At 38.4% G+C, this 144,179-nt stretch overlaps 2 protein-coding genes across 2 annotated transcripts; one reads left to right on the forward strand and one right to left on the reverse strand.

The window, feature by feature from the left end:
• The first annotated feature begins 18,181 nt into the window (after window positions 1–18,181).
• On the forward strand, window positions 18,182–38,306 carry NSG1 (neuronal vesicle trafficking associated 1). The gene is given in 5 exon segments (XM_003205927.5): window positions 18,182–18,269; window positions 18,272–18,327; window positions 21,803–21,919; window positions 31,681–31,791; window positions 36,931–38,306. Coding segments are annotated over 5 exon segments (555 nt in total). The 5' UTR covers window positions 18,182–18,199; the 3' UTR covers window positions 37,132–38,306.
• A 207-nt stretch (window positions 38,307–38,513) lies between these two features.
• STX18 (syntaxin 18) lies at window positions 38,514–92,758 on the reverse strand. Its single transcript, XM_085223484.1, has 11 exons — window positions 92,511–92,758; window positions 67,057–67,124; window positions 57,827–57,942; window positions 56,385–56,462; window positions 56,207–56,273; window positions 52,655–52,770; window positions 48,258–48,346; window positions 42,753–42,811; window positions 42,329–42,398; window positions 41,661–41,741; window positions 38,514–40,001 (listed from the first exon to the last, which is right to left on the reverse strand). Exons 1-11 carry the CDS (start codon window positions 92,670–92,672, stop codon window positions 39,906–39,908), a joined length of 1,002 nt encoding a protein of 333 aa, XP_085079610.1. The 5' UTR covers window positions 92,673–92,758; the 3' UTR covers window positions 38,514–39,905.
• Between the last annotated feature and the right edge of the window lie 51,421 nt (window positions 92,759–144,179).

Raw genomic sequence — 144,179 nt, forward strand, 5'->3', positions numbered from 1 at the left:
TAGATACTGCAGTTTCTGAAAAGAAAATATCCTTGTACTAACCTATTTTCTGAAGTTCATTCATAGGCTGGAAAGTCTGTTTGAAGTACATACCTGTCCTTTCCTATAAGGAGTCTCAGTGTTCACCACTAACAAGACAGCTGTAAGTACTGTATCTCTAGCATTATGTGGGAGCACTGCAAGACTTTGGAGTTACGCTTGCATGAAAAATGGTCCAACGTTTATTGGGACTACAAAATCACACAAATCCCAAACAGATGGTTAAAAATTTTGCTTGTGAGAGGAAGTGGTTTGTAAGCTGAAAAGTAGATTTCAGTGTTTTTGCATCAGTTAAAAAGATCTGATGTTGCCACTAATTTAATAACATCACAGTTGCTCTGCTGGGGGGAAAAAAAAAAAAAGTTTTTGTAAAACCAGTAGCTGGAACTTTCTACTAGTTAATATGTAATGTCTCATTTTTCTGCTGTTAGGAAAGATGTTGTTAATGGTCTGCAGGTAAAACATAAAGATTCAAATATGTTATAATGGAATAGTTCTTGGTAGAGCAAAAATTAGTTTTTCTAGAACAGGATGGGAGCTACAGATAATTTACAGTCTACTGCTTTTGTTCTCTGGAAATTTGAGCCTGGCAAATGCATTATTTTTCAAAATTTTAAAGATCTTGCTACTTTTTATTCAGGAGTACAAAACGAGCTGTTCAATTTCCTGTTAACTTTGTGCATTATAATTTATGCCTTCACTTCCTTTCCTTGTGCTACCTTTTTTTTGTATGTGCTTTCAACCTGAATCGAAGTAAGACAGGTGATACTGTTGGCCAGAGATAGCACCCTTAAAAAGGGACAGAACATTATTACGTGCACTAGGAAACTAAAATACATGCATCTTTCCAGCCAGTGAAGTCAAAACAAAGAGGAATTCTCAATGCTAAATTTAAAAAATAGCAGGTTAACAGAATACAGTCTTACTTAGGATTAAGGGAATGTATGTATCTGAACCTTTCATTTTTCTCTTGTTCTTTTTGTTTGTATTATTTCCTGTTTGAATGCTGTGGATCGTTGTGGAAATTTTTAGCATGCTGCTCAAAAATCCGTGTATTATGATGACCAAATGTACTCACGCATGCTCTCACTCTTTTCCATGTGTCAGTGCCAGAGGCAAAATGTGGATATCTGCCAATCACTAGACCTGTAGTTCTCCCCTTGTCAGAAATTGTTTTTAGATTTACATATCCCAAGAGAAATTAGAAATTTGATCCTGTTGCCAGTGGGTTCTGTTGCTTGGCAAAGACTAATCTTGAATGTGCAAACCTTGTAACCTTTCAGTAACCTCTAGTTCTGGAACTCTTGTTTTGCTTTCTCTGTTGTATTTTGATGGAGTTGATAGAGGAGATTTAAAACAGAGACTGTGTCACAACCTTTGTGCTCTTCTAGCAGTGTACTATTATGTGTCTCACACTTTGCTTTTGGAGAAATGTTATTGCTGAAGACTGAACACCTTGAAGTGAAAATGACATCTACTGTGCTGCTGTAAATGTATAGATTAGACTGCTAGCCATTAAGTACTTATGGCTGAAAGGACAGTCATGCATGGAGGATAATCTCTCTTGCTTGGCAGCATTTCTTTCTGTGAGTGCATCACGCCAAAAACATGAATATTCTTAAACTTGCTACCAGATTGTGAATACTGTTTACAATTTGGGGTGTTTGATAAAACACCATTTTGCAATGTGGCATACCTACGTGAGAAGAAAGCAGGAGAAAACAGCCTGTGTTGACTCTGCACAGCTGGGACTGGAAAAAGCAAGAGTTGCAGTGACAGACAGGAGATAATGCAGGAACAATTCTTACTATTTAGCTAGTTGGCTTGAAGGAAAGGCTATGCAAGAGAGATTTCAAAAGATGATTAGTTGATGGAGTCAGATGGAAGAGAATGAGTTTCTACATGTGGAGTAAGAAGCTTTGGATTAAGACTACCTGTCCCTGCAGCTGCTTTGCAGTGAGATCATCACTGCCTGTCTTGTAAGAGGTGTATTTTGTATAGTAGTACATCATGCCAATTTAGTATCATCTAGGGCTCCTTTCAGTGAAACTTCTCTAGAAGGTGACCTTGAAAGAACAGCTACTACTGTATCCTAACAATTTTCTTGCCAACCTGTAGGTCACCAGTGAAGAAGATGTTTGAGAATAGCAAATGTGATCTGATAGGCTTGATGCTGCCATAAAACCCACACAGCTGGAAAACAGCAGCTACCCTGTGACTTTGAGGAACAGGTGGAAACCGTGCCACAGTTAGTGAGCATTCTCCCACCAACAGATGCTCAGCCATGACTATTGCTCATAAATATCTATAGCCTGCATGCTGAGGGGTATGAATAAGCATCACTCAATTGGCTGGTTGCAAGCAGGGCTGAAGTGCCATTATTAGCAATGTAGAAGACATGCTACTTAAATAATAATAATAATATTTTTGGAAAGAGGATATCAACCAAATTGGTGTAGTACAATTGAACAACCACTAATTATTTATTAGAGTAGCTATCCTGCAGTTTAGAGCTGCCATTCGAGTCATCTTGTGAATGAGAATCTTGGTGAGTTTTTGTTGTTATGGTGGTTTTTGTAGTTTGTGTTTGTTCAGTGCAGAGCTCTCTCTGTCATTTGACACCTGCACTGAATTTAAAAAGAAATGGTGGTAGTGTTTAGACTGTAAAGGTGCTATTGTGTTCTTCAGACAATTTAATTGCACTCAAATCTCTTTAAAGCTTGTTTTTTTGTTTGGTTTTTTTTTTATATGTGATATATTTTTAGTATGTACTTAGGAAAATGTTGCATCGTATAATCAGGTGCAGGTTTAAATAACTCCTCCTCCTCAAAAAAAAAAAAAAAAAGAAAAAAGAAAAAAGAAGAAGCGAAAACCATCCTCTTCTGCTTATATTGAAACTTATCATTTAGTATTGCTAGAACTTTGTATAAGGAAGGAGAACTTCACTAGGAAGGACCTCACATTTGTTTACGACCTGTTGCCATTGACCATGGGTAGTGTTACTGGTCTGAAACTTTACGTACATTCTCTCACACGCTTTTAAATCTGGCCTTCCTGGGTCTTTTTTTCAAAATGTAAGGCTGTTAGTTTCCTGAATTCAGAAGGAGCTTTAGAATTGAGTGCTTACGCTTTGTTTCTATAGGTTCTTCAGCAAGTCCAAATGGGCTTAAACTCCTGTTGATAATTTTATAGGTAAGCAATTGCTACACATGAAGTCTTCCCAAAACAGCTAAGTGGCATATGCAAGAGCAAGCCAAATTTAAGACAAAATAAGTGTGAAGCAAGTGGAACTGGCCTCATAGACCATTTACTTCTGGAATCCACATTTTTCTTTGCTCTCATTGTGTTACCCACTGTGGGTAGCTTCATTCGTATGTGGACAGCTGCATTCAATTCCTGCTGCTCGCTTCATGCCCACTTACCCACCCCTCATAATCCAGAGCAGAGGTTAATATATTCAAGCTCAGACAGGAAAAATGTAGAAGTGTATAGGTAAACAGAGTCCCACATAGTTGCAAAAATCTTAAAGAACTTCTCCAATGTCTGTGTTCTGGAGTATGTGCTAGAATTTTGGATACTTAGCTTTGTTACTAAATGACTGTCTTGGCAAAAAAATTGCTAGAGAGGTGAAACACAACAAGGGTGAATGGTCCTGCTTGTGCAGGAGGCTTGATACGATGTGAGCAAAAGTGAGTTTTACAGGCAGTTTTGAAGGGGGGAAACATGGTAGCATGGAAAATGTGCTAGTGAGAACTGAAAGGTCTTGGATGCAGCTATTTTGTAACTTGGTATGCTAATGGCTTCAAAGTGACCCGTGTTCCACTGCACTGCGAATAGATGGCTTTGTATTGGTACGCACGGGCTTGTGCTTTCTGGTCCACAGCCTTATTCATTAATCCTTACTGACATCTGTTATTGAATTTGCCTTCTCTGAATAGTTGGTTTCTATCTCTATTATTAAATATCCATCCTTGCAAATAGACAAAAGTTGGCTTTAAAACACAGCCTAGTGAAAATGCAAGCTATTGACATCTCAGACATCCTTTTCTGTAAAGACAGTGCCTCTACAGTTTAAATATAGATTTAATTTTTTTTTTTTTTTGGTAGTTGATATTCACATGTGTGTCCAGATCTAACAACAGTTTTGTTCTCTTGGTGAGGGAATTTTTCCTGGAAGGTTACAAAAGCCCATTAATACAAGCACACAATGCAGTGCTGAGGAGCGTGCATGCATGAACTACAAGTCTGCCAGCTTTTTGTTAGGCTCTGCAGGGGGCAGTATAGTGAAATAAAGCCTTTCAGGCCCCTTTAATGTAGTTCTGACCTTCCACGCTATAATAAACAGATGACTGGAACCAGAAAGATAGGTCATTGTGATCGCAGTTAATATTTGTAAGGACCAAAGCAGCTCTCAGCCTTTGAGGTAGAAGGGAATCATCTTAAGTGTGAAAATGTATCATCACAAGAATGGAGAGGATCAAAGGAAGGCCAGCTGGTGCTCGGACATCTTTTCATAACGTTTATTACAATGCTAGAATACACTAACTTCAATGGGAAGTCCATTCAGTTCATGTATTTTAAATAGATAATCTGTATGCTGGTGAAACAAAGAAAGCTTAAAAAAAAAAAAAAAAAAAAACCTTCTCAAAAGGGGGTGGTCGACAAATTTGCCTATGATTTAATCATACTGGTTTTCTAAAATCAGCTTAGCTGATGCCATTTAGTAATGGCATACTTACTTTAGAAGTGGCTGAAAAATTGTAAATGTAGGTATAGAATTTTAGCTGATTTTACTGTGTTTAACTTCCACTTCAGAATAAAGGTTATTTGAAAGTTCAGTTGCCACGCACAAAAGTGATATGCAGTAATTCAGGGAAAAACTATGCAGAACAATGACTAGGATTATATCAGCCAGGAGATGTGTACATGTTGAGTCCTGAAAAGGCCAAGATTGAACTGGCTACTTTTGGAAAAACACAAAAGTTCAGGCCTCCAGAGAACATCACACTAATGTAAGCATAATTAGCAATTTCAAAGTGGAAAATCAATGAAGATTGCAGTTTCGAGTTAGTCTTTTACATTAAATTGTTCATTGTCTGGGGCTGTACTGCCAGGTCTGTGCTAAATAGATAGAGAAAAGCAGCGGGTTTGCAGGTGAGCACTTCTGCCACAATATTTTTCAGTAGTGGAACATTGGTGGTCACCAGAACATTAAATTTCAAACTCAAGTGTTAAATGATTGTGTCATTACTTTGAGATTTGGATTTCAGTCACTTTCTGAATTTGTTCCATTGATCCAGAATGAGGAAAGGATCCCTTCTTTCTGAGTGGGGATGTGCTTCAAACCAACTTTAAGGTTTTGTCTGAAGATTGACACTTGTGTAAGAGTTGCATTATTTATGAAGCTAAAGCCTTTGACGAGAGTTTCAGCAGTCAGTCTCTTAATGTTGCAAAACAGAAAATGGACAAAAGAATATTGCCTTTTCCTACCCACAAGAAAGACAATTGTAGACAGTCACCACATCAGCTGAGTAATGACTGAAGTGTGAAAGAGGTCTGAGGGGTGCTACAGTTCTGACAGTTTCAGGAGATGCAACAACTTAGTTTCAATTCAAAAGTCATTAAAATCATTCCTAAATTCTAAAGCTCGGGGGGAAAAAAAAGCATTTCATTTCTCTTTCTCCAAGTAATTTGCATGTCAAATCTCTCTCTCTCCTCTCCCTCTCTTGCACACCCTCTCGCTCCTGTCAGTGATGTCTCTCTCAGCAGCTGTCTCATAATGAATCACTCCTGTCATCTGAAGCATATTTTTAACACTTGCGAACGTGCTCTAAAAGCAAATGCTGTTAAGCAAACAATTTGCACTGCTTCTCCATACGCTCTCTTCTCATCCCCAAAGCTTTCTTAATCATGATTTTCGAATCCGGGTCACAGGAGAATTACGTACTGGCAAATACAGCCTTTTGTATTTGTGAAAGTATCATAATGTTACATCAAGTTCTCATGTAACGCAGATCTGTCTGACTTGCAGAAGAAATGGAGTTGCCTGAAGCTTGAGACCTTTCCTTCATTAAGATTCATGAATGTTGCCTTTGGTTTCACTCATTGTAGTCTGTATCCTCTCAAGATCAAACTTGAGTTTGAGTTTAGGAATTAAGTATGCAAAAGTAAAATCACTGTCAAACCTTAATTTGGCTGCTGTCGCAGGAGAGTAGATTAGATTATGCCGAGTTTGTTTCAGAGTAGTTATTTTACAGCCTGAAATGGAGAACATAATCACAGAACCTTCTGATAAATTGTCTTGCAATGATGATGTTCAGAGTTAATATGAAACAGGACGTTGACCAAAAGCTTTTGCTCTTAAAAGCTTTTGCTTTTCTTGTGTTCTCGTGTCTTCTTTGGGGAAGGATTCTCACTGGACCCTTAGGGCACCAAGGATCTTCACCTGGTGCCTGATGGGCCTTTAGATTCATCCAGTTAGAGCCAAATAGGAACAAAAATGTAATTTTTTCTTCTTCTGATGGCTAGTAAGTGACTAGCCTGATAATTCTAATATTTGTCAGGATACAAGGTTTGAAACTGGGTGCAAATTACTAATTACATCAGCACATGAAGAAAATGGGAATCCTGATAACTCTTAACTGTAAAGAACTTTATCTTTCCAGTTAAAATGTAGCTTTTAAATACCTGAGGCCAAGTTTGCTTTGATTACTCTAAAACTAGAGGCAGTAACCCTGAAGAAATCTTTTGACTGAAGTCCTAGTGTAAGACTTCCACTTTGTCTTCTCATCTGGAACATGCTTTTCTTTCTTATTGCTTTATGTAACGCTTTTTTTTTTTTTAAGTTCTTAGAAGAAGTCTATTAAGACAGAATATTAAATAATCTCAAAGTCTAGAACTGTATTGTGTAATGTATTTCTGATGTGGTCTGCAATATGGATGAGCATCTTGGGTAATCCAACTATCCTACATCCATTGTCTTTAGTAGTAGTCCAGTTGTAGTGGAATCGTCAAAGTTATCACTTCTGAAGCTTTGTTTCAAACAAGCTCTGTCAACCAGTATTGATATTGGCACAATTCCTCAACAGCTTAATTAAAAGATTTTTGCTATTTGCTCTTCCCCAAAATTCTGCCCTCTGATAAGGTGACTAGGTAAAACTACTAATAAAAAGAGTACTATAAAAACAAAACAAAACCTGAAATGCCTAGAAATCAGAATATAAAAAGGATTTGTTTGAAAATATTTGCATCCATTATTTGTAAGTCACATTTACGACACTTTCAGGTATACTCATTTGGTTTTTCAGTGTGTGGTTTGTACGAAGTATTAGAGTGCTCTCTCTCTCTCCGTTCTTTCTCTATGGTTTTAGGTTAAGTAATTTATTCTATCAGTCTCCTGGGCCAATTTCCTAAGGCATCACTTGTGAAGTCTGATACAGATTAAAACAAAGGTGTAAATCGGTTTGACCACCAGGTGGCAGTGAGAGCCCGAGTTAATAAAGGTGAGCGAGCCTTGTGCTCCAGTGTGGCTAGAGCAGCTCTTGCATGGTGAGCTAGTCAGCTTAGGATTTATTACCTTCTCGTTATATATCACAGGTGCTCAGGCCGTGACTTTATCAGTTGTGATAAAACTCCTTTCTTTATTAGGAAGTAATAATTTGGTTGGCTGATTTGCTGTCTTTAACAAACTAAGGAAATCATTTCTCAGCTAATCGTTTCTCAGCCTTTTGAACATAGCTGGAGATAGCATTCATAGCATTCTAACTCCAGCCAGAATATGTCAGCACTTCACTCCTGTGGCTATGGTGATGTGTGATATATATAAACTTAGCTTTGCAGCATGCTTTATCACCGTATATTCAGTGTGCATGAGGACAAGGATCACAGGAACCATCCAAAGTGTAAACAGTGAATTGTTTGTGTTCAGAATTATTAAAGTGTTTGGAAAATGCAAGATTGAAGTTTCTTGGCTGCAATATCCCCAGAATGGGAGGGATATGTATCAAAAATAACAAACTTTTCGGGCAAGTTGTGTCTGAAAATTTTTCTTATAAGAGTTAGCAAATATTACCTTGAGTAATTAAACAAAATTCTAATACTGAAGTGAAAACTAAAGATCTGGATCCTTAAATGCAATTTTCAAGGATCTTACTATGGAGTTGCAGTATTTGGCTTTGTGATTTTTGGCTTTGCAGGTTAGTATTAGGTGCAGATGAAACATTACAATGGGTTTTAAACCTATTTACAGCTCTGGCAGCCATAAAGGCATCTATAAAGTGTTATGAGTCAAATAGTGTACAACTTTGCTTTACCATTTGTGGTAAGGGCTGTTATGTCTATAATGGGCATTACTTTGTAGTTACTCCTTGTGTCACTGCCGAAGAACAGCAGATTGCCCAAGCTGCAACAGGATGTGCACTTCCCTCTTGCTTCAACCATGCTTTTAGTGCTGTAGCATTTTTAACTCTATTCAGTAGTATTCTTCCCACTGAGTCTTAAGTAACTGTAAAAGTGTTTATTTAGATGTAATTACTTGAAAAAATATTGCTTTCTCTCTTTCCTGAGTGCACAGCATCTGATAAGCACAAGTACTACATGTAATTTTTTTCCCAAGTAAGAGGGAGAAAGAATAAGCTTTATCAGGATGAAATGTTCTTAGTAGAACTGCCATCGCCTTATTGTGTTCTGTGTGCTTTATGATACTTATTTGGGGGAAAAAAAATGGTATCCAAAGTGATGTAGTTGTAGTCTGAGCAAAAATCACATCTCAAACATCTCAAAGCTTTCTCTGTCATCCCATGAAGCAGTATGCAGATCCTTTAGAAAAATGTATCAAGTAAGAAAGTAATCAAAAGCCTCTACAAATTAAGATCATAACTCTTCCCCAAAAGAAACGTGTTCCAGGTATACTGAAGCTTGTTATGGTCTAATTTGAGGAAAAAAATGTATACATGGATTAAAAGTTATACCTGTGCAGTGGAGAAGGAGTAACCAGTCCCTACCACTGCCACTTCTAGAGTGTTTTTATGATCTCCAAAGCTGTACAGTAGGTTGGCAGAATAGGCAGGTTAGCTCTTCAATGGCTGATATCCTTCATTAGTAGAAACGATACATACTTCCTTGGTTACAAAAGTTCTTCGTGCAGCACTTGCTTTTGACTTTCTAGTGGTTGACATCCTTATGCAATAGCTGGACATAGTAGAAAAGAGAAACAGACTTCTGGAAAACTACAAAAGATGTCCATCTACTCCTCCCTTCATCCAGTGAGCTTTATGCTCTTCTGATTATCCACAAATTCTTTTGTTAGTAAGAGCCAATTGGCTTGAGTTCAGCTGAGCAGGATGCGTGTAGGCAATTCAGAAAGTATTCAAGTACACAATTTTTGTAGAGATTATAACCTGGAGATTGTCACTGAGCTACTACAGATGGTTAGCTTGGCCATCAAAAAAATTGTCCTTTCTGTCTCTCAAGACACAGGAGTGCTTTGTTTTTCTTTTGGAATTCGGTCTTATCTATAATGGGAAATGGGGCAGGAAATTGTTAGTTCATCTTTGCCCAGTGCTTTGTAAATGTAAAGTATTTTTGGAAGCTGCTCAGCACCATTGCTCATACTCTCCTCAGGCAAAGGAATCTTAACATTTGTTCTCCACAGCCTGCCCATAGCCTAGCATTCAAGGAGTTCTTGCTCCTCCTCTCACAAGGCAACTGGATGTCTTTTCTGCCAGTTCTGATTGAAGGTACTGGTTCAAGAACTCAATTTATAGAGAGCTCTGAATTGCTTGGCAGAATTGCTGTACTTTAATGCACAGTGGGAACTCTGCGTTTATAGAATTGTTCCTTGTTTGTCTTGTTCATTTCTGATTTTTCACTGTTTTCAGTTTGACTTATTCTTTTCCCTTTTTAATATGCACCACTTCTAGAGATTTGATTGATAAAAAATAACTAAGATTAGAATTTTTAGCATCTAGAATGCTCAGTGCCTTACATTGCAGTTATCTAGGATAACATGAAATAATTCGAGGATAGCAATAACATTGCGGCATATTTTGCAGACTACAAGTAGGTTTTGTTTGGTTTTTATTAAGTTCTTAGATATCTTGCTGTGCAACATCAGTGATCTTGTACTGGTCAGCACCCATGCTGTCTGGAAGGAGCTGGTCTTGGTTTTCCATTTTTTAAGCTGGTAGAGCAGGAATTGTTCATGTGGCAAGCAGATCCTGAAGGGTTAATGTTACTTCCCAGAAATTTCTACTGATATTGCTTGCTGTGTATTTGTTGTAATTTTTCAAAGTATCTTTTCTGACGTGGATTGTCACTGTAAAGGAATGCAAAATGCGTTACTAGGATCAGAAAAACTCTCCTGTTTTAAGGCAGTGACAAAGCTCTAATCTTACAAATGAGTGTGATATGCAATGCTTCCATGCTATGAATGAGGTTTTACTTTTATAGTTCTTAATACCTGGCCAGACTTGCACATATTTATATTCTGTTCACCCAGAATATAAAACTGGGTTATTTTGTTAGTAGAAATATGTTTTAAGCTAAGGCAGTTTCACTTCGTTCTTTGAATTGTTCTACTTCATTTCATTCTCTCCATTCTGAAAAATGCTAATATAGTAGTAAGCACTGTACCTTTCTGTTTTGTAACGTCTGTCCATAGTTCTCTTGTTCAGTACTGTATTCAAAGCTTTATGGTGACAAAGTTTATGTACAGTGGAGAGCTGCTGCAGTCTAGGCATCTAATTCTAATAATTCATTGCATCCAAAAGGGAACAATTCATCCTTTCAGTAAAAGTAGCTGGCTCATTCATTACTTGTTTAGCTGGCCCCCTCTTATTTTTCTTCATAATTTTAATTGTTTTACTCATTTTTGATGTGAGGAGATATTTTCTATCTCTTCAATCTGTAGTCCTTTAAATATCTTTCTGCATAAGAAACATATTTAGGAGCTGCAAAACAAGATATGTGAAAACTGCCATACACAATTATCAAAATTGTTATGAATTTAGGCTCCTCTGTTATTTGGCTCTTTTTGAAAACTTTGCCCATTATCCTGCATCCCTTTCCATTCATTTTGGAATTTCTTCTCATCATTTATATAAATATTGAACAACTTTCCTGAAGTACCGATGTAAGTCAACAAAAGCAAGCTTTAATTCCCCATGCCTCAGATTCTGGGTGTTCGGATTGAGAGTTGATCCTGACAAGCTGGCTTCCTTCCCTATGCTTTCTGAAGCCTTTCAGTTTCCCCTCTAAAGACTGAAATACCTCAGAATCATTTGCTGCTTTTGGAAATTCCAGCTGATGGAGATAGAAGTGAAAGTGAAATCCTCTTGGAATTCTATCACAACTACAAATTGCATGAAAGAGCATAAACACAGCGACACAGACATATGAGTTTTCATCTACATTCCAAAATGCCTAATTGCTTTTTTTTTTTTTTCTCCTGGACAAGTTCTATTTACAAAGTGAAATACAGCAGTATCAATGCCATATGCAAAAGCTTAAATGGCAGCTTTTGAAAAGTTGCCCCGTTAACCTGATGAGTTTCTAATTACAGTAAGATGTAAAAGCTTTTTTTCCTGCTCTATGTAGAATTTTGTCCTAACATTTTTTTTTTAAAGATACCCTGCTGTTAAAATAATTTAACAGCAGTGCTTGAGTATAATTTGTCCTATATTTCTTTTGCTTTCTCTGAGGAGTTACATAACTTTTTCATTTCTAATGACTTTTCCTAAATATAAACTGTGATGTTATATTACGCACCTCCTTTGGCTCCAAACCAATTAATCTGAAGTGGTTCAAGGCCAAAGAGAAGTCTAGGATCACATCCTGGCATTCCTGGTGAAAGGTTTGTTTATGCACTTTTTGTTTTAAATAAATGGTTCAGTGGTTAAGTCAATCTTCTGTTGAAATTGATCTTATCTTTTAAATTCATGTAATACTCTAAATTAATAGAGGATCGTTTGGGTATCTGCTTGCCCTGTGTGACTTAGATGCTGTGTAAAAACCATTTGTATTATAGCCAAAGCATTATTTTGCTTTCTGAAATCAGATAACTTTAGCCATTTATACTGTTTAAATCATATGCAGGATTAACCCAGGAGGATATCAGTCTCTCCTTACTCCTCCAGTAGAGCTTTCTTGCCTATGAGTACTTCCCATCATGGCTCTCTCCAAATTCCTTCACCAGAGCTCTTCCTTCTCATCATCAGACTGTCACCTTTCTGCCCCAGCTCAGCACGGTGCTGGGGCTGGTAGCTGGCAATAGCCAGAGGCTTGGAGAACTATTCATCTCACAGCACTCATCTCTCCTGCTGTATTTTTGGCACTTTGCTAGGAGATGGATCTTTAGGCCTACAGTCAGAGTGAGGAGGTACAGTACATGATCTGCTTTGCAGTACTGTTTCTCCTTCCTGCTGCCTATGCAGGCTCAAAGTGCTAATTCTTGGAGCATGGTTCCTGCCTTTTATTACTTTGTATTTTATGTGGATGTATCGCTGATGTTTGCTTCACAGTACGAGAAATGCTAGTCTTGAGAATGGTGTTAGAACTTCCTTGTCTCAGTGTTGCTATGCTGTGCGGACTATTTTCCTTCTGAGAAATCTCATTTGGATGTTTACATATGAATTTAGGATGACTTACACTGGGAGGCCAGGCTTGAAGAATTGTTCTAAAATTCTAATTTTTTTAAATTTTCATAATTCTGAACATTTCTCAGCTTTTCCAGTCTTTTGTTCATGCACATATTCGTTGTACGTTCTCACACCCATTTCAGCGTGAATTGAACAATTCTAGAGTGGTTCACACATAGGCCTATCACATATACAAATCAGAGAATAAAATGCTAACGAAGAGGGACATATTTCATTGTGTAAGAAGTTAAGTTTTAGCTTCATTACTGTCCAAGTGTAGATTTACTGGGTGGGGGAGGGACTGAAAGAGCCATAAGAATTCCCCGTTGCTAAAAGTTTCATATAATTTTTTGTTAAATTTTTGTTAAAGACTTTGTTAAAATGGACGAGTTGTTTGTCAGCTTGTAAATAGCAAAGGCATAATAACATTCTCATATACAAGTAACCTCAGATGCTGAAGGAATGAACCACTTGATGCTTCAAGGAAATAAACTGGTAGGACACCTGACAAACAACAATAGGTAGCACTTCTTTCTTTCAGCAGAGTTTGTCCCTTTTCATGAATGCTTATGTTGCACAAGCAATTGCTGCATCGAACTGCATCAGCACTGTTCCTAATCCTGATTTGGAAACATTAACTGATAACTTGACAAAGCGTGACACGTGGTATGTTGAAGTGTTTTCAGCTGCGCTAACACAATAAATTGTAATGGCTCCAAAAGAGCCATTTCAGTTGATTGTGTCAATAAACTACAGCCCAGAGGAAAAAAATAATAATAATAATAAAAAAAAAAGATGTGGCCAACCTGAATAAAGTACTGTCAAATCACAAAGGATTGGTTAACAGTCAGAATTTTTTTCTCCCTTCTTAGGAAAAAAATATTTTGCAGACAAAGCCTGTAATTTCTAGAGCTTTTGCCTCTGACAAATCTGAAGTCTGGTTCTATGGCACTTATCAATTTACATTCCTCCATTTCTATATGTATAAAACTCAATGGTTCATAGCTCTGCTGCAAAAGGAAGACTTGGCATGTGTTTTCAATGTGGGTCAGTACACAGGCTGTCCCATGCACTTCATCTTTCTCCTGCTTTTCTGAGACATATGCCTATTGCTTATAAAGAAGATCTCTGCATCATTTCCTGGACCAGGTGCCTGCAGACACAAGGTTACCATTACTTCCTGTTTCTTTGTTTTTGTTTTTTTTTTTCCATTTGGAAAAACTACATCTGCTTGATGGTAATGCAAAAAAACCTGCTTTCTTAGGAGGGCTGATGATACACATTGAATTCTTACTTCACTGAGCCCATTAAGGTCTCAGAGTAAGTAAATCAGGTACAGCTGGACTTAATGAGACCAGCCGCTAAGTCATCAGTTCTGTGTGTTGGCTGCTTTTTCCATTGCCCATATACTAGTCAAAACCCATTTGGTGCTGTGCGTACCCTCAGAGATCACTAACATAGATAAAGGTTGCAGTCCATGAGCCTTACGTGCCTCAGCAAGGGTGTGCTTTGTTTGTTAAGCACTAGGAACTTCCTTACTCTTAGTAAGTAGAGATAGGAGGACAGTCCTTTCCCAGAATTTACAGCTCACTGAATAACCACAGCAAAGTGTACCTACAGTAGGAACCCTGGAGGAAAGAGTTGTGCTAGTTTTGAAGATACATTACTTTCCAAATATTTTTTTACAACGATATTTAGTTTTCTGCATCCTTAAGGCAGCAACTTCTGTCTAGGAAACGTGGTAGTTTTCCTAGAAGAAAAAAAAAATATGAGAATTTACTAAAACATCGGTTGGTTATTTAGTACCAGAAATGGAATCTTCTTGACTGCTTATTTCACGTATCTAGCAAGTGGAGACACTAATCAAGATATTTGTGTGGCACGTGTGACCTCTGCCTTATTCTCATGTAGAAGGTGGATTGCACTTAAAAGGAAAGGCAGTAAGCTGTTTGGAGGAGTATCAAGTGGCAATAATGCAGTATGGAGCTGTGTAATAACAAAAACGCTATGTAAGGATTTCTCTGTAAAGTTAGGGAACTGGTTAAGTCATGGCTAGCTAGCCTAAAAGGCAGGTTGTCATTGAAGAAATGCACAGTGCCAAAGAGAGCAACAACTTGCACCACTGACACTGTCCAAAATTCTTTTCTCTACAAGAGATACTAAATAAGTGTCTTGTGAGTATGCTCAAATTACTGATGAGGCATTTTCATGAGTTAAAGGAGGAATTTACCTCCATTCATCTTAACCTGACTGTGATACTTTCTTGGCCACACGCTTAATACCCAACAGCCCATTGCTTTTGATGATCTTCAGCCAACAGAAATGCCCAACAATAAAATCACAACAGCTGAAGATGAAAGGACCCAGTCAGCCATTTGCTGTGTTATTTTTACTCCCTACAGTATGTTGTCAAATGTACTTCTGATCATCATTTGAACTTTCGATGTCATTGGGATTCTGAATGGCTTCACACGGAAATGAATGGATTATGCTCATCCATCCGTTGGTTATTCATCTGATCGCTTCAAGAACATTCATTTGTAAGACAAGGGTACTGCCAAAATTGAGTGAATTGCTTCTTGTTTTTGAGAAACCCCTTCATTTCTACTTAGAGGTGTAATGTCCTACATAAAATGAGTAACATTTTTTTCTACTTAACATATCCTAGTATGATTTATGAATTGTTCCTCAAGTAAGACAAGCTTGTTTTATACTTTATTTACTCAGAACAGAACACTGATGGTAGAAATAAATGAGACAGACAAGAAGATCCATAGTCAGACAAGAAGATCCATAGTCAGAGACACGACTTGCTTTATTCCCCAGCTAGCAACAGAATCTGGGCCTTTTGCATCACAGACTACTGGCCTCAGGGTAAAAAACAGAAAAATAATTAAAAGATGGAATGCATTTTTGATGTAATAACTGGAACAAACATAAGAAATCAGTATATATTGAGAGCTAACAGCTAAATACTGGCCGTATCTGCAAGTGTGCTCTGAACAATAAAGACTACAAAAATACAGCACTGAGGGGGACATAATTTCTGCTACTCTTAACGTGTTTGGGTAAATGCACTGTTTCAGATGTCCTCTTCTCAATGTCATATGATCAACAACAAAACAGTACTGCTTGCTCAGTAAGCAAAGAGGCAAAACAATCAATTTCTACCTTCAAAACGTTTTGTGTGGGTTTGGTAATATTCAGTTATATATTTGAAGAATGGTATTCCACTGAGAACATTTTGTTAGTTATTTTTCTCATCTTCCCATGGGTTTATTTCTCTGCTGCAGAGGCATTTCTTCAGCTAGCAGGTTAACCAATTAGGTGTGCTTCCAAGACCTGTGCGGATGACACTAGAATTATCCGTGATGTTTACGACAAAAAAAAAAATAAATCCAATGATGAAAAATGCATTTGTTTTGTGCCCTCTGAGAAAGAAAGGAGAAAAAAAAAAATCAATTATTTGCCAAATAGGAAAAAAAATAATTAAAAAAAGGAAAAGATATTATGGGAACCAGAATATCTTTAAGAGAGGAAAAAAAATAATTCAGATGTTGAAATCAAGATTTATTTCGGTAGCAATAGGATGTTGAACACCTTTTTTTTTCATTAACTCTACACCATATTCACCAAAACTGAGCTCATGTTTAATTTGTACGCTTAATACCCGCTGAATAGTCTGCAAGACAGCCAAAAAAGGATGGAGATGCTTAAGGTGATTTTCAGGCAAAATACAATTCTTACATTAAAAACATAATACGTTTTTTGGAGAGCAAACAAATAACACAACAGTTTTGTTTCACAGAATATCCTACATTCCCATTGAAGACATGAAATTCTGTCTTCAAGGCAGAAGGACTCATGCCTGAAGTATCTCTGGCATTCCCCATCTCTGTGGACACCACATGAAGAAAAAATTGCACTGACGGGCCTAGAGACCTTGTGTTTCCAGAGGCATGGAGCTGCTGCTGCCAATTATGGATCCACCTTTTTTAAAAAGTCAGTTTCTCTGCTGTTTACAAGCTCCCCCAAAGTACTGTAAGGGACAACGTGGTGTCCCTGGAGCTTCTTCTGCACAGTGAACAAGGCCAGCTCCCTCAGCCTTTCTTCACAGGAGAAGGGCTCCAGCCTTCCAATCATCCTCACATTGTTCTCTAGACCCACATTAACAGCTCCACATCCTTGTGCTGGGTGCCCCAGGCCTGGATGCTGCAGATTGGCCGCCATAAGGGCCAGCAACAGGGTCAACCACCTGCCGGCACAGCCCTCTGGATGCAGCCCAGCACACTGCTGGCCTTCTGTGCAGTAAGCACGCGCTGCCGGCTCTCTCCAGGCAGCAAAACAAAGAACAAATCCTTGCACAGCCCGGCTCTGGGCCCCGCACCTGTTGCGCTGCCCGCAGCCCTTCTCCCTCTGTGTGCTGAAGGGATGCACCTGGAGCTGCAAAACGAGCGTGCTGGTTGTCCTGGGTTATGGGAGGCAGGAACACAGAACGGAATCGCTTTTTATTTATTTATTTATCTTTAACAGCTCATAAGATGTCCTCATCGCCGGGGCTGAAAAGCTCTGCAATATGCCTTTACCCTGAGGCCAGCGTCCATTCGTCCGTTAGAATTTTTCCCCCTCCTTCGGAGAGACGAAAACCCGTATCACCCTCCCGAAAAGCACATTTGTCCTTCCCCTGCGAGCTTCGCCGGCCAACAAGAAATAAAAGGCGACTGCCTAAGGACAAAGCCGCCGACGGGTGACAAACAGCTGGCACCCCGCTGCGCGCAGCTTCCCCTCCCCAGGGCCGCCCCGCAGCCGCAGCCGCACCCGCACCCGCACCCAAGGGCCGCCGCACCGCGCGGCTCCGCCAGGGGAGGGGCGCGGAGGGCGGTGCAGTGCCGTCCTACCGCCGCCCGCTCCACCTGCTGCCGCTGCACCAGTAGCCGGCTAGAGGGAGAGTACGCCCGCCCCATTCCCGCGGGGCCCCTTTGTGCTGCTCCAGAGCTGCCCTGAGCCACGCGGCGGCTGCGTCACGGCGCTGAGTCTCTCTGCCCGCCGAGGGACAGCCGCCGCCTCGCCGCCCGCTCCGCCATTGCTGCGCGGGCCGCGGCGGAACGACGCCTCGCCGCCCCCCGAGGAAGGGCCGGGAGCCGCGGCGGTGAGTGGCGGGGCGCTGCCTCGCCGCCCCCAGGGAGGGCCGGGGGGAGCGCTGCCGTGTGCCGGGCCGCCATGGTGGGGGGCACCGGGCGGGGCCGGGGCTGAGGGCGATGCCGCACCGCGGTCGCCGGGATCATGATAACGCGCCGCGGTGGCTGTGTGCTGTTTATTTATTTATTTATTTATTTTAAGCGATGGTCGTAATTCTCACGTACTGAGACGTGATCAAGTCGCGGAGACCAGCCTCTGTGTGTGTGTGTGTGTGTCGCCTGTGGAAGGGGCTGGTGCAGCCCGGCTCGCTGACAAACCGCTCCGCTGTGCGTTTTTCTCTGTATGTATGTGTGTCTGCTTGCAGAAAACCACTCATTCCTGGAAGAATGGTGAAACTGGGGAATAATTTCAGCGAGAAGAGCACAAAGCAGCCCCTTCTGGAGGATGGCTTCGACACCATCCCCTGATCACACCCCTGGACGTCAATCAGCTCCAGTTCCCGCCTCCCGACAAGGTACAGTGCCTTCAGCTTCCACCCTGGAGAATCACACCCAAATCCTGGGCAAACAACAAAGAATGGGTTATGTGTGACAAGTGGCTCGGAGCACCGAGCAGTACGCTGTGTTCTGAGCAGTGTCAGCCCCTCTGGGGAACAGCGGAGCTACCGGCTACCCAGCAGTGGTGATTTGCATTGAAACGTAGTGGGGAATGTGAGCGTTTGTGAGGTGTTTGTGTTTTTGTATGAAATGCAGGAGCAGACAAATATGAGGTGTTCTGTGCTGTATTGTTTCATCCCTTCTCGCTGTCTGACTCGTTAGTATGTGGAAGGTGCTGTGCACTCTGTGATGGGAAGGGAATTTTCTCTGAAAAGCCCTCCTGGTGGGCTGTGAACATGGCTTTGTCTCTCAGTAGCATGTACATAGGCAGACTGGCCATGGAGAACTTCCATGTTCCCTTTGTGCTTTGGTAGAACTTCCACCAGCCCCGCACAGCCTGAAGCACTGGGATGAGAGTAGATCACTGAGCTTCCTATGAGAATCATACAATGGCTTGGGTTGGGAGGGACCTCAGAGGTCATCTGGTTCCAATCCCTCCACTGTGGATAGGGTTGTCCATGGCTAGATCAAGTACTAGATCAGGTTAGCAACTTATTTGGCCCCGGATCTCTAAATGGAGGGTGATGTAGGTACTCTGTGGCTGGAAAGGACTGCTTGAGGTGCTGCTCACAGGTTGGAAGGGAAGCATGTATCCACATTCCTCATCTCATGGCTTGAGTGCCAGGGATTCAGGAATATGACAGCAGTCCATAAATATATTCATTTCACTCAGATGTTTCAGTAAGAGTTGTTATGGGTGGGGCATACAGTGGTAGGATACTTTTTCAGGTATTTCAGTAAGAGACTTGCTGGACTGTTTTTCACATGCATCTGGCAAAAAAAAAAAAAAAAAAAGCGTTGTGTTTTTTGTCAGCTTGTTTTTTAAATCCAAGATTTAACTGGAAAATGACTGGTAATATGTTCCTTCTGATTTTTGTTTTTGGCATTGTGTCCTCCAAGAGCTCAGTTCTCCTTTTAGATAAAGTGATGGGTATGTGCTCCTCATAGTTAAGAATAAAAAAAAAAAATCACATAATCCTACCTCAGGGTAAAGCATTTCAGCTTTTAAAGCCTGCCTCAGAAGAGTATTGCTCGTAGGCTACACAAACACGTTTATGACCTCCATTTTAATTCCTATCAGCATCGTTGTGCTGTGTGTGGTGACCAGTTGGCAGGCATAAATACAATAAGCCATAACAGCTGTTACAGAGCCTTAGGGCCCATTTTCTGTCCTTCGTTACATGGGTGTAAATCTTCTAACCGAGGACAAAATTGCACCCTAAGGCTTTCAAACAAGTTAAGTCTGACTGTGTCTGATATGCTTGCCAACTGGTGACTGCATAGAACTGATTACCAAAAGCAGCATCCAGAGGAATCTGTTGTGTTACTGTGCCGTTAAGCAGAAAGCTGCGTTGGGACCAGGTGGGATAATACGTTTACCTTGAGTGGAGCTGTGGCAAACATGGGAGACTCCATGCCTCCCATCTGCACCTGCTGAGAGCAGGCAGAGCTCCTCCTGCCTCCACAAGATTTGCCTTCAACATCAGCAAACATACACTTCAGCTTGAAACTTAAAGAAACATTCAGTTGGCTCCTCTGCACTTTCCATTGTCTATTGGTATGATAGCTTTCATTTCATTTTGCAAACAACGAGGAAAAGTAGAAGCATGCATTTATTGGTCTCCCTGGCTTCCTTCTGTGACATGGTTAGTCGTGTCAGTGTGTCCTTCCTGGCTGCTACAGACACAAAGGCAGTAGTAGAGTAGTTGATGTGAAAAACAGCAGAAGGGTTGTCAAGATTGACAAATGGGTCAAATTCTGAAGTATGAAGACTCCCATGTATAACGGAGTACGTCCTTCATATACCTATGCTTATTATTCACTTACAAGGCTCTGGTATGGCAGTGAAGCATAACTTCTTGGGTAGTAGTGGCTGTAGTGCCAAGAATTTGATGGTTTTGACAGCTTCTAAATTAAACGGATGAACTGATTTAAATTCATATTTAGGTATGTTAAACAAAAGAAGACATTACATAACCAAGCAGATAGAACTCTGTGTTCAGTGTCAGCTGAAAGTGACTTGAGTTGCCTGAGAATTATGCAACATAAAGGGGAAGAAGTATAATCTTAAAAAGATGTTCCAGACCGTTTGCTTCCATGAAGCTGCGGGGTAATTGAAAAGTAACATAGTTATAATTATCTTATTAATTATAGCTCAAAATAGATTTAGAAACTCTTTTCCCTGTGTTCTATGTCTGTGTGCTTTTATAAAAGTATCTAATAGGCTTTGTGCTACAGTCACGCAAAGGAGAACCCAAAGGTTTAATTTCAGTAACTGGCTACCTGTAAGTCTATCTTAATTTATCACAACTCATTACAGTCTTAATTTATGAATAGTTGCCACTGATAACATGGGCTGCTCCAAAGACAGCATCTGGTTCTAAAAATCTGAAAGTGTGAAGTCTCAATATTTGTTCTTTGGAACGGTAGAGAAAATTGGCCAAACCATAACAGAGCTGCCAGTACATTAAATTGCCTGTTTTGTTTGAGATGCTTTGAAAAATAGATCCTGAAAAATTGTAGAAGAAAAGAAATGAGGCAAGTAGGTTAGGTGTATGAAAATTCTGTACGATGAGAATGCCTAGGAGAGTATTTGAGGTACAACTGACACAAGTATTTTTGGAATACAGGTAAGATGCTCAATGATAATTTGGGGAAGTAGCTCATAGCAAGGAATAAACTGAAATTAAAGAGCCTTGGGCATTTTGAGAAATCTTGTTATCACGTAAGGATTTGTGTGTTCCTTGCTGCTAGTAACTTAAGTTATCTGAGATGTTAAATTTTACAGTACCAAAAGCTTTTGTCTGGCACATACCAGATTGCAGCTAGCTAGGTCAGTCATTCCACTTTCTGAAGTTCAGAATCGTGCTGTTGGAGAACATGGCTGTGGAACATACTTCTGAAACAAATGGAGATGGCTGTTTCCCGCTTTGAACAGTCTGGAAGTTTTGTGATCTGGATTTGAACTAACTAAGTGCTTGCAGCACAATAATGGAACAGCTGAAAAAACTGAACATTCCTGGAAGTGTTGCATAGCAAGTCTTCCTTTAGATCCATCACAATTTTTTTGAGAAAATTTTGTTGATTACTATGAAGAAGGAGACAGAAATAACTAACAACTTGAAGCCTCCATAGGAGAATTGCACAAAATGGGGGAGGAAAAAAAAAAACCAAACAGTGTTGTGCTAAATGTGCTTGTCACCAAATAAGAGAGTAAAATAAGATTCCCGTGGCTTGTTTCATGCTATTCCAAACCTGGCAGGTGCACCTGAAGATGTGCTCATAAGGTACTGACAGCTTTTTGATATATGTATTTTTTTACTTGTTCTAAAGGTTGTGGTCAAAACGAAAACAGAATATGAACCTGATCGCAAGAAAGGAAAATTCCGTACTCCAAAAATAGCTGAATTCACAATCAGCATCACTGAAGGGGTTTCAGAAAGATTTAAGGTAAGCAATTCAAGCTAAATATGTTAGTGACTCAGTTCTGCTCCAAGAAATGCTTAAAATCAATTGCTGATTGTAGTCAAGAGTGCTTGTAACAGAGTGGCTGTTTGGAACATAACTGGAAAAGAGAAAAAGGAATTCAGTGATAAAATAGTTACATATATAATAATATATATATCCAATGGATATTTAACATTTGGGAGCAGAAGGAAGCCCTGCAGTATTACTGGTTCTAACCCTTCCTGGCAGTCAGGCCTGTGGTCAGTGCTATCAGTGTGTGTGTTTGACAGTGAGGCTGACTGGGATCTGTTTGGGGCATGCATAGGTATGGCTTACAGCATGGACAAAGCTCCTGTTGAAGGGTAAGAACCACAAGAGTGTATGTTTCCTTGTTGGCTTACTACTTTTCTCTGTAGCCAAACCATTCTCCTAAAAGCACTATCATTGTCCATTAAGTATTTCTTATAGTAAGATATATGACTTGGCAACTTAAGGATGCGTACAGAGCTCTTTGCTATCGATGTTGTGGTCCAGCTGTATCATGCAGGTTGATGATGACAATCACTGGGAGATGGCAGAGCAGTGGGAATCTGACTCACATTTATTCATTTGTGTCCGCACCCTTCTTATTCCTTTTGGTAGTTCTAGAGGAAAGCTGAGAGCTTAACTGATGCCAAACTGATACAAACTGATTGTATTGCCAATCCCACTTCTCACTGGAGGTCAGCTTTTCTTGTGCTGTACAAGTAAAATGAAGCGGGAAAGTTAGCGCTTCAGCTCACGTTTTCCTGTCAATTTTCTTAATGAAAGAAGACTAGTTTTCCAGTGCTGTTAATTTAGCATATTACCCAAGGACACCAAAGCATTTTCAAACAGCAGGCGACCGCACTATTCAGTGCAGGTAGAGATACGCTTGGAAAGCCTTCAGTTTAGTCTGAAGAAAAATAGAAGGTTTTAGTAAAGATGTCAGTTCTCCTGATATTCCTTTCCATTCACAGAATGCCTTGGGTTGGAAGGGACCTTAAAGATGGTATAGTTCCAACCCATTCTGCTGCCCCCCACCAGGTCAGGCTGCCCAAGGTTCCATCCAACTTGGCCTTGAACATCTCCCACAGGTTCTCTGGGCAGCCTGTGCCAGGGCCTCACCACCAGTCACTGAGAGCAATCCCTATCCCGTTAGGGGATGATACATGCTGTATGGTTGGGTAAGGTGCAGATGGGCAGCTCAGAACAAATAGGATGTGTGTGGCTATCTTCTGAACGCGTCCTGATCAGACTAATGTGATCTGGAAATGCATACCGCTTTGTAGTAGAGGAGAGAGGGGAATGTGTTGGATTTGAGTGTCCTGCTAGCACTTCAGTTCCAAGCAATTGAGCAGAACCACTGTCTGCAGAATTTTTCATTTCTCTGCTAGCTGCAGGGACTGTGAGGGTTTTCATCTGTCGAGCATTAAATTGTAGATAAGGGAGGATTTTGAATATCTTAGCTGTATCTAAACATTGTACGTGTTTCTCTGTAGATCTGGGTTCTTTCTGTCTTTGTTGGGAGTGCTGAACAAGTAAGACCTCACTGAACAGCAAATAAATATCTTGTCATGCTGTTGGGTAGTCTTTTCTAATTTGTGTATTTGAAGAGTCAGAAGCCTGAGCATTTTTATGTTGCGTTTTTATATACCTTTGGATGGCATACTTAAAGGAAAATGTCTTTTAGATACTACTTCATGATGATCACTCTGGGATTAATCTCATACTACAGGGTTGCTAGGCTTTGCTGCTAGGTAACTACTGCATCAGAGAGAGGTTTCAGTAAGATTTTGTATCTCTTGGGAATTGCAGGATGATTCATGCTGGCTGTAAGTCTGCTTTTAAAGGAGGGTGTGGGGGCTGATCGATTAGAAAAATTGAGGCTCAGGTAGTTGAAAACAATATTTTCACGCAGAATATTCGGGACCTAAAAATGTCCCTTAATCTCTATGTAGCATTTTTAGAATTGAATTGTGCTGCCTGCATCACTTTAAAGAGGACTGACTGGTTCTTCTCCAGGGACGATTGTCATATTCACCATTCCCAGTAGTAAATATTTCATGAATAATTGATGCCATTTTATAAGTATGTAGATGGAAAGTACTGATTGTGTGAGGTTTTTGTTTTTTTTCCTCCTGGGTCCTTATTAATTGTGAACCGTTGTGTTAACTGCTGCTGTTGATTCTGAGAGAGCAAAAGGATATTTGTTTGAAAATTAAATATTTGCTATAATTATGAAATGCATTATTTAACTGGTAAGATATTGACTTTGGCTCGTGCTCGTGGAAGAAAGCTTCAGATGCTGTTTTAATGACTTTAATACTGTGCACTGCTGATGCATTTGCCACAAGACACGGCTCAAATCTGCTAAAATAAAGGCAGTCAGTTGTCTTTGCTAATATTTCACATGTGTATTCCAAGATGTAGTCCTTAAGTAAGGACAGAGCAGATTGTGTTTTTGGGATTCAGCAGTGCAGATCATCTAAAGCTGAGCTTCTTGAGAAATTACACATTGTAACAAATGAAGCCACTCCAGCATGTACATATGTCATGTAGATCGTTTGTTGTTTTAGCAGCTGGGTGAATATGCAATTATAAAATGTATTTTCTGCATTCAATCCACATTACCACAGTTATTACAACAGAGCTGAGAATGTTTACAAAGAAAACTGCAAGTATAATTTTCCTGTACGAAGCCACATTCTGAATTCAAATCAGAATCTGCCATAAGAATGGGAAGGCTTCCTGATTCTGAGATTGCTGTAATTCAGTTTTATGGCAGTAACCACACCAAGGGAGATGGCATTCTTACTGGAGATTTTATTTTTCATTGAGAAATAAGTCTCTCGTCTGTTCTTTTGAACAGCGTAGAGTAATTGGGGGAGCCAGTCCTTTGCTTTGAACAAGGCAGGTTTTCCTCTCCTGTAAATTGTCTGCTGTACAGAACAGAACAACATGGCTGGAAATGTCATTTCAAAGGAGCCTTATGAATCAGCATACAGGAGGAAGCTGTTAGAGGCACAAACGGATGGCGTCAGTCAGCCAAGGCTGAACCTTTGCCTCCATTGCATTCTTCCAAACTCCAGTTGAGTCCTGCAGTGAGATGTGTGTTCTTGTTGGGAGCTGACAACTGATTGCTGCACACAAGCACATCCATTTCAAAAACTGTCCATTGTATTGAAGAAGGAGAGATTTTTTTCTGTCTTTGCGGAAACCTAAATAAAGAACACTCAAAGTATCTTGAAAGCATTTGTTTCCCAATAAATTTAAAGCCCTTAGGTTAACCCAAGCTGTGGTATGCATTAAGCCATTTGATTCGTACAAAGGTAAATCAGTTCTTCAGGCTTCATTATTGACATCTGTATGTATATGTAGCTGCAGAGCCAAAGTCTGGAGCTTACTTCTGAGGTAAGACCACACCAGGAAAGCCACGTACTGTCGAGTAGCAAGCGTGAGGTTATGGAAGAGAAATCAAGATATTCAAAATCAGTGTTCTCAGTTTTATCTGGTTATTTTAATTTAAAAAAAAAAAAGAAAAAAAGTACATAACATAACATGAATTTAAATATTCCATGACTGATCTTTCTCAAAGGGCCATCTTTTAAAACAGATTTCTGCCTCAAGCCTTTTTGACTTGTTTTTCTTAGTAATTATTCTTAATGTAAAAACAATTGGACACACAGAGAATACTTCTTTGTCAGTCTGTGTGATCACTTTATGTCCTGAGTGACTCTTTGTATCCACTTAAAAATCTGCTAAATGCATGAGATGTTGGCTGATTCCTGTACAGGAGCACTTCCTTAAGCAGTGCTGTGTCTGTCACTCAGTGCTGGAAGGATGACAGGTGCTTACTGCCTGGCGTAGTGCTTTTTTCTTCTCTAGAGCTACTCACAGGATTGAAGAGTTGCTCACTGCTATAACAGCTTGGCAGACTTTGAATTTTTCCTTTTATTGCTTCAGAGCAATAAAAAAATATCAAGACAAAAAAATATATATTCTTCTTTCAGTGTAACTACCATTTTTTTTTTTTTTTTAACAATGAGAATAAAGGCAATGTATTGTGACTGTCTTTATTCCATTTTTTAATTCCTGATAATTCTATGATAGGACACAGACAATACTGCTAAATTATTGGCTAGCAGAATTTTATTTTTACAGTCAGAGCTGTCAGACTTAAGAGAAGTGGGTAATACCCAACAGCAGCTCCCCTGCTGAGCCAGGTGCCCTATGCTGTTGAATCCCACTAGAAATCCTTGTCTTGGAGCAGAACCAAGTGTCTGAGATACTGCTGGCAAAAGACCCTTTGGGTCTCTCTAGATGTTAACACTTGCTGCATGTAAGGAAAGGCTGTGCAACTTTTCCAGCCCCTCTCTTGGCCCTGGTAATCCATTCCAGGTCTGTATGGTAAGGTAGCAAGGCTCTAACTTCAGGGGCACAAGTCTCCCTAGTTCTCAGCCTAATACGTGGTGTCTGTGTGATGGAGGATGATGGGATGTCGCCACGAGCAGTCGTGTTAAGCCACAGTGTTGCTTAGACTCTGGAGGCTGCTGCTTTGTTATTTGGTTTTCTTTAACAGCATCTCCCTCAGGTTTCATTAATCAGTTCCCTTCACAATGGCTCTGTTGTCTTGCACCATCGCTGCTAAGAAGCACTGGGTTGGAATTAAGTGATCTTTCCCTTCCAACCCAAGTCACTCTTTGTTTCTATATATGTAGTTTCTTTTCAGTTACTTCCCTCCATGAATCTATTTGTCTTTCTTGCTGCTTCTCTCAGTCATCTCCAGGCAAGCATCCATGCCAGTTCTCTTCCTCTGCCTCCTTGAGCTGTCTTTTGATTTCTTCATTTTCTGTTGCATTCTGTCATCCTTTTTGAGACAGATACCAGTCATGCAGCTAAATATGACCTGTTCTGTTAGAAATATCCCTTTGAAAGCAGGCACCTGGCTGCCTTTTGTGTCACCAGCCATATTGTGTATTTAAGGTATAGTCCTGTAGTAGGAATGGGAAGTTGTACCAAATTGTTCTGTGCAATCTGGACTGCTCTGTAAATGAATGTGAGTCAAATGTTGCATGCAGATAAGTGAGTGTCCTTTTTTTCCTCAAACTTCACGATTCCTATTCCTTACATGCATGGTTTCAGATATCTTTCATGTAAACTTCTAGGGATGGGCGCAGGTAATAGCAAGGAAAGTCATTTTGGGAAAGCAAAAACGTTTTGGGAAATGGAGAGCTGCCTTCAACATTCTCTTGCATGCAGGTAGAGTGCGTCATATGCTGGAGAGGCAGGATTTTAGTGGAGAGAGGTGAAATGGAGGTCACAGCCATTTGCAGGGAAGTAAGCATGATGTTTTATGAATTTTAGTCTGTAGGATGTAGTCAGACATAATCTATTGTAATTACAGTCTGCCTACCTAAAATTCTCTTGTAGTTTAAATTGGATAGCAGTAATCTTAATTTCCTGCCCTAAATGGTTACACAGAGTTGTTGTATTTCATCCCAGAGGGCTCTGTATTTCACTGGTGAGCAAAGCATGAATTGGTTCTAAATCACTTGAGATGAAAGGTGCATGTCCTCACTCACTGTGTTTGGTGCTAGCACCAAGTGTGTGCCTAGAGACAAGCCAGCAATGAAAGCTTATTCCTAGGAGGCTGCAAGTGGAATAGGCAATGCATAGATGTAGAACAGAGATGAGGTGTGACTGAGTGCTACAGACTGAGCAGTGAAAATGACTGCACGTGTTGTACATTCTACTTTAGTTCCCCTTCTCGTAATAATGGCAGTGCTCCTAGCTGGGTTTGTGTGCTTTCTGAAAGCATGGTGGAAAAGAAGACAGTGCAAACAAGCACAGTGAGAGTGGATTAATGACAAAGATTCAGGCAAGAAGAGGAGATGTGCAGAAGTGTGTGCAGGTTATGGCCTGTTGGCATCAAGAGGGGACAGTGGGGTACAGGCTGAACGGAAGGAGAGAGGTAAGAGGAGCAAAACAGACAGAACTGTACATGTCTTGAAGCTCCTTATTCAGAAAGGGCCTGGAGTCAGAAAGGATCTGAGGCAAACCAGCACAGTTGGTGCAGTTGATGCATTCTGGTTTGATTAAAAAGGGAGCACAGTAAAGGCTGGTGGAACGAGGGAGGAGATTGTAACTGCCAAGCGGAGAAGGAAACACAGCTTAAAGTGTAGCAGCTGTAGCAGTGTAGTAGCTGTAGCAGAGGAGGACAGACTGACTGGGAAGATCTAGCAGACCCTTATGATAAGGCCTTACCGGTAGCTGTGTGCATGTTGGTGTGGTTGTCAGATCTGCTGAACTTCATTTGGTGGGCTAAATGCTTACGGTCAGAAGATAGGGAGTTTTGCTGTGTTGTTTTTTTTGTTGTTGTTGTTGTAGGTACACTTAGTTCATTCATTAGTCATCTCTCATTTCGATTACTGTAATGGCTTCTGGCTAGACGTTGTCCTTCTTCTGCTCTTCACTTATAATCTATTCAAAAATCTGCTACGTACATAATATCTTGTCATCTGTTGTGCTCACTTGGTTTTGCTGCCAGATCTCCTCAAAATTAACCTTAAAGGGCACTCTTGAGATGAAAACAAGGCTACTCTTCGCATCACTCGTTGAAAGAAACACTTGTTTCTACTTCCTTCTAGTTATTTTAAAAGCCTGTCACCCATATAGTGTGACAGAGACCTTGGTGTTCTGCAGGATGTATGTGGCAGTGAAGGATCACAGTAATTTGGAGGTCTTCTGCTCCCGCTTTATGGGTTCTGCACTCCGCCAGCTGGCTGCCACAGGCAGAAGAGATGCAACTGTAAGAAAGAGGGAGTGGTTCTGTGTGGATGGTAACCTCTCCTCCCTGGAACAGAAGGTGAGGGTGGGTTGCTGCCAGTGCCCCTGCAGGAGGAAGGATATAACTGTGCATTAGGTTGTGGTGAGTGCACAGATTTGCTGTGGAAGAAATCAGTGTGTGTCAGCTTTGGTCAGGCTTATGGTCTAAAGAGCGGCTTGTTGGCTGCTCTCTTTCTGTGCTTTCACTTGTGAAAGGGAACGGGGAGGTGAGGTGGGAGGTGGGCTCTGCTGGGTGACTGGCAAGGAAAAGCAGCAGTCTGGCTGGGCTGTGGATCATCTTTGTGGGCAATGAGAGTGAAGGGAAACAGCTAGTAGAAGGAAGAGAGGGATTTTACAGGAGAGAAGTGAATTGGATAAACAGGTGCTAGGGATCATCTTGGAATCCAGTGATGGATTTCTATCCATGTCATAGGCACGTGCAGCTGTCCTTTACTGAAGTACACATTACTTGTATCCCGATGGGTGGTTAGGAAGGAGTCAAGAGCTTACTTGATTAGGGATTTGCAAATGGAGTCTGATTGCAAATTATTGGGGATAATGAGAGTAAAAATTTACATGCTAATACCAAAATTAATAACATTAGGAAACTGTTTACTCCTGTCTGTGGCTGTGATGGCTGTGAGGTGAACCAGTCTGTACCACAGCAATTCTTCTTTTGGTGTCTGTGTTTCGTGTCACAGAGCTGTTCTACAGAGAACAGGCTTTCTTGAAGGCTGTGTGGAATGCATCTTGGAGGGCTTGGAGGCCTTGGCAATAATCCCACTGGAATTTTGTTTTCTCTTTACCCTTTCTTCTCTGTGTCATTTTCTAAGGGAAAGAGCAGTGATCATCAGAGTGAGTGGGACAGTGCCACACATCCTTAGTGCCAGTGGGTTGTAGGCTGGGAGGTGAGTGATCCCAAGCCTGCAGCTTGGGCTGGGCAACGTGGGTGTTCATTGTGGGATGGCTGTGGGTGCACAGGAAGGGGCTGCAAACAGCTGTAGAAGGAAAAAGGGAGAGGCATGATAAAACACATGGGAAGGGCCAAAGTAGGGCATGGCTTGGCAGGGCTGCCAGGTGTGAGGGGAGAGGGATTGTTACTGAACTGTGCCACAGAAGATGACCAGAAAGGAAGATGTGCTTCTTTTGGATTCACGCGTAGTACCCTGAGCCATGGCTGGAAATGTAAAGTTGGCAAGGCAGAGCTATCTGTCCATAAGTAACAAACTTATGGCTAATTGGATTTGAAAACTGATGTCAGTTTGTGGTTTTCAGAGGGTGATTAAGAATATGATTTTTTCTTTTAATTCAGCGTCTGTTCTGAGAAACTGAAGATGTTGTTATTAATCAGAGAGGTCATTTGCTCTGCGTCTCATTTAGATTGGCATTGTTACGTTAATATTTACATTTATTCTGCTAATTTGCTTTTTGATCTGTGGTTCTCCCTGCCCTCCCCTCTGGCCCTCCTTTTATTACATTTTTTTTTTCTTTACTTTCTATCAAAAATCCTTAGCTTCAGCAGCATGCTACTTCCCAGCCTTGTTTCAGCCAGGAAATGTTGCTCTCCCTGTTGTCTGTCCATGGTGAAGTTACCTTTCTTAGGATGACAAATCCATAAAATTTCATCTGAGTCCTTCAGCACCCTAGGCTTATCAGAAAGGGAAGGTGTGGTTGTTTTGTATTTTTATTTTTTCGCCAAGAGACAAAGCTGTAATTTTTAGTGGTTTTTGGAAGTACCAGGTTATTACTTCTGGTTTTTAAAATTTAGATAACACTGTACATTGTTTTGATTCATTAATCACATAAGTTTGTTTCTATTTATTTATATGCTGTGACACATGTTGGCTTCTCACCCACTCTCTTATTCTGCTCTTCCTGTGATTTCCAGAAGCTACTCATTTCTGTGTCAGTAGAGGTTTTAGAGTAATAAAGACAGACATCTGGGACATTCCCCCAGGTAACCAGTGCTCTTTGCTCAGCTCACACACCCCTCAGGTTGCGTCTCCCATCTCACCTAAAAGGCTGCCTGGTCTCCAGCTGCTCACAGCTTAATCCTGGGTAATGTTAGCTTGGCAGTGATGCAGTGATGCTGATTTCAGATTCAATTTCAGGTATCCCGTTTTTTACTGCAGCTGAAATTCAGGACAAGAGAGGTACTTAAGGACATGGTGAAGTCAATGCCACACACACAGCGCAATCTGCAATGCATCGATCTGTAGAACAGTTGTACCTGAACTTGTCAAGGCAGCCCCGTGCTGAACATGGTGTATTCCTTACGGGTCTGGAAGTGACTCCTGTGCAGTCATTGTGTGGTGAAGCAGTACTGGTTCAAACAAGATGTCTGAAGGAGTATTGATTGGTTTACATGTGGACTACTGGTATCCATACATTCACAGCAGGTGCAACAAACTCTTATCTAACAATAGTGGGCAGACATTGCTTTCTCCTTGCCTTGCTAAAGCCATCTTTGTATTATTTGGATGCCACCTGTGTTAACATTTTGGCATCTGACTCCATTCTTCGGCAGGTATGAGGAAAACCAACGTGCTTATCAGCTGACATAAACTAGATTTACATTTCCATTATCCAAATACTAAAAAAAATCAGCACACCTAAAACATCCCAGTGAGTCTTTCTGCCCTCCTGTGTGCACTGAAAAGAAAAGCATCTGAAAAAGCCTGGTAGCACAGAGGCACTGGGCCACTGTATGTGCATCACCTGCCTTCATCTGCGAGAAGCGGGAGGTGGAAGCACTCATACTCCTTTCCTCTTCTCCCTCCATGATTAAGTAGCTGTTTTTAGCCTTTGCTTGATTTTTCCTGTAAAATGCATTCGTAGCTGGCTTTTGCTGCCTACAGTAACAGCAGTGTGTTAAGCAGTGCATTACTAACATGAGCATGTTGTGTTTCTCTTTGCAGGTAACTGTGCTGGTCCTTTTCGCCCTTGCATTCTTAACTTGTGTTGTATTTCTGGTAGTCTACAAGGTTTACAAGTATGATCATACCTGTCCAGAAGGATTTGTTTTCAAGGTAAATTGTGCACACATTGTAGAAAAATAGGGGAGAGTATGTAATATTGTAATATAATCTGTGCTGTTTTGTGCATAGCCTTTGTGAAGTCATGCTGCATTGCTTGGAAAGTCATAGCTGTTTCCAAAGGTTAGAGTGCTTTTAGCTGTGTTTCTTTCTGCTTAATTTGTAATGGAGGTTGTGACTACCACACAGATTTCACACACTTGTTATTTTTTCTTTTGTAAACATTGCAAAAACATCAACACTGGTGCCCTTCAGACTTCCTTCATCTGCAGCTGTTTGAGCAAAGCATTCATTGGGTCATACAATTAGATGTTGCATGTTTCTCCAAATTCTTGTGTCATAGGAAAGGAGAACGATAAATCTAAAGACCTGGAGGAAAAGACTCTGGAATATATATCAAAGAAAGACTGAAGTGATGGTCTCATTAAGAGTAGCAGTTACCTTATTTTTATAGAAAGAACTCCTTGTTCTAGAACAGAGACCTCTGAGCCCTGCTGCCACAGGCCAGAAGGGATGCCAAAAAAGGGAAAATACATTTATTGGAAAAAATACTTCTGCTAAGTGAAAGAGAGGCTGGGGCTCACTTAATTCTTACGAGGTGGTAGTGCTGGCTTCTCAGCTGTGACATGAGCTAGAAGTCCAAAAGGTAGTGTTGATTTCTGTCTGTTGAGAGATGTAACAGGGTTGAACTCAGGTGTCATGAGTTAAGAAAAGCAGCAGTGATTATGGCATTCTTCCCTCTAATTAAGATTACTTAGTCACCTACATGAATAAGGCAGGAATGATTTTCAAAATGATGTAAGAAAGAATGGCTGCTTCAGTGCTCCTGACAGTCCTGTTCAGTTTTGATTCAGTTTTCCCTTGGCTCAAAGATGAGATATGGTGCTTAGAACATTCGACAGTAACTTGGGACACAGGTCTTGGTTCTGCTGTATTTTTTGAGTTGTCTCAGACAAGTTCTGAAACGTGTCTCTGCTCCTGTCTCAAGGGATGACAGCCTTTTGTTCTACGCGTTCTCTTTGAGCTATTTGGAATATGGACTGTATGTTCCTACAGAGCCTACCTTGATGTGATCCTGATTTGACAGGCACGGTCAGTTATGTGCTCCCATCATCATTCCAGTGACAGTCTGTGCTTCTGTGTCCTTTCTCCCCATGTCTTCCCTTCCTTTGAATTGCAGCATTCTGGCTTCTTCTGCCTTTTCCTTCTAGCGTCACAAACATTTAAGAGAAGAGTTTTGTGAGCTGTGTTCAGTTGCATGGTGTGTGAAGAACCGTCTGATCAGGTTTCTCAGGATCCTGTCTGAAACCCAAATCAGGGAGAACCCCTCACTGCCGGTGCTTTACAGTGCAGCATGTAACAGGGCTGCTTTACTATTGTTCTCCCAGTGTTGGGTTTTGTGAAGGCTGTTTCCTGGATGCTTGACACCATAATGCCAGGAGGCACAGCATCTTTGGACATGGAATTCTTAAGAGTTTTTTATAGCATAAACATGTTACTAAATGACACCAGGCCTAGAACAGCAGTGCTTACATGAATTTGTATTTGTTGCCTGCATGTCTTTTTTGAGAGAGTCTGTAACATCAGCTGGCATGGCTTGGCACAGATGTCCTAGGAGATGAAGCAGAAGCCTATGGCCAGCTGTGATCACCTTGTGACCAGTCTCTCTGTGGACAGGCTTTGTGCTTCAGGTGCACTGAGTGATACGCTCTGGCCTGGCATCACCAGGCTTTTGATGCTGATGTGACTTGCTTGGTAAGGGTAGATGTTTCCTGCCTCAGAAAGCCTGGTACCATGGGAGTCTCTGAATACAGGCTGAGCTGCTGCAGCCGTGAGTCAAATTTGTGATTCTCTGCTTTGATGCTGTCATAAACACAACAGTTCCAAAGGTTTCAGTGTCTTCAACCTTTTTGCTGTCCTACACAAGCACAGCTTGTAAGTGTAATTAAAAAGGTGCTTGTTTTCCTCTGTATAACATACTGCCTGAGCCGCAAATCTGTGCTTGCTGAAGCTGATGCAGACATAGCACTGTTGTGGTGTGGATTCCTCAGCAGCACTCTTTCTGGCTCAGGGTGAGACTCACCAGAGCTGCCCTCAAGGACCTGAGGACATTCAGATCCTGGAGGAACTTCTTCAGAGCTTCAGGGTCCCTGCTGCATCTGTTCCTCTTCCCTATCATTGCAGAGACGCTTGCCTTCTGTCAGACCCATGGACAGTACAAGAGAGTCACTTCCGTGCATTAGAGATAACACCATCATCTATTAAGTCTGGAATACTGACCCAGCAAACAGAACATACTGTTGTGACACACTGATGCCAGTGGGCGACAAAAGGAGTCATCCTAATACAGCCAAACACAGACTGGCAACCAGAACTTTCTCTGGCATCAGAACCCTTAACTCACAACTAACTTTTGAAATAGAAGGGCCAGGAAAGAAACAGGAGACTGACAACTCACTCTGGATATTTCAGTTTCTCCTCTCAGCCTTTGTTATTAATTCTCACACTTGAAACCAGTGTGGGGGAAAGGGGAGAGGGAGAATGTTCTGTTTAAGCTGAAGGTCAGAGCAGAGAATCGGCACCAGTTCTTGCAGCTCAGTAACTCCTGAGTGTTGCATTGCTTGTCTTGATGAGATGCTAAGCAAAGGAGTTGTCCTTGGGCAGCAAAGAAGGAGCAGAATAAAAGGGGAGGCTTTGTCTTTTCTAGAAGCATGAAATCCTGGGAGCAGAAAATTCAGTCAAGATGGGAACTCTTGGGAACTCTGCTGTGTATTTCTTTAGGTTCTTCTGTCAGCTGTTGTGGGGTTTTGACTACAAAAAAATAACATTACTGAGTCATTTTGCCTGTTAAAAAGCAAATTGCTCCTTTTAAGCAACAAAAGACTGTGACTTTTTTTTCTTTTTAGACTGGCAGTCATCTTGGCTTGTCTTCAGCACTAATAATTATATTCCATTTGCTTGAATTTTCTTGGCAGATTTAATTAGATCAATGGATTGTGTTCCTTCTCCCATTTTAAATATTTAGAGTTGTGACTACATCTTCTGACTAGGAGAAATAATCACTACAAAGAGGTCTGTGTTTAAGTACTTCTTAGTCATTTTATCACATCAGAAACCGTGTCAGTTATCCCAGATAAAGCATGGATAATGCTAACAGAAGATGGCATGGTGATGTAGGTGAATGTGCACAGCACGTAGCTCTATGCCAGAGTTGTCCTTTCGAAAGTTGTTTTTGCAATGTAGGTCCCAGACTTGCAGCTGACACACGTGGAACGATCGATGATGATTGTAGGGAAGCCTCTGTGCCTCACGAAGTGCAGAACAGCCAATATCTTTGCTTCTCCAGGTTAAATCCTGCCCGCTTCATATTTCTGCTTCCAAAAAAAACTTGAAGGCAAGTTTTGCCCTGGCTGCTATGTTAGAGAAAAAGATAAGGTGAACCTGGTTGGAATGCTAACTTCCAATGCTGGTGCGAGTCTGACATGCATAGAATGGCTTGTGTTGGAAGGGACCTCAAGGATCATGAAGCTCCACACCCCCCTGCTGCAGGCAGGGCTGTCAACCTCCATGTCAGATACTAGACCAGGTTGCCCAGGGCTCCATCCAGCCTGACCCTGAGCACCTTCAGGGACAGGGCAGCCCATCTCAGGTTCTATCACACAAGCAGCCTAGAACTGATGAGTTGTTAACTCCTGGGAGGACTGTTCATCTTCAGCCTTCCTTCCAGTTTGCCATAAGATTGTATTGTACTCATCAGGTAAGTGGGTTTGTAAGACTACCCACAGGCTGATAGCTTTGGCAATGTTCTTTCATACTATTTGGGATACAAAATTTATTTTACGTAGGACTTTCTGCTGCATCTTTTGCTCAGCCATTTTGTGCTAGATGACTTGAAACAGTTGTTACTGGTGTGCATTCATAGTAAATGTGTGTAAATGAGATAGATAATGTTTGGTCATAAAAGCTGTGACAATTCTGTGTTTTTGCTCAGAAAATTTCCAGTATAAAGGCTTTCTTGCCAAGTTTAATGAGAACAGCAGTACTGCTGTCCTACAGTATTACAAATTTAAGTCTTTGGTGTTGGACATAGAAGATCATTTCTTCTGAAATGAGTCAGCAAAGAAACAATTGCAGTCATTCCTTCTCCTAGAGCTGGCGTGAGCTGCAGGTGCTCAGTATGGATCTTAGTGTGCTGCAGCACCCTGAGGATCTCAGGCAAGAGTGCTCAGCCTGGCAGATGTGGCAGAAGAGCTGTGAGGAGTCCCATACCCTTTTGGAGCTAAACTCGGGGTCAGGACAGGATCTGTCCAAATCATTATTTCCTTCGGTGTGATTTGCTGCTTCATAGGCTTTTACTGCATCATCACAGGAAGGGTTGCTCAGTGCCACCCACTGTACAGAGTTGGTTTTCAAGATGACATCAAAGTCCCTACTTAGTATTTAACTGTCTAAATCAGGTAGTTCATTTTCCAAAGCTCTGAGCATGGAGGAGTTTCTGTGTAGTGCTCTTAAACTTCTGGGAAATTAAATAATGTAGCACCACAGCTAAAGATAGATTTTAAAAGCCTGCTACTGACTTCATCTTTCTGAAGAACTGTGTTTGTGTGGGTGTGTATACACATCAGCTGGACACAATGTTTTCCTTTTGTGTCTTATTTATTAGGCTGTAAAACTGGCCATACCTTGGCACCGATGTATTTGTATTAATTTCTATCCCACAGACTGCAAACACTATGGATTGCATGAAGCTAATCTAATGCTAGAATGCAGAATCTGTAATTGCAAATTGACCACTTGGAACTAAGTGGGAAGGAGAAAGAAAGAAAGAAAAGAGCAAAATGTATCTGCAACAAGAGACTACTTACACAGAGTATAAGTATGGGGCGTACAAGTTTCTTGTCCTTCAATTATTCTGGACTACAGACACAGATTGGCCTTTCTGGCAAATGCTGTGTGAGGTCTAAGGATTACAGGGAAGAACAGTTTGAACACATTAGGACAACACTGTAGTAATCGCTGTATGTTGCATCCTGAGTCACAGACTGAATGTTTGCTTAGACTCAAAGGAAAAGAGAAAACATGTATCATGTGTGGGACTGCATTTGTAATCTAAGTGATGGATTTTCTTTTCAGAATAATCAATGCATTCCAGCTGGGTTGGAAAACTACTACTCTGAACAAGACTCCAATGCTCGAGGGAAATTTTACACAGTCATAAACCACTACAATCTGGCCAAGCAAACCATCACGCGCTCAGTGTCCCCGTGGATGACAGTACTGTCAGAAGAGAAACTGTCTGAGCAGGAGACTGAAGCCGCTGAGAAATCAGCTTAGTGTGATAAGCTAATTATTAACACTATGTCATTTGAAGGTAACTAAGGGACTTTAAGAAACTTTTCATTAAATATAATTATGGATAATTTAGAGGTTACTCATGTTTATGGTGCAATTGCTTCTGTTTGCTGATACTGCTTTGCAAAAACAAAAAAACATGCTGCAGAACATTCATGGGCATAAAACAAGATGCGTATCAGCATTGCTTTAGAGCTTTGACACCGTTTTCAATGTTTAAAAAAAAACAACAACAGATATGTTCTTGCAGTTTATTGGATACTGACAGATTTCTTCTCTGGATTTTCAGGGCTTAGACCTTAAAATGTGTTCTGTTGTCTGAACTGATATTTTATTTATTAATTTTTTATTGTTAGTCATTTTGCAAACCGAAACACCACAGCCATAACTAGAGTGATCTCTTGTTTAGCTGAGAGCTGTGTTTAGTATTTAGTTTTGGCTCAAGCAAAAATGATAATCAGCACTGATGTCAAGGGCATAATGTAATGACTTGTATGGAGAAAGGAAAAAAAAAAAGTGTCAGGTAGCATTTTTCTTACGTTTTCTTTACTGTTATTTATTTGTAAGTGATAATGAAGTTCCCTGCAAGAAGGCATGCTCAATGTTTTATTATTGCTGTCAACAGGATTTAACTGCATTTCCACTGTGGCTTTAGCATCTTGGTAAGGATGTGCACTGAAACACAAACTAGATAGACACTATGGAAAAACACAGACAATTCTAGTGATGGATGTTGAGGGTAGCATAAGAATATACAGTTAAGGATGTTTGAAAGAGAAATGACATCTTTTGATCGTACTTAAAAGGCAGAAAGCCTATTCACAGTAGATGTAGCCCGCTATGTAATTTGTTGGATACAGCAGAGGGAGTGATGTATCTGAATTTTCTCTTTTATTACATTGACATTTACCCTTTTTATAAATTAGAGCTTTCAGTTTATGTATGGTTTGCGGTTTGATACTTTTTAACCACAGAGCATCAAAACAGTAGCATCTTAGTAACACAAGTGGCTGTTGGAAAGCTCCATGTGAAACTGAGTGAAGAGTAGAACTGTTTATGTATGGCTTGGGATGGACAAAGATGTAGAAGAACATAGTATTGTGGATGCACGTTCAAGTTCCATTGTAATTACAAACTTAACTATTCTTTGTGTGAAACCATGTTTTCATTTTTATTATAAATCTTAAATGCATTACAAAAGAAGGCATCATTAATTTAACAGACAAGGGTGTGAAGTATCTGGGTAAGCAGATGCCCTTTCTTTTTCATTTTATTTAAATGCCACAACTTCTAGTGGACATGTCAAAAATTCCCTTGGTTTTAGAGACTATACAAAAACGAAGGAAAAACATCAGGATGCGGAGTGGAACACTGTCAGCTCTGCTTTTATTTTTCTCCAGTAGAATCACATTATCAACAGCCTTTCTTTTAGCAGTACAGTAAAAAGAGCCATTATTACTTAATTTGATATGAAGTATGCATTACACAGTAATATTCATAAAAGGATTTTTAAGTCATTGTAGGTGGAATGCTTAAAAGCATTAAGTTATGTGCCAAATGTTACTTTGCATTTAAAAACTACAGACTTATGTTCAGATTTTCAAAATTACCCCATTTGCATTTTCTAGTTGGCTTATACTTTATTGAATGTAACTTGTGACATTTTCACTCCGTAAAGAATGATTTGCTCGTTGCATATCAAACTTACAGGCATATGTATGTCAGAAGGGAGTTAACAAAACAGTTCTTGATCACCACAGTTACAGAAGCCATTCAGATGTTACAAGAGGGAAAGTTCTCTTCCCCGGGACTGTCCTACATAGAAATGATCCCCAGTACATCCTCCTCCTTTTAAATTTAGCACACTAAGGCCAGCTTTAACGCGTAAGTACTGATGAGAAACCTTACTTCTCTCATGACAACAAACATCACAAAACATGGAGCTGTACAATCTAAGAGACAGCGATTGCTCTGCATTCAAGAGCCAAAGGAGTTTTTCCTCTGATATAACAGGATGAAGTTTACTGATTCTTAACTAAAGAAAGTCCCCAAACTAACTGTAGATAACAAATTGCTCCCAAGTTCAGTACTTCGAAGGGTTTGACTTTAATACTGTCTATCCTTTGGCATTGTTCCAGCACCTCAGACCATCTGTTTCTGCAGTCTGGTTGGCTGCATTGCTTTCTCTCTTTGCACCCCAAAGTAAAGCTCTGTAGCTGACTTTTAAAATTATTATTAAATCAACATGACAAAATAGTTTCCAAGGATTAGAAGTAGAGGTCATAATACATCTGCAAAATGATCACTGTGTACTGAAGTAGTATGATTAAATAAAAGCCTGAGACAGTGTAGATGCTTTTGCACACAGCAACAGTTCTCTCGCTCTGTTCTGTGCACTGGGAGCTGGATTTAAAGCAGAGATGTGGGTGAGTCTGACAATGGTAAAACTTTCTTCTTTTTTTTAAATTTTCCCTTTAGCTGTGCTCCAGCTTGCAGCTTTCTTAGGAGTTCTTTCAGAGGTTTAAGTGTGCAGGATTAAGTCTGGTTTCAGATCTGATAAAGGGATTTAAAATGAATGCTACCCTCTCTCTGCCTTGAGGGACATATGGTTGTGCTTAGCTGTGAGAAAATATTTCCATCATAGCAGTATGAAAAAAAAATGCATAAAGTATACAGGTATACCATAAACTCCATTCAATAGAAGAAAAAAGAGCCGTGAGATTTTACCAAGCATGTAGACAACATGGTATTTTTAATTAATTATCATACCAGTCCAGGAAAAGCAAGGAGAATGAACACATCACCAGGAAAAAAAGGATCCAGACTCTAAATCCAGCGTTGTTTTTGATTGCCTGTGAGGAAAAGGTTATCTTGGTTACCATCACTGGTAAAGGCACAGTACATATTTCCACAAAGGCAGCCCAAGATGACTGTCAGTGGTTTCATTATGTACTGCAAGAACAAAGCTTGCCATTGATTTCAGGTGGGTAACACTCAGGTTGGTTATACTTCTCTAAGTTTACCACAGTTTCTCTCTGAGTCTTAAAGGTGGTGATTCAAAAAGAAAAAAACAACATTCAGATTGCACACGATAGAAATACAGCCAAAACAAAGAACTAAATCAAAATGTACATGCTTAGATGTTAATTTTAAGTTCTGAAAGTGAAATTCTCTAATGAATTCTTCAATTGAAAAACAAACAAATGCCTAACACCAAAGTCTGATAACAGCTGTTTGCAAAGGCAAAGGCTGGGTTTCAGTCTCAAAGCAAGCAGAGCAAAGATCAACTAAACAAGACATAGTAAATTTTTCCTAGAGTCTTCCTTCTGAAAATTTAGGCTGGCAGATCACTGAGACCTGTTTTCTCTTTTCTGATCTTTGCACAGTACAGAATTTTTCATGTGATAAAACAGTAATAGAAATGTTTTGTGTATGACCTTTCTCTACTGTTTCTCAGTGTGGTTTGAGAAACTTGGTTCTACCTACAAAAATAAGTCGATGCCATGCTGTGAATTGGTATCTTTGACCATAAACACTTGGACAATCCATTGCCATCTCTGTGGCCTCCAAGTGCCCTACCTGAAGTCAGGAACTTAATCACAATTTAATAGCACAGTAACTATATGCTAAACATTAGTAAATCTATTTATTTTAGTTTTAAAAAAGAAAATAAAAACACACCACCACAATTGAAAAATCCCTCCCATCTTCCCCACCACATGCCATACCATCACACCTTATGGACAGCCACTGAAAAGGATACTAGAAGTGGAAGAAGCTGCTTGAAGAAGCTAAGAAATGTGGAAACAAGTTCTCCAGTCAGAAGTTTTAAGTAGCTAAGTCATGCTTGCTAACATATTTTTAATGCATGTTTCAGACTAGCTGAGAAGTGGGTAACGCATCCTTTAACTACGTATTCTGTGTGCTTTCATGAGATAGGAAAAAAAAAAAAAAAAAAAAGGGACAGGAAACTGAGCTATTTACTCCAGAGCCCAATTCAGGAACTGTTTTTACTGAAGTCTCAGTTCCTGAATAAATCATCTCATTCTCATCAGTAGGACAATGGGACAGAGTTGTTTACTAGGCACATGCGAGATGTGGTCAGCATGGTAAGGAGACCTCTGATAATGCTTAATGTTGAACTCCAGTTTCAACAGTCCCAGCATTGTCTTTTAGGCCCAGGGTTTTTGTTTTGTTTTGTTTTTTTTTAAGCTAAAGGAACTGGAAAACAAAAGGACACACAAACTTCAAAGGTGCTTAAATGCACGCAGGGAGACCTTTGTTTCAAAGCAGAGTAACGCCAAGCAGATTTCTGCTGCCCCTTCAGTTACTCAGTCATGGTTAGCAGCACAAACTACTTTAGCTACTTTTCTTCTCAGCTTTTCAAAAATCACATCCCAATACCACGTTACACACTAAACGTGTTGTGTGTACAGCTTGTTAGAGTAACACTTGGGCAAAACTGAAATGTAGGAGAAAGAAGTCAATTCAGAAACATTTAGAGACATCACCTCTCTTATGTCTTCATTGCCTTCCTTGATATTCTCTGTTGCACCCACAACTAATTGATGGATATTGTCAATATCAGTTTCCTGTTAAGAATAATAAAAATAAGAAACACTGACAAAGCTTAGGAAAAAAACACCAGTAAGGTTCTGGAAAGAAGAATTCAAAATAAAATCTGATCTTATTAACATTGCAGCTTCATTTATGCTGCCTTCAGCGATGCAAAGGCACAGAAGTAATTAAGCTGTAATTTTTTAATCATCTGCGTCTTTATGAGTCTGAACTGAGGCCACCAAGATCAATAGAAAGTCCCCTGCTTACCTGCAATCAAATCTAAGCTGTCTGGTTTTTGACAGTTCCTCTGGAACTGACAGAAATCTGCTGTTACATTACACACTCGACAGAGCACTAATTTTCAGACAGAGAGATCAGTCTAACACATTGCATTTTTCCATTTCCAGTATGCACCAGTATGTAACAGTAGTGGTTACCATTCTGGATTTTGGTTTAAAAAGAAAACCCTAAAAAAAAAAAAAAAAAAAAAACTTTCCCTTCACATTTATGTCAAAAAACCATTAAGCTTGTGTTTAAATCTTTCATAGAACCAAGAGCAAAATACACCCAGGAAAACCTTAAAGCAGTATTTGCTACAGTAACATCAAGTTTTACTAACCTGTTGCAAGACTTTCTCAGTGAATATCTCTTGTAATCTGGAAATTTCTACCACTTTTCCTTCAATTTGCCTTGGCAAAGAAAAGAAATACTCCGTTAGAAGCTCACACAAGAATTTCTCACTGCCTCAGGTTTAGATTCTCCAGCCAGATAAGCACCTCCCCTAGCACTGTATCTGCAACAGACAGCTCACTCTGCATCTTTTACAACTTAACTGAGATAGAATGTAAACCTTCCACATTTAACCAGTACTATTTTGAGTAACTTTAATGTATACTTAGGAACCTGTCTTGACACTGTGAGAGAACATGACATGTAAATCCATACAGGTAACCCCCTGCAGCACAGTGTCCCACAGCAATCACAGTGCATGGATGTTATCCTGGTTACAGCAGTTATCTGTCCAAGGAACAGGAAAACCATACCTGACTTCATCAAACAGGTTATTCATTTCACCAACCAGCCTCTGGTTCTCCTGTTCAAACTGGAAGAAAGGAAACAGTCAGTCTCATCAGAGCTCACATGCCTGGACCCAATGGACTTTCTCCAGCCCCATCCCCACCCACCCTTCACAAAGCTCTTCCAGAATTACCACCATCAGCCTAAGTTACCAATATAATCCTGCACATCCGTTGTCAAGCACTGTAATGTAATGCTTCTCACTGTTATGAACCAGACCCCAAATTAACCTGCAGTTGGCACAAGAGTTCTGCACTAAGGAAAATGTACTGCCTTCAACTTGTCTTTTTTATTTTAGACGTTTGAGTAGGGAAAGCTTTCATAGCATGTGGTGCTCTGTCTTTACACCATCATTCATCTCACTCATGTACTACCCCTGGCATGAAATTACAGCTTTTAGATTTCACTACACTATGAAGCATTTTGCCATCTGATACTTCATACTTTACAAATGCTTTGGCCTCACTTCAGTTATCCCAGCCAACCTCTCTCACTTAAAACTCCCAAGTAATTAGTGAAACACTTAAATACACTCTCATGCTTGTATTTGAAAAATGCCGTGCTAAGTAGACTTTATGCAGGAAAACAAGCTTTGATTTTCCCGATGTACTTCAGTGTCAGATCAATTGGGATTCATTATGGAACAAGTACAATGACACAATCTGCTGCAACACAATACACGCTGTTAGAATACAGCTGAGACACAACGCGTGATAGTGGAGTTAGTCGGAAACAACACTGTAAGGACAGCTTTTAGGACAGGGCACTGTGAGGTGGAGTTCTCCAGGTGCCTACATGAGTTTGGTCCTGCAGCCCTTCCAGCAGAGCTGTTCAAGCTTCAGAGGAGCTGTGCTGCTGCCTCTTCTGCGGGCACAGGATACAGCAACACGCCTTCAGAGGTTCCTGCAGCCTGCTCCTGCCACAGGTTCCTGCCATCAGGAACAACAGGATGCTTCCTGTGGAAGGGGTGACCAGCCCAGTTTGGGAGGGGGGGGTGGGGAGAGTGAATCGAGGTTTTCTGCCAATTCATTCTACATAGCCAGAGCCTCAGGAACAGCGAGGATTCCCAGGTCTTTGTACATTTCTCACAAACTAAGACAGACCGGTCTCTGTAGTTACACAGAAGCAGGATGCAGGACAAGCCTACCCTGAAATTCTTACCTAGTATGCGCTCTAAGAAGCTTCACTTCCACATCCTGAGTGATATACACAGCAGCCCCAATACCAGAAAACAGGATTAAAATCCCTAAGAATCTATGCAAGACAGCAAGCCCAATTCTACTGCTGTTAATCTACTTAGTTTGAACTAGCTTTGGGATTTTGGTGTAATTCAATCAAGTTCCAATTTCATTAACAGAATCAGCACAGCAAGGTGGCTGAGAGGAGGATAGCCTGGTTTGGGTGTCCTTTCTGGGACAGAGCAGTGAGTTGTCAGCAAAGCGGCCCTGCTCACAAGTCAGACTGGGTCTGCAGTGTGTGCAGTAGGACCTGCTCACCATTGGAGCTGATGCCCAACACTTCAGCTTGCAAGAAAACCAGGTGATGCTGCTGAATTAGTAAAATGAAGCCCACCACAGCAGCTGCCTGGCACAGCTGAACCAAGGGAGTGTGGATAGCAGGAACTAAGCTGCAGTGTCTCTGTCTACAAGCATGTGTTAAACCATAATTGCCCAATACACAGCACATGGTTAGAAGTTTTCTGTCACTGAACTCCTTTATGTTCACTCTGATGTGTCTCAGATTTTAAGGGAGCCACCTCAGAACAAAGCAGTGGAATAAATCCATGCAGTTTAGCACTGAGTCGACTGCATGGACATGGAGGAATGGAGCAGAGCCAATAAGCTGTAATTGTTTTCCTGATTTCTGTAAGAAATAAGTATTTCTGCACACATATTGAGCATCAAAATATCCCCATGCTGTTGTCTGAGCAAAACTGAGATAATAACTAATTCAGAAGGCAAATATTAAAGAAAGAGTGAATGTTTTTAACCCCTTACAAACAGCACAAATCCAATTAAGAAAGTTCTATTAAAAACAAAAACAACAAAAAAAAAAACCCTTTGATAAAATCTTCCACTGGCATGAACTGCTTTTTAAACTGTTCATAAAACTATGAGAACATTCAGGTATTCAGTTATAAATTGAAATTTACTGTGCAAATCATACAACAGCTTGCCACTGCTTTGAATGATGTAGAGACCTCTACTCAAGTTAAAATAACGACAAACTCCTGCTATCATCCAATTGGGCTTTATTTTGTTCTTTTACCTGTAGGAAAGCCCATGGAGCCACAACTGGGAATTTTTTTTTTTTTTTAAAGGTATAATCTGACACAATGCATTCCAATTTGAAACCACACAGCAGGTTCTACACCATAACCTGCCCTCTCCTGAAGACTGCTAGATTTATTTTTTTATAACTTGAATTGGTCCGCTCTTCACAAATCAAACATTGGAAAGTAGAAACTTAACTTCTCTATCATAATAAACATAGTGCAGAGGAAAGATAATTAAGCGTCCTTGCAGTGGCACAAATTCCTGAAGCTGTGCTAGTTCATTAAGTTTTTGTAAAGACCTCCTAATTCCTGCACTAAAAGTCCTATTTATCAGTAAGTATTTCATATTACTTTGAAGTACTTGAATTATTTACAAGTTATACCAATATTTACATCTTGGACCCAAACTGTCATGAAAATCAGAATATAGCTCCAGTGACATTAAAGTCCATTACACAGTACCCGATTTCTAGTAATCAAGTCCAACTCTCAGCTATAATTTTCCTTGGAAAGGCACTGAAGGCAGTGTTGCTGTGGAGCTGTCACAGCACACATCCATAGACTCTGTCAATATCTGTTCTCTAACCCTAAAAAATTTTAAAAATAATTAAAAGAAAAAAAAAAAAAAATCAGCAAACACTGTAGGTCTATAGAGCAGACCAATGGCTTGCTCAGATTTCAGCATCAACACAAGAGTAGCAAAGTTCACCTTGGAAAACCCATTGTGCAAACATACATAGATAAAACCTTCAGTTTCCAGCTCAACAACCCCAATATATGCAATCCAATCCAACCATAAAGAATGACCTGACAAGAAATTACCTTCGCTGGGGTCATTTGCTATAACCAGAAATAAGCAGCTCACTTCCCACATGGCAACTAACTGGTGAAGAAAGAGCAAATGTCTCCATTAACACTACCATGAATCCAGACTCCTTTTTTATGTCATAATAAACATACTTCCTTCAAAGATATAATGTGGAAGTAACTGATGCTTATTAAGTTTTAGCAGAGGTAAAAAGCAAGCCTGTATTGCTTCACAAGAGTGCTAGAAGAATCACAGAAACTACAATTTTTTTCAGAGTATATAATAATAAAAATATGGCATGAGAGAGGTCTAAAAGGACAAGAATAATAATGGATACTTTGTCTGATGGCTCTCCCCCAGGAATAGCCAGACAAATGCCTCACAATAAGCAGCTCAGGACTGGAGATTCAGGAGCCTGGAAATCCTTCAGAGTATTAAACTACCAACATGGTTTTTTGTCTTACTTCAGATTCGGATTGTTCTACTACACGAGGCAATAAAGAGAACTTATTCCAGAGAGAAAATAAATCTCAGATGGGCAAAAATCAGCATTTGAAGATGCTTAATTTTTCTTCATGGGATAACAGAACAAACTCACAGGCTCAGAAAACTCTTCTAAGTCATGAAATATCTGAGGCTTTACTCTAAAATGTACAAATGGATTCCATAAAAAAGAAATGCATTCATTCCTGAAGAAACACGGCAAGAGATGTAACACATTTAAAACTTACTATAGAGAAGCCTAAAAAAAAAAAAGCAATCCAGCACTTAGTAGTCAGTTTTTAGTATGCCCCTTCAGAGCTGGTGCCTCTGATGCTGTTTCCTCCTGATCCCCTGGAGGTTAATAACACTGTGTGCAAGCACAGAACAACAGCTATATCCAACAAATCCTGCTCAAAAAGAAAACAGAAAGCAGGACTAAACCTTCTGATTTCAAACATGTTTTCAAGAACAATGTGATAGCATCAAGAGCAACCTGCTCTCTTGGATAAACCGCAATTTCGTGCGACTTACTCATCCGAGATGGGAAGTGATGCACAATTTTGCTTGGCAGCATCCCAGTCACTGCCAAGGGAGCTTCAGGTTTTCATACTGCAGCAACCCTGCACTGCAGCTCAGCATTTTGAAAACTGGTCACCCAAAGGCTACTTATAAAGAAGCTTTGCTTCTTTATGGAAACAATGCAATGCATGCATTACAATTACAGGAATGTCAAAAAGTAACAGATAGGCTGCCAGCAATCACCTGTATGTTGGATGTAGTAGCCTATCAGTTCAATCACAAACAGAAATGGATTAAACCCATACATAAAGCAGCTGATAATGGGAGACATGCAGAAAAGGTGAAATCAATGAGATTCTGTTGCGATGGAAAGCTTATAGCTATTCTTTCTAATAAAGTCACTCTGATTTTGATAAACCTAACAAACAGGAACAAAATGAAAAATAACTATTTGTCTTCTAGAAGTAGTCTAAGTCAAAAAGGGCTACTCACAAAATCTTTACTGCTCATTCCTGATGTTGCTTTGACTTCTACTGTTTCCTAAGAAAGCAAATAAAACTTCTAATTTCTAAAACATTTTTCATTTCAAAGGACGCTTCTACTTGGATCTGTGAGGTGATCACCCCCATGTATTCAGCTCTGGTGAGGCCTCACCTTGAGTTTACGTTCATTTTTGGGCTCCTCACTACAAGAAAGACATTGAGGCCCTGGAGAATGGTCAGAGAAGGGCCCCACACGAAGCTGTGAGGGGTCTGGAGCACACATCTTATGAGAAGAGGTTGAGGGAGCTGGGATTGTTCAGTCTGGAGAGGAGGAGACTCAGGGGAGACCTTATTTTCTATAACCACCTGAAGGGAGGTTATGGTGAGGTAGGGGTTAGTCTCTTCTCTCACATAACTAGCAATAGAACCAGAGGGAATGGCTTCGCAATGCACCAGAGGAGGTTCAGGTTGGCTATTAGGAAAATCTTCCTCTCCAAAAAAGTGGTCAGGCACTGGAACAGGCTGCCCAGGGAAGTGGTGGAGTCACCATTCCTAGAGGTGTTCAAGAAATTTGGAGATGTGGTACTAAGGGACTTGGTTAGTGGGAAAATATTGGAAGTAGGTGGACAGTTGGACTGGATGACCTTGGATGTTTTCCAATCTTGGTGATCCTATGATTCCATGAAAATGGCATGGCTGCATGAAAGTATTTCATAGCAATTTCAAGTATTACTGGCTACTAGAAGAACCAGGAATCTGTGTACAAAACGTGCATCTTGTCATGGCATTGCTCTGCATTAAATGAAAGCTGTAAATGAACTTGTGTAACTCTGAACTTTCTTAGCACATAGGAACACAGCAGGAAGCACAACAAAATGGACAATGAAACTAAGTGCATACTTGCCATTTGTATTTCTTCAGGTGACAGCTCATCTTCACCTTTACCATCCCCCCATAGCCCAAGGTTAGATTGAGTGTCAGGCAGATTCCTGTCTGTAACAGAACCACCACAGTTTGAGACAACGCGGGACAGTGAGCAGTGAAGCAATAAGCATTTTTCATTATTTCTGAGCTCTGATAAAACCGTTAGATAGCATTTCTCATTAACTGAGATTGAGCATACAGTTATAGCACAAAATTACATCAACGGCCTTTAACTTTTAAACTAGGGCAGAGGTGTACACATACATGAGAATTTCTGGACTACGAGGAGTTGGAATAAAATACTGATACTAAGAGATGTAAAACAACTCACAATGGACTGAGACTTAATAGGGCAGAATATACCATAGCATCTGAATGTAGGAGAACAAAACCAGGGGGTCCCTGCCCAGCAGGGAATTGGAACTAGATAATCTTTAAGGTCTCCTCCAACCTAAGCCATTCTATGATTCTAAAACAATTTTCAAAATGACAGCCTATATGCAGAGCTACTATCTTCCAATGAGATTTGACAGAACCACCAGCTCCTCATTCTTCAAATGTAAAAACAGACTCTCAAAGACATTTTGAGCTAAGCTGACAAGAGAAATCTGGCTTCCACATACTGCTAAGACTGCATTTTACAGGGCAAATCCCACAGCACTCTGGGCAAAGGGCCTTCCTCCATGTAACAGAGTCAGTTCTGAACCCACAAAATAACCCCTACACATCAGAGCTGCTCCACTGATTTCACCAACACTTTCCTTTTGATTAAAGCTAATCATCTGCATAAATCTTAGCAGGAGTTGGGCATAAAACATCTTCAATGGCTATTTCTAGGATATTCCCTTCTAGAAGATTTATTTTTAGGCTTAATTATATACCTCTAATTATAGACAAGGAAGTTAGAATGGGAACAAAAAGGAACTTTACAAGAACCTACTGCTTCTGAAGCTGCTCTAACACTGGTTTAAACTGACAGTAACACTGCAACCTTGAGAAGGCCTCCTTCCCTCAGAGGCATTTTTACAAAACCCAAAACAGAGATTTGCACCAAACACAAATGAATTCAAATTTGAACTTCCTTTAACTTATCAGTTACAAGTTGCACATTAAAATACAGTAAGATTTAGTTTTCACTTCTTCATAGCTTTCAGGCTTTCTATTTATTCTACTTTTCTCCAGCTTTTGGGGGGGTTCATTGGTTTTCCTGGGTTTTGTTTGTTTTTAAGGCATTTACAAGTCCTGTCATTTGTTCTGCTGTGGGTTTTTAAACGTTTAATACTTTTTTTTTTTCCTATGGTATAAGCAATATTGATTATCATTCAGATCACTAGTTCTCTTGAGAAGCCCTGAATGGAGTAGTCCTATTTATGTAAAATATGTTAAAAGTATTATAAGAAGAAATTTTCCCCTTTAATCCTTCATCTGAATATTTGCAAAAACTTTTGAAAAATACATTTTGTAAGAGAGCATTGCTGGACGTTCTGATTCCCAAAAACCAAACCAGTAAGAATGTTACAAATGAAGGATACAGTCTCTAAATAAAATACCTGTTCTTTCTTACAAGTAATAAAGAAGAAAAACAAGAGCATTTCTAAACATTTGTAGAGAAAGGATTCAATCCGATGTTTTCCACTGGGCATCATCAGTATTTTCAATCTATTCCACAGAGACACAAAACTTATAATTTAAAAATATAGATTAGGTAAACAAATATCAAAATTTATTGGATTCAAAGAAGAGAAGATAATTAGTTTACAGAGCTAAGAAATAAGTTATATTCCTGTTTCCCAGAGGAACCAATTACTTTCAGGCACTGTCAGCCCTGTTAAAAAAACAGCACCTGTATCCAATGTGATCGCTAATATGTAAATACCCAAGTAAGAGGTAAGTGAGAAAGACATCTCCCCAGAGCTGCATTCTGTCACCATGGTATGTTTCTGGTCATTTTGAAAGGTGTTCTGCAGCTTTCATGGAGCTGACATCAATGCTTTTCTACAATTCATCCAGCAAAATCCAGACAAAAAAGAGCTAACTGCGTTTCACTTGCTGAAATAGATGTAGTTAATTAATAATGGAGATATAAACTGAAGATCAAATAGTAATAAAGATGAACCCTTCTCCACGCTGAGGGAAGACAGCTGCTAAGACAGTGGACCAGTTCAAAAGCTACTCATTATTTACTTTTATTTCTATAACTGAAACATCAGATTTGTAATATGCAAACAAATACTGCCAGCAGAGCGTATCTCCAGAGAGACAATTCTCCTACCACAAAGGCATGCCCAGCATAACCCCAATGTAATTACATGCTTTGTCTCAAAAGTATCACATTTTGGTTTATACCTGCCAAAACATCAGACAAAACCCAACTGGTGCCCTGGCACTCCAAGGAAGACACTCAGCTTTTCATCATAATTTTAAAATTAAGGACAGGACCACGACCTCTCCCAGAGGAGCTATCTTTACTGTTGGGACATGTAAACAAGGAACCCAAGCATTCTGATGACCAATATTTCAGAGATACGAATGACCATAATGTTCTAAACCACCAATATCCTGAGGAAATGGCTTATTTCTGCACACAAACATTTTCCCAGTGTATTTACTTTTTAACGAGTAGAAAAATCAAAGTCAGTAAGATTTGAACAGAGCTGTTTGTCCGTTAATCACCTCATTCATGTAATTGCCACAGACCTACCAGTGAAGCCACAAGGCTGACTTCTATGAACAGGAGCTACAAAATGCACATTGCGTGCACTTACAGTCCATTTCAGGCAGATTTCTGTTGATATACAACTTTTCTAGTTTCATCTAAGACTGGTCAGCATTGCCTTTAACTACAGCATAAACTAGTAAGAACTAAAACTGGAGTAAACAAAACATGTAATAAACTAAGCTTAAGTTCTGTTTATTACAGTGGTTTGCTGTGTCCAAAGCAACCACAGAACATTGCTTCCCACAGTGTGGCACAGATTTCTGAGCAGCGATGCTTTGCACAGTGCTTTCAGAGACTGTGGAGACGTTCAGCAACAGGGAAAGCACTGAGCTCTGCAGTTGTTACTGTGCTGTTCCTTTTCTGTTGGTACGAACTCACAGCTGCGACATACTGATAACGTGTTAAGGTGAAACTCATCCATGTGCCTGTGTGCTGCATCTCTTAAGACATGCTATAAAAATGTGCTAAAAGCACTAGAAATGACACCTCATCAAAACCTTCTTACGGTAAATTCAGCCTCCAGAGAGGAGAAAAAAACCCAACGTGTATCAATGGGACTGCACTACAAACTGGTTAGAAAGATAAGCAATACCATATCAAAAAAGAAACAGTTCGTATGTTGTGAGGAAATTCAATACGAATGAGCCTTCATTCAGAAATGGAGTACCCCCTTCACATGAATCCATCCTTTGTGTGACCTACAAGTCACTTCTCAGAGAAACTTCACTCTTCATAAAAAACAGAAAAGAAACAACAGATTAGCAGAGTAATATGGCCATTTGGTGCACTTTTTCCTATCCTGATGAAGGATTATCCTAATGCAATGCCTTACTTGCCACAGTTTCTGTTTCCCTCCAAACGTAATTTTCATGCTGTAATCACACCGTACCTCAGACTCCTCTAGACAGTACCAGCAGGACAAATCAAGCCAGAGAAAATAGCTCCAGGATTGTGGAAACAAGATTTCTCTCCAGGTATGAAACCTGGAATTACCTGCACAGCGGTAGCACTCAGAAGGGCACTCTGCAATAAAGTTCTGCAAGTGTGCACAGCCCAGAACGGACCAGGGGGCCATCCTGAGAAGTGCCTGAGAGGAAACTTACACACACAACCTCAGAAGCAGCCACTAAGAAATTACTGAGTTCTGTCAATACCAGCAGCTGAAGTGACTGCGAGGACAGAGATGCTGCTTTAGACATGTAGCTATTTCCTGCCTACTGAAAGAGCAACCCTTCCAGCAAAGAAATTCAAGGCTGTGCCTGGCCAGCCATAAAGACCCCTTTAAGAGCATATTCTACCTTTGTGTTGCTACTGCAGACGTGCCTATCTCAAGGTCTCTGTGCTTAAAATCTAAAAACTACTGCGAAGTCACTGAGCTACTTTCCAATTCCTTGCCATCAGTCAGGGATCTGGAAAATGAAGCAGATCTCAGAACTGAAAAGATAGTGAAAAAATAAATAAAAAGGAGAGTTCACACAGAGTTTATTGAGGGAATAAGGAAATCCAGCAGGACTTTTTTAGCTGGTTGGAAGAACATCAAAAGCTTAAGACTGCTTCCTCACTCCCACAGTGTGCTTCTCAAAAGCCCAATCAACTCAGGGAAGAAGAAAACAAAAGTGCAAATTACAGGAATAGGCCTGTAGCTGTTTTATTCTTACCTTTATTTTCCTCTGCAGAAAGTTTTTCTTCAGACTCATCTAAAGAATTCTGTGAACATTTTTCAGGAGAAAGAGCTGATTTGGACACATTGCTCTGCTCAGGTTCAAGTTTGGACCTACAAGCACAAGAGCCTGCAATTTAATTGAGTGCAACTGCATCTCTAAACTAAGAAAAAAACACACATTACTTAAATTCATCACACTTCAGCCTGCTTTTGCAGACTTCATAATGAAGATTTCCCAGTCTAGATATACAAAATGTACTTGCAACCTTCACTGAAATACTGTTACAAAAGCAAAGAAAGCATGTAATCTTGAACAATACACATCACATTCAGAGTTGAGAAGAATTTTGAAGGCCACAGCATGAAAACCAGGCATTCTGTTAAACTTCCTTTCAAAAAATCTATTATATTAGAGCATATAATATTTTTGTCACACTGAATTTTTTTTACTAAAAAATAGCCATCTCACCCAGTTAATTCTTTCAAGTACCATTTAACAGTTTACTTTATATTTTAAATTATCATGAGGAAAAAGTAAGGGAAATAGCTCTTTCCTGAAACAAGTTTATTTTATTTAACTGGCTGTAAGGAATAGTTTAACCAGGATGAGAGCGATCCTTACCTTGTCTGCCAAGAGACACAACAGACCATTTAGAAGCAAAGAAAACTGTATGTAATGATCAGATACACATTCCACTGAAGTCCCTGCTATATAAAATTTCAATACAAAACCAACGAAAAATGAGAAGCATATTCAGTACTTATGTCAGTACTTCTGTACTTGTCAAGGATTTTTCACCATGGCACCATGAAGTCTAAAATGAGTGGCTAAATACTGTTTTTTCTAGTAAACCTTCATGGTCTACTGTTGTCTACAATGAATTCTGTATCTCCCTAGTAGATGGTTAAATGCTTAGCAATTATGCTGATGGAGAAGCTAAAGAACAACAACAGAAAACCACCAAGAAATAACGTGCTGCATCACCTGCTGTGCCACCTTCATCACTTCCTCCCCTCTCAAATATAATCAACAGTTAATCTCATTATGATCTACAGTCTTCTCCTGCTGCTCAACAGAAGGTGTTGCGTTTTGTGTCCTTCCTCCTTTGTATTGCATCTAAATTCTAACTCAGAAAATTCTGAGAAAAACAGTATCATGTATTAGTCATCACTGGCTGACTACGTTATTTAAACAAGGAGAAAATAACAGGATGCGTTTATCAGTTCTAAAAACTCTGCAAGTCTGATTTCTGGCCATTTCACACAGAAGAATTTCTCATCTCTCCTCACTCAAGTTTGCTGAATACTGAGGAAGAAATCAAAAAACTTCTCTGGGTGTCCATGCCATTCAAATTATAATTCTGATACTATAAAAACATTAATTCAAGATACAATCAAATCAAGCTGATTTTAGCAACTCCAGACATAATTCACAAGAAATTATAATGGAAAAATATTTGAAGTGAAATATAAATTTGGATACCAATAAACATACAAACTGAAAATCCAAACCAGGTACATTTATAGTAAAAGCTGACTGTGTTTCTATTTCCCAGCATTTCACTTTGGGGAACCATCCCTATGTAATTTGGCAGAATTTTTTAAGCAAAAAATGTAAGGCCATCAAAAAGGGCAACTTATGTAAGAAAACAGTAACACTCCAGCCACTTGCTAAAGAGCTTAGGATGTTCAGCTATGTAAAAGTAAACATGACAAAGTGTATTTTTACTGCAAACATCTCAGAACTGTCTAATAAGCATATGTAAGATCTGCACTAAGATTAATTTACTTCTAAATAAATGCATTCCTTCATTATTTGTTGTCCTTATTTTCCACAGTATAATAATCTACGAAGTTTTCAATTAAAAATGAACAAAACATCTGGAAAGCACTACTTGAAATAGTTGAAGTGATGGAAGATATTATCACATAAAATGCCTGCTGAAATCATAGGGGAAATTACAAATCAACTAGTTGAAATCACATGAAGAAAGGAGTTTTCTTCAAGTCATCACAAAGATTGATTTATTCCCTGTGATTTATTTAAATTAATTTTTAATCTAAATGACAATTAGGCCATTATATCACATCTGCAATGCACACAGACCCCACCTGGCCAACGTCTGGTTTTCAATTCTTATGCCCTTACAGAAGAGGCAAGGAAGTACTCTCCAGCATTACAGAAAAGGGCTGCATCTTCTGGGCTATTTCTTAATGCCTTATTACTCTATTAATTAAATGATCTCCTAACTTCTGGCATAGCTCTTTTTCACTGTACAAATCAGATTGACTTGTTTTGCCTGGTTAGTCACCTAAAAAATCCCGGACCTTGAATTTAACATGGAAACAACAATAAAAATAGAACAAAGCAGTTGATATTTATTAGCTAATTATATATAGAAGAGAAACCATGCTAACTTTCTCTAAAATTCCTTACAATGAAGAATACCAGTAAGGTTAGGTGTTTTTGCACACGAACATCACACAGTATGTTTCTGTATGGCTCCTTTTTCCACGAGGTTATAGGCTCTCAGCATTTCTGTAACTCCTATCTTAATTTTCTCTCATCACTATCTACCAAATTTCAGAACTGGTCTGGCATATTTTGCTTGCTGGTTTTTGATTTGTACTTCTATTTCTGTCTCAGGAAGACATACATAAGTGAATCCAATTGCGTTTAATCATGCTGAATCACTCTGAGTAAAATGTACTTACGGACTTCTCAAAACATCTCTCTAATTTCAACATAGTAACTGATAGACTAAATATACAAAAAACAAAAACAAAACAAAAAAAAACACTCCCTTAAAGGTATGGTTTTTCAACATTTGGAGTGGAGAGCCTGCAAGCACATCATCTTTAGCTACTTCTCCCACACATTTCTACCTCCAGGTTAGCAGTCTGAGGCATGAGGACAAAAGCAGACGCAATTTGGTTCAATTCAGAAATTACAAACAAGAGTCTGATTTTAAGCAATTATCCATCTGCCATGAAACCTTGCTATCTGAAGGAGAATTCATTCAAAACATAATATCTTGCTTTAGCAGAAAAACAATGGTCTAAGGAAGGGGAACAAAATAGAAGAATGGGAGAGAGAAGGAGAGAAATGAATATTTCTTGCACCAAAGCAGATGGGTATTCTAAATAACATAAGACAATAGCAATGTGCAGAATTTCATTCTAAACTATTTTACATAAAGTATTGCTTAATGGGAAATTTACAAATACAACAAAATATTTTTAAATGTCCAGTAGGTTTATTCTCCCACTTTCTACTAACTTGGTGCTTTAATCACATACAAATAAGAATAGCACACAACGTTGTTTTGTTGTTCTGCCATTTAAAGAATTAACATTACACACAAGAAGTACAAGAGAGTCCTGGAACTGTTGATAGAAAGAGTTCCTCATCCAGCTAAAGATTTCCATCTAAGACAATCTCCTTAGAATCTAAACATGAATAGAGATTTTGCTGAATGTCATGCAAACTGAAAGGCACGGGTTAATCTGTTTTGTTTATATTTGACAATGAGAGCTCACTACTCACAGTCTCTTCTTATCTATCACTCGCTTAACTCGGATGGCTCTTTGTTCTGAATACAGCTTACACACTCCTGTTTGAGAGATCAATAAAAAACTTCAGGTAAGGAGAGCATGACTTCTTCCTAGGAAAATACACTCATTCGTTTTTAACCACTCACTACTGCAGAAGAAACACTACACACTTTTTAAGTAATCTTCAATGAAGTCTAAGACAGCTGTTCTGTGCTCCTTCACCTGAGCAGACTGGACGTCCTTGTGTGCTGAAATGCAAAAGAAAGATACAACATGATCTTTTAACTGGTTATTGAATTGCACAAAAGTCTGCATTTTCAGTTCATACACAAGAGCTTACTAACATTTTATACAAATTACACATAACTATTTTCAACATTGCTACATTTAAGCATAGGTTCGGTAAACAAGTAAATTATTACAAGAAAGTAAAACCTCAAACCAACTTGTGTCACATAATGCTTGTTATTTTTATATATGCTGCTGAGTCATTATCTCCATAAAGTTTCTAAACAAGAACAGATGTCATCAAGCTAAGTACTGCAGAACAGGTCTAGAGACTTCACTCACTTAACATGCTGAACTCCTGACATTTTAAATTCTCCAGAGTACAGACTATGTGGACATCTTTGGGATTGTGCCTAGCATTCTTTCAATTCAAATATTTGCTATTTTGACACTATGAAATTTCCATGACTTACTCCATGACTTTCAGTGATTCTGAATAATGTTGCAAGATGGCATCCCAAAACTGAAAATCTTTAGAATGCTGCTAGAATACAAACATACAAAAAGACAACCCGAAAATGGAAAACAGAACTTCTTTCCTCAACTTTCATGAAACAGTGTTGTAAAAGTATTACTTCATACAAATAATTGACAAACTGTCAACCTGATGTTACGTTACCAGGACTCTGTGCTATGGTATTCCCATTCAGAGAAGTAAAATTGTTAATACTTCTCAAAATGAAAATTATGTATTTTGATACATTTGTGTATTATACACATTTACAGAAAATTTACAACGTTTTACAATTAAAATATTATATTAAGAAATATTAATTTGTTTTGTTGGGGTTTTTTTTTGGTTTGTTTTTTACTTGAGTTCAAAATTATAAGACCTACACTCAACAACTCAAGAAAATGTCCATAATTGTTGAAAATTTTTGAAGAGTTAATGTAATAATATGGATGTTACTCCATTTCACACAGTGACTTAAATATCACAAACTTGGAAAGAGTATCCCTGTGAAATGTTACAGGTGGGCACTATAGAAAGAGCTTTGGCTTAGTCCTCTATGCCATAGTGCTAAATTACAACTAAATAAGTAAGACTATCATTTTTATTTAAAAACAAAACACACCACACTTGTTAATTACTGTACAAGAACAAATAAAATTCTATGCTCTGGCTTATCCTTTCATTTACTTGAAAGAATCAGTCATGGTTCTACTCAGTCAATGGGATTATAAAGATGAAACAAAAGAGGACTGAGACTTTACCAGTCTCTTTACAAAAGCATTCCAGAACTCACAATGCCATGCAATATTCATTCCCATATTAGCCTTAACCAATAACTAAGAAAGAACATTTAGAAGTTGCTCAGCTTACCTTCTGTTCTTAGCTGATGAATGGCATCTGCACACGTCCTCATAAATATCTGAGCATCTTGATCTATCTGATCACGCTCGGTATCTGTCATCCTCCCATATTCAGACATAATATGGCTGAGAAACAAGACAAACTGTGATTTATGAAATTCCCAACATAACACCTACAAGTATACATTTGGGATCTTCTTCCCATTCGCCATCTCCACAAAAAGTCTTTTTGCAACACTAATTTTCACAGAACAAGGAGATATAAATTATTTGTATGAGTAAAAAGTACAACATCCATCAATTCTATAGAGCTGGAAGGTTTTTTTAGAACATTTGTTTGGAGTGGTAAAAGATGTAGGAATAACAATATATCCTATATTCTCCTATATTATCCAACACCGAGCAAGTAAGGAGAAAATACAACCAGAATATAAATACTTCTCTAACTGTGCATAATTCACTTTTAAATATAAAGAAAACAAGCAGAATAGAGGAATAGCTCAAATACTGAAAAAAGTGTAACAGTTTGTAACTTATTTCACTTATGTATATTTTTATTTCCTAAATGCTGAGCTTCATTTTTAAAGTAAAATAGTTGAATTATGAAATGTGTGAATTCAAATCATAGTACAGAAGAACACCAGAAAATAACATACTTTTTTATATCAAGTAGACTAAAAGACTTATTAAAACCTGTCCATATTGTTTATTTCTTTTTTAGTTGATCCATTATACATTTAATATTTTCTAGTAGGGTTAGTATATTCTTATGCTACTACATTAGTAGAAATGGAGGCCAATCTCAAAAGGCCAAAAAATACCAGCAAGTTTGAGGTAGAGCTTTCTGTTCAAATGTTATATGGTTCCAGAATATTTGGAGGTTTACTTCAATACATTTGAAAGACTTTTTGTTCTTTCCTGTCAGTAAAATACTAATACTCTGTACATAAACACCAGAAAACCATACTATACAGAGGTACTTTAATGCCCATTCAGTTGATAGGATGTGAAAACTGTGCTACAGCATGTTACCCGATGTTTATCTTGGGCCCGTTGACCATTCAGTCATCACTGCCTGTTTTATGTCTTTAAACAGGCAAGAAAACCTAAATGAATAAATCTATTTTAACTTAGATTTTTATATGTGAAAAATTTCCCACTTGTCCAAGATATGAATAACACAACTATATTAATGCAATTAAACAAGTGAAGATTTTCACTTGCCAAATTAAGCCTTACACCCTACAGATGCCTCATGCTTCAATGCAACAATGCCAGTCTGCTGCAATTCCTGCCACAGAAATGCCTCCAACCAACTCATGCCACCCCACCTCTCTCCACTATCCTCTCCCATTATGTGCCGTACCATCAATTCCTTCCTGTACTAACAGTGCTTATCCCAGATCTCCTCCACAAATTTTTAGGCTAACTCTAATTACCCTCAGTGTTATATCAAAAGATCTTCATTCTCATCCTGCACAATTGGTTGCATACGAAAAAGGCAATGCTTAGTCCATCTGGCTTGAAAAAATCAGTAAGTGGCAGCTAATACACAAATCAGCCAGCAAACAGAAAGACCAACTAATTAGAAGTAATATTCACTGTTTTCCTCTGTTTGTTTCCAAAACTGCCACCTATTTGTCAGACAAATCCAGTTTTCCCTTCTGATTAAAACTACTCTAAATACTCTATAACTTACAGAAAACTTTCAGCAATGTTTTCAACTTGTATTTTAATAGCTGTATTGCTCTTTTCTGGTTGGGTAATAGCAGTGAGTCTGCACATACAGTAAATCCATCCCACCACCATCCTCTAACCTTACTGTAGAAAGAACCATTACTTTAAAAAGAACAGGCCAAAGAAGAGGAAAGCAACACCATCACCACAAACCATTAAACAAATAAATAATTAAACCAAGTGTATTCCATATGTCACAGGTGCAAAGACTTGCTCAGAAGTACTACCAGTAACATTATCATAGCAATGAGCTGCTGCATCACTAAATCAGGAAAGATCACGAGTCCGGATAAACCAGAAGCAACCATAAGAATTAGCCTGAGCACAAGAAAAGCTTTGGCTATTGAAGACAGATAAAGAAGAGGAAGAGAGTGCAAAATTCTTCTAGATGTTTATTCTAATCAACTGGAGAAAGCTTCATGGGAAGTGTGGACTGGAAAGCAACTTGGGTTATCTGTGATTCTTAAAAAGGAGTATTGGAAAGCAAGGAAAAGACAGTGGCTATCAAGTAGGCAGATGCCAATAGTCTAAAAAATAAAAATACATAAATTAAGAAGTTGAACTGCACAGAAAAGGAAACTTAAGATGAAACAGAAAAGAGTCAGGTGCACAAGTAGTCTTCCTGTAGAAATGACGTTGGGATACCTTGCAATTCTGCCCTTGATCAAAGAGAAGAACAGGCAATGCATAAGAGATCAACTATGCTATTTCAAGAGCACTTCACTGAGTTCAAACACAATAAAGCAGAATACAGAAAGTGCAAATTAGGACTGATTGCTACTGACAACTGTAAAGGAACATTGCATGGAGGGATGCAATCAGAAAAGGGTCAAATCCAGGATAAGACAACTGGCAAGGGATGCCAATGATAACAAGAAGTTACTCTGCAAACATTAACAAGAGAAAGACCGAAGAAAATGTTGGCTTGCTACTCAGTAGAGAAATAAAACTGTATGCAGAGAATGAAGAAAACCTAGATGCTCTTGGCTTTTTCTACATTAACTTTCATCGCTGTTAAATTTTAAGCCGCTGTTACTATTCCATTTAAATCACTGCTTCTGTCTGAATCATCTGGGCCCAATTTAGCACCTTTGACCTTCAGAAAAAAAGTAACAATTTTTAATTGATACTTTCATCAGTAATAGCAAGCACAAAGTGCTATTTTAATAACAGGATGCTGAGTGAGTGAGTGCCTGAGGAAAAGTACTGGGCAATCCAGGTCATTGCACAAGTTTATCTCAGGGTGCAGTGCTTCTGAGCTAATGCTGAAGGTAAAACTGATGGAGTATATATTTCTCCTATTTATCTACAAATGGTGCAGTAGGAGGGGAAACTGGCTTTAAAAAAATATCCCAGGTGAACACATATCCATATAGTATGCAGAACAGGAGGCAAGGCTCTGGAATAAAATAGGAAATGCATCAAATTAAAGGATTTATCCTCACTGTCAGGAGAGTTCTAGGTGGATGTAGGATAAATAATCAATTTTAAGTGCTTTGAAGAGAACAAAAAAAAATAACTGATAGCCATGACGTGAAAAAGTGTAGACTACTTATGGGGTGCAGAACCAGCTCTTACAGGGGGATGTATACTGCTATGTATCTTTAGTCAGGCCTTTGCTACTATCTCTCATGAGATTCTCATAAGCTGCCAGCAAATAAATGCAATAGAAGAAACAGGTACTGTTTAGACATGAAATGGGTTGGAAAGCTGAACTCAGAGTAGTTATAAACCAAACCAGAAGGACGTACTGAGTTGTGTTCCACAGCAGTCTATCCTAGATTTGACCCTGTTGAAGACCTGCACATATACTCCATTTCACTATCCAAGTTCCCATATAGTACATTTGCAGGGGCACAGAGTTAAGCAAATTAAAACTGCATTAAGAGAACAAGACTTTGATATAAAACAATACTGCCAACTTGGAGAAATGGCAGAAAGAATTTGAATGAGGAATGCTCAAAGGCTCTTTGCTGCAGCAGGACTAATTACCTGAACATTCTGTGAGAATGGGGGACAAGCAATTAGGAAATGGTACTTCAGAAAGACCTCTGGGATCATGTTGGATCATGAATTAAACAAAACAACAACAAATTGCAGAAAAAAAGCGATAATTTCTGTGGGATGCATAAATGCAGCACAACCCATTGCAGATAAAAAGGTAATTTTTTTTGCAGTCCCTAGCATTGGGCAGGAACTCAGTTGAAGCACTGTTTCAGTTGCACAACTCACTGCAACACCAGATGGGACAGCATCTAAAGGAGAGGAAAAACCATGACCAAAGAGAGTATATATGAAAATCTAAACATACTGTAGTCACTGATTCCAGAAAAGACTGAAGAGAAAACAAAATAAGTTAATGACAAAAAAATAAAAAAACCAAACTGGTAGCATGGATAAGGAAACAGAAAAAGCAGAGGGAAGATACACAATCTCCACTGAAGGACATACCTAAAAGCAAGCAAGTCAAGGTGTTTAGAACGACCCGCTTGTTCCATTTTTTGAATAAGTGTCAGCTATGTTCATTCCAACGCATCATCTGTGTGAACTTATTTTGCTGGAAAAGCACAGGGAAAAGTCTATGGAGTCATTACATCAGCTTCTGGAATTAGTAACTCTTTCTGCTGGTGCATGAAATATTTTCTGCTTACTCATTCAATGAAGACACTAAACCAAGCAGAAAAACTTGGTTTTCTTCCAGTAATGCTTTACAAAATAGAGAAGTAAGGTAAAAGCCTCTCAAATGACAGAACATCTCATAACAACCTGTGCAGAAGCTTCAGGTACCACAGCAGGCAGTACAGGCACATCTGAGTCAGTATTTTCAGTTTTGTAAAATACTCTGAGAAATTCCAGAATGCTGTTAGGAAGAATGACTATTTCTAAGATGTGATATATGAACCTAGTAAATTCAAAAAAAATAAACCATTTGACATTAGAGCCCTAGAGAACAGAAAAATGCTATATATTCACCCACAAAGACGATGCTAGACTTTCTTCCGAAGTTCTAACAGATCACCTACACATTTCACTGCTTCTTATAAAAACATAATTAAGTTATTGTAATAAAGCAGGCTGGCATTGCAGGGGAGACCATCAGAGACTATTTTTAGAATCTTTTAATGGTTACTGGTTTTCTTTTATTGGTTGCATCAAGGGAATACTCTCCAGAACACAGGGCATGTGCTCAACGATCTCCTATTATCTGCCAAACATGTAATTGATTTATTGGGCTTTTTTTCCAGCTTTAGTGGGTAGATAAATGTTTGTGCCAAAGGAACAGTTACTGAGCTCCAACAGTATTTATGACAAAAATAATTCTTTAATATTTTTTTCAAAGCACATTAACTGATGTAAACCACATTTGAAATGTTCAAGCACTGAACTGTACATATGGTCCACAAAAGGATGTTGTGAAGATCAGAAGCCATCCATCCCACCTCATGGAAATAAAAATAATAAATAAATTCTACTCAGAACTAACCTGCACAACACTGATGAACTATATACACACCTCTACAGTTACAAAAGTCAGTAAATGAGATGTCAGATTATCACAGAATCACAGAATGTCCTGGGTTGAAAAGGACCACAGTGATCATCTAGTTTCAACCCCCTGCTGTGTGCACAGTTGCCAACCACTAGACCAGGCTGCCTAGAGCCACATCCAGCCTGGTGGTTCTTTCCCTGAAAGAAAGATCTCCTCTCAGAGATTTGCCTTTCAAGGATGAGGTGTTCTACAATCAAAACCCAGAACTCTCCATTCATCTCCAATGTCCGGTTAAACTAAAACAGTAAGGATAACTGCTGACCTTTGAATTACCTCAGCCTAGAAAGTTCCTCTGGAGAAACTGGATACCTGCAGAGGAACATTTCAAATACCCAAGTGTGAATGCAATAATGCGAGTTCCTAGAACAACAGGTAACACAAATGTACAAGTGATCAAATGGTTCAATGATCAAGAACATGACAGAGCTCATAATGAAAGGCAAGACACAGGTTGTTCACATCAGACAACTTACCTAAGAACGAATAAGGGATCTCACCAAAGAAAGCACCGTAGGAATGTTATTACATTAATGTACAGAGAGGAAGAACATATGGAACACACAGCAATAATACTCTAAAAAAAGCAAAGGCAAGTAACAATTTTTATCTCAAAAGAATGAACAGTTTGCTTAGCAAGGAAAAAAAAGTCACCCACATCTCACTAATGTATGCAGGAATTAAGAGTTCCTGCCTCCATCTTGCCAGAAAAGAATTATTAAGAAGAGATAATTCTTATCAAAGAAGAATTTGATATTTGGACTTTACAGAATTACAAAAGTTGTGGTTTTTTTTTTTGGTTTTTTTTTTTTCCTTTTTAAAAGGTACTGATCATCACTAACTCTCACTAAAGACAGACATTTGCTGACTGTTACACTGCAAGGAAAGTCCTTAAAGACTGCGATTTAGCAGGAATAAAATTCTAACATTCCCTTTAAAAAAAAAAAAAAGACAACCAAATAAACAAAAAGGAACCACCACCATACATTTGGAAAGAAGTCTGATGGAAGAGCTTCTATATGTACCCCTCTGTAAATCAGCCTTCTAACTTCTGCTGCCAATGGAAGATGGCACCACTAAAACTTTCTGAAGTTATAATCAGAGGAGGGTAATAGCAGATAGGGTACAACAGAAAAGATGACAGAATAGAAAAATTCCCTACAACAGAAAGTTGAAAAAACAAAGTGTAAGGGTAAGACAGTGAATCCTGATGAACAGGAAAGAATAAAGATGCAATGGTTTAAAATGAGTAAGCTTAGATCACTCCATCATTCATTTAAGGTTTGCCTCTCATACATTACAGCTGACAGTCAAATCAAGAAGAGAAGTGAATAAGCAACTAGTAATTCTTAAGCTTTCTGGACTCAATTTAGGCATTTCAGCTGAATACTTAAAGCTTGACAAACTGGGTCTGGACCTTAGCTCCAATTAATCCTTTTTCCAGTTGTCTAATTTCTAGAAATATTGCTCTAAAAATGAATTAAAGATCTCCCCTGTTCAGAACACTTTATATTTGCCACCTCAAGAAATATTACTAAAGAATTCATTCTGCAAATGAATTAGTCAAATTTCATTGCCAGAATTAAGCTTCCTGCATAAATTCCTAGCATAGCTTTTTTGTACTAAAATGTAAGATCTTCCCTGTAGTTTAAGTATGCTATTAAAATTGCTGTCTTAACGAGTGAGGAATTTGTTAAGAGCACGAGACTGACAGTATGGATGCTATGGTCCTCCTTGTTTCCACAAATATGGAATTTGACAGCATATTTAAATCTGACCTTTAAGTACAAGATCAACTGCAAACAGATGAGATTCAGTTTATTATTTTGTTGTTTAAGAAAGGAAATAACACTTATTTTTCCTCTCCTTAGCTAATACCCACGGCAGTGAGAGGAAAAATCATTGAGAATTTCATGATAACTGGCTAAAAGAGTTTACAAAAAGAACATTATCAGTTTTTAGAAACCAAAATAGCTTGGACAAAATCTGTACTCCGTGTTCTCACTTCTATTTTATGCACACATTGCTAATAAAACCTAGAAGTTATCCACTGACAGTTTGTTCTTTCTGCAATTATTTGCAGTTTCCTAGCTTATACATTCACATGAAGTTTTCACACAAGAAGCTATTTCAGTATTCAGTTGGTAGCTCCATCTAGTGTTATTCATTACCTGTTCCAAAAGGAACTGAAAAGCAGAGAGCCAGACATAATACACACATATACTCTACTTTTGCTTGCTGCTTGGAAAAGCAGTTTCTCATATGCCTTCCACATAGGATTCATTTTCACTAATACTATGAATAGCTCTCATTGCCTCACATTTCTAAAGCACTTCAAAATCTTCACTTTTGAGACTTAATTTTTTCCAATAGCAAAAAACTGCTTTCAAAATCTCAGGTAAGGTGCCAGAAGAGTCCCAAGGACACCTGAGGGTACCACTGGCTGTACAGCATTACCATCACTGTTACTGACTCTTTCAAGGCTTAAGGAGGAGTTGTTTCTCAGAAAGACAGCTCTTACAATACAGACAAAGCCTAAGGAATAGCAGAGGGTTCAGTTGCACCTACTCCTTTCCCATGTGGGATGAATATCTGTCCAGATAATGCTCCTATTTTGTATCTACGAAGCCTTTTGGATAGGCATTAAATCAATATGGGACTCTGCGCCTTCAACAGATAGAGGTCTTTAAACTGTGCTTTCAACCTGGATTGCTGCAAAAGTTTTGTTACAGACAGAGTCAGAATGCAGACAGGGCTGACTTAAGCCATGCAATATTGCCACTATTCTGATGGACTGGAAAAATACAACACTAGAAATGGTGAGGTTTACAGAAGAATCTTCAAAGGAGAAAGTTTACTCACACTGTTTCATTTGGATATACAAAAAATAATGAACCAAAGTAAACCAACATGCATAACTTTCTTCTCACATGGCTGTAAAAAACAATATTTAGCAGCCTGAAGCTTTTTTTTTTCCCCCCCTGTCAAGGAAGGTCACTGCCACAATGATCTACTGTTGTCACTTCAAGAATAGCTTGCTGACATTTTCTTCAAAATGGCTGCATCCTGCAATCTGGAAACTTCATTTCTTAGAAATTCATTGGCTTTTTTCTAAAGGGTATTTCCCAGCTCTTTAATGCACCCCAGTCAGGATGCATTAACTAGGCATCTTATATTCTGCCTATTTTACATCTGATTGGGATCTGTTGTTTTTGAACCATTAATCTCAAAATAAAAAATGAAGTCCCAGAACCCTGGAGAACACCTCTTTCCCTGTGCATAACTAGGGTGCACAGATCATCTTGCTTTAAAAGATAAGGAATTGGTTAGATGGCCATAGGCAGGGGGCTACAGAGGGCTAAAGTCAATGGCTCCACGTGCAGGTGGAGGCCTGTCACAACTAGTGTCTCACAGGGGTCTGTCTCGAGAAGGGGGCTCTTCAACATCTTTAATAGTAGCCTAACCAATGGGACTGAGCGCACCCTCAGCAAATTTGCTGATGACAAGCTGAGGAGTCCAGTTGATACAACAGAAAAAAGGAAGGTCATCTAAAGGGACCTGGACAAGCTTGAAAAGTGGGTCCAGGCAAACCTAATGGGGTTCAAGAGGTCAATTATAAGGAGTTGGACTTGGGTTGGGGCAACTGAAACTAGTCTCCTTCTGTCTCAGGAACCACTTCAAAAACTTATTCTACAGCCCTTCAGAAGTGCTGGGCTCAGATTACCAGTCTGATTTGTTTCAGAACATACCCCTAAAAGCCTCTTACTCAAATTCTTAGCTACATTTTACTCAGGGCCATTTTCTTTCTTCTTAAGGAGCTTACAAGTAAGCCAATTAATAAACAATCTACATTTTTGTTTTTAGTTATTATGCCTATAGATTTTGGGGCGGTATACTTCATAAATAACAAAATGTATTAAAAAAATCAGAACAATTAAAACACAATACACACTTACCTGTATGCATTAATGTAATCCTTTCTGTGTTGAAGAAGAAAGTCTTTCAGCTTCCCAATATTGGAAATCTTTAAAAAACAACAACAAAAAAACCAACATATTTAAACCCTGTAGCTACAGATACTAATATTTGTATACATTTAAAGTTCAGTACTTCCACTTTTCAAACATAAATTAGTAAAATTCACTGTACTCGTGTATTTAATCAGCACCATAACATTTATTTTCTTTCATAATAGGATTTTCACATTTTTCAAGTAGTCAGTACATACAAGTCATCTAAAGTTCTGTTTGTTGTACGAAAGCAGAATTTTGAAAGAAGTAAAAATGCATGTCTCGTGTACAGAAAGCATAAACTAAACATTAAATACTACTAAATGCTAAACAAATACAATATAAAACATTAAACATAACTCCAAGCATAACTAAACATTAAAAATGATATCAACTGGCAATTCAAAAATCCAACATGTATTTCAGAAAATAAATTAATTTTAGATCATACAAGAAATTTTAAAACACTTTACTGATAAAGAATGATATAGATGGAGATAGATCACAGAATCACAGAATTGTAGGGGTTGGAAGGGACCTCTAGAGATCATCGAGACCAACCCCCCTGCCAAAGCAGGTTCCCTACACCAGGTCGCACAGGTAGGCGTCCAGGCGAGACTTGAATATCTCCAGAGAAGGAGACTCCACAACCCCCCTGGGCAGCCTGTTCCAGTGCTCCGTCACCCTCACCGTGAAGAAGTTCTTACGCACATTCGTGCGAAACTTCCTATGCTGCAGCTTATGTCCGTTTCCCCTCGTCCTGTCTCCACGTACCACTGAAATAAATATAAATGATATAAATACTCAATTTCCTTTAAGAGAACTTATAGGGCAAGGTGCTGTCCTTCTCCTTGGTGTTTCTGCAGCAATGCAGTGAGCAGTTTGTGCTGGGGTACTGCATGTAGCACCTGGGAATTTTTGCCAGGAGATACACCCACAGCAGAATTCTCTTTCTGGATTTCTTTTTCCATTTCTGGATTTTCCCTTCACCATGTATCTATTTTTTGCTGTAAAACCATTTTATTTTCTTCATAGAAGTCTTTACTGAGATCTTCTGAAAAACCTCCTAAGCTCTGAAATGACTTCTGCTAACTTCAGTTGAATGTAAAAGATTTGGTGTAGTGTAAGATCCTACTATGTCTTACAGAATAGATGATCTACAGAAAATGAATTTACATCAGCCACAGAAGTGAGATGGCTACCTTAACAGAACTGGAAAGAGACACGATGAAGTGAGGAAATTGTATTACTGGTAGGTATTTTCAGCAGGACAGGGAGTTGGGGGAACCTTCCTACAGCATATTCTCAAATATTCGTTAATAATTCTGTGTAAAAGCACGCAAGGGTTTTTACAATGCAATTGTTGTTTTAGTTTCCAAATACTATAAATGTGGTTTATTCTGTGTATCTGGGAAAAAGCATCAAAAGCTGTTCGAGTCTTAAAATCCTATTTTCATGCAAATGTTTCCTGTAATTAAACAAACAAAAAACCACAGCGACAGAACACAGAATGGTTTGCATAAATAGAAGATTAATATCCCCGATTATTTTTTCACAAGATCTATAGGCCTTTGAAAAAAGAGGAAAAAAACTTGGTAAGGCCACAGTGATTTGTTAAAACAAAAAACATGTTTTCCTGCACAAACACATGGGCATACATTTCCCTGTTATCACCTGTTTCCTTTTCACTACAATTCATGATAACAGATAGGAAATTTTGCTATTTTTGTGCTTTAAATTTTCCATGAGATGAACGGCACATGGAATTTCGAGCCATTCACAGCACACATCAGTAACTCCAGCAGATACCAAGTTCCCTAAAGTGTGTTAGCACTGGCAGAAGCGTTAAGGAGGGAAATACAGAAAACACGATTCAGGATCAATTGGACACAAATAGTCAATTTAAATCATTCTACAGATGTTTCTTCTGGAACTTACTCTTGTATTTTAATCTCTTTCTCAGCATGAGTATGTAATGAATTTTGCTTCATACGACTTCGCTTGATAGATAAACTAAGCTTGACTATAAAAGCAAAATCTTCAAAATAGCCATACAGTGTTTCAGTAAAACAATAATACTTAATAAGCAGAAAGTACTACAGAGAACAAAGAGTAGAACTGTAAAATGAGACACATTTGAAAACATTGACATTAATATGTGAACAAAGACTAAACTAGAAAAGGGATTAGCAAAATTTTATAAGTAATAAATCTTAATATTATTGCAATAGCTACAATTTAGGAGTGATTAACAAGCAGAAAGAATCAGAATGACAAGCAAGAACACTGTCTTACAGTAATTAATTCATCTAGTCACAAAGAGCATTCTATTTAGGCTAAAATTGTCATCGTGTGCTTGAATTGCACTGACCCCACTTTGCCTCTCCTTCATTTGTAAAGCTATTTTCATGAATTTAGAATGACACTATTATGCCCATACTCACATCAAGCTCTTAGTTCCCAAGATTTGCATCAGAAGTGAGACTTCTTGTTCTACTTTCCCTCAAATTCTAACAGCATCTCCTGTGATCTTGCACTAAGGCTATTTCTCTTTGACTTTTTCTTACCATGTAATATTGGCACTGTTTTGAATTGTTTGTCATAATCGCATACAATTAAGCATTTTTTAAATGAAAAAAAAAAAAAAAGTCTCACTAGCATAAATAAAGAGAAAGTAAATTTTATCCCAGAATACTCTCAATTCTATTTACTTATTTTAAGATTCTTCATCTTTACAGACACAAAACATTCATTATTCTACAAATATAAATCTTGAAGATATCTCCAGGGTCATCAACTAGCATTTGGTTTGGGGTTATCAGAAGCACACCATACACTCTTCAGTTATCACACTCCATTCTAAAGGTAATAAAGCATCTTCCTAATCCATCTGACCACCTTTGTTAGAATCTTACTGATCTTACTAGGAATAAGAACTATCAAATTTTCAGTTTCCTAATTAACACCTTCCACCCATCTGCTCTTGACTCAAAACAGTCCTTACCCCTAAAAGCTCTTCTTCCCTGCATGTGTGCTTCTCAGTTTACTGTAAATAGTTCTATCTGCCCATAATTCCGAACAAAAGATCCCAAGCTTTTAGTTTCTTCTCATGGGGTAGTTCTAACATTGCTTAATTTTCTTGGCTTGTTCCAGGTTGTATCCATCCTCTTCCAAAACAAATAACCAGAAGGGCATGCACTGGTGGTTTGTACTTTGCAATCCAGCTGGAGATATCTTTCTATCCACCATTTTCATTTAATTGCTTTATTTTTTGTTTTGATCTCAAACTCCATATTCTACTGTTGGATTTCCTTCTTTTCTTCAGAACTCCAAACCTAGGAATCATATACCACTTTCTGCACTTTCTGTAACAGAGCATGCTCCTCCTCTCCTTCCTCTCATCACGACATTTTAACAGCACAATCTTACTTCTTCATTCCCAAAAATAAGAACATTATTAAATTTCATTATTTTTAGGATTCAGACCCAGAATAATTCAACTATTAGTCTCCCCTCAGTGCAGTACTTCTTTCAATACAGCAGTATTGCTTCAGCCACATCTTACTTATGAAATATTTTCTTTGCAAGTCTTCTGTAGACTTCCCATTAGCACCTTATCAGACCCTTTAATATCTGACACTAGATCTTCCTTACAAAGTTTTCTTTAAGCATCAGGTTCATAGAATCATAGATTCACCAAGTGTAGAAAAGACCTACAGGATCATCCAGTCCAACTCTCCGCCAATTACCAACAGTTCTCAATAGGCAAAATATTCTATTTTAATATGACAGAAAATCGTACTCCATTGTGTCTTACTTCCCATTTATCTTTTTCCACTAAAAGTCTTCTCTGAAGCCTGGAACACTTCTGCATCAGAATAAAAGCCCTGCTGATGCCATAATCAGTTTCCCTCTGCTGACTTAATTAGAGGCATTAAATTTGCTACCCTCTAATCAAATGAGATCATCATCAACTCAATATATTTTCATTTAAAAAAAGCTGCCATCAGATTCGTGATTTCTCAAATGCACTGTGTTTGAACTCAACCCACAGATTATCTGATAGCTATGGCTTGACTTCATTAGCATTTCTAATTCCACACCCTGGTTCCCAATATCTACCTTGTTGGTTTCATTCCTCTGCTTGTCTGTGCCTTTTCCTCATTAACTCAGTTTGGACACCACACCTAAACTATTCTTAATTTGTACTAGAGATGCATGAAAAATCCACCTTTTCTCTAGCTCTCCTTTTATTTATAAGTTGAAATATTCTTTAGCCATATAGGTTATTTAATAGTTCTGGTTAAGTCACTGTGAACTTGCCAATTGTCTACTTTATCCTCACAAAGTCTTTTCCTTCGACAACAGCTTTCTTGGCCAGTCAGTCTCTCTCTTCCCAAGGCCCCCTGCTCCTTATTGCCTCTGGGCTAGTTTTTTTGTTTGTTTTTTTTTTCCCCTTCTACCTTCTCTAACTAATCCTCCAAGTACACATGGAACGACTTTAAATCCCCCTTGCATTTTAGTGTAGCCATTTTGTTTTTCCACTCTATTTACCCATCCATCGTAATCCCAACTTCTTATTGCTGTATATGCCTGTTTTGAAAACAAGTGTACCACTAGTCTACACAGCCTTCAGAAGGACAGATGAAAGCAGTCTGAAAACAAAGCACAAACATAACTTAGCACTGGCCTCCACCACAGTTCGTGGAAATCAGCTTTCTTCCCCTCTGAAAGTTTGGACTAGAGAAATAAACCTCTCCTCATAAGATAACCTATCCTCAGAAGATATCTTATGAGGAAGAATATTACAGAATTACACTCTTCTGGGAATCATAGGAATTCCTCCCAATATCACCAACATCAGCTACATTAACGCATTAACAGCATGTTCCCAACCTGCTGCTCACCACCAGCACACTGAGAGTTGTCTTATTTTTGACAAAACTGGCTTCCTACCTGCCTACTGCACTCCAGCTCTTCCTTGAGGGTCAGCACCACACAGTGAAATACTGGAATGATTTTTCTTTAATTAATCTTTTGGGAAGGGCTAATCATGTTTAAGATTAACTAAAATAAATCTGTTGCATTCATTTGGGCCCTCAAATATCTTTCTCATTGCAAGGGAGAGCAGAAGCTGGGTAGTACCAGTAGGGAATTTCCTAAAAGGCATCTGCCAAGAAAGGAAGCACATTCAGTTACAGCTTAAGAAGTTTACAACAGTAACCCCATAAGACGGTGTACAGAAATCAGACACTCCAGGTGTTACTTAAATCCTTCCCAAGTATAGCTTTGGCAGGGGAAACCCCAATGACTCTCAGCAGTGAAGCAGCAGCAATTATCCACTGGGTGGCAACACGAGTGTCAGCACTGTGCAAGTGAAAAGCACCCTATAAATTTACATTAAAGCCTGTAACACAACTTTTTAAACTTACTTTACATTCCAGTTTGGATTTTATCTTCATTTCAAAGTTTATCTTCATTGCAAATTACCTCTTTAATACACGCAGCTGTGTTTTGTTGCCACTGTAGATTTTTCAAATAACTTTTATTAAAACACGAAGGCAACTATTGCATATAATGTAGGTTCAGCACAAAAAGAAGCTGAGAATGGCTGCCATCTGCTACCACAGGTGGCATGCACAGCTCTATTTGTACTCGAGGCCTTCACTAGAAATGGTGAATGTTCTTCTGTTGAGAGATTTTTCTTACTATTTTAGAGCAGTTACATTTCTAAATAAGATAAACAGGAAAGCATTCTCTAAAATACAGCACCTTCGAAAGATGCGTATACTTTGAACAAAGATGCTGGGTGTGTTTCCTGCAGTATCTTAGCAATACGTACACCATTTCTTGCCACTCACAACAAAGAATTGATCACTCATGAAACAGTAGGTTCCAATTTGCATACGTTTAACCCACTGCAAGAAGCAGCAGCATTGTTTACGATTAAAATGATTGGAGTAGGTTCCCGTGACATATTGTAGAGGGAAGCCGACAGCACTGAATAGTCATTTCCATTGAACAAGCAGCGCTTTAGCCCATTTGCTCTGCCATCAGAACAATACACAGCTTTTTGGGACCATATAAAACTGTTGCACTTTGTACTATGTTTCTATGCTGATTTTTTACGAGATGTATTTGTTAAAGAACGCTTTAAAAATACCTAAAACTAAAACACAACAGAAAGACCCTGCAGGAGTTGTTAGAGATGCTGCGCTTGGTGTTCGACTCGGCAGCACTGAAAAGCACAACTGATGGAAGGACCTCCTTAAGCACCAAAGCAAACAACCAAAAAATCCCACTACTGCCACAGAAGTTTTACATTTAATTTTTCAGAAAACTCAAAAACACTCATCTTCAAGTGTCTTAAGTAGATTTCATTTATAGATTCATGAAAAGGTGACAACATTTTGCAGTCCCCTCCACATATAGCAAAATATTTAAGAGTTACATTCTTAATTGTTTTCAGTTCTAAACATACAATCAACCCAAACATACTCACTGCCCATTTCAGAAGAAATTAAGGGTTTCCGTGAGACATTAGGTGATCAGAGACATTAGGAGATGTGCAGACAGATCAGTACTGATAGGAGATATAGCAACGGGCAGAAGAACATGAACTTGCTTTTAGCACACACACACACACCATACACAAATTGTGTAAGTGACTAAAGCACTTAAAAAAAAAAAAAAGTTTTCTATGGTTGGTGCAAACTATTTCTGAAATCTGAAATGAAACCCAATCAACAAAATAGAATAAAAAATAATTAATATTAAATACAATTTCAACTGAAGAATTTGGGTTCTTACCTATACTATTACTGTCGAGAAAGACTAATGAGAAAGGCTTTGATACAGAAGTTATTCATATGGATGCTTTTTGCAATACAACCTACTTTTGATTACATAGATGTATGAGCTTTCTCTTATTAGTTTTAATTGCACATGAAAGACCAGATTTCATTATGTGTTCCTTACATGTAATATTTTAAGCCCTGTAAGCCAGCTGAATTCATACGGGTTTCTACAGGAGCAGACAGTATATAAAAAAAATAGATAAACAGTATCTGGATTCTACCCTTCAGAAACTCGAACTTCGGTGACAAAGCCGTGCAATTCCCTGCCACAATGCCATGCAGCAAGGTTCAAACAAAACAGCTTCGGCATTTCCTTGGGAGTGTGAACACTTGTTTAGAAGCTTTTGCTGACTCCTATTCCAAAGCTTTTGCTGCTTCCATCTGAAGCCCATTAGGTGGTGCTGTCCCACCGGCATGCACAGCACGGGAGCACGCACTGCCCCAAAATCGCCAACGTTTTCTGAAGATTTGTCTCTGGAGGGTATACATTTGGTTTAGGTTTCCACTGCCAACCCTACAGTTTCTAAACTAGGTCACGCAGATCAATTGCTCCTGTAACCTGAAACCCAAAAGAGCAACTAATGTCTAAACAACATAGGGGTGGCCATAGCTGCAGTGGGGCAGGGGAAAGGAGACAGTCAGCCTGGCTACCTCTAATCTCATGGAAATTGGGCCCTGGTTCAGTTCCTGCTTTCCATCAGCATATATGTTACAGCAGCAGACACAGGCAGGGGAAAATCGTAACTGCATTTTATTAGTAGTCTTTCGTACACAACACAGGAACATAACCAAGAATGGGCATCGGTTGTATTAAAAAAGTATGGTACACAGGATAAAACTGTTCAAAATCCAACTGTCAGTTAAAAGCCATTGAAATGAAGACTGAGTCATTTTAATCCTTCAAAGGTAAATATATTTTAAAAAAATAAACAAGAAAACTTAGGAAGATCAAATGTGTAATATTATCAGTATTTCTATAATTAAAAAAAAAAGTTTATTTTTCAGAGGGGGTGAAGGAGAGTAAAACTGAAGTAAAATTTTAAAGAACCATTAAAAAGAAAAGTATCATCCATTGTGGGATACTCAAAGATAAAATCTAGTTGCAGAATACAACAGACAGTATTTGGATCATTAAGAAACGGATTGAGAAGCCTCCACATAGCAGTAAGAGGCAAAGCCTGTTTTGCAACATCTGATCTGCAGCAGAAAATGCTTTGTTTTGCTTAGTAGCAACTTGGCAAAAATGGCAGAGTGAAAAAGCACTGCCTTGCACAGTAAAGGGGAAAAAAAGTTCACTTTTACGGAAAATCTTTTTCATTTTGTAATACTTGCTTTCCTTAGGATACATTTAAAGATCCTGCCTAGGGTTCAAAAATTCTCTCACGTTGGTTTTTGCTACTGTCAGTTCTCACCCTGAATGCTCAGCCTCCAATTACGTCCTGGGTGTGCACTTAATCATTTTAAGGTTTTAATTCACTGTTTATTACAAGTGGAAAACTTAGTAATAAACAACTTGCTCTTAGTCTAAAAGCTTCAAATCATGTCTTCCCATGCTTAAAGCATAATCCATTTACAGGAGATGTAAGATTTGGTCAAGTAAAAGATGGACAGACTATTTTTTGTTATGAATTTTTCTATTAAGAGTCAAGTAAAACTAGAAGCCAAGAGAATGAAAGCTCCAGTTTCCCATTAAATACCATAGAGACTGAAAGCACCCAGTGTTATCACTGGATTTAGGTTTTGCTGGTCTGTTATTACGGGGTGAGGTTGCTGCATTGTTTAACAATGTGTATAGTACCTACATCAGATTCCAACTGAAAAGAAGCAGTATTTTGAAGCTTTTTAATTTTTTTTTTAAGTGACTGAAATTATGATAATGCATATTATGTGTTGTAGCAAAGCATTACAATCATTTTACTCCAGGGATCTGTAAATACAGAAGGAGTCTTATTTTATAGATAATGACTTAAAAGCTAGGTTTACATTCTCAATTGGAGAACGGCAATACATGTAGAATTTAGATAAGGATGTCTGTGCTCAGTTTGTCACTGTTTTCTTTCATCTTGTGGGAGTGCCCAGGTTTGATACCCACAAGGACAGAAGTGCACCTACATACTCTGAAGATCTGCACAGGGTCAACAGGAATGTGAGATGACCCTGAGAAAAAAAATTAACAGTAGACTTTAAAAATGTACAGTCATGCTAAATGTTTTTATTTAACTAGTCTTCATTTACTCTCTCTTAGGCAATAAATACCTTCAATAAAAAAAAAAAAAGGAACATCTGATTTTACTTAAACTATTTCCCTCTTTCTTGTTTATAGTCCAACTCTAATCATAACTTTCTTGAACATTTATATTTTTTTTTACACAATTATCCAAAACCTCATTGACTAAAATATAAATTCCACAACAATTGTGGGGAATGTTTTGGTTGAGAGATAAAAGTAAATTGGTTAAAATACATATTTGCAATAATTGGCCTTTACCATCACTGTTCAAAGCACTCCACTTACAGCACCACAGTGACTCCATTCAGATTTGTGTCTGCATGAGAGATTTTACTCATCCCCTTTCTCACAGGGGAAACTCATGCAGCATTATGTATTCTTGTTTAAATATACTTCATGATGAAAAAAGATTTCCAGTCTCATTTAATACACATGCAGTAATGAAAGGTTACTCTGAGTAGCCTTCTGAAATTCAGGATCCAGAATTTTACAGCACAGTTCACATGGAGTTGCATGTGCAGCAGTTAACTCTGGGACCAAACTTCATCAGAAGTCATGGCAGAGCACACAAGCAGGTGGGCAATGGAGCACCAGCTGGGCAAGCTCCTCTCCACTGAAGCTGTGGACAAGTGGGAACTTCCCACAATGGGTCCCCTGCTCTGCTTTCAGAGCATCTTCACTTTACATTCTGTGTTTTTGCCATCTACACCAACACACCTATACACCATTGCTGTACAAACTGACATAGTACTCACCATGCTCCAAATTCCTAACACTATCAAGTATCATTCCAATGGACAAGCTCCATTTTGTTTCCATGGTCAAGGATTATGCGTGGATTAATGTACCAAGCATCTGGGCTGCACAGGGAAGGTCATTATTGTTTACCTACACAAGACATACATCAGGCACAACAGCAAATAGCTGAAAAGTAGCTATTTCTGAACACATCAGCTAACAGTACTTTGTTTCCTCCAGCCACACCATTTTGCTTTTTCACTTAAAAAAAAAAAAAAACAAAACAGAATTGTCTTATAAAACAGCAACTAAAACAAACCATGGCAGCTTTTCAATCCCACAGCATGGGCCAGAATTTGAAGCCAAGCTCAGGCTGGCTCTGGCCTGAAGCAGTACTGAGAACTGATGCAGCTTCCTTTGGACCCAACTGCCTCCTACACGAGTCAGCCAAAGCCCAGCAGCAACATCTAAGCAAAATGTCCCATAGGCAACATCAATGCCGCACATAGTTACCAGAGCCACCCATCAGCTGAGTAAGGTACCACAAAACGTAGCATGAAAACCATCTCTAGAACCCTTCTTTTGGTCACCACAAAATGCTCTTCCAATCATTTTTTATCTACCTGGGATGTACTGACTGGTTTGGCCTGTGAAAAAATGGGGGTGGGAGGATGGGGGAGACTAATTTCTACTAGGAAAACTTACAGTAGACGGTCACGTAGAAATTTTTCCCAAGAAAGTGCTTTCAGAATTAAGGAGCAGTAAGCTTCAGCTGTAATTCAAAGGGAAATCAATGCTATTCATTCACACGTGAGTAATGCTGACAATTCCAATGTACATATGTTTTCTAATCACTTAAAAGTAGGAACTCCTGACACGAATTTTAGTTGTGAAGCAAGACACCTTTTCTCTCCCCTCTCAGCTATGAATCTTATTAAGATTTCTTAAATGCCCACTTCCTGTAATTTTAATAATTTCAGACCATAATTATTTATATGTTTATGATACCTTCGGGGTATCATTACAATTATTTTTTTTTTTTAAGAATTTATACTTAGAAAAATAAAATTAAGTAATAGATTCTCTTAGGGAGAGACTGTCAGACCTGCTCTGAATAAACAATCCCCTTTACAAGTAAGCTCATGATTTATATCCCCTGTAACCACAGAAATTTATCTTAAGTTTATACAAAATAGAGTAAAACAATCTATTCAATGAAAATCAGAATACTACTGTTGCAAGTGAAAGTTAATATTCTGTTTCGTTGCATTGTTTTTTATGTTTTTGGTGGGTTTTTTTGTTTGCTTTAGTTCTGCTTTGCATGCAGCCGTAAGATTTTACTTGATGGGCTCCTTCTTACTCCTTCTTAGTCATACTTAACCAATTTGAATACGGCATTAAGACATCTGTGTACTTCAGTTTTACTTGAAATGCACATCAAACAAGATAAAAGTTGAAGATTTTTAGATGTAAGAAGCTGTAGTTAAATGCAAGAAGCATTTTTAAATGATAAAGGCAATTGTGAGAAACTGCTACGACACTACAAGACTGACAAGAACACAGCACAAAAGTTTTTGAGGCTTTTGATAAAACAAGATTGGGAATGGCAAAAAAGGAAAACACACAAATTGAAACCACTTCTATATATCAGCATAGCTAAAAATGATAGTATATAGTATGTTAAAAATGCCAATTGACGGTGTTTACAATAGGGTAAGAATATTTACGAAGTTGAATAAAACAATAAGGAACGCAATTATGGAAAAATAATGATAAAGAATCTTAAGGTTAAATTAATTAAATGTTGATAGCTCAGTTATGTAAGTAGAAGTATGGAAAAGAACTGGCCAGGTTCACACAGGTATATTTCACCAAGGCAACAAATCCTAGCTCAAAACCCAGAAAATTTTTCCACAGTGAAATAGATTGAAATCATGCCAGTGGGAACACCCAGATCAGCCATATAAATCTAGCAAAAGCTGTGAAAACAGACAGTAGAATGAACCTTCTTCAAAAGAAATGCAACCTAACAGATCACTTCTCTTGTATTTATACATGCTGTGAAAAACTGTTCTAGCTGTTCTATTATCCACGTTATAAATCCACCTCAATCCTATCAATGGGAAATTATCAGACTATATGAGAAATCATTTCGGCCTTATTTACAACTAGAATGTTAAACTCCATAAACATAGATACTCTCTCATCTATTATACAACAAACTCATATATAATTGAAGAAAGAAAAAAATAAGCAGCTCAAAAATGGAAGTTTGTATAAATACAGCAGCTTCGTAAGCCACAGGAACAATTCTGAAGTCAGCAGGACCCCTTTATATGGGCTTATTCACAGCGTAGTTTGGCTATCTGAAAACCAGCAAACCACTAGGATATTACTTGATTAAAAATACAGCAGCATTACCCATAATTTAAAAATTGATTTAACTGTTAGAGTTTGTCCTCACTGCACGTGACAAAGAAGCAAGTTTCCAGAATGGCCTTATTCCTGGCCAGAAGGAAGGAAGAGGTGAACAACTGAACATGAATGGGCAACAGTTAGATAAGTGTTGATTTTAAAGAGTTTTGTTTGTTTGTTTGTTTTTAAATCAATACATAAAATTATGCTATTCTCTACCAAAATATATAGGTGTATTCAAGACCCAGTCATCAATCTGACCAGTCCATAAGCTGTAGCATTACTGGCTTTCTCCAAACGCTTGCACCCGTACATCCCCCTGCAGAACCTCATTTTGAGCAAAACTGGCAGCTGGCTTTTAACTCACAGCCAGAAACTGAAACGTTACTCAAAGCAGCTTTAACTTTTATATTCAAGAAAACAAAGGTGATGCAAATGACACACTGCCAATATTTTAACAAGAGCTCCCTTCAAAGCACTCTCTGTGTCTCAAACAAAGAACGTATGGGACTTTTCCTGGCAAAGTAACTTCCTCATGTCCTGCACAGAGGAGTAAATTACAGGCTCTTACTGCCCCAGACCCCAGCCCTTCACACATGTGCATGCTCCAGGAAAAGCTTTGAATTCTCCCAGCTGCACACAGCACCCAGTGGCTCTGAACTCACTAACACGTTCTTCTTACCAGCACCTCAGAAGTGTTCATAAATCTCTCTTTATCTAGCAATACCCCTTAGCAGCACTGACAGTAACACATTAAAACTACACACATTTAGGGGCCAAGCTGATGCCTGCTCCTGCAAAACCACTTTTATTTGTCACCTTGGAAGCGACTGGGGCAAGCTGAATAACATAACACGCAAATATGCACTATCCCAACCCACACTAACATGGCAGATTCTGCTTCTGGGCCCCCCCGCTTTCCCCTCAATCCATAGAAGAGAATCAAGTCAGAGACTCAACCAACATTTTAACAAGAGCTCCCTGCTTACACAGATATAAGAAAGTTTGTGCTATAAGGTAAAGGGGAAGGAAGAGACCGAATGATGTGAGCATTGCAAGGCCATACACAAGCTAGTGAAACACCTGATGTTACCACAGTCTGCTTCTGCCTCCTACCTAGGTCACCTGTGTGCTGACAGCAACAGTACTGGATTACTAAAGTCTTATGCCTATCCCTACAAAGCCTTTAACTCACAGGAACGAACTACTTAACATGGCTGGTAGTGTTTCGACGGTATGCATCTACTGAGGGAGAAAACAAAACCAACCAAACAACAATAACTAAATGTATAAATAGGGGGACAAAACAGAAGTTTGTTATTTAAAATTCTGCTTTACATTTACAATATTACCTTATCAGAATATAGTAGTTTCCTAGATGAGAGATGGTATCTTACAAAAACCAACAACCACCACCAGCAGAGGACCTTCCCTATGCTAATAAAAACAGAGACAAAATAGTTTCATAACATGCTATTTCTTAGGCTTTATGTAACATTTCATTAAATCAGCTGTTTCTTGAGTGTTACTAGGGAAGGCAATTAAACATCACAACATTCTTGCATCAAGTTTATTACTCATTGGAACATTATGGCTTATTCCCTAAGAGCTAACTTAAAGTCATTGCAAACAGCATCCCTAGAAAATTAATGGCAACTGTTACACAAGATATTGATTAAGAATCATTAAGTTCAACTAATCATTAAGTTAAATTAAACGTATCAGTCGGCCTTCACTTGCCAAGAAATGCCATCCCAACAAAAGCATAGCCCAACTGGAAGTTAAAGACACTGCATTTATTGTCCTCATTGCTGCCACTAAACAGCTACCAGACACAAAGCAAACACAGTCGTAGCAAAAAGTTTGGCTGTGGTTGACTTTTGCAAAGCTCAACAACTTCTTCTGCAAACAACACACATCTTCACTGCAAAGACGGCTCTCCAACCAAAGGCTGTGTGTATAAGACAATCACATAAGGAATCACAACATCACACTGGCATTGTGCTCACAGAAGTCAGCAAGCTCAGCAGAGCACTTCTCAATGACAAGTATGCTACAGGGTGGGCTGCATGGTTTGTGGGGTAATATCGAGATGCCTGACCTCTGACTTAGCAATCAAAAGGATAACCTACATGAGCTGGTACAACTGCGTATGTATGCTTTAGCAGTAGCTGAATTGAGAGACTGAGAACTCACAGAAATTAATAAATAGCCCAAAGCATATTTTCATCATTGTTCACAGCCTGATAGAACTGGGATTCAATTTTCTTAGAGAATAAAAAACAACAAAGTTGCATTTGTGTCTTTAATCTGGACATCAATATATTGAGTGAGCACAGAGTATTAATTCTGAAAAGTTATCCTTGTTCAGATTCTTTCATAATCTCATTGTAGCAACATTAAAGACTCAGGAGATGGTTAGCCCCAATTTTCATTACATTTTAAATGATCAACCCAGTAAATTCTTAGGACTAATTTTATAAAGTTCACTGGGATAAAAATGAAGCCATAAACACCAGGTCAAGAAGTTAAATAAATAAATAAATATAGTCTAGCAACTAGACAGCAAAATAAATCTTTTAAAAACTATCAAGCGAAGCTAGAAATAAAATGAGATATAAATTCAAGTTTTAGACTGTGGTCAATTGAGGTCTAGACAAAACCCTATGTTTGTTCACTGCCTAGTCTCCAGTCTGCTCCAAGTTTGAAAAGGTAATTGAACTCAGTCTGTAATTACTGGATTAGATACAGATGGGCTCTGTACATTTCAGGGGAGGAAAGAACTGTTTTGATTCATTTTATGATTGCCTGTAAGGTCAAACTTTTCAAAATGCACTTTCATCTGCTAAATGGTTTCTCAAAGTCCCAGGGGGACATCTTCAATAACTGATGTTTTAAGCAATTTGGGTCTATCAGATCCAGTCTTTGAATGTAATACACCGTCCATTTTCTAGAATTATAAATGTGCATGTAGGTTAATTGCTACAACTCTCACATATCTCCAGAACTGAACTTTCTCGAAATACTGCAAGTTACACCTAATAATTGTTATCTATAAATATTCATATATTTATTCCTTTTTTTTTTTTTAGAGCAAAGAACATCTTTAAAGCAGGAATAAGTAACACAAATTAGGAATGCCCTTATTGACAAGTCCTTCCCATTTGTCAGAAGTTTCTGAGAACACTCTCTTAGAAACCAATTCAACAAGGCATGAATAGCCCCAGTGAATTCAGCTCACTTGTTACAAACAAAAAAATCAAAGCGTGTACCTGACTGAAGAGGTCTAAAAGCACTTCAGAAGTCTTCTCTTTTAGTACTGTCTTACAAGTATTAGACTCTAAGAATTTTTTTGCAGAATCTTTCCTTCAATTAAATTGACCGCAACTCTGCAACATATTTCAATGCAAGCAGGTTTTCATCCCACATCTGCCCCTACCTCCTTAAATGCCTTGCTTAGTTAAAAGTTCAAAAGCCCTGCAAGGGATACATAGTTCTGCTCCCAGTTAGGGGCTCTGGGAGCTACTGTAACAGCAATTTAAAGCAAAACACACAACATGCAATTAGAAGGCAATACAGTCATTCAGTTCAGAGCCTCAAAAGACAGAGGAAATGTTTGGAATAATAACAATAAGCAAACAAGTTCACTATCCAAAATGCTGAGTTTCAGTTTATTTACATTACAACCTCCTTGCTTTTAAAATTCTAGCAAGAAAGTATTATTTGTTACTAATTTAAAAACAACGCTATCACACTGGGAACATCCTTGGTCAAACATATCTTTGCAGGATCAGACACCCATAGTGTTGTTCTTTCAGAGAGTCTGCATTATCCTCAGTACCATCACTTACACAACATATGAGCTACAGCAATCTCCGTTTGTCAACAGGTGTGCTATTGCACATCATTTCCATGATGAACATTTTATTCATTTTACTTCAAAGCTTTCCACATAAGGGACAAATCCTGATGCCAGATCCAACCACCACAAGAACCCCAGAAGAAAGATGCTCCATAACATAAGAACAGCTCTCAGGGTGCCTCCTTTGACAGCAGCTTTTTTGAAGTAAGAGCCTTTATAAAAACATCACTTAGAATAACCATCACTTAGATAGAGCAATAATCACGTAGAGGCAAATCAAGAATCAAGATTTTACTTCAAAGACTGTTTCTTGTTAGTGTCAAAGACAAGTAGGCAAATGAGCATTACTCAAAAGATAAAATTAATGCAGCATTTGGATTATCTTTCTTCCCATACCTCCAGTGGATGCATCTGAATTTATTTCTTTAAAATTGGAATAATATTCAGAATAGAATTTACATGGTGCTTAATTCAATAGATTCTTATTTTAAGAGCCCTATAGGAAGGGTTTCTTGTCATTCACTCTAAGCAAAAAAAAAAAACACCTTTCTTCTGGAAAAATGTACATACTTTAATTTCCCCTGCAAAATAAAATTATACCATATATTTCAAGTGTATTGAGTGAACCATTCCTAAACCTACTGTAAATTTCAGGACAGAGACAATAAATTGTGATGCATTGTATGATAAAATGGTGAAGTCACAGTCAAACCACAGCACTGTGCTATCTATATGCCACAGAGAAAAATAAATATAGAACCCAGTCACATTTTAGACAAACCAGTTAACTCCCATCTTTGTACATTCATATACATTCTGAAATTTGTGACGATGTAGTCAGAAAAAAAAAATCATCATGAATAAGAGCTCATTTGCTTTGCAGTAAGCAACACCTCTGGTAGATAACTACATTATGCACCCTGTGAAGTCTAACACAGCTATTTTAGTTTAGGAAAACTTAAACACATTGTTTCCTGTAATTTCATTTATTATAAAAAAATAAAGACAGAACATCCATACATGTTCACATTCTAAGGTCAGATTGATCAGAGTCATAGGTCACTGGAGGAAAAGTAGCCTGAGATTTGGGAAACCCAGTATCCAATTCTTTGCTTTGGAAAGAAGCAATGTCCCACATGTACAAAGGAATTCCTGAGCCACCCCTCTGTATTAACTCCTGCATTACTTGTTGAGTAATGTTTGGATTTTACAATACTTGCACTTGACTTCATGTGGTGCAAGATCGACTAAATCAAAGGGCAGCTGAATCATAAGAACACATTTTCTCCAGCACTGTACCTCAGTTTTGGCTTTCCTTAAAATCCACAATCAGACTTACTTCAGATTTTCCAAACTTAAGATCATTTTTGTAGCTCTTTTCTATTAAAAAGAACAAAACACTAGTTTTGAAAAAGACTGACTGACAAGAGAACTAGATACAATATATATTGCCATTTTAAGAGTGCTGTAATTTTTTAGTTGTTCATTCCCTCCATATTTCATTAAACTTTTCTCTCTTGAAAGCTTAAGTTTCTTCACTTTGGTGTCATTTCAAGTGCAGCATTTACTATGAGCCATACAGACCCAGTTATGCCCTACAATACCCACAACCAGAATCAACAAGTGCCCTGCTCACACACGCAAGGGTAATGTCTGGCCAAAAGATCTTTCCATACGTGTAATTTATTTTTTTTTTAAACAGAGTTGAATGAACTCTCCTTCAATCTAAGCCTAGATAAAGCTCTCTCCTTGGATAACACAACAGAAACTGCAGTGTGCATCACAACCCAGTTGAACTGACCTAAAGAAAATTGTATATATCAAAGACAACTGAAGAAAAGGGAATTTTAAATTAATCAGAAATTAGTAGCTGTCACTTGAAAATGGGTATGAAACAAAGTTCTAAATGAAGAATATCCCAAGAACATGCACATCTGTTTAATATTACAAGCCAACTGTCAACATCCTAAGTGAAGTTTTAATTTAATATTTTTTCTTTCTTGATGTTTTACCTTTAGTGAATGCCTTATGAGAGTATCAGCTTTCTATAAGAAACTGTTAGATATAAAGAAATGTTATTGTAGCATGTTTGTAAAATCATAGTTCGAGAACTTTTTATTTTTCTAAAGCCTGACCACAACTTAATTATCTGCAGGACATTCCAAGCTCACAATTGCAAGCTCCAGTTCCCAAGCAATTTTAAACAATATCTACTGTACAGGACACACAGTATTGCTAACACTGCTACATGATAATGTTTCCAAAAGTCAGCATTAGAGCCTTTAGACACAGTTTTATTTTCAATAAATATTTGTTTCTCCACTTATCATTAAATGGTTTTCATCACCATTATGTTTGTCCATGTGTCTGTTTGCTATCATCATTTACTTTTAATACAAGTGAACTAGCTACGAAGACAGATCTCATGTACAGGATATCTTAGAACACTTTTATACATAAGACTAAGCAATTTTTTTTGTTTGTTTGTATGCATTGTGCTCTTTCCTGATAAAGGGGGGAAAAAGAAGGAAAAAAGGCTGAAATGGAATTAAAGGAGATAGGGGAGAACAGGGGGGAGACCATTAGTTCAGCCAAAAGCTCTTGAAGAAATTACAGCTTTCTTTTTGGAAAGAGAAATACCAAAAAGCCCAGCAAATTGAAATTGTTTTCCTTTGTAAGGACATCCAAACCACCTGAAAATAGACAAGGAAAAAAAAAAAAGAAAAGAAAAGAAAAAAAAATCCAATGCAATTGTGTCTACATTTTACTCATGTCAATCTGAAATAATAGCAGATGATACCACACTGCCCAGATGACAACCATCCAGAATATGCTTTTCCTGACCAAAATACAAATTACTGACACACTTTCTTCTTCCTGCTGCCGGAACCCGCTTTCCTCTTCTCCAGGTACTACTGGCTCCAGGATCCACACAGTTCTCTGGGCTGTCACACAGACAGGGCTCTCTTCAAAGCTCCTCTTCGTCACACCAGACCTCCAGTGTGCGTCTTATTCCAGAAATCCCCTAAGTGTTCAGCAGCAAGGTTATTTCCCATCTTCTCAATTAAAATAAATTGCTACATCCTATATGTGCTAAATGTTTGAGGACTTCATTTTTTTTTCCCAGAACAAGGCTTTTCCATTAAAATAATAATTAAATGACCATACCATAAAAATCTACTTAGAATACAACTCTGTACTAGAAATCCAGTAAATGTAGTGAGATTTCATTTTTAACAAGTCCCTCCTCTTATCTTTGGCCTCAGACCAACAAAAACTGAGGAGTCCTTCTTTGTCCTCACAGAACCTCCGCTGATGTTCACCTGAAACTTGTTTCTTACTTTCCACTTTGGAAAAGTGGGAAACCGTTCCAGTTTGTACTACAGGAATTCACCTTACCAATTCTGAATGAATATTTAAGTCTACATTAAAAGTTTAACAACAATAACTACAATATACATATACATATATGCACACACATATATAATATATGTATATATCCCCCTGGAAGTGTCAAGCTAGCTAGCAGTCTACTGAAAGTGGAAGTGAAGTGGGAAAGCAAAGATGGGAATAGATTTAGATTACATTCACAGAACCATAGAATCATTAAGGTCAGACAAGACGTCTAAGATCATCTGGTCCAAACAACCACCTACCATCAATATCGCCCACTAAATCACGTAGCTAAGTACTACATCCACCCTTTGCTGGAATGCCTCGAGGCCCAGCGAGCCCACCACCTCCCTGGGCAGCCTGTGCCAATGCCTCACCACTCTTCTGAGAAGAAATTCTTCCTAATATTCAATGTAAACACGTTTAACTTCATATGGGTTTTGTTTGTCACACATGCTGGACAACACCTACAGAAATTTTTTACATTTCAGCAGATGCAGCACATCCACTTTTCTATTGCTCTCACTGTGCGCAATAAGAAGGGTTTGAGTCAGTGAAAGGATAAAGACAAGCACATGCCTCAAGGCTGGCACTCAGTTGCTAGAAATTGTCATTTTTGGCAGACAAAAAGCTTTGCCATGCCACTCCAAAGCCAGGAAGTTTATGTTTTCAATAAAGTATTCATAATTTTAAAATCCTAAACAGTTTCACTAAATTGAAATATTTTTGACATTAAAGAACATTTTCCCCAAACCTGCAGCCACGCTTGTATCTCCAGTTTTCACCCTTTAATTGCTTTCACTGAAGCTATCACACCAGAGTTTAATATTTGCTGGCTTGATAAATACTCAAGTTTGTGGTCTGACATTTCAAAGACAGAGCATGAACTAATATTTTATTGACAAATATACCCTTTTGTCTATGATGGAACACAAAAACTTGATTCCTTTGCCATAAAAAAAAAAAAATCACAAGGAATCAGCTCAACATTACAGCAGTAAATAATCTCATTAACCAATACGAGCAAAAAACACAAGAGTCTCGGTGCACCTACATGAAGACAATGATTACTTATTAATTTGCTCAAAGCTGCAAACTCCAAGCTTTGAAATATCCATTCCCTAAGAGAGCTAAAACTTTTTTTAGTTAATCTCACCAGTGTGAAGCATGGTATCCTAAATCATCTCCCTCACTTATGACTACTTCAACACACCTGAGAGCTCAAAGCAATCACTATCTAGGATGTCTCAGAAATTCTGTTTGCTAATCATCATAGTGGAAGAAGCTGCTTAATCCAAATTTGTTTTATTGAAGCTAACAGAATTAGTGTCCTTCAACAGTCAAAGAAAAAAGTATCCCTCTCTATGCAACGTTACAAGCATACAGTATGCACAGAGAAAAGAAGCGCAGGATGTCATGAAAAGTCTTGTATAAGTTTGGACCAGGCTCTGAGCAGCCTGATGGAGCTGTAGGTGCCCCTGTTCATTGCAGAGAAGTTGGACTACATGACCTTTAGAAGTCTCTTCCAACTCAAAAGATTCTAAGTTCTTTTCTGGGCTACAATCCCCCAGATCCGTTCTGTTTTGAAAGTGGAGAGAATCAAAATCTGAAAGTTACTTAATTCTAGAGAAATGAACTTTATTTTGGCCTCACTGCTGACGTCTGGAAAAATAAATCTCAGCAGTTACATCACTAGCAAATCACTCTGGTACTATTTCTTTGCTTATATGTAAGTTCATTTCTGTCACAAACAAGATTATAGGTTTAAAATATATAAATAAAGAGATTAATGTTTCTAGCAATTTCAACATACCCAAATAGTGAAAATAGTGACCTGTTCTTTCTTCAAGAACTTAGATAAAGAACTCAGAGACAGTAAGCTGATGCACAACTGCAAGTTCCATTCTTGCTGTTTCATCTTCTTTTTTTCTAACCTGATTTAGTTTTATTCTGACATCCTCTGTATCAGTTTCCATTTTTCATACTTTCTTTGCATCCCTGTTGCTATCCTTTCAGAGCTGTCTGTCCCTTCTCCCAGCTGTACCAGCCTGCTTTCTTCCCGCTCAGCCTGCTCACCCTGTCGTCATCCCATTGCATCACTCCAGCTTTTCCCAGCCCAGAGCACCTGCCACCCTGCCCCAGTCACACAAATGTACCCTGTATTTGAGATATGAAGGAAGCCACATGTACTAAACCTCAGGTTTCTTCCAATTCCATGTGTACAACAATCTTCCATTAGTTCCATCCCTATTTTTCAGCAAGGTAATAACAGCTCACAGCAGACATCAACTTAATGGAAGACCGTAGGCTGCAAAGAGTTCATAATAACCACCTATAATGAATAATTCCTCCAACAACTGTAAGCCAGGAAAGAGCTTCCCACAGCCAAGTGGGCCCCGGAAGGAGGTGAGGAAAGGACAAGGAGAGGGGACCCTCTGCCCTCAAACCCACCCTGCAGCCCTGGAGGACTCTGCAGCACCACGTGATGCCCAGATAACCAAAACAACCTCGGTGGGCAGCTATGGAAGCTGTTTCCCAAGCCAGCTTTCAAACCAGCTGCTCAGCCTATGTTCAGAAATAATTCCCATGGAGTTAAGAATGTGCTGAAAAGCAAACAAACAAAGGAAAGGGAGGACAACAGACATTTGTACAGACATTTCAGATCTTCTCAAAACACAAGAGTTCACAGCTCCTCCCTCAGGGCCAACCTATATCCTCACCACTGTTATTGATGGAAGTTTTAGTAAAACCAGAAGCATCACATGGGGAACATTAGTGATTTGGCTTTTAATCTCATTGCATTAAACAAGGCTAGCATTTCGTCTCCAAAAATCTTTTTTAAATCCTTCCCCTGCTGTTCCCTTAACCTGCTTTTTAAGTCTCTACCCCCCGAATATAAATTATCAACTTTGCCTTCCATCTCTTAGCCTGAGCTGTTTTCTAATAAGGATGAAGGAAATGAGAGGCAAAAAAACAATTTGCAGAGAGGAAGAGATAAATCTGAAATAACATAGTGCAGTACGCTGTACCTTCCCATTTGAAAATGTATAATTTAGAATTCTGTTTTCTGCCTAGAAAATGGGAAAGGGAATCCCAGGTACATGGAAATGACTGCAACATGCAGCCCCGAGTGAACTCAGAGGGGAGAAACGAGTGTTCAGCACAGTATGAGGGAGACGTCAGCACGAGTTCCAATGACCTCAGCTGTGGGCCCAATTTATTAGAATTTACCTCTCATTAAGAGCTAAAAAGTGAGCTGAAATATCACTTGCTGTCCAAAATTTGGCACAGTCATTAATTTCTAATAAGGACTGTAATTGGCTGTACCGTAAGCAATATATATTTGCCTGGCATCCAAATATTCTCTCATGGGAGTTATTCTTATGCAGTGGTTAGAGCCAGAACGATCGTATAAACTAACCTGAATAAAGCAGGTTGGAGTTTTTCAGTCTGCTTCAGTATAAAACAGAAGAGATGAAAGTGTTCAGTTTTAACCAGTTGTGGCTATTTCCCTCCTAGTGCTATTAGAGTCAGCCACTCAGCTACATGTGGAGCAATTCACTCACGCAGACTGACTCACCAGTTGTGTTCTGCCACACACTTTAATGTTAATTCTCAGATACAGGTTATGGAGATTATTTCTCATTTAGGGCTATTCTAGACCTGGCAAATGCATGTCCTATCCCATAAAAAAGTTAATACGGTAAGCAAGTTATTTTATTTTTAAACTGACATTTTCAACAAGAAAAAAAAAATGGAATACTTTATAAAGTAATTAACTGGAAATTAGCAAGTGGTCTTAAAAAATATAATATTGTTGGATTATTAAAGATGTTTATATTACTGAAAAAAGTTTGAGTGATAATATTGACATTCTTGGTTTTTTTTGGCAAGAGAACAAAGTAGGCCTAATTTTCACTTGACTCTCCTTTTTCCACATGTAAAGGCAAATTAAACAGTGCAATAGCTAGGGCTGTCTGTGCATTAGTTGCTCTCAGGTGGGTAGGCACCATATTTTTCTCCTCCATTTGTAGTATTTTGAATATTTCTTGGTCTTTTAAAACTCAGATGTAATTCACTATGTTCTGAAACCACTAACTTGAATGTGGGGATTTTTCCTTCTCATTACAGAGGATGAAACAGAGCAACCAGACATATTCTTGATGTGAATATGGGCCTATTGTACCAAAAATAAAATAAATAAAGAATTGATCATTCTATAGAATACATACAAAGAAGTTATATGAAGAACAGATGTTGTATCCCCATGAATCTGGCATTCCTATGCATTCAACAGCTTCAATCGCAGACATTCGATCATTCTGAAATTTTGCACTTAAAGGCTCAGAAACAATTAACCTTTCAAATTTTCCCTTCTCAAGGACATGCTTTCAGATACGTCTGGTATTGCTTTTGAAGAATTTAAGTTGTAACACTTAATTTTTTAGTCTATTTGCAAGAACATTAAAAAAGCAGATAATCTCCCTAGCAAAACAAAAAACAAGTAGTAAGTTATGGTTGGAATCAAGCCCATTGTGAGATTCTGCTTTGCCACTGATTTTATTTCTCTTAATAAACTGTATCGACTCTAATTCCATTTCTGTAACACATATTGAACAGTCAGCAGTGATTAAATATTCTCATCCCTACAGTATTTTCCAATAATATATTTGACAGATGAGCTTTCTAATAGCTTGTACTTGTCATAAAAAGTAAAGGAGAAGGCTTAAGTAGTAAGATTTCTTAAGACAGAAAGATGTTCAAGTGACAGATACCTTCCAAAACTGACAATGATATAAAAATACCCAAACCAATTGGTATAAGGCTATGGTAAAGCTGAGAACAAGTGTCAGATAAACTGGGCCTATGCAATATCTGTACTGGTGTCAAATCGGATATCAAAACCAAGTTATCATGTAAGTGTGATTTAATATCCATGCATACTAACAGCATTCTATAAATGTGAGACAGTGGAAAGTCCATCACTGCATCATTGCCTTCTTGAGGACCAAAAGTTCCCTGTCATCCTCTGCTCAGTCCTACACTGGCACGTGTGTTCTGGAAGTCTGTCTCCTCATAGAGCACGTTGAGCAGGCTGTTTCTCCCAGCTTTTTCAAATCACAGAATAGCTTAGGTCAGAAGAATCCTTAAAGATCACCCAGCTCCAATCCTCCTGCCATGGGCAGGGCTGCCACCCACTGGATCAGGCTGCCCAGGGCCCAGCCAACCTGGCCTTGAACACCTGCAAGGTGTGTCCCAGTGCCCGATTAAGGGCATTACTCAAACCGTGCTCAGGCACCACTTTCCCCCTACACCTTTTGCTCAGTATAGAGGCAAAGAATCTGCAACAAGTTTACAATCATACTCAGTAATATTATTAACGCCGGTCAGCCTCCAGCTCAGCAATTCCTTAGCTTTTCAGTGCTTGTCTCTCCAAGCTGTACAACGCCCCAGTTGTCTGTTTACTCGCAGTTCATAGGGACCCAGCACTTGACAGCCACACCGTGCGACACAAGAAACAAACGAGCAATAGGGAACGACCCAGCACTACAAAGACTCGCCCACTCATTCCGCAGGCGACCTACGTGGCAGCCCGCAGCAGCACAGCAGAGCTCGGTGGCACCGAGCCCCAGCCCAGCCGGCGGGAAGGAATGCGGCCAGGGGAGCCCGGAGCCCCAGCCCGGCGTAACGGAGGCTCGGTATGGGGGTGGGACTGGGAGCCCTTCGGCCGCCACATCAGCGCCGGCTCCCGGCCCACATCCGCCTGCGGACAGCGCTGCCCCGGGGCGCTCTGCGGCACTTCAGGAGCCACCCGCTCGCCCCGGCTCCCCGGGGAGGGCTGCCTGCTGCCCGCTGCCCGCCGCCGCCGCCCCCCCCGCCCCGGCCGCCCGCATCCCGCACTCACCACCTCCCGTGCCCGCCCGGTGAAGTCGCTCCTGGAGCGGGCAGCGCTGCGCTTGAGCAGCTCATCCCGGGCGCTGTCGCCGGCCGCCACTCCCAATGCCTTGTTGCGGGTCTTCACCGTCTTCACGCTGGCTTTGAAAAGCAGAGTGATGTCCACCGCCATGGCGGCCGGCCCGGCCCCGTCAGCCGGTGCCTCCGCGCAGTACCTTCCCCGAGCAACGCGGCCCCGCGCAGCGCGTTCCGTTCTGCCGGCGGCAGCGGGGCGTGCGCCGGGAAGGGAGCTTCGGGGAGCTGCTGTGCGGGGCTCCTGCGCTGCTGCCTCCCATCGCAGAGCGAAAGCTTGCAGAATAAAATGTATATTCCAGAGAAAATCTGACGTCTGGATCACCGAGCTCTGGTGTCGCGGCAGGTGTCACCAGGTGGTGCTGTTAGACAGAGTCATCCCAGCTGTTAGCCTGGGAATTCAGTCTCGGAAAGAAGGGTTAATTATGGCTGATTAATGGGTTTCAGCAGATTTGCACCGGAGATTGGTGCTGCTGTGAGATTTCCAGAGGAGATGGCCATACTTGTATTAATATATTGATTATTGGTTATTTCACAGAATCATAGAATCATTAAAGTTGGAACGGACACTTAAGGGCCATCTAGTCTAGCTCCCCTGCAATGAACAGGGACACCTACAGCTACATCAGGTGGCTCAGAGCTCGGTCCAGCCTGAGCTTGAGTGTCTCCAGGGACAGGGCAGCCACCACCTCTCTGGGCAACCTCTGCCAGTTCCTGACCACCCTCACTGTAGAAGACTTTTTCCTTATATCCAATCTAAATCTCCCTTATTTTAGTTTGAAATAATTTCCCTTTGTTCTTTTGCAACAGATGCTGCTAAAGAGTCTGTCTCCTTTCTTACAGCCCCCCTTTAGATACTGAAAGGCCACTATCAGGTCTCCCTGGTGCCTTCTCTTCTCCAGGCTGAACAGTCTCAACTTTCTCAGCCTGTCCTCGTAAGAGAGGCATTCCATCCCTTGGAGCATTTTAGTAGCCCACTTCTGGACACACTCCAGCAGGTCCACATCTCTCCTGTGCTGAGGACTCCACATGTGGACGCAGTATTCCAAGTGAGGTCTCAGCAGTGTAGAGGGGCACTGTAGACGGATCACCTCTGTCGCTCTGCTGGCCACACTTCTATTGATACAGCCCAGGATACAGTTGGCTTTCTGGGCTACAAGGGCAAATTGCTGACTCATGTCCAGTTTCCCATCCACCAGTACCCTCATGTCCTTTTCAACAGGGCTGTGTTTAATTTTTTTGTTCTCCAGCTTGTATTAATAGTGGGGTTGCCACGACCCAGGTGCAAGACCATTCATTTGGATTTGTTGAACCACATGAGGTTCATGTGGACCCACTGCTCAAGTCTTTCTAGGTCTCTCTGGAGAACTGTGTTTCTTCTTGAACGCATAGATAGAACAATTTCAATACACCTGCAATGTGTAACAGTTCTGTGGCAGGATGTTGCCTGTTAAGGCCTTTGAGATCTGCTGCCATCCCAAACTTGGTCAGCATCACTGGTACCTCAAGGACAAACCCTGAAGGGAGCTACAGTGCACAGCTATTGTTAATTTAACTGAATCAGAAGAAAGCTTTCTGAAATACTCTTTGCTATTATTTTTATTCTGGCAATTTCATTACCATGTTCTGTGCAGGAGACAAGTGACCAGAAAGGAAATTGTGTGGCACAGTGGTGAAAACTTCTGACCAAATAACTAGTGGTGGTGGTGTAGGTATCCTATATAATACTCTGGGATCCTGCAGACACTGCATGATTTTAACTGCTCTCACTGATTCAAAGTAAGCTCCCTGAGGCAGTCTCCAAAGAAAAAAAAAATCAAAATCCTGCCTTTCCTCCATCAATCTGGAACTTAACCAGCTAGTGCTGTTTTCATATCTGCTCCAGAGCATCAAGACTTCTTCTGTTGATAATTACCACTTTGCTTTCAGTTTATTTCAATCTTAGCAATATGTTGTAACTTCCTTCATAGCTATATTGTGATTCATTCATTCTCTGTATTCATTCATACTCTGCCATTGTTGTTCTATTCTAAATCATGTTTTGTTATACTATGGATACGTATTTCTAATCCATGATCATCCATCATCCATTGGTTATTTCATAGAATCATAGAATCATTAAAGTTGGAAAGGACCCTTAAAGGCCATCTAGTCCAGCTCCCCTGCAATGAACAGGGACACCTACAGCTCCATCAGATTTAATTAGAAATCCATCTGGTTCTAAGCTTCATCTTACATTCCTGGCTTTAGAAACAACAACTTACCAGTGTCTGTGTTACTTATTCTCTAAAGAAATTTAGGAAATTAAAAATAAAAGGAATACTCCATGCAATTTTGGATGAAAACAGACAAAAACAAACAAAACAAAACAAAAAAACCTTCAGTACAATGAAGCAAAGTAAATTTCAACAGACATACTGTAGTTTACCTCCCAATTTTGCGAAGATTTATACTCACTGAACCACAGTGAATACTGTGAATACTCCCACTGAGGTCAGTGGAGCCACACATGGTGCACGCAGTTAAGTACATAACACTTTTATCAGATCAGGACCTTGGCTCCAAATCCTTGGGAAACATGATTGTGTCTTTATTGCTAGTTTTACTTATTTATTTGTGCTTTATGTCCACAAATGTGTGGTACATGTGTGACCAGTAGTTACTGAAAACCCCAAAGCAGTAGTAGGAGTATTAGACAACCAGTTTTGAACCTCAGCACTTCTAGAGCTCCCATTCAGGCACAGGGAAATAAGTAGAGACACATTTTATAAGAAACACAGTATTAAAATTCCAAGTAGCTGATCTCATCTCTCTGAAATGGACTGAACAGTTGATCTGGTAAAGGAAAAAGTTTAAAATACCTTTTCAATGTGAAAGAAGCTTGCTCTCAAATGGTCTAACTCATTAGGTATATAATACCCAGGCCTCTGCTATAGAGATAAATAGATAACTTTGAAGATTGCAATTACTTTAAAATCAGTTGCTAAGAAGTGGTGCCCACAGCTTTTATTTGAACTTGATCCTTGCTTCCTGTATACAGTAACTACATCTACTCAGTAGTTATTTGCACTTCCACAACCACCTTGTTTTGAAAGTTTAAATCTTGCTTTGGAGCAGATAGGTTTCAGTAGTATATGTTAGAGCTTCCTGTAATTGCTAAAAAGCTAACTTTGAAATTTAAGATTTTAAGATTGGAGTAAAATTCCAAAGCACACACAAAGGGCTACAGTGGCACCTCAAGCAATGCAGGTAAATCTGTAAGACCACATGCACCCACTCATGCCTCAGCAGAAGTATGTCTGGAACAGGAAAAATTAGGAGCCTGCAAATTACAGCAGTTTTATTTGCAGTCTGAGGACAGCATGCTGATCATCAATGTACCTACTTAACTGCTATGTCCAGTAAAATGGACCTGCCAGTGAGAAAGAGGCCAAAGCTCTCCTATGGTTATATAACAATGTTTATGCCTATTAAACAGGAACTAGTGGGGTTCATCTCTGCTCTGTAACAGGTAACTCCTCAGTCACAAATTCTGTCTGTGTAAGAGGTAAATAAAAGGGATAAAGCTCCTGAACTTCTTCCCTTCCGATGCACTCTGGCTACAGGGTCCTAATTTGGCACAGACAAATTTTATACATTTTATATTTTTTCTGGCACAAAAGCAGTAACTTTTTTATGTGATGGTGATGTTACAAACTAAACAAATTATCAAAAAGAAGACAATTTGCTTACAGTGCACATTTGCAACTGAGACAAATCAAGAAGGGAGAAACTGTATTTGATGGTTGTATAAACTTTCAAGTCAGTAGCATGCATTCTACTGGCTTGAACTCAAAGTAAATACAACAAATTTGTGGATATGTGAAGAAACCTTTGGCATTTAAAAGAACTGGAAGACAGTAGAACCTGCCCAAGGAAAGTAGGCCAACTGTATAAAATGGTGAAAAGTTCTCTGGAAACAATGGATGTAAACTGCCAGGTAGTAATACACAAGTATTACTGTCTGTGACAACAAATATTGACTGCCACAAGCTGGTTCAATTGGCAGTAACCTGTAGGTTCTGTTACTCCTCTTGAAACTAAACCATCACACCAAAATTCGCAGACACACACAAACAAACAAACAAAAAAACCACCCACATCATCACCCCAAAATTAATAAGGAGCTTAACTCTTAGTGATATCTGAATCTGATTCTAATTATTCATGGATCACTCCATTTTAGTAAGTTTCGGGTGTCAGGACCCAATAACAGCCCTGGTTGCCCTTATCCAGTCTTCCTTGGGGCTTTTCCCAATCTTGCACATGTCCCATAATCCTATTTCATGTCCCCAGGGTCATCAGTCATCAGTCCCTGCCCCAGTGACTCTGAAGGATGTCCATGGACTCCAAGCCAGGCCCAAAACACAGACTCATCCCAGCCTGGCCTCAGATTCCTGTCCCTAGGAATGTGGCTGATGAACTGAGGGTGCCCCAACCATCCTGCTCCCCTCGCTGTGTGGCAGTGGTACAGGCTTCAGTTGGCCAGGCCCTGCCCTGAAGACTGGTGTCCATCAGTCTCCCCATCGCTCAGGAAGCAGCTGGACCCCACTCTGCCCTGATAATTGGGCATCCCAATCTCATCATTTTGGTTGTCATAATTAGAACAGATAAAGACAGTAATACCTATGGCAATTATTTCCCACAGCCAGCACATATACCTGGAAAAAGTCAATAAACACAGTGCATTCCTTGTCTTAAATTTTGCTGTAGAGATTTGAGCTTGTTCAGAGCCTCTGGGAGCTATACACTCGTAGAGGAATATATGGCCTATCTCCTTTGAGAATTTTCCATACCCTCACAGATTCTTGCAACCTGTACGGCTTCTGCAAAGCTCTGCAGGGAAATAATAAACCTGGTATTTACACAAAGTTCAGTCTGCTGAATTCTGTATGAAACTACTGCAGAGACTCTCAAAGTCACACTCTTCTTACTTAGTTCCTCAGCATCAGTCAACATTTGTCTAAAAGAGCTCAGCCTCTACATCAAGGAATGAGGCAATATGTAGTCTACCAGGCAAAAAAGGAAGAACAATAGAAATTGAGATTTTTTTTTTAATAACAAAAAATATACAGTAACAAAAGGCATTTTTTCCCATGTGTGTAGATAATCATAAAAGATGATGAAACAGCTGGATTAATATTTAATTTTCTTCAGTGAACTGAACTTTGAGAGCAATCATCAGATATTAGCAAGATAATACAGAAAGGTTTGCATTGTTACTACCACAAGCTGTTATTTTTATGTGCCTAGAAAATGTGATACTTTCGAGAAATTATGGCAGTTGTAAGAATGGGAATTCAAGAATGATATAAGAAATATATCAAGTTTAGAGATCAAAGGGAAAACAAAAGTGATGTAATAAAGTTCATACTCATCAGTACAAATATTTCAATAAATACACGCTGAGAGGAAATTATAATGAAAAAATTGGAGATCGTAGAGCAAACAAGGGACCGTAAGGTTCTAGTCCAGGCACAGACAACAGCATGTGACTGGAGAGAGAATTTTGAGAACTGTGAAAATACATGTGACAATAGCCCAGTTAAAAGTGACTGAACCCTTTGAATACTCTCTGTGTGGCACTGATGAATGCAAGAGGCAGCTTTGGTTAAGCACAGGAATGTCCAGATGTTTTAAGCAGAACTTGGTTTAGTGCCTAGTACATTCACAAATTGGTTTGATGATCATAGTCTTCCCTGAGTAGACAAACCTTTACAAATTGATCAGCAGCCAACACAAAGGCATCTCAGCACAAGGTTCTTACAAGTGTAATTTAATGTAGGTAGAGAATGAATATCCCCAACAATTGCATATGTGTCTGTCAACATATGAGGCCTCAGAAGTTGGATACCATGAATACAGAACAGATTTTCTACACCACTGCCCACCATATTGGACTCAAGAGAATTTGTTTTGAAAATATATATGCAATCAACATTGTATATGTTGGAGGCTCACATTACCCACAGGCCCTGAAATATTGGCAGTGAGCAGAGCTAAAAGTATTTATGCAAGAGATCCATTAGAAATTCTCCAGGTAAAGTCCTCTAAATGATATCAGAAAGAGTGTGATAAGATTCAAGTTTCAGGAACAATCCTGCAGTGAACACTAAAAAGCAGCACAAACACAGGAGCTCTGAATGATGGGGTATGTAATGATATGACATGACATGACAAAACATAACATGAAATATATGTAGTGTATAGTTCAAATTCACTTTCTCAAGATTCATGGATTTCGGTGTTAGATCAACCTAGCTATTCCCTAGATTTCCAACCCCTTAATAAAAATAGAGAAGGAAAACTTATGTTATAAAATATTAAGATGAACGTCAGCCATGAAACGAAGTACAGTTCTTCCACTGATTTCATGCTAGTAACCTGTAGGGTTGTTGGTGAGGAAGCCCTTACAAGAGGGTGAGTAGAAAAAAAATGTATAAAAACAGTTTGTTTAAATAATTGTTTTTAAGGATGAAAGAAGAGGAAAAGGAAAGACTGAAGTTATTTACAGATAATGGCATGAGAAAGAATTCTGAAATATAGTCAATTTTGTAAAAATTTCTCATAAGAAACTCAAATCTTGGTGCATAAGTAACAAACTATAATGATTGGATTTATAGTATTGCAAGCGCTCTAAATGAAAAAGAGGAAAAATGATACTGAGATTTTCATTCAGTTTCATTTGAAGTCAACTGCACCAACTATCTTATATGCCAGAGAAACAGTACTTTTGCCTGAGTGGTCTCCATGTTTATGGGATCAGAAATAACAATAAGACAAATCAAAAATACTTTCGTCTATGGGATTTGAATCAGGCCCAGCATACGTCACTAGAGATCCTACAAAGTCTTTGCCAGAACCACGAAGAACTGGAGTAGTTCCATAGCTCTCTGTTCTGACATTTCTGAGGTTAGGCAATGCCTCACTATCTGTTAAATATCATGCAGATTATAAGTACAGTGGCTTGTCATCCTGGCTTTCGCAATAAGTAAAACACCAGTAATGATACCAACTGAATTGACGTTCACTCAAAACAAAGTTCTGTTTAATTCTATTACTTATGATTTTAAGATTGTCTGTGTTCTCACAATAGTTGTTGAGTTTTATTACTGCTAAATTCCCTGAACTTTTCATGCCCCAGTTACACACAGCACCAGTAAGCACAAGGGAAGGGTAAGAACTGTTTAAGGAGTGCAGAGACTACAAAGCCCCAGTTTTTTCCTGATTTATTCTGTCAGTAAACAGACTGCAAATTAAACCAGGATAATTAAACCGGGCAGATTAGCCCTATGAAAGATAATTTTACTCTCGTTTATATCAGCACAATTTAGCAACTCCACAAAGCCAGAGAAGTGGCATAGAAAATGTAGCATCTGACTCTATTCTTGTTATCTTGGTAGAAGCAGGAATTAATCTGGATGTAAATGGGTGTCTGGGCATCATGACATGTTTACAGCCTTCATAGCAGCACAGTATAGAGCTCCCTAAGCTGGCTCCAAGCAGACTAGTACATCCACAGTGTACTGGATTCAGTGTCCTGAATGTTTTCTTCTGGAATGTAATCATATCCCCTTAGCCTTTCAGCTTAGGCTTGTACAAAGGCATTATTATTACTATACGGAATGTATTTTACCTGATAGGGTTTTAGAGCCAAGTTGTTCTTTTCATGTTGATGACTGAGAGGCAGTGTCAGGGCTTTCCTAGTTATCTATCTTTTCTGAACGATTAATGTCCAGTTTATAGCAGCATTTTTTCTTGGTAGCCCCTAAGTGGAAGAGGAGAGAATTCAAACCCCATAACACTAACCATCTAAAAGTTAATGCAGAGTCTTGACTCATTCTCTGGGCACCACTAGAGCCCATAGTCTTCTTGTTCATTGCGAAGCACACCTGTGGTGGGTGAGATGCAGCTCCTTCTTGCAGCTCGCAGTCTACTTTGGGCGAGACTTTTGTCTTAGCATCTAGTTTTGAGGGATTTTGGACAGTATGAATGCTACCTTTCTGGTCATTGTACTTCGTGTGATAAAAATGCAATATGCTAAAATATATTGATACAATACTTACTTGAGAACACTGGAGGGAGCTCACAGAAAGAGACAGGAAGAAAAAAGGTGGTAAGAAAGAGAAGCTGTTCTAGTTATGTGAAAATTTATGTGAATATTTACAACTACATGTTGTCTGTCACTTCAACTGATGTATGAATGTAATAAAGAGGTATTTGTGTTTATATTAAATGCTGGTTACTTTTCTTTTTACTTATATCCTGGCATCATTGTAACTTTCTATTTTGAGCATGCATATTTAGAAAACACCCATAATGGGCATTTTCTTCTTCATTTAAATTGATGTTTATTTGAGTTCTCTTGTTTCTATTCACTTGGCCTCATTCTCTGTAGCCAAATATTTAATCTAAAATGGGCGAGAGGGACTTTGGCAAACTGTAGTTATACATCCCTTAGGAAAATACCATCATCTTCAGTGAACACAATATAATGAGGAGGTGTCCTATTACATAATTGAGGAGGCATTGTCTTTTATATGCTTTCTGGTTCACTTTTCACACTAAATTAATCTTAATAAGCATCTGCTTTGAGTAAAGAGAGTTTTGTGATATTTCAACCATGACCCCTCTGGAAGTCCAAATGATTTCACTTTACATTTCAGACTGGAGTATTCTTTTGAAACATTTCCCTTTACTGTATGATAATCAGTGCGTTAACATGAGCTGATTAATCCCATCAGTCTAATACTGATACCATGGCTCTTGTACCCTTTCTCCAATAACCTCATTTCTGCAAAGTCAATTCAGAGCAATCCTAGAGATTATGTTATATGGGAGGTCAAACTTACTGATCACAGTGGTCCCCTCTGGCTCTATAATCTATAAATCTATTACTCCAACTAAAAAAAATACAAATAACTGCACAATAGGAGTAACTGAAGAAATAAAAGTTGATACTTTTAAGATAGTGCTTGAAATACTTATGAAAAGGATTGCACGAGCTGGCTTCCTGCAATAGCTGGAGCATGGACTTGGTGGCCCCACAGTTACTTCCACATCTATTTTACTGTGTTTCAATTGCTCATCAGCTTGCTCTCATTTTTTATATTTGTTTTAAAACAGTTTTCATACAGTTACTAGGATAACAAATTAAAGATGGATTTTAGCCTTTTAAAGAAAGGCTTTCTTTCATTTCAGATGACAGACTGAATTGAGGTCTATGAATAATGCTTGTGTTGACCTGCCAGAATATGTCTTAGCAGCGATGAATTCTCAAATGCCCAGGCTGTGCTTATTCATTTTGAATTCAATGAGAGGAAAGGCAATACAGCTCAGGCTGCATTTTAACGTATCAGTGGCCATATACTGCGCTTTCATTTAAAAAATGAAAAGACTTTGCAAAAGCCACTATTGATTTTGTGTGACTTTTTATTGTCATCTACTTATAATTACACTACCCTGCTGCAGGTATTAAAGAAAATGTTCAAAATTTGCTGCAGAGATCTACAGTTACAGTTCTTTCTTCTGCACCATTAATTTGTAAGACTTGGGAGAGCTGCAGCTTGGAGAAGAGCTGGACTGACTGAATATGGGAAAAGGAGACATTTCCAAGAAAAGTAGGAAGTGGGTTTAGTAATTTATTCAGTAGCTCACTGAGAATCTGGACAAACTAAAATCATTGATAAAATCTAGACTGGCTCAGAGTGTGTAAACAGAGGTCTAACCATTTCAAAAACAAGCTTCTTTTTTGAAAGTACATTTCAAATGAGACAGAAAGAGCTTCCAGCTCCTATTTGTCATTAACAATTTCATGGCACTTTTAAATAGGGAAGGCTGAGATTGGGAAAAGGGTTGGCCAAATTCCATCTCCAGTAACTGTATTTAACCACCTTCATTTCTTCCTGTGGTGTCCTTTAGTGATGGTGTTGTGAGGCTTTGCTACCCCTGCTGTGTTTTCTTCCAGGTGCACCTGCCTTTCACTGCCATGGGACTACTTCCTGATTAACTTTAACTTTTGTTGCCTTGTGGAAAGCTTTATGGGACTCTGCAGATATCTGTGAAACACTTGGAGAACAGTTGAGAAAGAGCCACATCCCTGTAAGGTGTCAAACCAAGCTCATCCAAAATCTAAAGTATTTTGTGAAATCAGAGTTTCTTTTCTTAGGGCTTTATATGCAGGCAACTCTTTCAGACATGGATTATTTGATTGATGTCTGTACAGAGCTGAGCATCTGAAAACCTCTACAAAGGTACAATAATACAAATAGAAGATATCAAAATAACAGTAAATATCCTAAGGTTAGTATCAGTTGGGTGGATTTCAAAGGTACATTAAAATCCATGGTTGTTTTGTTTTAAAAGTCAAGTCCCTGCAGCATATCGTGTCGCACAGTTTTTAACATCCCCACCTGTAATCCAAATTAGGAATCAAGAATACTTGAGTGGACGTCAGCTATCATGAACCACCAAAACCATTTACTCAATTCATTGTTCCCTTTCATTTCCCACCCGTAGCTGCCCACAGTGTGCATGCTTAAACTCACTACTGTAATTCATATGTCAACACTTTCCCATTAACTAATCACAAATTACCAACTTCATTTCTATAGCTCTGAGCACAGGTAGGTTTTCCCTTTGTTCAACACACTTTGGAGCTCAGACAAAGTTTTGGACTATGATTATAAGTGATAAAAAATGCAATGGTAGTGATATATTGTGCTTGAAAGGGCATATTTAAACTTGCATACTTGTAATTATGCATTTAAATTAGCATGAACTTGTGGTGTGCATATACTCCTATGAATATGTGTATGGAGTTATTCAGTGATATTTAAAAAATGTTTAGTAACTCTCTTATCTAAAAATTAATCTGAAACCTATGAGCTATAAATGTGCAAGTTAAGAAGACTTTAAAAGAATATTAAATTGTAGGAGAAATATAACTGTGGGTTAGAATTTCCTTGGAGAAGAATATTACATCAGTATGGCTGAGATCATCTTCCCTCCTGATTTTCCAGGTAGGAAGGAAGCTGAAGTATCTCTACTGCTCAAATTTACCTCCCAAAAACGGTAGCACTGTGATTTCTCAGTAGTGTTTCATGGGTAGAACTGAGGGAGCCGGGGCTCTGCTGGGAACAAGCCCAGAGCCTGACTGCAGGGAAAGCTCTGCGCCCTTCCCAGCTGCCATGAAGGAACTGTGGGGCTATGGCAGGACTGAGAGCACAGCAGCAGGGGACAGTCCCATGGGTTTCCAGCTTTGTGAGTTTAGAGACCTTAGGTATCCTGGGTGGTGACTGATAGATAGCCTGTGACCATTGGCGGACGTGAGGCTCTGGAGCCCACTGATGAAGTCAACTAAAGTATCTATGTTATCATATTTATTTTTTTCTTTTTTCTTTCTTTATTTTTTTTTCCTTCCAAATAAGCAGACTAACTCCTTCTTGTCTATTCAGTTGCAGGCAGTGTTAGGTTGGACTAATTGCTGATATTAATTATAGCACAGGGCTTGAAAATAAAGGCCTACATGAACACACAAAGTGTTGCTAGGCATCACTTATTAGAGAACACTACATCAAAATGAAAGGGAAAATAACATCAGACAACTCTAAAGCCTTTCCAGTTGCACCTCTGCTATAGTCTTATATAAGTTAGAAAAAAAAAAAAAGAAAAAGAATTCTTTCTATTCATTCGTATCCAAAAGATTGCACTTTTCTCACTAATCTGAAGATAAGAAGTAAAGCAGATGTAAAGCTGCTAATAATATGTAAATACAACTCTGGTTTTACTTGAAAGGAGCACAGTGCTGTGGTGTGTTTTTTTTTTTTTTTCTTTTGTTTTTTTATATATATATATATTATGCAGAAATAATCTTGCTTTTTATTTCAGTAGGTTTGTTTGTTTTTTAGCCCAATTTCTGTTTCTCAAGTCGTTTCTTTCAGTAATTCCTTATTTGTTTGACAGGTTTCACAAGTAAAATATTTAGCTGCAAAATATGAAAAACCTCTGAAAGTTTCTTATTAAAGCAGGCCAAGCTTTAGCCCTATCTTTCTCTCCCTGGCTCAGTATCTCAGGAAAAACAAGTGCTGAGAAAGAAGATATGGATTTTAGCATTTGGTCCATGAATAGTTTGTAAATTGTTAGGTCTGAATTGCTCAAGATGCTAGCCAGCCCATTTATGCATGTTTGTATGTTTCATTTGTGCTTTGAAAACAAAATGCTGTGATCCTACAGATTATGGCTGATTTTTAAACCATGTCCATAGTGAACTCTTGTCAAAATTTGGCTAAATTAATAAATAATTATTAAATGAGGACAAGCCTTTTATAGAGAGCCAGTCGTATTAATATGTACATGGTCATAGCTCATTTGTTCACTTGTTTGACGTACGACATTTTAACTACTTGGAAAAGGAATGTCCTTACGATGATATAACAGCATCCAGACCGAGGGATCGTAACAAGTGAATCCGTTTGTTTGTTTGTTTGTTTGTTTATTTGCTGCTGCTTTTATCAACTTATCTATTCGGCCTCATCGTTGGGTGCAGAACCCGAGTGTAGATCGGACCTCGGATCGTGCTCCTATTAGCAAACCAAACACCGGTTTTGTTTTTGTTGCTGACGTTGTTTGTTTTCATTGCCGTCTGAATGAGCCTTTTATGGCCCCTGCCTCGCCTGGCTGACTGCACCCGATTGTATTTAATTACATTTACTCGGCACTTTCAGCCGCGGTCCCCGGCCGTTACCCATCAAGTCCAATCACTATTCTTTAAATCCAATGGCTCAGAATCAGAGAATTTATCTTTTGCACAGTTATTGCCCAAACATCCAGCGTAAACAGGCGGGGCTCCCCGGCCTTGCTCCGGCTGCGCTGATTAAAGGCCGGCAGTAAGATGGATGGAGGCGGTGCGGGCAGCAGGCTCAGCGCCCCGCTGCGCCCCAGTCTCTGCCATTGTGCCGGCCTCTGGGTACCAGACTCGCCGTGGTCCTCCCAGCTCCAAAAGGAAAGCTGGCTTTGTTTGCCCGTAAGCATCTGCAAACTGTTCTGACACATGATCTACCCTCTCAGCAAGGCCACTCATTAGGCTGATTATCACTTCAAAGTTTGTATTATCATCCATCTCTAAAGGCAATTAGGAATGGGTGGCTTTGAGTATCAGACACTGGGTGACACTAAGTGACTCATCTTTATTGATTCTTTTGTGTGCAGAGACAGTGATTGAGATGATAGGATTGCAGCCTACCTGCCCCTTTGACTGGTAAATACTGAAGAAAAACGGTGTGTAATTAACTGACAGTTAATATAGGTTCTGTTTAGTGTTCAGAAAGCACAATAGTGGAAGCTGCCCAAAAGGAACAAAGTAATGAAACTCCTTTGACAAGTTAAACTCTAAAGCCAACTGTGTAATTATCTGACGGTTAACGGGGGGAGGGGAGGGCTCGGATCCGTGTTTATGAGACCAAAGGAATTCCTGCCCCTGAACAATGGGGACAGTTACTGACAATAATCATAACAGCTACACTAGATATTTATTTGTGCAAGCCTGGCTTGCAGGCGAGCTCAGCCCGGTACCCAACCCCGCTCCCGGCCTGTGGGTCAGGGACACCGAGCCCAGGAAGCCGTAGCCTGCTCTTCACGAGGAGACACAGCGGCAAAAGTTAGCTGTTCTGGCTAGCTTTTACATGTTATGCTGTCCTATGTACAAAGCCTTCACTTTTTCAGCACGGTTATAAATACTCCTTTTAAAAGCAGTGGCATCAGCTTTATCCTTAGGTTGGTCAACAGCTACCTTAAGGTGGTCAGCACCAGCCTTAAGTTGGTCAACAGCAATCTAAAGCTGGTCAGTGCGGAGGCACACTTATGTCTTCCACCTTAACACAATGGCTGTTCTCCACCTACGTGTAATCCGACAGCACAGTGTTCCCTGCAGGAACAGCTTGTCCAGCAGCACCTTGAAATCCTCTGTATGGGGATCACAGTAAACCAGGAAGAAAAAGTCACATTCATGTCTTGATGTGAACCATACCATTTGAAAAAGGATGTACACACCTGCTTTCTCCTGGAAGGCACTAAGGAGGAAGTTGCTGACTTGAAAAGTTCTCAAAGAAGGAGTCTGATCACAGGAATGAGACTTCTGTGCTGAAGTCTAAAACAGATGATCAGGTCATGCTGTTGGAAATGGCAACCTATGAACCGTCATGGAACTTCAAAAAAGGTTCTCCTAGAGCCTTTGGGATGACATTTTGTGGTCTGAGAGATGATTAATTTTACTTTTGACTTCAACATGCTGGGAAAGCAGGGGATTATTTTTTAATTTTGTATGAACTGAGAATGAGTAAGTAATTCTTTACAGTTCTTGTGAACTGAGGGTCTCAAGGCCCATATCAACTAAGTAATCTTGAGAATGTCTCAATAAGATGGATAAAGAAAAGGGAGTATATCAGCACTGCAGATTTTAAAAAGTATAGGTACGCATAGAATATAAAAATAGACTAGGTAGTTCGCCCAGAGAGCAATGCTGCGTGTTTACTTTCCTCTCCTCTTCCATTGACATCTCACTGACCTTTTTACATACAGCAGAGAAAGACCTGGGGAACAAGTAGAAATAGTGGTTAGGGCTTTTTATTTTGAACTGTCTCTGGCATAAATAATTCCTCTACTGCTGTCACTGATCACTTCTTGTTGGACATGATCACAATAGGAATGAACATTTATCTGTGGAGTTTGTGGAGCTTGGTGAAGGTCTAAGTAAGGAAGAACCAGGATGACTTAGGGAGCTGGAAGATATGGCATGAGAGGAAACATAACCAGAGAGAAGATTCAGATAAACTGGGTCATTAAGTCATCAAGGAATGAGTGTCTTGTGGCAGTGGCAGACTGGCAAGACTGTGTACAAATGTCACATACAAGTCATCATAGAACACAATGAACTGAATGTGCAAGAAGATCTTTAGATGTGTCAGCAGAAGACTGGCCAAAGAAACAGCAAGAGTTACAACTGTGCATGGTCTTTCTGAAGCTGCTGTAGGAGCAGAACATTGTACCATGCATGGATATACTCAGTTCACCAAAATAAAATACAGAAAGGTAGAAGTACAGAAGAGAGTTACAAAGCTCTTTGTGAAGACTGAAGATCTTAATTTATCTAATTTATCTAAATGAAGCTCATGACCCTTTAAAGCCATCCATTTAGTTAGGAGATTTTAGCTATCAAAGAAGCATAGAACAAGGCTCAGAATCTGGAAACTGAAATGTGACAAATTGAAAGTAAAAATAAATGATGCTTTCTAAAAAATTGGAGCAATTAATCATTAAAAGAGGTTACATAAGGATGCAATGTTACATAGAAGTGTTGTAGCTTCCTTTTCAGGTTTAAATCAGCAAGCCTGTCTTTTAAAATAGGCCAGAGAAAGGAGACCCCTCACAAAGTTATTCAGCCTGTGGAATGAGGAGAGGTGAAATAAATTACTGCATTTTTCTTCCAGATGTGTATCTATGAGGAGGTAAAGTAATGAGGGACTGGAGAGAGTGAGAAGTGCAAGCATCTGAGAGGAGCTTGCAGATGCTGCTGAAGCACAACAGAACTCCAGTCCTGGCTCTGCTGCTGCTGACATGCTGTGTCTTTGGCAAGTCAAGATGTCCGGTGAGGTTTGTAATTCCCCAGGCATTCTTTGATTACCTTATCTACTCAAAGTAAAGTCATAAGATAGTACTGCTTCTGAACAAAACAGAGTCCAAATCTCAGACACAGGTATTATTGCATACAAAAACAGAACACAAACAAAAGACTTTAACATGCTAGTTTCTCCCTTCCAAATCACATCCCAGGCCTCAGGCTTCTGGAGTTGCAAAGCAAGATTGATTTCAAAGACTTGCACTGATACAACAGTAAAATGAATCAGTATGAGAAATGTATGGTAGAACAGAAAGTAATAGCAGCCACTGGAAGAATTGTCAGCAGGTAACAGTGTGACAAAGGGAACTATGCTAGCTGTAATTGTGTTAGATCCTTTCATTCTTCCCATGACATTTTCTTACGTTACGATAATAAGAGACGTTTCAAATTCACATGAGCTAAAGAATTTCCTTTGGACATGCTATTATAGCTACCCTCTACCAGAAACTACTCTGAAAAGTCAGACAAAAGGAAGAGAAAACTTCAAACATAATGTTTGCTAATTCATTTTGTCCTCTGCTGCTCATTCGTAACAACCATTCTACTTTCTCTGTCTTTCACTTTTACCTTCTTACCAATTTAATCTGATCCAAACAAATTATACATGAAAAGTCATTTTCCTTTAGGTCTTGTTCACTGAGATACTTAGCAAACAATCGACTGACAAACAAGATAAGAACAGTAAAAGAAAGATAAGCTTTTGTTTAGATAGTGCAATCACAGATAAAGACCTAGGTAGGCCTGCACACACTCAATAGCCAGAGATACTATCTTTTAAGCTTTGGCACTCTGGTTTCTTCCAATGTATTTATTTGCAGTATGTACTCATAAAGGCTAATTTACGTTAGGATTACTTTATAAATTAGTTTTAAATGTACACAATCCAAATTGCTTTTTCAATTCTCATTTTGGCTGAAGTTGAGTGAAGAAGTCTGCAAAATAATTTATTTGCTTTTGAACCTTTGTATTTTTAGTTTGGATAAAAGAAAAAAAAAGGTCACTTGAAATTTACAAATTACAAAAAGAGGAAATAGAAAAGAGAAAAAAAATTTGGAAGTTACAATATTGGAACCCCTTTTTTCATTATGATTTAGTTTTATTAGTGGTGTTGAGAGACCTTATATCGTGACTAAATGTGAAGTACTGGTCTTATGGATGAAAACATTTCCACAAGAGTTGTACTGTACTTTTAAGTCAAATATTTCAAGACTCTTTATGAACATAAGCAAAATAAGCATCATAGCTTTCCTACGGAGTAGGAGGAAAGATTAAGCCCTCCTTGTGGATGGGCAAACTGAGTTACAAAGTGATCCAGTGACTTGCCCGCGGTTAAGCAGCAGATCCAGCAGGGTGGGTAATGGAAACCTGACCTCTTGACACATACCTTTATTCCCTAACCACAGGACCTATACTTCTTCCATAATACTCAATGTAAAATAACATCTCTGGATGAAGTCCACAGAAGATTGAAGCCTTTGGAAGTATTTATTCAGCACTTCTCACCAGCACTGTACCCACACCATTATTTTTGAAAAGCATGCTTCCTCTTAAAGTACATTGAAAAGTACAGAGATTTATTTATTCCCTATCTGAGAAAATATGCATGTACACTTGGAATACATCCAAATTTTTAATTGGATGAATGTGAAATTTTCAAGCAAGTTTTGCTGAGAAGATAAATTTAAATGTTGTTGTACTGAACACACAGCATAGATCAACATAAAATGTTGGATTTTGTGTATTGCTACAAATACAGTTTCAACTGATATTTAAATATGGGCTTAATGATTATTTATTTATTTATTTTTAAATAAGTGATTGAGAACTTGAACCTACAGTTTCTCCATGTCAGAGAAAGGGGCCTCTTGTTGGGATGTCTTTGTGTACCCGAGGAGATATTTATTTCCTTTAGTTTATGTCATACTAAGCTTTAAACCACCATTTATACAATCATCACTGTGCTATGACAAACTGAAATTTCCTACAGACAATCTAACGAGTAAAGATATACATTCCAAGAGCTGTACTGATTGAAGCCTTATGCTAACTGCAGACACTTCAGAATTACTGGGACACTACTAGCCAGTGCACTCTGTGGGCACTATCTGTGTTTTAAAGACATGTTTTAAAGAACTATGGAAAGAGATGTTGCTCTTACACCTGTCCAGAAGATCAAAGAAGGAGACATAAAAACTTCCCAGTGTCTCATGCAATAAAACTCAAGGACAGTAATGGGGAATTTGGTAGTGCTGAGGAGCAGATGGGTGTAACTGATCAGTGTAACTGGAGGAATGGTGAAGCAGGAAGGTTCAATATAACATAGGAACAGAGATGAAAGGAAAAGTAGAGGTTCCTGAAGTCCTAAGAGGAAAAAGGTGTGAATTTTATTCCCTAAAATAAGAGTAATTAATGAAAGGATTCAGGGTGCCTTTGGTGGACATTGTGGTCAATGTGGTGGGTAATGACCACAACAGCAATGTTTTGAATGAGCAGGTCTGCAGATCAAACTGTCATAGCTGGGACTGGAAGCAGGGGAATTGGGGGCAAAAGGATGAATATTAAAAAGGTAAAACATCAACTAAGTAGGTAAGGGAAAGTGTGAAACATCAGAAAATGTCATGCTGTGAAAACATTGGGAAGCAAGAAGTAATGCATCTTGTCTTGGGATGAAGAGTAGAGATGAACTGAGGAAGAAATGAGATTTGAAAGGAAAGAAAATCATTCTTAAATCACATCTCGATTTGACTCCAGGTTTCAAACATCCTTTATGCTGGAGCTTTGGCTCAGCTTGAAAAGGGTGGAATCACTCAAGACTGGGTTCAGATTTCAGACACACTAAAGATGCAAGGTTTTGTTTTGACACCATCTTAAAATAAAACCCCATATAAAACAGCTTGGAGTTAGGTCTACATAGAGGCCAAAATTTGGAGTATTATGGTGATTGATATTTGTTTGGGAGTCAAATTTGTTCTGCATGAAAAAGCCAGGGAAAGGGTTCCTCTTCTCTGATTCACTGAACAGAAGGTAATTGAAAGATCTCTTTATGGCAGGATTTACGACCCCTGAGCCTAGTCGTTTTGAGCTAAATAATAATGCATTTGCATCGTAAGTGTATCTAATTTGAATTTCGCTTCCTGCCTAAACACTTTGAAAAGATGCATGCCTTGAGGTGTCTGCCTGAATAAAATTCCAGTGGAATTGAGGCTAACAAATAAAGTATGTCGTGGTGTGTTAGAATCTGCTCTGCCCTGGAGAATAGCTCCCCTGATAAACTATCTGATTTATAATGACAACTGCTCCCACTGTTATATACAAGTATACCTTACAGTAATGGGGAATTAAAGAGGCTTTCATGTGAACCAAATATTTAGCTTTGAAGTCAGTGGGAGCTGAGGGAGCTCAGCACCTCATAGGATTAGTCCCTTGGGAATTAACCTTTTCACCTTACTATAGAGGAAGTATGACATTTTGAGGAGGATTTTTAATAGTGTGAGTGTGGAAGTGCACCGAATAACAGGAAGGATAAGAATGCGTAACAGTGAGTGACCTTCTGCTGTAAGAAACACTGAGGTGATCTTATAAGACTACCTAATGTTCTCAGCATCTTTAACACTTAGATAGAACCAGTGTGCAGAGAAAGAACCTGTGGTCTTTTGTCATAACCTTGGTCATAGAATACATGCCTCAGAAAGGGACTTCATGCTTTGAGTTGCTGTGTTAACTAACCCGTCAGCACTGCATTAGCTGCTCAGAAATGATAGCAGTTTATATATTTTCCTGTGAGAGACTTTCCATCTGCTTTTTACCTTCTGTTCACTCTTTGAAAAAACAAAAGAAACCATGAAAATCCAAACTGTTCTAAAGTTTCTTGGCAAAAAAAAAAAAAAAAAAAAAGGCTCATTTTTTTTTCCAGGTATTCTTCTGTTGATGATGATATTAAAAGTGACTTAAATTAGTTGTTGTGAAACAAACAGAATCTGCTATTGAGGGAAAAGACAAACTGCTTATAATTAGTTCTGGCAGCTGGAGGATGGCACTCCTGCTGTTTTTGCTGCTGGCACTGTAAAGTACGTCATGTTACAATGCCTGAATTATCTGAGGTCAGCTCTTCCAACACACCCAAATTGCTACCAATTATTAATTAATTAGTATCATTATGGGACTGCCTTAAGGGCCCTATGAAGCCCCTTGAGGCAAATAAAGTGACTAAGAAATAAAAGGAAGTAGAATGGGTTAGTGATGAGTAAAAAAGGTAATTCTAAGGACAACCCCATATGGGTCTAATCTTGTAAGGTACCTAATGATTCCCAGCTGATCTCAAATGCTCTCATGATTTCCAAGTGCATTTGAGTTCCAAGAAAATATAAATCAACTGTTGCAGGAGAAATATCAGGAGACTTAGCACCTTATAAGTTGTTTCCTTTCTGTGGAGTTTAACAATAAACAATGTACTCAGAGATGAGATACTGAGCGATGTTTTTAAGCAGCTGGACTTACACTTTGAAGGAAAATTTGGCAAACTGTGTGTATTTCAGTATTTCAGGAAGCAAACGCGAGTTCTAGAAGAGCAGCTACTGCAAAAAGCTGTAATAATCTGTTGTTTTTCAGGAGACTATTTTATTAGTGTAATGATGTATTTTACATTCATTATGCTGGTTTCTCCTTAAAGGAATGGAAACTAACACTTTCAATTCAAGTATTTGTGAGAATTCTCTTTTAAAAATTCAATGACAAAAAAATTCAGTTTCACAAGTATTTTAGCTATACAAGCATTTAAGTAGTGCAAGTATAAATGAAAGCTGAATAAGACTAATAAGCAACTTATATGTATGACCTACACGTGTACATAAAACTAATATTCCTATTTCCTTCATAAAGTCAAAATGTTGACTTTGGAATGTGTTGATGATAACACAATCTCAGTTTCTATTTCTTCTGCTACGTGCAAGGTGAAGTCAGCTCTTCTGGTTTGGCAAATATTTCACCTGTCCTGAAAAGAAGAAGTGCTAATGCACTTTTTTTGTGATTACAATTTTTCTATTTAAACATTATTTTCCCATTTTATTATATTTATTACATCTGTCTTCATTTGCTTTTGCTTTGAAGGTTTCATATACAATAATTCAGGAGCTGATGAAGTCCAAATACTAAATAGGTTTATAGCTAACATTTTGTCATCTGTCTTCCGAAATAAGATGAAGAACTCAGTACTGCAAAGCCTCCCATGCAATTTAAGAGTTAAATTACTTAAAAAAGGGTTTAAAAGAACAGATGTAGTTAGAGAGGAAGAAAGATGTAGCTCATTAACTGGAAACACAAAGGTGATTACAGTTAAAGAATGAGTGAGACAGGGAGTCTGTAATTCCACTTAAGTATTACTTTAGGAGCCTAAGTCCATATTACGGACAAACATCACTATCAACATACACTCCACACTTGTGCACAAATAAATGTGAATCTGATGCACATGCCTTTTGCTGTGAGGTATGTTTGGGCAGGATAAAGGATGTGCAAGGTGCGTCACACTGTGGTAACTTTTTTCCCCAGAACTTTTTCAGAAGTCTCTAGTCATTGTAAAGTGTTAATTATAAAATGCCTAAAAATATGGGACTGGAGAAAACCCTGTGGCTGTTATAATATATTGATCACATGTTCCCTCTATATAGAAAAGTGTTCTTGCTAAAAACAGCTATTGGTAGAATGAAACAGAGGATAACTGCCTTGATATACATTTATAAGGAATGACTAGACAGTTTTTCAGCTCAAATAAAAGACACATCCATTTTCAAGGGATAAACAACCTGGATTTTATCTTGAAGATATTTTGTGTTCTTAGCTGAAAGAACCAGATGTTTGTAACTCTTATGTTTTTCTGCAAAAGTCATTACTTGAATATCATGGGACCAGAGTTCCAGAAAAGTTCAGCGCTCAGTTAAACAGGTAAGAGAGATTTATTGTTCCAAAGTGCTTGGTACATAGCAGATCCCAGGGGATCCAGTTCATGGGAAGGGATTTTCTTCCTTCAAGAGGTGCTGGTGTCTTGAAAAGCAACCACTTAATTTGGCACAAGAGGAGCTTGTGTCTTCTGGAAACATTTCCTATGGACTGCGATATTACATGTGGGAATATGGAATTAAGAAGTCAAAGCAATTTGATAGGTAACTGTAATTTCTGCACTGATCTCTACTTGTTGCTTGTTTTGCCACAAAAGCTCAACGATAAGTCTATGCCCTTCTGCCCTAGATATTTTCCAGAAAAACTTCTGAGAAATAGGGGAGCATAAATAAGACAGAAGAGCTAATCTCAGATGTAGCTGATTTAAAAAATGTATGTTCATTATTGTTTCAGAACAACTATCTCAGTGAGGCCTTTAAAAATACATTGCTGCTAGTATATATAATTGCTGTAATTGTATTTCAAGTCCACAACCAAATACAGAGGTTTATCAGCATATTCTTTCTCTATACATACTGCAGTTATGCTTACAGTGACAGGCAAAGAAAGCCAAAAAAGAAGGAAATGAGAGGATCTGCAGAGAATAAAGATTTAAAAAAAAAAAAAAAAATCCAGCTGAGAAAAGAGTGTTCACTTTGTGTTTTCCACTTCCCTGAAAATTGGTACTTATAAAATGTGGTAAATCTCATACGCTCAATACTGAATATTTCATCCTCTTCATAATTTATCTCCTCCCACCCCAAAATCAGTTTCCTTGTTGACTCATTATTTATTTATTTACTTTTACTCTTTAATGATATTTTTTCTTGAAGCGGGGAGTAAGAATTGAGCAAGGACTTCAGAACATTGTTTGCTGATGACAGCAATTGGAAGGGCCCAGTATATGATTTTGCCATTCTTCCATCCAGATATGCTGGTTTTACTTTGCCATTTTTCAGTATAACTGCTCTTCAGTTATGGTTGTGTTCTAGGATGCCTTTCCAGGAAGCAGGACAGACTTGCATACATACTTTTTGGCCTGACTATTATGAATGATATTGGAGACATTACTAAGAGATTACCTCTTCATTACGAAGAGGTGTCCCAGTGGTCTGTAGCTCCAGGTTTAAGAAACAACATCTTTTTGAACACACTAATTAATTAATGTACAGAACATGTATACTCTGTGCCAGGTTTTTACTTCTGGTATATTTGTGCGGGCAGTTCGGAAGCTGTATCTTTCCTCAGCAAAATTGCAGCAGCATGTATGTACATATTTGACAAAAAAGATTGGATGTCTGATAAATGGTTACAGCAGACCTGAAACTGCAATGTCAGCACTGTCTCCTTAGCTGACCCCCACAACAGCCAAGATTTTATACCCCTGAGCTATGTCTGATTTCCAGTACACTGTTGTAAATCCAAGGTTACTTTTAAAAATACTTTCAAAACTAAGTGGAAGCAGAAAACATCCTTCTGTGAAGTTATCCAGCACACAAAGTGATTTTCTATAAACATCTGCAGTCCAAAACAGTCTGAAAGACAGCTTCAGTGTGTTGTGACAAACACCACTAGGTACTTTTTGGTGATTTTATAGTATTTCAATGTTGAAAATATGTTGTTCTGATTATCATCTGTGGCTCATGTTCTAACGAATTGTAATGAGGGTGCAAACATCTCCATTAGTTATCACTGCAAATTATATGTTTTGTTTACTTTCTGTTGTTCAGCACTATGAAGAGAACATCTTTTTTGTATGCCTGCTTCTGGGAGATGTTCCTCAAACAGCCTCTGACGTTTGTGTTTGGATAGGCACACTGAGGACACTGGTATTTATAACCAAATCCTTCAGATCAACTTAGAGTAAAGAAAAAGCCCTATGGCATTCCTGTGGTTTTGATGTGGCTTGTCAGGTGTGCTTTATCTTTTCAAGCACAGTGTATGTTGTACCACAAGTAACAGATCCAGACATGAGGGGTAACCTGCTACTGATAAGACCAATATTAGATTACTTTCAGAGGAGACAGAGGAGGAGCCACAGAAGGAAACATACTTCAAGTCCAGATATTTTTTGCTGCATCAGATATAGTGAACACATTAGTCCTTAGTAGAACCAGTGTAAGATCTGCACTTTTCCTCAAGAAAACAACTTTCACCACCCGCAGCTGAATGGAAATGGAATATCTGTGCTACTTTCCAGAAATAATAACAGTTTTAGCGTAGGTATAAAAACATCAAATTTCATATTTTGCCGCCCTTTTTTTTTTTAACCATTACAAGATATTATGTGGTTTAGGTCCTCAGATTAGCTTTCATGAAGTTGTTTTTTGAAAGACAATAGGAATGAAAATATTGACAAATCTGTGCCCATTACAAGGTGAGATGTTTTGCATTTGGTCACTGACTTCCAGTGCTATGAGTCCAGCTAATATTCTATGACTGCCTGAGAACTAGGCCACGAACCTAGTCAGAAAACAGCTATAAAAACAAGTAACATGGACCACTTTTATTTTACATTTACATTTAAACTCAAGGTAATAATTAAAAAAATTGGTTAAGAAATGTTTTGGACCCAATTCTAACTGGCACTTGTGCCTCTCTGGGGATTATACTAAATCTTACTTTCCCCAAAACTTTCAGAGATACCACAGTGACTCCACAGAAGCTCACAAATCTGCATTCAGCAGAGTAGGAACCAGAAACACATGCCTTAGGGTGTGCAAGCTCCTGTCTGTCACAGCCTTATCAATTACTATTTTTTTTTTATATTGGAGTGATGTGCTCCTGGAAGAAAAAGTCAACACAAAAGAGCCTGTATATGGCCAGGTTACTTAGACCATCATCTTTAAAACTGCTCTTGTCAGCTGTGCCTGATGAAATTAATGCTCAGATATAACCAGTTCAAAATGACACCACCATATTGGAAGCTACAGTTTCACTTCTCCAAAGGTTTTGCTTTTATCAGGACCGTGAAATTAATTAAAAGGGTCTACAACTGTGCCACAACTACTGTGTAGAGACTAAAACATCCGTGCTCTTTTCTCCCCTTCACATTAGTAAAGTCAGTTTGGAAGGATAATATGGAGCCCAGGGTTATCTCACATGAAAGTAAAAAGATCACAAGAATTATGAGTAGAATTGGCTCATTTTCTTATCATCAGGATTCTTCCTGACAGAAAGTAAGAAGTAGGATTTTTCTGATTGGAGTCCATTTCTTATGATTAAATGATTGATTATATTTTTTTTTCAACAAAAAACCATGAGGATAATGTATTTAATTTCAACATGAAATCTATATTTAGAATTCAATTAGAAATGTTTTGCATTTTCTATGAGAAAAAAGTAATATTTTTCCCTGAAGAAATAAGTAAATTAAGTCTAAATCCTAGAAATACAGAGTTTCTTTTTCTCCTGTAAATACATAAATGCTATGTTGACAACATCCCCATAAACATATATGCTTTTCTCATTTACACTGGCACACAAAAGTATTAGGGCTGACATATCTTTAATGTGAAAAGGGCTCAACAGTGCAGTCTCAGAAAAATTTCTGAAGTGCTGAGAAGTATAACCACTTCCAGTTGAATATCTCTGGATAGTAATGACACTGTGAAAAACTTGGAAATTACCTGTCTCAATTAATTAACCTCTCTGACCAGCTTTTTTTTGTTGCCATGTGGAACCTCTAAACTCCTCCCTGACCATAGCTGGTGAATTTGCAGTGTATACCTGCCACTATTATCTCAAAAGTAAATCTGTCTCCTTTTCAAAAAGATTCTTTCAGGTCTGCTCATTAATAAAATGTATCTTTGAGGTAAAAAAAGTTCAAAATAATTACCATTTCATGATGAAATGTAGTGCTTTTTACTGATTTGGATGAACCAGAGCAATCAAAACTAGAATAAATATGTTTTCTTTTCCCCCAAAGACCAAACTGAATCAAACTTTACCTAAGAAGAGAAATACATAACAGCAGTATCCAAGCAGAGTCTTTCTCAGAGTATTTTTAAATTCCTAGCCAGATTCACCTGTCCCATTTTCTCCCCGACTCAACATTTGTCTTTAGTCTTTCATCAGTCTTGTCTCCACCTCACCCAAAACGCAAAAAAAATCTTCAAGTCACACATGAGAGTAAACCTGTTTGAGCCCTAGGGCCTGATCTCCTCCCTGGTGAAGTCAATGAGTGCCTGTTAATTGATTTCAAAGGGAGCTGGATGTAGTCCCAGTGTCAGATACAACTCTTTGGAGACTTTTTTTGGGGATAGAGTCTGGATAAGCAGCTAAATATTTGATTCATTGTCTGAACCCAATTGAATTGCTGATAGAGAAGGTTCATCCATCATTTCATTCTGCCTTCCAAGTTTAGAACTTGGGGATTTATCTGCTTCTCTTTCATCAGTGAATCACATCACTAACATGATTACTTAAAGCAATGCAGAAGCAGAGCCCTACTCAGAACTTTTAGCAAAGGCTCTTGCAGTATAGTGGACAAAGGATGCTGTTGAAGGAATACTGAGCACATCTGACATAAAAGGATCACTGACTCTTTTCCTCTGCTTTAGCTGAGCAGCATCTGTGCTGTCTAATATCACCTCAGCAGTCTTGTCTGAGTGGTTAAGCAAGGGACTTCAGACAATCCACAGCCCCAGTGCCTCAGAATCTGGAAAAGAACAGAAACTTACAAGTGTTCACTCCAGGTTTCCCATCATAGTATTCATATATGAGATGGATTATTTTTTAATTATTACTGATTTATTATTATTATTATTTTTAACCAGCGTGAATTATGGGCTGTCCTGGTTTTAGTAACTAGATGAAGGAAGGACTGTTTTAAAATACTACATCTTCAATTGCATTTTCAGTGAATCTGTGTTCTGCTAGTGATCCAAGACTTTAAGGTGCTTAGAACATTTAAAACACTTTGAATCACCTCTAACCCCAACTGCCTGTAACACAAGAGGATGCTGTTTTAACTTCAGAGCTCAAGGCTCTTCAGGGGCTTGGGACCCTGGAATCATTTGAGTTGGACAAATCAACAATCAAGGGAGGCCACAGCCTCTGGCACCCTACCTTCAAAGCATCTGAGGGTGCTCACATTGTGACTTCCTTCTCCATAATCTGGCAGTGACTGTGTAGCCATGGGACTTTTCTGTTTCCCTCTTTTCTTTCCCTGTTCTTGATGCCTCTTTCAGCATTAAGGCTGCTACACCGTTGTCAGAACTCTGGCTTCAGTGGTCTGAAGGGAGACAGACACTGATAAATTTCCTTTTGATCTCTGCTCTGCAAAACCACTCGGTCAGAAAAAAATAGAAGGGTCTGTGTGCGTAGGGGTTGGAGGATCTGAAAGGCAAAAAGCACCCTCTCATGCCAGAACGAGTCTAACTCCCACTTCACATTAGATCTGAAAGAGGGATATAAAGAGTTTTGTATACATTTTGCAAATGAAGACAATGCACTGTAAGAAAATGAAGCCAATGAATAAAATGGGGGTAATGATACTGATCTCCTTTCTAAAGTGCTCTGAGATCAGTTGATGAAAAGGACTGTACAAGAGCTAGGTATTATTATAGTTAGAGCATTGCAATTGCTTTTCTCAAAAACCTTATCTTTTTGTTGTATATTCATCAGGATTGGTGTTGAAAAGCTACAGTTTATAACAACTACTTTGTTGCAATAGAAATAAGGCTGAAAAAAGAACTTCTGTTTTCGTGGGGCTACAGAAATTTGCAAGTATCATTTCAGGATATACGCACACAGCTGTAGCAGGTGACTTCCACTCAATGTTTTCTCTCTGCCCTGATCTAAGATTGAAGGAAGAAAATGTGCCAGTGACCTGTATGCTGTCACGAAGAACATGGTATTTAAAGTACAAAACATTAATATTGATACACTGGCAAATAGGCATGAGCTACATAGGCAGGAGCAGTTCAGGAGCCATACAACTGCATTAGGCATGACTAATACTGAAATATTATCCTGGCCTCTCAGCAGAGCTTACTAGCTGAGATACTGTGTTGCACTAATTCAAAGCATCTTAATGTTGGTAGAACTGACTCTAATTTGTCAGCAGAAACGTAGGTGAAAAACTTATGGGAGGATGAATAAACTCAAATGACAGTGCTTCAATAGAATTGTTAAATGAGCATCTCAATGTGAATTAAGATTTGAGAAACATGAAGGGCCCAAAATGTTTATATAAAACCCCACGTTAGTTTTTATGTTTCAGGAACAAGACTACCACTTTTAACAGCTAGAGATAGGTTATTGCAAACAGGATATTTAGGGTAGGATATGCAAACAAATTTAGAATTGGAAGTATAATAAAAAACAATGCAAATGAAAAATATTCTTCCTGACAAAAATGCAATATGCATTCTTTAATATATCATCACTTGCTACCCGTATAAAATAGCTGGTAGTTACAACATGCTAGTAAAAACTGGCAGCAAAATACTAGCTATAAATGCATGGGTAAAACTGACATGTGATGTGCCTTCTGTTCCTTTCATGACAAAAATCATCATAAAGTAATGTATAACCACATCTGAGTCTTCCAACTGTAAGGGAACAACACATCCTATAACAATATGCAAAAGTTCTGGTTCAGTTTTTGATAGATTCTGAAACAGCGTGGTGAGTGCGAACTTCCTACAGAATTTATCTCACTGTATGGGTTGCTTTTTTTTTCTTATAGCTATAAGATAAAGATATTCTCAAATAAATGCTTTCCATGAAAAATTCTCTGTATTTTTAGCAAAGCAGTTTTTCCAGAGGATTACAAAGCTGAAATGCAGAAAAAGTTTTATTCTTCATCGAGATTTTACAAATCATGTTGAAAAATCCACAGTAAATGAATCTGTGCCGAGTTTTCAGAAAAAAACTTCAGCTTAGTATATATGTATTATTAGGATAGGAATGAACTTGCTATTTATTTATGATAGTCATAAGATGTCATTCAACCCTTCCATGTAGGTAAACAGCTTAAATAGCAGCATCCTCCAAACTCCAAAGTGAAAATAATGAGGTATTTGCTTGTATGTGAGTGAATTCAAATTGATTTCAAACTGAGAAGCAGGACAATGTTCAGAAACAGATTAAAGATATAAAAAGGACCAATTCCATAGAGGAAGTCTACAGGGTGTGTTATCTGTTGGGCACTGTTTGGAGGATGTATTATTACTTCTGGTAGCTTGAATCTTGCTAGTTTCAAAAAAACAGGAATTTGTTTCCTGGAAAGAAACCTTCTTAGAAATAAACACAAATAAACATGTAAGAAAATTTGCTCTGTCAATTTCTCCATCCAGTGGGAATACCATGAAATTTCACAATGTGTCTTGTTGCTCAGGTCAGAAGAGGTAACCATATGTTCCTCACTATCTTTAATTATAAAAAAAATAAACTTCTGAAGAAAGCCTTCAATTCAACCAATTCTGATAAAAATAGGAGTCTGTTTGTTGACAATTATGTGCATTTACATACAGCTGAAGTTCAGTTCAGCCTTTAAGGTATGGCTATTATTATCACAGAAATGAAGCGGTGCCTAGCTCCTGAACTGAGATATTATCACAGGCAAAGTTATATGAACAATCGATAAAAAGCAGAGTTCTACCTCAAATATAATTTAAATATATGACAAAGAAATAAATTCAGACAAATGAGTGCAAGGAAACTAGAAAATATCAGGTAAGTTTAACAGAAGCAGTGATAAGTGAAGGTTTCTTCAGGCCAGTAATCTAGCAAGTGCTTATCCACAGATATCAAGGAAAGAGAAGACCATGAAGCTCAGTGTAGGTGTTTGCATGTAATTACTACTCTGCATAATGGACAAAGTAGGCAAAGGAATGAAGGTATTTGTAAAGAATCTAATATAAACTATTGTATTAGAGAGACAGTATATTTCTGCTAATACCTTGAGCCACTATGCTGAAAATGAACAAAAGATACGTAGCCTAAAAGTTCAAAAAGTCTTTGAGAATTAGTGTTTTGGCAGAAAGAAAAAAAAAAAAAAAGTTTTCTGGGGAGGCTCTGCCATGGAATTAGAGGAGAAGAACTTATTTTTTCATTCAATGAGCTTGTAAACAAAGTAAAAAGCGAATAGGGCAATTACTGGAGAGATAAGGGTGGACAGGTAATTACTGGAGCAGGATTGCACTGATAGGAGAAAGTGACAAAAGCTACAGCAAGATTAATGGATAAAATGGAAGAGAATGATTGGTGGTAGGGTGGAATTGCTAGAGAAAGCTGAGTTGTAAGAGAAAGAGAGCCACTCTACCATCTCTCCTTCGAGGAAAGAGGAGAAAAAGTTAGAGTGAAGAGAAAACAGAACAAAGTAGAAGCCTTTGCTGATTTCTTCTCTGAAGCTGTAAGTGAGATGCTATTTGAAGAAAGAGTGATGGATACAGGAGGATGGAAAACTTAAGAAGTGAGTCGGAGATGTGGAAAAATTTTATTGAATTAAGTAGATTTATTCTGTGGAACATTACTTATAGAAATGGCAAAACTGGAGAAGAAAACACAGCCATGGTGCAGGAAATCATCCAGGCTATCAAGTCATACTGAGCTGTGCAAGACCAGAAAAAGAGGAAAGAAGTAATGAGAGTGAGTTTGAGTTCCTCTGTCAGAGGAAGGATTAAAACAAAATAAACTGTGGAGGACAGGGAATCACAGAGGCAGGTATTACTGGATCAGCAAGAGAAAGGAATCACTTTCTTGGGAGTCTGCTAGTCAGGCTTTCAGATTGTTCTAGCCTCTGCTAAAGAAGTGGTCAATTTCCCTAAAGCTAGTCATATAGTTCTATCATAAAGTCAATCAGAATTTCATCTATTTTAACCTGAACACCAGGTACTTAGGTGTAATTTCTGCAGTACCTTTAAAAAATTGAAATTAAAGAGCAATAGTTCTGTAAATGGCCATTTGTCACTGTTTGTCTTATTCAAAAATTTCTCAAGTAATAGAGTTAAGCTTAACTTCCCAAGGAAAATTCTTTTATGCATCAAAACTGTACAGAAACTCAGAAGAGAAAACACACTTTAATAATAAACAGATAATTAAAAACACTTGAAACACATGCATATGTTTTATTCGAGGTTAAAATCGACGGTATGCTGCAATTTAGTTATGCAGGCTGATTTAGTATCATGTTATATACCAGTAATGCAGACATGTGCTACAGGCTTAGCTGTGAAAGTGTGGAATGCACCACTAACAAATTCAATTTTTTGCCCCTAACTACTCACAAAATTTTTCTTCTTCTAAAGGAAAACCACACATCATCTCTTATAGTGAGCTCGGTCAAAAAGAAAGCCGAAATAAAGACATCCTTAACAGTGGACTCTAACACTGTATGTATTTTGGGAAGAAAAACAACAGCAAACAAAGAAAAGTAGAAGTAGTTAGGAAATTTTGCCCCCATTCTCAGAGGAAGTTTCTGCTCTTAACAGAGTTCAGATAATGAAATCATATTTCCACATCACCTGGAAAAATGTGTAAGTATCTAAGAAAATACTTGCAGACATGTTTTTATCATTCTGGCTAAACAAATGAAGCACATGACTGGCTCAACAGCCCCCTGGGGATTTCATTCCTTACCGTTTGTAGTAAATTTGAATTGGAAACTATATTTTCAGCTAACTTGTGTATTAGGTCAGACACCCGGAGAAATAATCTTCCTTTGGAGCAGCTTTCTAATGCTGAGAAAGGTCAATTACAGCCATTTCCATCAATAAGTGCCAGAACACCTAGCAGGATGTATCCTTCAATCGCCTTGAGACCTCATGGGAATTGTGGCTTGAGAGACTCAAGCTGGGTTCTCCTAAATTTATGTTGGTTGAATTTCCCATAGAAATGTCCTTAATGCTCTGTGTCAGTTCCAGTTTGGCTAGAAAAGGTCTCCTCAAAGACCAAATGCAGTCCCAGCAGTGTGTCGTATAAAAGAACAGCTAAACTTACTCTAAGGGTGAGCAAGTATAACTACAGTAATCATGCAGTGGTCACAGGTCCACTTTTTTCTAAGATGTAATTTAATTAATACTGTGTGAGAAAGAAGAATTACCTTATTTTGCTTCAAAATAAACTTATAGATTAGAAACTGCTATGAAAAGGGCAGGCTCATTGTGGAAACTTTTGACTTTGACTTGAAACTAAGTAATCAATAGCTACTGATGCATTTGAAAATCTATAATGTCATCATTTATGAGTTTACACTGAGATTGGCTTATACACTTCAACTAATCCAGGGCCTCATTTTGCAAAAAAATTGATCCAATAAATGTCACACCTACTTTCCTAATTTATATATGAAAATAAAGCGTAGTTTAGCAAAGATTTGCACCAATACAACTATGTACATGTGTAAACAATGTAAATATATTTAATAGTTTTATTATGTAAGTCAGATCTTACAGCAACTCAAAGTCATTTACATTCAGATTCCCTCAAGTGTGTATAGGTCGTATGTGAAGATGGTTATAAGTCACACCTAACCTGATTTGGACAATACAGACACCATTTCCACTGAGACAACTTCTACTGAGGGATTGTAGCATCAATTAGAGCACAAGGAGCTTCAACAATTGACTAAACTTAGCCTCAATATATACTAGTGTGTGAGATGTGCTATCAGAAAAGAATGAAAAAAACACATCTAGCTTCTCCCTTGGTAAAATATGTGGTCTTAATTTCACAAGGAGGCTGTGAGGAAGGTACCTGCAGTATTCATGTGGAAAACAAACAACACGTTGTTAAAATTGTGTTATAAACCTGGTATAGCTGGTTTGCTGCTGATGAAGGAAGAAATCCCACTAACCACTAAAAAATTGGACAATACCTTGTGAAGTAGTTGAAGTGTAACCTGTGTGGCATTTGCTCCTTTCAAAATGCCAGTCCTATTATACTGATGGTTTCAGGTTTGTTTTGCATTTTGTCATTGGCATAATCACATTTCAGGGCATGCCAACAGTTATGCAACAGCAATGACTGAAAAATATCCTAGTCAGTCTGAAACTGTCATTGACGATTCTGAGTTTAGATCATACAAAGTAAGAAATATCTTGAGCTTTTCTGAAGTTATTTGCAGATAAAATATTTAAAGACAACATCTAAAAACATTTAAAGGACCAAAATCAAATCAATGATGATCAATCTGGGGTGCATTAAAAAGAGCATGTCCAGCAGGTCGAGGGAGGTGATCCTCCCCCTCTACTCTGCCCTGGTAAGGCCTCATCTGGAGTACTGTGTCCAGTTCTGGGCTCCCCAGTACAAAAAAGACAGGGATCTCTTGGAAAGAGTCCAGCGGAGGGCCACAAAGATGGTGAAGGGCCTGGAGCATCTCCCCTATGAAGAAAGGCTGAGTGAACTGGGTCTGTTTAGCCTTGAGAAAAGAAGACTGAGAGGGGACCTGATCCAGGTTTATAAATATCTGAGGTGTGGCGGCCATAGCGGTGAGGCCAGTCTCTTTTCAGTGGTACGTGGAGACAGGACGAGGGGAAACGGACATAAGCTGCAGCACAGGAAGTTTCGCACGAATGTGCGTAAGAACTTCTTCATGGTGAGGGTGACGGAGCACTGGAACAGGCTGCCCAGGGAGGTTGTGGAGTCTCCTTCTCTGGAGATATTCAAGTCTCGCCTGGACGCCTACCTGTGCGACCTGGTGTAGGGAACCTGCTTTGGCAGGGGGGTTGGTCTCGATGATCTCTAGAGGTCCCTTCCAACCCCTACAATTCTATGATTCTGTGATTCTGTGAAGACAAAAATATTCAGATGTAAGATCTTCTGCTCTATTCTTTTATTTTTTTCTTACTTATTTTTTGAAGGCTCAAATAAAAGTGTCAGTGAAAACTAGTTTCAAGCACTTCACAAGCTTATTGAGTTTAGGGAACTAGTCAAATTAGGCTTATCAAATAATTTGGTGTTTGGATTCTGAAATCATGAAATTCACTTTTGGGATTTGATTAGGCAGCTTTTAACTAAACTTCTGCTAACAAGTATTTTGTATGGCAGCAGTAGAGTTGAATCCAGGAATATCTTACCTTTCTGCTCCTTAGTTAGGCTAAGATTTTCCAAAGTTTCAATCAAAGTATGTTTTAGTAATAATGTATACATGTATAAACATAAGTAAAATAGGTTTTCACTTTAAAACTCTGATTAACACTTTGACATCTGAAGTGCTACAGTCGTTGATATGGTTCTGTTTATGTTTCACACCAAAGCAAATTTGTTAGACTAAGTTGCCATGTTTTTTGCATCTGGATTTTATGATGCTTGGCTTTGTAATGGTTGTATATAGAACCAATTCCAGCAATTGATATTCTGGCTAAATGTAATTAGTTTAAGTGCCTGGAAGATTAAGGTTTATTTGCTTCATACTGGATTAAAGTGTAAGTAGCAAAGGTACTACGAACAGACCATGTATGTTTCCTCCGACTATTCAAGTTCCAAAGATCTATATACCAATACAGGACAGTGGTGGCCAGGAAGCACAGGGATTTTTGAATTTATTAAATTTGCTATAAGAAAACATCAAATAGTTTAAATGAGCTAAAATTGTTAAGTGAAATTGCAATTTGCATATTGATTTCTCAGATCATGTTTCTTAGAAATTTTATCACATATGCATATCATACATTGGTGCTTGGAACTTGAACAAAAAAAAACATGCTGCCAGGTTTTTCTCACCTTCTGTACTGAAGAAAATAACAATATTCTCACTGTTGTAAGAGTTAAAGGTTAAGAAGATGGAAGTATACAGATGATTATCGGGATTATTTAACAGTGTCTCATTAATTTGTTTAGACCACTGGCCTTCCAATATTTAAAGTGAGCATAAAAAACAGGAGGGGAATGGCTGTTTACAAGGATGGATAGTGATAGGACAATGGGGGAATGGTTTTAAACTAAGGCAGGGGAAATTTAGTTTAGATATTAGGAGGAATTTTTCACTCAGAAGGTGGTGACACACTGGAACAGATTGCCCAAGGAGGTTGTGGATGCTCCATCCCTGGAGGTATTCAAGGCTGGGCTGGATGTGGCTCTGGGAAGCCTGGTCTGGTGGTTGGTGGCCCTGCACGTAGCAGGGGGGTTGAAACTCAATGATCATTGTGGTCCTTTTCAACACAGACCATTCTATGATTCTATGATTAGTGCAGGAGAGAAGGTGCCACAAAACTGATTAAGTCTCAGACTTTGGCAACTTAATTTTACTTTTTATTATCTATGTGCTAAAGTGCAATTGCAACTAACTAAAACTAAGATAAAAATAAAATCAGGATGACAAGGAGTTCCACACTGAATAAATAACTGTTGAATACTAGATATGAAGAACATGCAATGAAATTTTTGGCGGAGCCTACTGGCAGATGAAACACTTTTCAAATGAGATAAATGTACATGCTTGGATACTATTCTTTATTTACAAGATCAAATTAAATCAGTTTTAATAATTCCATATTCGTGTAAGCATGTGCTATCTCACAATCACTTTGAATTCTCTTTCATGCTATTAAACTTTGGCTTATTTACAGCTTTGGCTTTTTTCCTTCCCACCTTGATATTGTAATAACCTGGAACTTCTGCCCATAGTCAACAATAGATGATGTGACTGCTGGAGCCTGGTGGTTTGTTCTCTTTCTCAGCCTCTAAGAAGAATAGAAATCTGATACTGTTCAAGACAGGATTTTGCTTCCTTTGATTCGGTTCTGCTCTATTTTGTTTGTTTGTTTGCTTGTTTTTAATCTACAATGGAAGATATATAAAAATTGACAGATATAGAACAAGTTTTAATATCTAAGTTTCCTGACCACAAACCTTTTTACAAATTTAACATTTTAGTTTTCCAGGAATGTAAGAGAAAAAAAAAAATACTTGGGCAAGATTATATTGATGATGTAATTTAAAGTATATCTATACCAGTAAATAAAACAACCACAGACTGTTTTCTCGCCTCAAGATTAAATGGTAAGACACAGCTTACAGCTTTATGGGTGAATTCACAGTCTCACATCCAGTGGCTTGTTGGAACTCTGGTGCCAAATCCAAAAAATATGATGATAATGGTCATTGCCTCAGATTCAGTTTGAGAGACTGTTTTTTTTTTTTTTTTTTTGGTGTGTGTGTGGGCTAATACAATTTTTGGGATTAGACTAATAATTTAATATCATATCTGATCATATGTTAGCAGCCTGTTTTCATTTTTGGTTCACAAACATGGACATAGTTCTATAGTTTTCATTGTAAAAAGAATGGATATTTTTCTCAGTCCTCTATATTCTGTGGGTTCAGCAGCATCAGTTGACAACAGCTTATTTAACTAACCACAAATTAAGAAATATAACAATAAGACTCTGGGTATTACATTTCACTGAAAATCAGTAGGTATGGATGTCTTACTTGCTCCAATTTTTATTTCCATTCTTCATATTTTTGAGCTCTTCTAAAGTGTTTTCTCAGGAGATAAAAGAGGCTGAGTAGTGTCTTGTATCCTTTCTGTTGTTACTATGGAAAGTCCTCTTCTGTGCTTTCCCATTAAAGTAATGGTAGCGTGCTTTCAAGTTCCAATTTTCCCCAAAACTTTTTCTCAATAAATAACATGAAAGTGTATAGACATGAGAGGCCACATATCATTATTGTTTTATACATCAAAAATGGGAAGGAGCTCAAATGTTTGGAGCTCAAAGTAGCTGATTTCATGAAATACATTTTTGGGCCTGTGTGACAGAAATCTTCCAGTCAGTATAAAAGTGTTATAGTTTAATTTTCTCTCCAGTTGCCATAGAAAAACTAGAAATCAAGCATTTTTTTTCAAAATTTGACCAAGACACTTACAAAGGCTGAAAACTGGCTTGGAGGTTGTTGGATTACAAATCCATAGGAGTTAATGTTCCACATTCCTATATTTCTCACAGAAGAAAAAGAGAAAATGAAGATTTTCTGTCCTGTAGTGAGGATGAAGGATAATTGCAAGAAATACAGCAAGCATAAGTGGCAAAAATGCAATAGATGAAATTCAGGCCTCAAAAGAATCGATGGGAAATTATATTTGTAAAAAAATGCAGTTGATTATTTTTTTTCAATACTAGCGTATGCTTCTGTTCAACCATATATTATCACAGGAAGTAGAAGGTGAGAAGTACTAAAAGCACTGCTGCAAATGAGAATCACCCTTAAAAACATCTGAGGATGATCATTATATTCGGCAGATTGACTTAATTTGCATGTTTTGCAATGAGGGATTTTAACTGAAAATGCAATAAGCACTCTTTCTAGCTGCAATCAAAAATCAGAAGTGAAGGTGATGCAGTAGAGTGGAAGATGAAGCCTCTCTGTCTCCTAAAGATATTGAAGTTACAAGAAATCACAGACAAAACTAGAAGGGAGGTCCTGAAAAGGTGTGAAATAAAATGAATAATTTCTTTTGTAGCAAAAAGACGCATGTGAAACTTCAAAGAGAGAGTGGTGAGGTGCTGGAACATGCTGCCCAGAGAGGCTGAGAATGCCCCATCCCCAGAGGTGTTCAAGGCCAGGTTGGGTGGGCAGTCTGGTCTAGTACCAGATCTGGTGGTTGGTGGCCCTGCCAGTGGCAGGGGTGTTGGGACTTGATGATCCTTGGGAACCCTTCCAACCCAAACCACTCTATGATTTTATGATTCTATGCTATGCGTCATTTAATGGCAAGAAGAAAAAAATACTTCATGTAAAAATTGGTTATATAATACATACTTTATTTCAAAAGTGTATCCTGAACCTGCCTCTAATCCCCATATTGCATACAGTTAGGTCTCTTGCTATTTGTGTTATACTCTGGATTTACGCACAACCTCTTTTTTTTTTTTTTTTTTGTAGACTAGAATCTCCCTAGGCTCAGAAAACTAGTACATTTTGCCCAGCAAATATAATACTTCCTTTCAGAAACTAATTAGAAACAGATTTTATTTGAATCAACAGATCAAACCCAGAAATTATCTTCAGAATGCTGCATATTATTTATAGATGTTCACAATAATGACTATAACAGTACAGAAAGAGAAAATGCTTTCTGAGAATGTGCTTAGCAGAATTGCTGTTTTAGTTACTTCTGTACAGAAGGTAAAACTAAAATGCATAAAACAGGAAATGTGAAGAAAAAGATGTGACAAAATTATAAAATAAGTGATATTTTATTCTTCTTTTCTGTGTTTTAGATCTCAACCTGACATCATTTGCAGCATCACATCTCACATTTTCTTTAAGATGATTTAGGAGTGAGATACAAAGGGGCTGCACTGACATTTGCTGAGTCCCTGGGTTACCTTGACATTTCTTCCTGTGCAAACTCTATCAGTTTCTATGTACCCAGTTATCTAGAACAGATAATTCTCATGGCTGAATTTTAACATAAAGAACTCAATCATTGGTGCCCTTTTGAGGGCATGGAGGGCAAGAGGGATGGACTTGGAAATAAATGTAAAATGTTGTACCTAAGGTATTTGGCCTAGCTAGAATTAGCACACAATTTCAACATAAAGGATGATATAAGAACATATTGCCAGCAATATGGAGGTCAATTTAGGGCTTTTCGTCAGCAATGAATTTTTAGGTAACATTAAAACACTTGTAAGCCTAGAGTCTGAGGTTCACTGCACTCAAGACTCTGCAGACTACCACCAGAAGTGGTCATTTTCCCTTCTTTGTTGACCAGTTTTTTCCTTTCTGTGTCAGCTGTAACAGAGAATGAAGTGGTTCAATGAACTGATGCAATAGAAAATTGTTCTATTCTTTTATATTTTGGTGGATTACTTTTCCATGGGAACAGCAAACTGTACTTGGGTCACTTATTAGATCCAAGACAAGGTTGACATGGAAGAAGAAATATAAAGGAATGAATGCAAGGACAGGACAAGCTCTTCTGAGGGCTGCATGTGCAGTTTCATGAGATTAGATGTAACATCAAACTACACCAGTCATCAACTCTCTTTCAACTCTCAGTGAATGAGTACATGACATTTATAATCGGCCTCGTGTAATCACTTGCTGGCAACTTAGACAAACATCTTACTTAGATTATTTTCCTTGATCATTTTTAAATACCACAACACATTCAAATAAATCCCTGATGATTTTACTACCCATTCTTAAGTTTATATTGTAGTGATTACTCTTAACTTTGAAAGCTGTAAACAGTAAGAATTCCCTTTTTTTTCCCTTAAAGCAGCAGCTAGAAGCTTCCACCATGGAAATGAGTTAGATGTTGCATGGATAGGCAGTTACTGTCCTATGGAATTAAACATGAAGATAAGATTGACTTGACCAACAGATTACATCTTCAAACTGCTTTCAAGTATCTCCTAGTTCTCAAAAAGTACTTGCAGAAGTTGTGAAACTTCATTACAGAAGGCATGGATGCTATAAAACCATTTACAGACCAATGGAAATGGCATGCATTTGACAGTGTTCTGTAGAAGAGGAATTCTGCAGAAGAATTTAAGTCTGCCAGGGGGAATGTTAGAATCAACAGAATAACTGAAGATTTTATCCAGAACAAAAAAAGCCACCGAATTTATCAGATAACAGAGTTTGCTTGAGTAGTTAAGCAACTGTGTTCTAATTCCCAGACTGGGTTGTCTTAACATATTGTACTGGTTTTCCCATTTGATCTTAGTCAAATAAACCCTCTTATACATATGTATCGGGTACCCAGTCTGAGCTGTGAAGTGGTAATTAACTACAAAAAAAAGGAAGGGATGTCTTCTTAAACTGCTTCCTTGGCCTGATACTAGCTTATATTCTAAAGTAATTCAAGATTGCAGGCTTTAATTGGCTTTGGAAATGCTAGGTTTGTATGAGAAATGTTTTAAAATGATGCTGATTTTCAGGCAGTTGCTGCTCAGCTGAGAAATTTAGCATCCTCTGTGCTGGTTCCAAAGCTGGTATAGCAAAATCAAACAGACTGGCTGAAATCCTTGCTAAGTAGAAAATTTTAAATATACCTGCTTGTCTGTTGTTTGAAATAGAACATAACTGTTCACGCAACCAGATCTACAGAGGAGAGATAAATTGGGCATTGCTTTCTGACCTAAAAAAATGCAGCTCCCACACCAGGGCAACACATGGATCCACTGCCATTGCAATCGCTGCACTTCATGTACTCAGCCTTCAGGCTGCAGAACTGCCTTGCCCCCCTTTGCAATTTGTGCTTGACTCAAGCTTAATCATTTCATAGACCAGTTTGTATCTGGTAACAAAGCGAGTCAACAGGATTGCTTTGAAATCAGATCATTTGTTGAAGATGAAAGCTAGCTTAAAAAGGCTGTACAGAGCTAACCTCACCAACACTGTAGTACTGGAGGCATCTCAGAGTGAGGTGTTGTGCTGGCTTAGAGGAAGCTGGAAGAAACACTGCATACCCCGTGATACTGTAGGAGCTACAGCTATGACTGTAATAAAGCTTCTAAAAAAGATGGAATTTATTGCATAGGAAGATGACTGTAAGTTTTCACTAGCTATACAGGAAGCCTGGGTAAGGGATGTAGACTAGATTCATAAACTTCAGGCAGCTATATTTGGGTAAGATAAATCCCATCTGCAGTTTCCCACTTTCTCCAGGGAGCTGAGTGACGTAGCTAAGCTGGGGGTAAACTCCCAGTGCTTTTGAAGTGAAAATAAAAGTTTTTGTGTAGAAGACTCAACTAAATAAAACAATTACAGTGACTCAGTGACTAATCCAGTCTCTAGTGCACAGTAACTACAACATAGTTTCGTTTGCAGAGTAGCTAATAATCAGTTAGTTCCAAAAAGAAGCTCAGCTACCATTTGAGGATTAAAAAAAAAAAAAAAAAGAAAAGTTTTCTTTAGTTTAATTTTTATTTTCACATATTTGCACTATATTTTGTGCTCTGCTATCACACTGAGAGTTTTCCCAGTGGCTAGAAATGTTTGAGCTTCATGTAAACCATTTAGTTATAAACAAAGTATTGATTTCAATGCTCTTTTATGAATTCTTGCATAATTATCCTGAATGGACAAGAAACTGCCCACAGGCAGCAACAAGCTTGGTCTCAGACAGAGCTTAGTCTCAGAACGGAGTATTAGGTGGGCTCGGGTTTTACTTATAAATTACTTGTTCAGCTGTACTACTGATTTCTAGTGTTCTTTAAAGGAAGCAATGTACATATCATGGAAAACTCTTGCAGAAACTTTAGGAATATCATACCCTAGCTTAAATTACAAGTTGTTTCTTTTATATCAAGTAGGGCCTCAAACATTAGGTTAAAATTAAAAGTGCTTTATTGAATGGAGAATGAACAGCATGAACAGAGCAAGTTGCTATGCACATAATGAAGTGCTTTTCCTACTGTAAAATACTTTTTCCAAAATTAGATATTTTCTATATTGTTCAGTGAATCTTGTGTATTTACAGAATCACAGAAGCATGGAATCAAAGAATGGCTGAGGTTGGCAGGGATCTCTGGGTCCATTTGCCCCAACACTCAGAGCAGGTTGTCCAGGTCCACATCCAGGTGGCTTTTGGAGATCTCCAAGGAGAGATGGTCCAAAATTTCTGCAGGTAACCTGCGCCAGTACTCAGTCAGTGTAGAGACTGACTTCCAGTTGCTGCCGTCCCTGGCTGCCCCTGCATGCCTAGCTGCATGATTGCAAGCTCCCTCTCTTGCCTTCAGCAGGAATTGAGAGAACTGTGTAAGCTCAACCTTGGGTTTTCCTGTAATTTCTCTTCAATGTAATTTCACAAACATAGGTATTACTACTACACTTCAGGTCTAGACTGCAATATTTGGACATGTAAAGTTAATCTAGAACAGTTTTAAGTGTAAATCTTTCAATGTCTTGTACTGAAACTTTCACCTTTAATTTATAGCCTTTGCAAAACAAAATGTTTGGACTTAAGTTATCGAACATTAGTGAAAAGCTGTGATAACCTTCATATTGGTAACATAAAAAACAAACACACTCAGTCTTTCTAGCTCATTTTTTTCTTTTTCTCTCTCTCTCTTTTTTTTTTTTTTTTTTTTTTTTAACATCTAGAGAGCATCCCACTGACTTGTGAGTGTCTCAGTTTCCAATTACATTCCACATCTCAGGCTGCTGCTAAACTTTATCTCTGTTCCTGTCAACTTTACTATTGAGTGGCTTTAAGAAATAGATATAATAATCAACAAATGGTGCTCTTCCCTAGATTTTGATCAAAGGCATTTATTGACAAAGCAATTTGTAGCAACACATAAAAAGCAAACCTACTTAAGAGCATGGATGAGGTATTTCCAAGATAAAGACAGACATAAATTGTGATTTTTTCCTGATAGAACACTTACTTTTTGTGTTCTGCTTTCAAAATACTGTTTAATAGAATATGAAAAGTGATCAAATTCCAGTATCCTTGTGCAAAACTGAAATAATGTGGAATATTATGTTAAAAGATTTTTTTTAAAAAGGGTATTTATTTGTTTTATGTCTACATATATATCTGCTGAACTATCAATCTCAGTAATTTCCCTGGATATCCTACTGCCAGAGTATTTAGTTCAATTGAAGCAAAGAATTTTCTAACATACTGTATAAATCTCTTGAAAAATGAGCTTTTCCATTGATCTAGGCACGCAGCTACTCATCTGAGAAACCAATTACTTGGTATGCCTTGATAAAAAAATAAATTAAGATGGCATTAAGACACAGAAAACAATTAATTCAAGGAAAAATATTGCATAGATTTGTTTTGATTATATCAAAATCAAAGCTGGAAAACGTGATTAAACTTGAAAGAGGTCCACTCATTATAGTAATCAATGAAGATTAAGACTGAAACATCTTTATCTGTGTGATAATGATATGATTATAATTACAGCATTTTGTATTTGTGGTCCTGGAATAGATTATATTTCATTTTTAAAAGCACATGAATTCCTCAGTCCTGTGTTTTCCCTACTTATGGTACCACTGAAGGGCAAGGTTAAAGTTATTTTGGTGCCAGACTACCCTAATTTTAATCTGTTTGGATTTCCATTATGTGTAACCAGACTCCAAGAAAACGCTGACACAGATGCTAACTTTCTTAAGGACACAATTAAACACAAATTTGGGGTAAAATAAAATAAAGTATTTACCTGAAGACTTAAATGAGTCGTCCAACACTACAAAACTATGAACTTGGTGTGAACTTGCTGCCTGAATACTACATTCCCTATTTTGGGCACATTTAAATAAGCCTTCATGGCAGGGCTACAGCTGTAATTACACTGATATTGATGTGCCCTGACCTAAATGGGTTATTGTACATGTGCATACGTGAACTTGGAATCAAGTGAAGATGTCAGTCTTTCTACTGACGTCAGTGGGCTCTACACTAGGACGATGAGCAGACATTCAGTTGACACAAGGTCTTGCGTTCTGCATAGAAGGACAGACATGCAGGACAGAGAGGCTCCCTTACCAACATTTCACACAGGGAAACTGCCTCCAGAGTTTCTCCAACATCTCTCCTCAAAGACCCATGAAGACAGAGATACTTATTGGCATGAAGTGCAACTTAGCAACATAAAACTTAGACAAACCAGAAAGGGAAACCCCTTCTGCAGAGCAAGAGCTTTCCAATGGCAAGATCTTGAGTTACCCATGTAAAGAAAAAATCTGGTGGATAGCTTTCCAACAAGATGCAATATGAAAATTTTGCAGCCAATGGAGCACCTGCAAGTAAAAGTATCTTCTGTATACTAATATCTATTACTTATTTTAAATGAGTCTGTCACTGTCATTATGTGCTGCTGTCTGTTTGACAAATCTCATGACTTATTTATTCCGTTTGAAAAATGCTTAACATCAAGTTTAACTTCTTGCAGTTCAGCTTCCACATAACGCTGTTAATGCAGTGTCCAATCTACCCATGCTGTCATTGCATTATACTATCGATCTTTCTTCGTTTCTTTCACGGTTAAAGCTTATATCCTGCACTTGAAAGACTTATTTACTTCACAAAACAGTACATTTCCAAACAGGAACATTTTAGAGCTCAATGAATTTTAAGACTTGACAGAAGTTCTACAGGACTGTGAAACAAATTATGAAAATGAAATTAAAGATGTGGGTAAAGAATAAACTCACAAGGTAATGTCAAACAAGCAGGAGATAAATTATCTTCCAAACTTCTTACCAATTTGGCAGTTTTTACAGCAATTACATTGTGTTAGAAAATACAGATTAAATCTCTTCATCAAAGATTAAAACCCCTGTTTTCACTGACTTATGAAAATACATTTAACTGTTATTAACAGACTTTAATTGCACCAATATGCTTTTCACTTCTTAAAAAGGCCTTTGTTCTTCACAAATAGCAATACAAAGGTAATAGTAATACTTTAGTGGCTTTTTCTGCTTGGATGCAAAATAGGAGTCCTTAAGCTTTAAAAATCTTTTCTCTCAGAGATACCATCTTTTGCCTGGAGCTAAAGGAATTAGGAGATATTTACATGATTTAAGGCTAATTTTACAGCATATTATGTTCCCTCTCTGCTATGGAATCAAATACTAAAGGATTTGATTTTTTAAAAATGTAAATAAAGGTAAAATGTAATAAAACTATTGTTTGTATGGGAAATTTCCACGTTAATCTGGAAACAATATGCAATATTGAAACTGTGTAACTTGGTGGTCAGCAACAGAAAAAATAACAGTGGCTCTGGGAAGATAAGGACCTGTGATATTGCATGCAGAATTCATATGAGACACTTGAAATAAAGTTTAAAATTTTAGCTTTGACAGGGAAAAAAGAAACAGCCAACTACATAATGATATGTACAAAAGAAATATTATTAAATCTGATGAACAGAGACATTTAATCAAATCTGCTATATTCGCCATTTATAAAATTAATTTCCAACTTGTCTATTCCAGCTACAGCCAGAAACCTTCAGCAATGTTTTGATGAGGGAAAATGCAATGTTAGAACAGATGAGGAGTAATTCTTGTTTTTTTTTTTGAAGACGCTGTTTAGCTCAAGGCAACTACAGAGAAAGATCCAGCTGCCAATATATAGAACCACTGGGAGAGCTGTTTTATGTGAACAAGAAACAAGGGAAATTGCTAAAAAGAATGAAAGATGGCTAAAGATCCTTGAGAATAATGTTCTGTGATAAATGTTTGGGCCAGTTAGAGGGAACCGCGCATGAAGAAAACTATTGAACAAGTGACTGTGGGAGGTCTATGATGAGCCAAATTCAGTGAATGGGGTGAAATCCCAGTGACCTGAGTGGGTAGAGTATGTGGTTAAGATGATGGAAGACAGACCAGACAGGCTTATTTTGGAAAACCATCGTTAGGAGTTTCAATCCTCTGGCTAGTGATGAAGATCATGGAAAGATAATATTGAGTAAGAGCTAATTGCATGTAATACGAATTACCATCAAAAGGAAAAATATGCATTTGGCTAAAATATGTAGGAGAAAATCTGCCAAAGACCTTTGGTCTACAGAGCTGAGGGATAATAGCACACAGATTATAGGAAATTTCATGTGATTTCTCTCATTTTTAGTTTTGGAATGAATTCACAGAGAAATGATTGCCTTCATTCTCTTTACATTATTATTCTCATCATTCTTACAGTTCATTTTGAGGAAGATAGAAATTACATCGCTAGCAGTTGTCTGTTTAGAGTCTAATGTTTATGTGTGCAGTTAGAAATGAAGGAGGAAGAGGATTGCTTTACAGCTGTATGTACAGACATAGAGCTCACTGTGTGACAGATGAACCATGAAACATTCTGCACCAAGAAAAACAGCAAAAGGACAGGTCCTCCCAAATTCCATTATAACTGTTCCTAACTTTCAATAAAAGAAGAATCATGGAAGTGAACAATTGCCCACAACAGTGAGCATTCAGGACCAAGTCCTGTAAAACTCCACCATGCACAAGTAGAATTTTTTCTTCCTTTTTTTTTCCTTTTGTTATGTTATGTTATTTATTTATTTATTATTTATTTATTTTTAATACAGTGAGACAGATCCAATTTGTGCAGGAATTCAAATGAATAAAGATTTTTAAAAGTCAAAGCCAGTGTGAGAACCTTGACAAAAGGCAAAGAGGTAACTGTTATTTACTCCTTTGTCAAAACAGTCACTAAAATGAATGGAGGATCAATAAGAAATTACACAGACCTGCTGAAATTGACACTAAAGTATCTGGCTGTCTCAGCATTTTTTTTAGCATTCTAATACAAGAACACATTCTTCAGAAAGTTAGGAATTGGGAAATGAAATGATATCTTGCAAGTGATAATATGGAACAGTTTCTTTTTTTTTAAACTCTATCTAGTTATGAGCTCCTCAGTGTGTGTTTGTGTCTCTTAGCCATTCCAATCAACCTCCTGTGCCTCTCATTTTCTTACACTGTCACGTAAAGAGTGTATTAAATTCTGTGGCAGAAAGCATTGCAAAAGTAATATTTTACTAAAGAAATTATTACATATACTTACTTTGTCAAATGAGAACAGAGCATGACCAATAATGCCACTAGCATCTAAATGAGCAAGTTTGCATCAGAGCAGTTTGTGAATCAGAGATTAAATAAAACTCAGGTATGCAAACTATAAAACATGGGCCAAGACAGCTCTTATCGGAGTGTTTAAAATTCTTTTTCTTAATATTAGAATTTTAAGACAGAGGCAATAAACCTTTAACAAAATATCGGCATTTTCTGCACAGCCAGATTTCCATCTAAAATGTAAAGCTGATGCTTAATTCACATGCAATTTTTGAGTTTAGGCTTGAACAGCAACATCACCTGTAACAGATGATGCTTTTTCTTTAGTTAAATCTCATTCACACATCTGACTTTTCCTTCAGTACCAGCCTTAATGCCTTCCAATTAATGCTCGATTTTCAGCAAAAAATATCCCTTTCAAATTTCTCCCTATACAAAAGCAAAACTCACGTCTGTGTACAGACCTGCCGTTTTCAGAGCAAACACAAGAGGGGGCATTTAGATGATGTATCACTTCTTCAAATACTACTCCATAAGCTGTCAGCAAAACACTGGGCATGAGTAACATGTTTATAGATTTTGGCTCTCATTCCCTCTCACTCACTTTCTACTCGTGTCCTCCCATAACTTCTTAAACAAATGACACCATTATTATTTCAGTGCAAGAATCGGACTGTACTTTACTTCCTCTCTAGGAAAATTTGATGCACTACAATGTAGATTTAATTTTACTTTACACACACACACAGAAGCACACACACGTATAGGCATCCATGCACCAGATCTTCATGACCTTTGAGACAAGGCTCCTAAACTTCATAGACCACAAATGAAAATAAAAAAGCTGTTAAATCATTCACCCCATTTATAGTCCACTGGTCAATTTTTCTTCTCAACCCAAAGTACTTCCCTATCATCACCCGCAGCCCACATACTTCTACCTCACTGCAGAGCCACCAGCATACAGCTGTGTATTTCACACAGTGTGTGTTGGTTATAAGTTCCTATGTTACAATGATTATCCTACAGTTGGTGTGGCTTTCGTGAAGTAATTCTGCATGTGGTTTTCTATAGTGATGTTTAAGTAAGTGAGATTCAGTGAAAACTGGTAGCTGTAATCTTTACTTTTCTAACATTCAGGGAAGTGTCTGCATGGTTGATCAGGTCTTTTTTTTTTTTTGTAATTATTATTTTAGTTTTTTCTACATTTAGTATTAATTTTTTTGAGGAAATTGTAGGATTGAAATCTGACAAAATGTTTGTTTTGGTGAGTTACACTAATGGATGGAGTTATAGCTGCTCTTTTATTGTCCAGAGTGTATGTGGAGACATACGGGCTGTAGAAAAAGTTACAAAAAACAATGACAAGGACAAATTCAAACAGTACAGGTGAGGGATATAGTTCAGATGGAACGTCCTGTGTTTCAGCTTCCTTACTTAACAAATGGATCTGGTTACAGTATAGAAGAAAAACTACCTATGAAAAGAACATATGCCTCCTCAGAAGAACTGGATAGGGAAGGATATATAAATGTATTTGGTGTGAAATAAAATTGTTCCTGACTGACTAGTTTTGTTTTAATATCAGTTTATTGTAAGTTGGTTACAGTACAATGAAGTACATGGTAACTGAGCAATGATGCACAGGTTGTCTTTTGCAGGCTTATATAACTTTTACATATAGGTATGTATCTGAACAGGATTGTTCAAGAATCTGACAACAACAAGAGACTGGCAATGAGTCTGGCAGTATGAGTCCTAATAAGGAGCTGGTCAGGCATGAAAATGAAAGACGACTAAGGAAAAGATGAACAGACTACAGTGAGGAATCTTACTTCAAAATTTAGTCAAGTTACTGCAAATGGCACGTGTGGAAATTAACCAGGCATGTATGAGGCTTCTACCTCACTGGGGTGGAAGCAGTTAACAGAAAGACAGTAGGGTATGGTCATAAACATATCATTTCCTTTGGAATATTTAGCATCTATTGCTGTTAGAATCACAACTCTTGACCCAATTTTACTGCAGGCACTATCGTGAAACATCAGTTTTTCTGAAAGCACCCAAAAAGTTGAAAATACTCAGTTTTCTCATAAAAACCTGTGATGCAATAAGATACATGCAGATCTCTGTGTAAGTTACTCAAGAAAAAAACAGGATAGACTCTCTCCTCTGCATATAGTACACTCTTTTGCTTCAAAGATATCAAAACACAGATTTTCCACAAACTATTTCTGAAATTTTCTCTCTGTGTGTGCTTCTATGCTTTGACTTCCAGTGAAGCAACTGAAGTTGGAAGCAATCTTCTCTTCTCCTCACAAAGTTCAGTCTTTGGCAAAGGTCGGAACAATTCCCTCAAAATAAAGACTTTTTAAATTATAAAGCTGAGTCTAGAAGAAGTCTAAATACAGTAGTTATCAAAGAAACTTATGGTTTCTTACACTAATCTAGACAACTTTAACCACTTACATAATGCACTTGAAAGTTAGTGTTTTCAACTGATAATTGTATTTAGGAAGGCTATCAGATGCATGCCTTGCTTAACAAATGGCTGATTTCAGCAGTAACTTCTCAGCTTACCTGATAATGATTTGAACCTCTTAGTTAATTCCCCTGTATTTATGGCAGTTCATCCTCTCTGTCCTTTGAGCTCTTTGGGTGAAAAAGTATGATTACATTTTTGTCAAATAGCTTTCAGATTCACTAATTTTTCTCTTTTGATTTATTTTTATGATCTCCAGAAATGCTAAATCCAGCAAAGTTTAGGGAATAAGATTAGGGAAACCAAACAAACTTTCCAACTCAACAGTGAAATTTTAACAAAGGTCACCTGATATTCTCCTTCTGCCTTTTTGCTGAGTGATAAGTCTTAAGCATGGTGTCTAAAACTATGCTATTGTGGGTAAAAGCACGTCTTAATACAAAGGCCAAAAGCAATAATGACACATCTTTTCCCCTGATATGACCTGAAATAATGATATGATGCTTGCACAGCATTCAAAGTTAGACAGTTCCTAACAAAGCAAACATTTGGGGAAACAGCATGTGCTGTGAGTCTTTGGGCTGGTAAATATAATAACAAACACTGCAGGCAAAGCTGGTAAAAAGGGAAAATAAATTAATCTGTCCTCATTCTAGTCTGGAGGTGGCTCAGCTATGGAGCTTTGCAGTCACAGTCCCTCTGTGGCTGCTGATGGGGAAGTTGTCATACTGAAGGGACTGCAGCTGTGCTGAGACAGTTACCAGACTGCAGGCTCCCAACAGGAGCTTTTCTAGTGTGTGCAATGTCTCCAGTTATATTTCATATGGTCAGATTCTGAGTGGGGATATTTCTTAATCATGACTTTTTTTTCCTCAGGTTCACAGCCAGCAAATTCCTCATTCGCATCAACATGAAACATTCATTCCAACTGCGGATATTCATTCGGATCAGCCTACAGGAACAAGTTCTTCAGCTGGACAAACCACACTTAAATTTCTTTGAAGTATTGAATTCCGCAAAATTCTTTTCCTTTGATTATACAAAGTTGCTGCCTTCTCTGGCAGCGCAAAAGCAGGGGAAGCATTGGGCTACAGAGGTGCTGTTGGATCCAAGTCTAAAATTTAGACAATTTCTTCTGCTCAGACACCATTGAGTCAGTTCACTGCCTCGCTAACTTTTCTTTGACAAAATTCGCTTGACATACTTAGACATTACAACTACTTAGTGTTGTGCTTTGGCTCTCTTATAAACTTTTATTTATTCATTCTATCTCGAGGGTTTTATGAATGTGGGACTTTAAAGTAAGCACAACTACAGTTGCATTCTCCCACTGAGAGGCTGCTGACTTTAGTTTTTATACCTCCAGTTTTAATTTCTTTTAAAGTATGGCTGTATGATAGATTGCACTGAAACTGTTATTTCATGAAGGAGCAGATTAGAGGATCTATGAATCTCATGCCATTTCAAAATGTACATTCACTTGAAACTATGTGCACTTCAGGACATTTTCTCTGGCATGTTCTTGCTTTATTCCTAAGTAGTGTGCATTACCAACAAATAATTCAATGCCAGTAAGTAGTTTTTCCAATGAAGTCTTTGGAATTATTTGATGTCTAGTAAATTATTAGTGAATCTTTGCTTGGTTGCCTGCCAGGTTGAACATGTTGAAGATGAACACTCTTCTACTGTGTGCTATATCTATGTAATCCTGAGTTCTATCAGCTATGACAGAATGGTATTGTGAACCACAATTAATTTCCTTTACAATAGTGTGGATAACTTCATGGCTCATTAGACTGATGATTTCATTCTGAATTGTTGGACTTGTGTAATCTTGTTTTCTCTTCAGCTAGCTTCCCAGGGTCTCATTGTCATTGCTGTGAAGCTTCAGTAATTCGATAAAATTCTCCTCATCAATCTGATGGCCATGAATTAGCAAGCCCTGCCTACTCCAGTAATGTATGGAGAGTATTATTTTATCCAGTGACCAAAACTGATCTCCTCCTTAATGTTTTAGCCTGCTTTATCCTTCAGACATGTTGAAAAATGCACCATGTCGACATTCCAATAAAAAAAAAAACAGGTTGGTGACAATTAGAACAAGCTATTAGATAGGGGACATCCATGGATGGTGGAATGTTGGCACCAGAGTGGATTTCTCTTCCTCCCTTCCTCTACTACTGACTCAATTCCTTCTGCTGTTGTTTAGGTAAAGCTTCATGTCAAATGTTAGAGAGGTAAGACATTGACTGGTCAGCTAATTTCTCACAGAAGTAAGTTTGTGACGTTATACTAAAGGACATAAGAAACAGCCATAGAAAAATGGAAGTCTCTGTTGCACAAAAAAGGGCTATTATTTTTAATGAACATTTTTATAGAATAATAAAAACATTAACTGCTGTTTCTGTTATTCTGAAGTTTGAAGAATATTTGCATGCCTCATCTGCTGAAACACCCTGCAATGACAGGTGTTGTTCTTGGACCTACACCAAAACACGGTTCTTTCATGAATGAAGTTGGGATGGCTTGTACTCGTATTTTTACATCTCCAGAAAAACAATATGCAAGATAAAGCGAAGAGCAAGAGAAAGTAAGAATGAAAAAACATTAAAGATGGAGAATGGAAAAGCAAATGTGTACTGGGGTTAACTGCTGTTATATAATAAATATAGTTATTATAGCTATAATTCAGATATGAGTTTTTATTTCAGACATTTCATCAGAAACACTGAACTACGTTTGGTACACAGGGCAACAGACCTGTCATTCATAGTGAGCTTAGAAATACTAGGTACATTAGCACACCCTGAAAAACTGAAATTAGAAGTTGGCAATGGCTTGCACATTTCATTATTCAACTTTTGTTTGTGCTTTGATTTTTATCTATGAGTGGAAACAAATTTAACATTAATATAGAAGCTTTTAACAAAGATAAATGCATCAAAGATTAAAAATAGTCATATAGTAAAGTAAGAGGATGCTTGAACATTTCTAGGAATGAATCTAATACTAAAACCTCATCT

The sequence above is a fragment of the Meleagris gallopavo genome, chromosome 4 (assembly GCF_905368555.1).
Source record: "Meleagris gallopavo chromosome 4, MGAL_WU_HG_1.1, whole genome shotgun sequence".
NCBI lineage: Eukaryota > Metazoa > Chordata > Aves > Galliformes > Phasianidae > Meleagris > Meleagris gallopavo.

Excerpts from the sequence above, each read along its gene's own strand:
- STX18 (XM_085223484.1), bottom strand. The coding sequence starts at position 92,672 with ATGGCGGTGGACATCACTCTGCTTTTCAAAGCCAGCGTGAAGACGGTG. Across the intron at positions 56,274-56,384 it reads CATTGAAGATTACTTAAAAA|GAGTGTGTAAGCTGTATTCA; the intron begins GTGTGTAGTGTT and ends TCTCTCAAACAG. Across the intron at positions 42,399-42,752 it reads AACCTGTTTGATGAAGTCAG|GCAAATTGAAGGAAAAGTGG; the intron begins GTATGGTTTTCC and ends TTCTTTGCCAAG.